General features: G+C 33.6%; 4 protein-coding genes and 1 non-coding gene across 5 annotated transcripts; 1 reads left to right on the top strand and 4 right to left on the bottom strand.

Moving 5' to 3' along the window:
• Positions 1 to 47,475: 47,475 nt before the first annotated feature.
• LOC107913715 (uncharacterized) lies at positions 47,476 to 48,961 on the bottom strand. The gene is made up of 3 exons (XM_016842388.2): positions 48,186 to 48,961; positions 47,861 to 47,936; positions 47,476 to 47,749 (listed from the first exon to the last, which is right to left on the bottom strand). Exons 1-3 carry the CDS (start codon positions 48,330 to 48,332, stop codon positions 47,658 to 47,660), a joined length of 315 nt encoding a protein of 104 aa, XP_016697877.1. The 5' UTR covers positions 48,333 to 48,961; the 3' UTR covers positions 47,476 to 47,657.
• Positions 48,962 to 68,096: 19,135 nt separating this feature from the next.
• On the bottom strand, positions 68,097 to 69,430 carry LOC107911210 (uncharacterized). The gene is made up of 3 exons (XM_016839088.1): positions 69,296 to 69,430; positions 69,110 to 69,181; positions 68,097 to 69,005 (listed from the first exon to the last, which is right to left on the bottom strand). Exons 1-3 carry the CDS (start codon positions 69,428 to 69,430, stop codon positions 68,097 to 68,099), a joined length of 1,116 nt encoding a protein of 371 aa, XP_016694577.1.
• A 4,980-nt stretch (positions 69,431 to 74,410) lies between these two features.
• Positions 74,411 to 77,044, top strand: LOC107913713 (actin-7). The gene is given in 6 exon segments (NM_001327089.1): positions 74,411 to 74,530; positions 75,142 to 75,212; positions 75,320 to 75,713; positions 75,789 to 76,402; positions 76,498 to 76,582; positions 76,755 to 77,044. Coding segments are annotated over 4 exon segments (1,134 nt in total). The 5' UTR covers positions 74,411 to 74,530; positions 75,142 to 75,152; the 3' UTR covers positions 76,564 to 76,582; positions 76,755 to 77,044.
• A 4,347-nt stretch (positions 77,045 to 81,391) lies between these two features.
• On the bottom strand, positions 81,392 to 84,421 carry LOC107913712 (carbamoyl-phosphate synthase small chain, chloroplastic). Its single transcript, XM_016842384.2, has 10 exons — positions 84,094 to 84,421; positions 83,848 to 83,980; positions 83,345 to 83,433; positions 83,199 to 83,259; positions 83,031 to 83,098; positions 82,761 to 82,889; positions 82,556 to 82,665; positions 82,117 to 82,464; positions 81,770 to 81,935; positions 81,392 to 81,651 (listed from the first exon to the last, which is right to left on the bottom strand). The coding sequence occupies exons 1-10, from the start codon at positions 84,233 to 84,235 to the stop codon at positions 81,602 to 81,604; spliced, it is 1,296 nt and encodes a 431-aa protein (XP_016697873.1). The 5' UTR covers positions 84,236 to 84,421; the 3' UTR covers positions 81,392 to 81,601.
• A 10,194-nt stretch (positions 84,422 to 94,615) lies between these two features.
• Positions 94,616 to 94,722, bottom strand: LOC121223872 (small nucleolar RNA R71). The gene has a single exon (XR_005921338.1). It is a non-coding gene; the product is annotated as a small nucleolar RNA R71 (small nucleolar RNA).
• Between the last annotated feature and the right edge of the window lie 49,457 nt (positions 94,723 to 144,179).

Genomic DNA, 144,179 nt, shown 5'->3' with positions numbered 1-144,179 from the left:
TTCAATGAGTAAGTTCGTAAATATTACATTTAATATTTATGAGTTAGTTGTGACTTTAAAAAGATTTTTGATATGGTGAATTTTGTTTTATAAGCGATTTATTAAGTTCAGGTGGTAAGACCTTAAGGTCAAGTGGTTTTAGAAAATGAGGCATCGAGACCTTGTTTCTATAAACTGAATTGTAAATATTTTTATAAATATTTATAGAGTGTCATTAAGGTGGTATTAAAGTTTCATTGAAAAATTCTGACGTTTCGATAGTTAATTAAGCGAAAAGGACTAAATTGTAAAAGTTTAAAAAGTCAATCGCTATTAGTATAAAGGTGTTAATTGATTAAAGAATTATAATTGGATGGTCTTATTGAGTAAATTATCCATCCTAAAGATAATGGGATGGTTGGATGCTTAAATTTATATTTATTATAATGTTTTATATGTTATTATTACATGATAAAGATAAAATAATGAATAAAAATGTTAATAAAATTAAAACATAAGTTTTCATCCTCTTTAACACTGAATGGCCATGCAAAGAAAGAAATGGAGAAGCTTCAAGCTTCGGTCTAGCTTTGGACGATGCATGTAAGCCCATTTTAGCCCCGTTTTCAATAATTTTTATATTTTTAATATCGTTGCAACTAGGTCCAGCTAGCTCGTACCTTCGATTTTGAAACTGTTAAAGATTTTGAATGTTTCTATTTATGAATATTGATATTTTTTATGTTAAATGATGAATTTGGAATGTTTACTGATAATTAAAAGTATTTTTTAAGTGATTTTTGATGAATTTACTAATTAGGGACTAAATTATTAAATTAATAAAACTACAAGGATTTAATGTCAAATTATTGCACAAATGGGATGTTTTGGATACAATGAACATTAGACTAAGCTCAATATTGGGAAAATGGTTAATTTGCATGTTTTGGGCTCAGGGACTAAATTGAATAAAAGTAAAACTTTAGGAGCAATTTTAGAAAAATGTCAAAAATTACCAAATTGCATGAGGTACATTGTTTTACTACTTAAATTGATAAATTGAATGAAATTATTAATTTAGATCAAGATCGGGTGGAAAATTGAAGAAAATAGAAAATTATCAAAATGCCCCTAAACTTTGGTATTTCTACAATTTAGCTAGGTAAGTTCATATGAACTGTATTCAAAATAATTTTGATTAAATTTAATGTTAATATGTGATTATATTGTGATTAAATCAATATATATATGTTAGTATGCAATTTATCGTGTTATGAAATGACGTAAATCCAACGACATACGACAATTACCAAGCCCCATTTGAACCTTAAGAGTACGTAGGATACAAATAACATGTCATTAGGGTTTACATGATTCAGGTGCTGGTCCTGAACGTCCTACCGATGGTTGAGGTCTGGCATGTGTTGTGGATACTCCACAGCTCGTGTGAGCAGCATCGTGTAGCTACATTCTGACCCACAGCTCGTGTGAGCATACTGATTTACAGCTCGTGTGAGCATACATGTACAGGAATTGACAGATTACAGTTATATGAGTTAGCACACTATGTGTGAGCTATATCGGGTGTCCAACGGTATTATAAATGGTTCAACGGGCACTATACAGGTTTGAAATGGTAAGAGAATGATATGAAATATAACATGTACATATATAAACATCCTTGATATGATGATACATGGAAATTATGTAAGTTGAGATGAGTAATAAACTCAAGTGTTACATGTTGAGAATAAATGGTTATCAATGTTGACTTTATATGGAATATGTTCAAGTATGCAAACATGTGTTGTTTTTTATGCTTAGGCATGTGCAAAGATATTGGTTGAATGGTATTATGTTTACTTATAAGTTGCATTGAAATGGTAAGTGCTCAAATGGAAATATGCTTGTGTTCATGAAAGAGTGGTAAGGTTTATATTATGTAATTTCTTATGAAATGGTTTATTATATGACTAATTCCAAAATGAGCTATGTTTAAACGCACTAGCTTGTGGCTATGATTGAACGATATGCTAATGTCTTGTGTGTTATGCATACGAAACAAGTGTGAAAAGGTAATGAAATAGTAAATTCATACTTGAAGTGTAGAATGATGAAAAAGGGAATGATGAATTGAATTGATGTTGTTATTTGAGCTAATGGGAGTAAATGCAATGGAAAGTAATGAAATGCAAATGAAAATAAGAAAATCTGAAAGGATTTAAAGTTATTTAAAATCCTACTATGCTAGGATGATATGTATAAATGATGTTGTGGATTTATTCATTTTGTGAGTTGTTGAATATGGCTTCATGAATCTTGCAGTATCAGTATAGGATTATTCTTGATACGTATAAATTTCATATTTGAAATGGATTGATATGACTAAACTTTATACGAGCTTACTAAGCATTCATTGCTTACGTAGTTATTTTTCCTTACTTTTTAGATTATCAGAAGCTCGATCGGGTTGGAAGCTAGTCAGAGATCCATCACACTATCCATCTACTCTATTGGTACTTTTGGATGTTTTGATTTTGGTTATAATGGCATGTATAGGCATTTTTTGCTAATGTTTTGCCTATGTGCTTTGGTTGTTGAAATAGCCATATGGTTTGGCTTGAGTTATGACATCTTGGTTGTGATTATGGTATTTTGAATGTTGACAAAGGTTTGATTTTTGGCATGTATATAAATGGCGTTAAATTGGTTGATATCATAGCTTATTATGCTAAACATGTTTAAGTTAGAATGATTGATTAAGTATGCATATTATAAATGTCTTGTGGTTGGTATGAATGTGATAATTTGGTGTATTTGCTATAAATGACATATGTGATCTTTGGTGCAAATTGTTGAATGGCATATTTGGTATGTTTTGTTAGGTAAAGTAAACGGTTTGGTGTTGATGCAAGCTTAATAAAAAGTTAGTTAAACATTTTGGCTAATTTGAATATATAATGATACATGTTTAGATGATGAGTTTGAAGTGTCATTGGGCATATTGGTTGTATGTTGTTATACCTTATTTGAATGGTTTGATTATGCATGGCTTTGGTGCATTTTTGAAGTCTTGTAATGTGCAAAAGTGCTACTAGGTACATGCTAGGTTGGGTGAGAAAATAGCTTGAAATTGGCCTATTTTTTGTCCATACAGGAAGAGACACAGGCGTGTTTCTCAGTCGTGTGTGACACACGGCCAGGTGACACGACTGTGTGTCCCTTGTAGCTTTCAAAAGGGCAAGTCAGGTTGTTACACAACCTAGCTCATGACTTGACACACGGGCGCGTGAGGCCATTTCGAGGGATACCTGGCACACGAGCGTGTGGTTTGGCCGTGTGACCCAAGTTAGTGAGTTACATAGGCACAGACACAGGTTGGGACACGACCGTGTGTCCCTACTTCGAATGTCCACATGGGCGTGTCTCTCGGTCGTGTTAGTCACACGGCCCATGTCTCTCTGAGTTGGGTCACACAGTTATGCCACACGCCCGTGTAACTCTCTGAGTTGGGTCACACAGCCATGTCACATGCCCATGTGGCAAGCCGTGAAACTCTCTGAGTTACCCCAAACGCCCATGTGCCAAGCCATGTGCTAGACAATGTAACTCACTGACTTGTATCCTTTGAAATTCTCAGATGACACACGGCCGTGTTGTCAGGCTGTGTGCCTCACACGGCTGAGTCACACGCTCGTATGTCAAGCCATGTAAACCCAAAATTTACCTAAATTCAAACCATTTCAAAACCATTTCATGCATAACCTTTCAACCTATTTAACCTCACTTTAGAAGGACCTAAACATCACCCAAACACACATCAAAATACCATTTCAAGAATCCTAATTCAACTAACCAATATGCCATTCATAGGCATTACAATTAACATCCAAACATAACATATTAAGACAAGCCAACAACACTTTAGTTCATGCATATAATCTAATTCAAAACACTTACTAAAACCTATCTCAAATAACAATTTTCATAACATAATAAAATACCAACATGGAACCTTATATACAGGCATTTGGAAGTGCCCAAAATGACAATACTTGGTGAAGCATTAAAGTAGACCAACCCAACATAACTTTCAAAGCATAAACATACCAAAACACCAATACAAAACATCCTATGCCCTTCAACCCCATATTCATCTATATATACATGCCACTACCCTAAGAGTCATAAAAACTACCAACTTAGATGGATAGTGTGAGCTGGTTGAATGATCCTTCCAAAGTGTCAGTGATGGTTATCTACAAAAAAAATCCACAAAAATTGATAAGTTTACAAAGCTTAGTAAGGACATAGTATAACACTTAATCTAAATACAATTAAATACAGTTCATATAATATTTGATTCAGAGTTACTCGAGTATAAACAGGGGCACAAAAGTACAATCAGGGGTACCGGAGTACAAACAGGGGCATGTAAGTGCAATCAGGGGTACAAAGTACAAACAGGGCCATGTAACTGTAATCAAGGGTACCGAAGTACAAACAGGGGCACGTAAATGCAATCAGGAGTACCAAAGTACAAACAAGGGCACGCAAGTGCAATCATTTAAAAATTAACTATGAACATTTAATTAAAGAACTATATTATAAGAATGCAAATAGAAATTCATTTGCGTATTTAAACACTATGAACTTACCTACAATTTAGTTCTGGTCAACACGTTGGGACTATTTTATTACTTTCCCTTTTCCGCGATTATTGTCTCTTTGATTCAAATCTTAATCTATATAATAATTAAACACAAAATATTAATCTCGTACACATCTCACATTCTATTCAATGCATATGACTCTTATCCTTTCATTAATTACACTTTTCCCCTAAATTTTTACAACTTTTACAATTTAATTCTCTAACCTGAAAATCATCAAATTGACCATTTTCTTAGGATCAAATTATAGCCAATTATTCCAAGCCCTTTAACAGTCCCTATTACACATCAAATTCATCATCAAACATTGAATTTTTAACATTTTAACAATTTAATCCTTAAATCAAAATCTAACAAAAAAACACTTCACAAAACAATCGAATATCACAATCAAAGCTTCAAATATATAATTATCATCTCAACATTCAAGGTTCATCAACGACAACTTCTAAAATTTTTAATAGATTCAAAAACAGAGGTACGGGCCAGATATACCTAGTTGCAACGATCTCAAAAATATAAAATTTACTAAAAACTGTTAACAAATACATACCATGCATTCAACATCAAGCTTGACTAAAGCAAAGGTTTTAAAAATGGTGTTTCTTCTAATTTTCAGTGGAGAGCAAGACAATTTTAGAAGATGATGTTTATTTTACTTAGTTTACTTAAGATTAATTATCAATTTACCTTTTTATCCTTTAAATAAACATTCATTTAAGCTTATTTAATATCCAATACCGTCCATTAGCTTATTACATGGCATAATTTCCATATGAATCCCTCCTCAATTTGTAATTAAACCATCTAATCACTAAAACTCAATTGTGGCTAATTTTACATCTTTTACAATTTGCTCATTTTTCTTAAATTAACTAGGTAAACATTAAAATTTCATTATAAAAAATTAATACAAATCTAATGACCTCATAAATATTTTATAAATAACATTTACAAGTTGACATAACAGAAATTTGTGGTCCCGAAACCACTATTCTATCACCACTGAAAAATGGGTTGTTATAATATCTTAACCATACTAAGGACTCGAAGGACTTAGCTAGATCAACTGCCATCCACATCAGGGTACTCCTTCCAATTCCTTAGGTCCAGAGGATCGACTAAACCTAGGTTTTGATACCACTAAAAATGTAACACCCCACGCCTAACCCATCCACTGGATATGGGTATGAAGCATCACAAATGGATCGGTTGCACCTATACTTAATTTTTATCGGCTAAATTATTTTGAAATAAACTGAAATAAAATCAATAATAATTCTTACAACCAAGGGCCTTAAGGCTCTAAATGTTTACATCCTCACAGTTTCAGTTTCTAACCAAACTATTTGTTTACAAAGTAATTCTTAAAATTTAGCTAAGGGCTATTTGTCCTAAAAATCCAAATTCTAGGTATGCTATCTGGCTTCGTTATTATGGATCCTAAGACGAAGCCTCCAATAATATCCCCTTCTTATGTGCATGACTTGACCCAACAGCGGTCCCCGATCTCCACTCCATCTGGCTTGGTCTTTTCACTAAGTCCTCGATCGACCTCATAAATCCTGCAAACACAAGACAACAACCTGTAAGTTCGAATGAACTTATTGAGTTCATCCGTTGTACCATAAATTAAACCTATCATACAAGGGTAATACAAAATGAACTAAACATAAGCTAACTTCCCACTCACTCAAGGCGAGTGTTCTTTATTAGGGTGCTGGACTCCACCCGATCCTTTGAGCTACTCGACTCACTAAAGACCTTCCTTCGGTCAAGCTCTCCACTAAACTGTAATCTAAATATCTCATCATATCAGTGAGTCCATTCTCGTTGTCCTTCTTTTTGCTCACCCCGCATACAGGGTGTTCGGAAACTTCTATGATAACATTCCTAACTCCCTGCCTAAGGATCCTTAGCGAAGTCCTAGTCGGACTAATCCTTGGAAAACTTCCCCATTTTTCATACCATAGTCCCTACGAACATCATTTATGTTTTCGTGTTGTGTTGCATAACAGCGGACCTCGTCACTCTAGCAAACTCATTCTTGTTCAATCTGTAACAGCCTAATTTTTAGTAGTGTCACAAACAGTGGTTTTGAGGCCATAAATCTGACGAGTGAGTTTGTAAATATTGTTGTTTAATATTTACGAGTCAAATATAGTATTATAATAATATTTTATTTCATAATTTTGTTATTTGAATGAATAGTTAAGTTCAAGTGCTTTGTCTCTAAAGTCAAGTGGTTTTGGAAAAAGAGATTTTGGGACCTCATTTCTATAAACGAAGCCCGTAAATAGTTACGTAGAGATTATTTAGGTACATTGAAGTTTGGTTCATAAATTTTGATGTTAAGATAGTTAATTAAATAAAAAAGGACTAAATGGTAAAAATCATAAAATTTAATCACTACTGGCTAATATTGGTTAATCAAGTTAAAAAGTGTTTTTGCAATGCTTGGAATGGAAATTAGACCATTATAACTTATAATGGGCAGTGGATGAGTGGTTTTAATTGTTTAAGTTAAAAGCTTTTAATTAAAATAATATTAAAAATAAATTAAACATAAAATAAGAAAAAAAAGAATACCATCTTTTTCATTTCTTCTCTCCCACCAAATAATCCACCATGGAAGAAGAATTTGAAAGCTTCAAACACATTTCAGCATTCAGCCTTTTGCATGGTATGGAATCTAAACTCGTTTTTAGTATTTTTTTTATGTTTTTAAGATTGTTGTAACTTAATCAAGCTAACCTAGTGACTAATTTGTGAAACTATCAAATGTTTTAAGTTATGTCATGGATGGATTTGTGATTTTTTTTAATTTTAATGATTGATTTATAAGCTTGAAAGTTAAATAGGACAATTTTGTAAAGTAAATTTTGTTAATTTTGTATATAGGGACTAAGTTGTTAAAATAGTAAAATTACATGAAATTCTTGTGAGAATTGTAATAAATATGGGTTGTATAGGGACTATGAGAATTTGATCAGCATGATTTGAGTTTAATTATGTTAAAATTGATGTTTCGGGTTTAGGGACTAAATTAAATAAAAGGTGAAAGTTTAGGGTAAATTACATGAATTTAAGTATTTGAATTGGATAATTGAATTAAATTATTATATATAGATCAAGAAACGAATCAATTAATGGACAAATGCGAAAAAGGAAAAATTATTGATTAGTCCTTGAAGTCATGTTTGCTGCAGAATCAGTTTAGTTAAGGTCATAGTATAGATAAATATATTTACATATGTTATTAATTTATGTTGATTGAAATGGTATAAATTTGAAAATGGGTGAATATTTGGTGTTTGAACTTTGATTATAAATTGGTATAAATAGTATAAAATGAATGTTGGAAAAGGGTTTTGAAGTATGAATTATATGATATTGGAATGGATGTAATAGAATTATAGTATGTTTTCGAATATTATGGAAGTCCCTCTATTTTGTTATCGTCATGAAGTCAGTTAAAATGCCCATTTGAGCATAGTAAACGATTAGGATATGATTGGCATGCCAATAGGATTAGTACGCGTGCTTGAACGGGTTTGCACTTCAATGCCTCTGTTAGCATTTTGATTCTCTGTTGTGTGTTTTGGGGAACCCAAATATCCGAGTCATGTTGCTATAGTTCATCGGGATATGAAAATATGTGTCTAATATTGAAATATTGATGTATACCATTTTAATATTGTATCAAGAATGATCTCGTAATATGTTTCATATTATTGATGCTTATGTGATTAAAGGTAGATATTTATATACATATATATGAGTTAGTTTGGATTGAATTATTATAGAACAGGAAGCATATGATGAACCATTTTTAGTACTAATCTTATACGTGTCTCGTAAATGAACGTGCAGTTAGTAAATTTTCATCTTTTTTTGAAAAATTCTTTAAGTTCTCGATTTAGTCCAGACTTGTTTCTAATGCGATTTTAGGGCCTCGAGGGCTCATATAAGGGACAATATGAATGATTTTGATTGGTTTTTGATATGAATATTGTTAAGAAATGTAATGTTTGAAATTATGTTTGTTTGTACTTAAACTCCTATAATACTCTATAACCTTGTTCCGACGACAAGATGAACTTAATTAACTATGATGAGTAATTTATTCCAGCAACTTAATTAACTAAGATGAACTCAATTAACTAAGATAAGTAATTTATTCCAGCAACTAAATATTTATTCCAGCAAATTAAAAATGTGTTGAAGTTAAGCTAAATGAGCTTGGGTTGAACTAGACGAGCTTGAAGAAGCTAGAATTGAGCTCATTGAGCTAAAATTAAGCTTTATTTTGCACTTGGGCCCCTCAAGCTTAGGCCAATTTTGAGGACATCGAGTTGTATCGAAACATGATGTGATCGGGATCGCATCATACCCTCCCTCTTGAAGACGATTTTTCCTCCAATCGGGTTATTTGCTCGCGAAGAAACTCTTAAAATCACAAACCCTTTTGTTCATAAGTCTAACAAAATCATTTCCAAAAGCCCAAGAACCACAAATGGTTCGAGAATGAAGTAGGTTATTTAAATACCCTCCCTCTTTACGAGGCAACCGTTTCAATGTATCATCTACACAAAAGAGAAATAGATTAGTGATACTAGAAATTATAAGCTCAGAAGAGCTTTTCAAAATCTTACTCAAAATTGGGGTGCATAACCCAATACCGGGATCAAAAACTTGAGTTGGCATTACCTTGTCATGATGGATCAAAAAATTCATTGATGGCATCAAATCAGAACCACAAAACATTTGAAAGTTATAGTCTTGGGAAACCAAGTTCCATAACTCAAATCCTTTGAACGATATCACAGAATAATAATTTCCAAGATCAAAAGAAAAGTTCTCTCTTACCATTTCAATCTGACTCGAAAATTTCATGACCAGCATCATGGAAGGAACATGAAGCAAGTGAAACTTGTAATCGTGCAAAGAATATGTGAATCCTTTTAACTATGTCATAGAACAATACCCAGGATCAAAGGTTAGAATTTGCATTTGCATCTTATCACAATTCAACAACTTTATTTTCAAATTTAAAAACAAAACATCACACAAGCAAAAATTATTTACACATTCATTCAAACAAAATTTACGATGCTTGCGTTCTCTCATGGACGATTCATAATAACAAACTCCAGGATTAAATACATGATTTTGATCATTCTTTACAAAATGCAGCAAGAATTCCTTTTTCATCAAGAAGTCACACATGCTAGGCAAAGAGAAATTAAGCACAAATATACTCAAACAATTGAGCCTCTTAGATCTCATGTGAACAAACTTGCACAAACATGTGAACTTCGCACAACTTAGAGGATATTCAATAACATCACAAATAAACATATTAAGCATTTTATGTATCAACTTTTTATTACACGAGATCAGATGTTGTTTGTGTTGAATTAATCCTTCAACAACAAGCTTGCCAACGCCATTCTCAACAACAGAAAAGTTCTTCAAACCATGATTCAAAATAAAATCTTCAATAATCAAATTATGATTTTCAGCCAAATCAAGATGAAGAGCTCTTTCACAAGCTAAGTTTTTGACAAACTCACCATTAATATACACGAAAAATTATTGAGACCTAATTAACATAGAACCTTTACCGTGCTTACCTTTATTCGCTGGTGGACTAGGCTCATTTTCATTCTTACCTTTCTCGATCAATCGAAATCGCCTCTCATCAAGAAGGTAATGAAGCCAGAACTTGTTAATCGAATCTTTGGAAACTTGAAAAGAAACAATACGAGAAAGATTTACATGTTGGTTAGTAGAAACATTGCTCACATTTTCTTGCTCACTTTCATCTTTTTCTTTCGTTTCTTTCACATTCTCGCTCTCTTTTTCAATCGTCTCTTTTGTAGACTCTTTCTTACTTTCTATTTCATTTTCAATCTCTTTTTGCATTCTCTAACTCTCACTCTCTTTTTCTTTTTCACTTTCTTTTTCTTTTTCAATTGCTTTTTCTTTATTTTCTTTTCTTTTTTTCTCAATTTCTTTTTCTCGCTTCTTTTCATTACAAAAGGAGGACAACAAAAAGGAATCATCAAAATGAGAAACCTTTCATTGAGAATAAGAAAAGGGTTCTTCATACAAAAGACGATTATCTCATAGTGATAGATCCTCCGTGGCCAAGTACTTTGACGCATTTGAAACATGTTCGCCTCTTCGTAAGCGATCCCCCATGGATGAATAAATTGATGCACATGTAGAGACATATCTACCTTTTTGTTTGTCATCTCGGAAGGACTCAAAATCAAAGTTTGCTTTACTTTGTCTTGAACTCATCGGCATATAAGACTCGCGATATAGATCTCTTCTTGAATATTCATGGGATGCTTGTCTTCGTGTGGATCTTGTCTCCATTTCTCGACTTGGTGAAATTCGCTCCCATTGCGCTCTTACTTGCTAGCCTCGCTCTTCTACACGATCCAATCGTTTCTTGATAGTTTCGAGTTCTCAATCAATTAGATGCTCTATTTCGCACGTAAAGGCCTGGAGTGTAAAATCTGGCACACTTCCTCCAACAATTCTTACAGGACGGCATCCCACTCCCTCGTTTGGATTTCTTTCTGAATTTTGCGTTATATTGAATACTCTCAACCAAAACCTCACAAGTTCTCTCTCAAAGAAAATCACTCACTCTTGGCTTTTTCTACACTCGATTGTGCTCACAACCCTCGTGCCTTTTTCCTCTCAATTCACCTCTCTAAGTTCTTTAAGGGGACTAGTTAGACCTAAAAGCAATCTAAGGTGGGTCGGCTTGCAAAAGAATTGATAGGTTAGGGTAGGATTGATGTTAGGACCAGTAAGTGGGCTAGAAATAAAATATATTAGTTTAGGTGTGGCCGAATAGTAGAAGGAAACAATAAGACTGATTCGGATAGCAAACAGAGTTTTTAAAACTCAACATCAAGAACTTGAACACTTTTTTTAAAAATTTTGAATTTTTTTTGGATCGAATTATAATACAGTAGTGCCGAAAGCGTTGATTCTTACTCCAAATTTGCTAGCTCTGATAACAAATGATACGAACTTGTTTCGGAATGATTCGAGTTGTTCAGATTGCCTAATCGTGAATTGAGTAAGGATAAGTTCGTCTCGGGGATAAATGAAACAAAATAGGATAAATGGCTTCAAACAATGGAAGTAGGTAAAAAATGGTTAAGTAAATAATGGATAATTTGGCTAAGACCAAGAATGAACCAACAATATTGGATTGTTGACCCGAGTCTCAAAATGGCTCTTAGGTGAAAATAAACAGCAAGGAACCAAAGGTATAATGAATGCCACACCAAAAGCTGATAATTTCGGTTTAGCAAAGGAAGGAATGACACTACAAGATAACTTGATAAGTCAATTCAGTCCCGAAAAGAACAAGTAGAATTAGAAATCTCACAAGTTTCAATTTTAACATAAATTCAGCAAAAGTCCCTTACAATGAGCTGATTACAAGTATTTATAATGCTCAATAAGGCCTAGTTGAAAAGTCACAATTATTCAGCTTAAATGAGCTAATAATGAGCTAAAATTAACTTAATCATTAAGCACAAACTCTTGAAATTCCAGGCCTAAGTAACAGCAACTTTAATATTCCAATTCAGCTGATTAAATGATCTTGAATGCTTAGTTTTCATTCTTGAGCAGCCAAAGAGTTTAGGAAGAGCTTTAAAAATTCTCCCTTGGATAGCCAAATAGACACCATAGAGAAGAAGAATAGGCTGTTGAATTTAAAGGATGTATAATGCTTTCCTTTAAATAATGTAACAACTCCTTTGAATGATGTATAATGCTCTCCTTTAATTGATGTAACAACCCCTTGTATGTAACCGATTCCAAATGAATAGTCACAATTAACACTTTGTAACAACCCTTGTACTTAACTTACTCCAACTACATAGTCACCTGTAAATATTTATTAACAAACACATTAAAACACATTTAAACATACTAAACTTAATAAGCAACTAAATAGTCACCTGCAAGCATTTATTCACAAACACATTAAAACACATTAAACACATATTAGACTTAATAAGTTTAATTAATAAACTGTAATAAACACATTTAACACTTAACTTAATTTAATAAACTAAAAACACATGCAACAATAAATTATTCCAGCAACTAAATTAACTAAGATGAATTTAATTAACTAAGATGAGTAATTTATTCCAGCAACTTAATTAACTAAGATGAACTCAATTAACTAAGATGAGTAATTTATTCCAGCAACTAAATACTTATTCCAGCAAATTAAAAATGTGTTGAAGTTAAGCTAAATGAGCTTGGGTTGAACTAGACGAGCTTGAAGAAGCTAGGATTGAGCTCATTGAGCTAAAATTAAGCTTCATTTTGCACTTGGGCCCCTCGAGCTTAGGCCAATTCTAAGGTCGTTGAATTGTATCGAAACATGATGCGGCCGAGATCGCATCACCATGTTTCATCCAAGAAGATGAATGAAAGAACAAAAATGGCTTCCTTTCTTTTTAAATTTATGATATATTACATATTTTATTCCTTTAATTATAATTATATTATAATTTAACATTATTTACTATCAAAAGCCACACTTAACCGTCCACTATCTTCTAAATGGCCTAATTGTCATTTTAGACATTGGTTTAATTATTATTTTAGTCTTTTTAGCAAATGAAAATCTATAGAGGTTAAATTTTACCACTTTTACAATTTAGTCCTTGAACCTTAATAAATCTCTAATTCAACAAAATTACCTATCCAAAATTCAGTTCACTTATATAATAACTCGGTAAGTATTTAATAATAATATTTACAGGCCCTGTTTAAGGAAATAGGGTCTTAAAACTGTATTTTCTGACACTACTAACTTTCAGGTCGTTGCATCTTCACTTTTTCCACAACTTTCTCCACTTCCTCTGTAATGACATGAAAGTTAATGGTGTCAAAAAATGTGGTTTCAGAACCCCAATTTCGTAAATTAGACTCATAAATATTTTTATTAAATATTTACGAAGTTATGATATAAGTGAATTAAATTTCAATCGAGCAATTTTATGGAATTAGGGCTTAATTTGAGTATAGGGACTAAAACGCATAACTGATAAAAGTGAAATTTGCTAAGGATTTATAATTGGAACTTAAAATAGAGAGGATTAAGTAGTAATTATATATTAATTTACAAATGAATGGTCAGTTGATGTATTAATATGTATGTTTATTATATAAAATAATATAAAAATGAAATATTAACATATTAAAATGAAATGGTAAAAGAAATAATAAAAGAAATGGGTGGAATGAAAAAGAAAACAAATTTTGCTTTTCATTTTAAACTTTTGAAGCAAAGAACTAAAGAGGAAGACGAACGGCTTTAGGTCCTTAATCTTTCAATCTTCAATTGGTTAGTAAATTTAGTCCATTTTTCTTATAATTTTTATGTTTTCAGAATTCTAGAAGCTTAAGTTAGTCGATTCATGTCGTAATTTTAGGTACTATTAAAGTTTTAAGATGTTACAATTGTTGAATAATTAGAACTTAAGGTGTTATTTTGGTAGATTTTAAGGTTAGAAGTGGAAAATGACTAAATTGTAAAGTCAATTGATGAGTTTGTGTAATAGGGATTAAAATTCATAAATTATGAAATTTTTGGTATGAGGAAGTCCTATAAGGACTCTAGTGAGTTCATCATAAGAATTGGAAGTTTAATTTGAAAGTTATGTTAATCTCGATTTTAGGGACAAATTTGAATAAAATGTAAAAGTTGCATAAATTAGAAATTGAATGTAATTTTGGGTTGTGCATTGATAATATTGTTTCGTTATTTTAATCCATAGCTAATGTCGACCCGAATCCCTCAAAAAAGAAATGAAAAGATAAAGTTGTTGATGAATAGCTTGGAGTTCACAGCTTGTGTTTCTATAATCTTAACTATCTCAATTGTTGCATTTTTACATTACTTTGCATGGTAAGGTGTTAAGGTGATGATACGAGTCATAAAGGCCCAACTCAAGCTCAAGAACGTGATGGGCTCAAATTACCACAAGGCCATATAACGAGGTCAAAGGCCAAGCAAATGCGTATGAAACTAAATGGAACCGTTCAAGACTTCATTAGCAATGCCTTGGATGCATACACAAAGGAAAAAGAAAATCAAGATTCACTTTCTTGTTTTCAAGAAAAACAAGAACCCGAATCTTGGTCCAATTTTGCTATTTTGAGCGATTTCAAGAATCAAGAAAATCAAGATTTCAAATCTTGGAAATCTTGGCCCAAGAAACTGAATCTTGCAGCTAAAGCGCATTGGATCTCAGTTACGAGCATCAACGAACCAATTTCGGAGAGAACGGATTACAAGCCCAAGTTCTTGAAGATATGACCCAATAAGATGTTTCAAACCCAACCAAGAAGTTTAAATTAGACTTAGTTGAAAATCAGGCCAAATTGTCAAAGTGGCCCAATTTGTAAAATTTTAATTCTTTAAATACTTAGTTTTAATTTTTAGACTTTATGAATAAATTTCTATGTAAAAATTCAGTCCAAGAGGCCCATTTAAAGGCCTTGGACGAAATTCCCCTTGAAGTAAATAATTAGGTTTTTTTTAGTTTTCCTAGTAGAGCTAGGAAAATAGTTAGAAGGCCTATATATATGGCTTGGCCAGCCACCCTTAAGAACAATTAGATGGAAATCAGATTTTTGTTGAGTGAAAATTCTCTTTGAGTTTCTCCAAGAATTCTCTCTTGAGTTTTCTTCAAAAGTAGTTTTAACAATCTTTTTGATTGTGGGAGTCATCTTCAACCTTCTTCTTGCCGTGTTTCTACATTGGAGGGTAGATTAGAGCTGTTTGAAGGGACTTGTGAAATCTTTCTTGATTTCAAGGCTTCTTAGGACTTTTCTTTATTTTTTCTCGTTGTTTGTTCTTCTTTAACTATTTTTGTTTGTGCCGAATTGATGATTAACTGGATTTAATTGTTCTTGTTGCGTTTTCAGCCATTGCAAGCTTCAAGAACCTGTTTTGCTACATTCTTTGGCATCAAGAAACGACCTTTAGTCCTAATTTTTCCATCTTTCTTGCCTCCCAAGTATCCTATTTCTACTTCAATTTGGTTTTCTGGGTCTTTCGAGTTTAATTTTCTGTAATCAATTTTCGTTTCAGCCCAAGTGTCTACAGCTCTCGTTGGAATTTCCCGTGACTTGACAAACTCGATCTTGGTCCGCGCGCAAGACCCTATCATTTGGTATCAGATTTTGGGCGTTTTGGGTGTTCTTGGTTGATTTCTAAAGTGATTTCCTTTAAAAAAAACAGCATATATCAGTTTTTACCCAGAAAAATTTTTGGAAAAAAATTCATTTGAGTGGGTAAACGTTGCCCAATTGGTCTGAAATTTTATATGAATATTGTGGCACTATGATAGAATATTAAAAAATATTTCCCGCAAAAAAATCAGTAGAAAAAGTCAAAAAAATATAAAAAGATGAAATCAAATAAAAATTAAAAAAATATTCAGCGGGTTGAGTTTAGTGCCGAAACTTTCCAGATCAAATATACAATATTTAGGACATTGCAATTTAATTTTCTTGATTTTTAGAGATCGAGAACATCTCGAACGAAGTTGTCAAGTTACTCCACAGTTTTTTTTTCTGGTTTTCGGGTGTCAGCAATTTTTATTGATTCTTAGCTGTAGGTTTTCATTTGTTTTGCTTTTATTCTTCCTTTACACTATCTAACACCTTCTTGTTTCTTGTGTTAGTAGGATTTAAAAGTGTGCACAATTCTTCCTCAGTGAGACACAAATCAATTGGTGTCTTGTCACTTTTTGGACTTTATGAATAAATTTCTATGTAAAAATTCAGTCCAAGAGGCCCATTTAAAGGCCTTGGACGAAATTCCCCTTGAAGTCAATAATTAGGTTTTTTTTAGTTTTCCTAGTAGAGCTAGGAAAATAGTTAGAAGGCCTATATATATGGCTTGGCCAGCCACCCTTAAGAACAATTAGATGGAAATCAGATTTTTGTTGAGTGAAAATTCTCTTTGAGTTTCTCCAAGAATTCTCTCTTGAGTTTTCTTCAAAAGTAGTTTTAACAATCTTTTTGATTGTGGGAGTCATCTTCAACCTTCTTCTTGCTGTGTTTCTACATTGGAGGGTAGATTAGAGCTGTTTGAAGGGACTTGTGAAATCTTTCTTGATTTCAAGGCTTCTTAGGACTTTTCTTTATTTTCTCTCTTTGTTTGTTCTTCTTTAACTATTTTTGTTTGTGCCGAATTGATGATTAACTGGATTTAATTGTTCTTGTTGCGTTTTCAGCCATTGCAAGCTTCAAGAACCTGTTTTGCTACATTCTTTGGCATCAAGAAACGACCTTTAGTCATAATTTTTCCATCTTTCTTGCCGCCCAAGTATCCTATTTCTACTTCAATTTGGTTTTCTGGGTCTTTCGAGTTTAATTTTCTGTAATCAATTTTCGTTTTAGCCCAAGTGTCTACAGCTCTCGTTGGAATTTCCCGTGACTTGACAAACTCGATCTTGGTCCGCGCGCAAGCCCCTATCATTTGGTATCAGATTTTGGGCGTTTTGGGTGTTCTTGGTTGATTTCTAAAGTGATTTCCTTTAAAAAAAACAGCATATATCAGTTTTTACCTAGAAAAATTTTTGGAAAAAAATTCATTTGAGTGGGTAAACGTTGTCCAATTGGTCTGAAATTTTATATGAATATTGTGGCACTGTGATAGAATATTAAAAAATATTTCCCGCGAAAAAATCAGTAGAAAAAGTCAAAAAATAGAAAAAGATGAAATCAAATAAAAATTAAAAAAATATTCAGCGGGTTGAGTTTAGTGCCGAAACTTTCCAGATCAAATATAAAATATTTAGGACATTCCAATTTAATTTTCTTGATTTTTAGAGATCGAGTACATCTCGAACGAAGTTGTCAAGTTACTCCACAGTTTTTTTTTCGGGTTTTCGGGTGTCAGCAATTTTTATTGATTCTTAGCTGTAGGGTTTCATTTGTTTTGCTTTTATTCTTCCTTTACACTATCTAACACCTTCTTGTTTCTTGTGTTAGTAGGATTTAAAAGTGTGCACAATTCTTCCTCAGTGCGACACAAATCAATTGGTGTCTTGTCACTTTTTGGACTTTATGAATAAATTTCTATGTAAAAATTCAGTCCAATAGGCCCATTTAAAGGCCTTGGACGAAATTCCCCTTGAAGTCAGTAATTAGGTTTTTTTTAGTTTTCGTTGTAGAGCTAGGAAAATAGTTAGAAGGCCTATATATATGGCTTGGCCAGCCACCCTTAAGAACAATTAGATGGAAATCAGATTTTTGTTGAGTGAAAATTCTCTTTGAGTTTCTCCAAGAATTCTCTCTTGAGTTTTCTTCAAAAGTAGTTTTAACAATCTTTTTGATTGTGGGAGTCATCTTCAACCTTCTTCTTGCCGTGTTTCTACTTTGGAGGGTAGATTAGAGCTGTTTGAAGGGATTGTGAAATCTTTCTTGATTTCAAGGCTTCTTAGGACTTTTCTTTATTTTTTCTCGTTGTTTGTTCTTCTTTAACTATTTTTGTTTGTGCCGAATTGATGATTAACTGGATTTAATTGTTCTTGTTGCGTTTTCAGCCATTGCAAGCTTCAAGAACCTGTTTTGCTACATTCTTTGGCATCAAGAAACGACCTTTAGTCATAATTTTTCCATCTTTCTTGCCGCCCAAGTATCCTATTTCTACTTCAATTTGGTTTTCTGGGTCTTTCGAGTTTAATTTTCTGTAATCAATTTTCGTTTTAGCCCAAGTGTCTACAGCTCTCGTTGGAATTTCCCGTGACTTGACAAACTCGATCTTGGTCCGCGCGCAAGCCCCTATCATTTGGTATCAGATTTTGGGCGTTTTGGGTGTTCTTGGTTGATTTCTAAAGTGATTTCCTTTAAAAAAAACAGCATATATCAGTTTTTACCAGAAAAATTTTTGGAAAAAAATTCATTTGAGTGGGTAAACGTTGTCCAATTGGTCTGAAATTTTATATGAATATTGTGGCACTGTGATAGAATATTAAAAAATATTTCCCGCAAAAAATCAGTAGAAAAAGTCAAAAAAATAGAAAAAGATGAAATCAAATAAAAATTAAAAAAATATTCAGCGGGTTGAGTTTAGTGCCGAAACTTTCCAGATCAAATATACAATATTTAGGACATTCCAATTTAATTTTCTTGATTTTTAGAGATCGAGTACATCTCGAACGAAGTTGTCAAGTTACTCCACAGTTTTTTTTTCGGGTTTTCGGGTGTCAGCAATTTTTATTGATTCTTAGCTGTAGGGTTTCATTTGTTTTGCTTTTATTCTTCCTTTACACTATCTAACACCTTCTTGTTTCTTGTGTTAGTAGGATTTAAAAGTGTGCACAATTCTTCCTCAGTGCGACACAAATCAATTGGTGTCTTGTCACTTTTTGGACTTTATGAATAAATTTCTATGTAAAAATTCAGTCCAAGAGGCCCATTTAAAGGCCTTGGACGAAATTCCCCTTGAAGTCAGTAATTAGGTTTTTTTTAGTTTTCGTTGTAGAGCTAGGAAAATAGTTAGAAGGCCTATATATATGGCTTGGCCAGCCACCCTTAAGAACAATTAGATGGAAATCAGATTTTTGTTGAGTGAAAATTCTCTTTGAGTTTCTCCAAGAATTCTCTCTTGAGTTTTCTTCAAAAGTAGTTTTAACAATCTTTTTGATTGTGGGAGTCATCTTCAACCTTCTTCTTGCCGTGTTTCTACATTGGAGGGTAGATTAGAGCTGTTTGAAGGGACTTGTGAAATCTTTCTTGATTTCAAGGCTTCTTAGACTTTTCTTTATTTTTTCTCGTTGTTTGTTCTTCTTTAACTATTTTTGTTTGTGCCGAATTGATGATGAACTGGATTTAATTGTTCTTGTTGCGTTTTCAGCCATTGCAAGCTTCAATAACCTGTTTTGCTACATTCTTTGGCATCAAGAAACGACCTTTAGTCATAATTTTTCCATCTTTCTTGCGCCCAAGTATCCTATTTCTACTTCAATTTGGTTTTCTGGGTCTTTCGAGTTTAATTTTCTGTAATCAATTTTCGTTTTAGCCCAAGTGTCTACAGCTCTCGTTGGAATTTCCCGTGACTTGACAAACTCGATCTTGGTCCGCGCGCAAGCCCCTATCATTTGGTATCAGATTTTGGGCGTTTTGGGTGTTCTTGGTTGATTTCTAAAGTGATTTCCTTTAAAAAAAACAGCATATATCAGTTTTTATCCAGAAAAATTTTTGGAAAAAAATTCATTTGAGTGGGTAAACGTTGTCCACTTGGTCTGAAATTTTATATGAATATTGTGGCACTGTGATAGAATATTAAAAAATATTTCCCGCAAAAAAATCAGTAGAAAAGTCAAAAAAATAGAAAAAGATGAAATCAAATAAAAATTAAAAAAATATTCAGCGGGTTGAGTTTAGTGCCGAAACTTTCCAGATCAAATATACAATATTAGGACATTCCAATTTAATTTTCTTGATTTTTAGAGATCGAGAACACCTCGAACGAAGTTGTCAAGTTACTCCACAGTTTTTTTTTCGGGTTTTTGGGTGTCAGCAATTTTTATTGATTCTTAGCTGTAGGTTTTCATTTGTTTTGCTTTTATTCTTCCTTTACACTATCTAACACCTTCTTGTTTCTTGTGTTAGTAGGATTTAAAGTGTGCACAATTCTTCCTCAGTGCGACACAAATCAATTGGTGTCTTGTCACTTTTTGGACTTTATGAATAAATTTCTATGTAAAAATTCAGTCCAAGAGGCCCATTTAAAGGCCTTGGACGAAATTCCCCTTGAAGTCATAATTAGGTTTTTTTTAGTTTTCTGTAGAGCTAGGAAAATAGTTAGAAGGCCTATATATATGGCTTGGCCAGCCACCCTTAAGAACAATTAGATGGAAATCAGATTTTTGTTGAGTGAAAATTCTCTTTGAGTTTCTCCAAGAATTCTCTCTTGAGTTTTCTTCAAAAGTAGTTTTAACAATCTTTTTGATTGTGGGAGTCATCTTCAACCTTCTTCTTGCCGTGTTTCTACATTGGAGGGTAGATTAGAGCTGTTTGAAGGGACTTGTGAAATCTTTCTTGATTTCAAGGCTTCTTAGGACTTTTCTTTATTTTTTCTCGTTGTTTGTTCTTCTTTAACTATTTTTGTTTGTGCCGAATTGATGATAACTGGATTTAATTGTTCTTGTTGCGTTTTCAGCCATTGCAAGCTTCAATAACCTTTTTGCTACATTCTTTGGCATCAAGAAACGACCTTTAGTCATAATTTTTCCATCTTTCTTGCCGCCCAAGTATCCTATTTCTACTTCAATTTGGTTTTCTGGGTCTTTCGAGTTTAATTTTCTGTAATCAATTTTCGTTTCAGCCCAAGTGTCTACAGCTCTCGTTGGAATTTCCCGTGACTTACAAACTCGATCTTGGTCCGCGCGCAAGCCCCTATCATTTGGTATCAGATTTTGGGCGTTTTGGGTGTTCTTGGTTGATTTCTAAAGTGATTTCCTTTAAAAAAACAGCATATATCAGTTTTTACCAGAAAAATTTTTGGAAAAAAATTCATTTGAGTGGGTAAACGTTGTCCACTTGGTCTGAAATTTTATATGAATATTGTGGCACTGTGATAGAATATTAAAAAATATTTCCCGCAAAAAAATCAGTAGAAAAAGTCAAAAAAATAGAAAAAGATGAAATCAAATAAAATTAAAAAAATATTCAGCGGGTTGAGTTTAGTGCCGAAACTTTCCAGATCAAATATACAATATTTAGGACATTCCAATTTAATTTTCTTGATTTTTAGAGATCGAGAACACCTCGAACGAAGTTGTCAAGTTACTCCACAGTTTTTTTTCGGGTTTTCGGGTGTCAGCAATTTTTATTGATTCTTAGCTGTAGGTTTTCATTTGTTTTGCTTTTATCTTCCTTTACACTATCTAACACCTTCTTGTTTCTTGTGTTAGTAGGATTTAAAAGTGTGCACAATTCTTCCTCAGTGCGACACAAATCAATTGGTGTCTTGTCACTTTTTGGACTTTATGAATAAATTTCTATGTAAAAATTCAGTCCAAGAGGCCCATTTAAAGGCCTTGGACGAAATTCCCCTTGAAGTCAATAATTAGGTTTTTTTTAGTTTTCCTAGTAGAGCTAGGAAAATAGTTAGAAGGCCTATATATATGGCTTGGCCAGCCACCCTTAAGAACAATTAGATGGAAATCAGATTTTTGTTGAGTGAAAATTCTCTTTGAGTTTCTCCAAGAATTCTCTCTTGAGTTTTCTTCAAAAGTAGTTTTAACAATCTTTTTGATTGTGGGAGTCATCTTCAACCTTCTTCTTGCCGTGTTTCTACATTGGAGGGTAGATTAGAGCTGTTTGAAGGGACTTGTGAAATCTTTCTTGATTTCAAGGCTTCTTAGGACTTTTCTTTATTTTTTCTCGTTGTTTGTTCTTCTTTAACTATTTTTGTTTGTGCCGAATTGATGATTAACTGGATTTAATTGTTCTTGTTGCGTTTTCAGCCATTGCAAGCTTCAAGAACCTGTTTTGCTACATTCTTTGGCATCAAGAAACGACCTTTAGTCATAATTTTTCCATCTTTCTTGCCGCCCAAGTATCCTATTTCTACTTCAATTTGGTTTTCTGGGTCTTTCGAGTTTAATTTTCTGTAATCAATTTTCGTTTCAGCCCAAGTGTTACAGCTCTCGTTGGAATTTCCCGTGACTTGACAAACTCGATCTTGGTCCGCGCGCAAGCCCCTATCATTTGATATCAGATTTTGGGCGTTTTGGGTGTTCTTGGTTGATTTCTAAAGTGATTTCCTTTAAAAAAACAGCATATATCAGTTTTTACCCAGAAAAATTTTTGGAAAAAAATTCATTTGAGTGGGTAAACGTTGTCCACTTGGTCTGAAATTTTATATGAATATTGTGGCACTGTGATAAATATTAAAAAATATTTCCCGCAAAAAAATCAGTAGAAAAAGTCAAAAAAATAGAAAAAGATGAAATCAAATAAAATTAAAAAAATATTCAGCGGGTTGAGTTTAGTGCGAAACTTTCCAGATCAAATATACAATATTTAGGACATTCCAATTTAATTTTCTTGATTTTTAGAGATCGAGAACACCTCGAACGAAGTTGTCAAGTTACTCCACAGTTTTTTTCGGGTTTTCGGGTGTCAGCAATTTTTATTGATTCTTAGCTGTAGGTTTTCATTTGTTTTGCTTTTATTCTTCCTTTACACTATCTAACACTTCTTGTTTCTTGTGTTAGTAGGATTTAAAAGTGTGCACAATTCTTCCTCAGTGCGACACAAATCAATTGGTGTCTTGTCACTTTTTGGACTTTATGAATAAATTTCTATGTAAAAATTCAGTCCAAGAGGCCCATTTAAAGGCCTTGGACGAAATTCCCCTTGAAGTCAATAATTAGGTTTTTTTTAGTTTTCCTAGTAGAGCTAGGAAAATAGTTAGAAGGCCTATATATATGGCTTGGCCAGCCACCCTTAAGAACAATTAGATGGAAATCAGATTTTTGTTGAGTGAAAATTCTCTTTGAGTTTCTCCAAGAATTCTCTCTTGAGTTTTCTTCAAAAGTAGTTTTAACAATCTTTTGATTGTGGGAGTCATCTTCAACCTTCTTCTTGCCGTGTTTCTACATTGGAGGGTAGATTAGAGCTGTTTGAAGGGACTTGTGAAATCTTTCTTGATTTCAAGGCTTCTTAGGACTTTTCTTTATTTTTTCTCGTTGTTTGTTCTTCTTTAACTATTTTTGTTTGTGCCGAATTGATGATTAACTGGATTTAATTGTTCTTGTTGCGTTTTCAGCCATTGCAAGCTTCAAGAACCTGTTTGCTACATTCTTTGGCATCAAGAAACGACCTTTAGTCATAATTTTTCCATCTTTCTTGCCGCCCAAGTATCCTATTTCTACTTCAATTTGGTTTTCTGGGTCTTTCGAGTTTAATTTTCTGTAATCAATTTTCGTTTCAGCCCAAGTGTTTACAGCTCTCGTTGGAATTTCCCGTGACTTGACAAACTCGATCTTGGTCCGCGCGCAAGCCCCTATCATTTGATATCAGATTTTGGGCGTTTTGGGTGTTCTTGGTTGATTTCTAAAGTGATTTCCTTTAAAAAAACAGCATATATCAGTTTTTACCCAGAAAATTTTTGGAAAAAAATTCATTTGAGTGGGTAAACGTTGTCCACTTGGTCTGAAATTTTATATGAATATTGTGGCACTGTGATAGAATATTAAAAAATATTTCCCGCAAAAAATCAGTAGAAAAAGTCAAAAAAATAGAAAAAGATGAAATCAAATAAAATTAAAAAAATATTCAGCGGGTTGAGTTTAGTGCCGAAACTTTCCAGATCAAATATACAATATTTAGGACATTCCAATTTAATTTTCTTGATTGTTAGAGATCGAGAACACCTCGAACGAAGTTGTCAAGTTACTCCACAGTTTTTTTTTCGGGTTTTCGGGTGTCAGCAATTTTTATTGATTCTTAGCTGTAGGTTTTCATTTGTTTTGCTTTTATTCTTCCTTTACACTATCTAACACATTCTTGTTTCTTGTGTTAGTAGGATTTAAAAGTGTGCACAATTCTTCCTCAGTGCAACACAAATCAATTGGTGTCTTGTCACTTTTTGGACTTTATGAATAAATTTCTATGTAAAAATTCAGTCCAAGAGGCCCATTTAAAGGCCTTGGACGAAATTCCCCTTGAAGTCAATAATTAGGTTTTTTTTAGTTTTCCTAGTAGAGGTAGGAAAATAGTTAGAAGGCCTATATATATGGCTTGGCCAGCCACCCTTAAGAACAATTAGATGGAAATCAGATTTTTGTTGAGTGAAAATTCTCTTTGAGTTTCTCCAAGAATTCTCTCTTGAGTTTTCTTCAAAAGTAGTTTTAACAATCTTTTTGATTGTGGGAGTCATCTTCAACCTTCTTCTTGCCGTGTTTCTACTTTGGAGGGTAGATTAGAGCTGTTTGAAGGGACTTGTGAAATCTTTCTTGATTTCAAGGCTTCTTAGGACTTTTCTTTATTTTTTCTCGTTGTTTGTTCTTCTTTAACTATTTTTGTTTGTGCCGAATTGATGATTAACTGGATTTAATTGTTCTTGTTGCGTTTTCAGCCATTGCAAGCTTCAAGAACCTGTTTTGCTACATTCTTTGGCATCAAGAAACGACCTTTAGTCATAATTTTCCATCTTTCTTGCCGCCCAAGTATCCTATTTCTACTTCAATTTGGTTTTCTGGGTCTTTCGAGTTTAATTTTCTGTAATCAATTTTCGTTTCAGCCCAAGTGTCTACAGCTCTCGTTGGAATTTCCCGTGACTTGACAAACTCGATCTTGGTCCGCGCGCAAGCCCCTATCATTTGGTATTAGATTTTGGGCGTTTTGGGTGTTCTTGGTTGATTTCTAAAGTGATTTCCTTTAAAAAAAACAACATATATCAATTTTTACCCAGAAAAATTTTTGGAAAAAAATTCATTTGAGTGGGTAAACGTTGTCCAATTGGTCTGAAATTTTATATGAATATTGTGGCACTGTGATAGAATATTAAAAAATATTTCCCGCAAAAAAATCAGTAGAAAAAGTCAAAAAAATAGAAAAAGATGAAATCAAATAAAAATTAAAAAAATATTCAGCGGGTTGAGTTTAGTGCCGAAACTTTCCAGATCAAATATACAATATTTAGGACATTCCAATTTAATTTTCTTGATTTTTAGAGATCGAGAACACCTCGAACGAAGTTGTCAAGTTACTCCACAGTTTTTTTTCGGGTTTTCGGGTGTCAGCAATTTTTATTGATTCTTAGCTGTAGGTTTTCATTTGTTTTGCTTTTATTCTTCCTTTACACTATCTAACACCTTCTTGTTTCTTGTGTTAGTAGGATTTAAAAATGTGCACAATTCTTCCTCAGTGCGACACAAATCAATTGGTGTCTTGTCACTTTTTGGACTCCTAGTGCAAATAAGGATTCTTTGGTAGTTACGGTTCATACACTTTCTAATTGATTGATATAGACTCTACTAAAGAACTCACAAGACTGAATTCTGCCTCTTTGAGAATTTAATTTTCCTTTTTGACTGTTGAGTGTTTGTTTTGCAGGAATTCCAAAAGAAAAAAAAAAGAAAAAAAATAAGATGCCTAGAATTGGTCAAGTCGATGATAAGAATAATGACCATAATGATGTCCATGATAAATTTAAAGAGTTCCAACAACAGTTAGACGAACAGGCTGCTACACTCAGACAAACAAATGCCATACTTCGAACATTGAGTGCTACTATCAATGAGATGAGATTGGATCAAGAGCCTCAGTATCGGGGTTCAATTAAAGATGACGTGGATAACCAGCCTCGTGCTCACAGGCACGCTCTTAGACGTGTCCCTAGAGCTGAGTATCAATGTCATGATCGCGGACAACCCCCTTTGGCAAAACCAAAATTCACAATTCCTCAATTTCGTGGTAAGAATGATCCAGAAGCTTATTGTGAATGGGAATCTAAAATTGAACTTATGTTTCACTATTATAAATGTCCAGATGATGAAAAAGTATCGTTAGCAACACTAGAATTTTCAAATTATGCATTAAGTTGGTGGACTCAACTTAGGGTAAATAGTCATAGGAATTATGAACGTGGGATTACGACATGGGATAAGTTGAAACAAGTCATGCGTAAAAGATTTATTCCGCCTCATTACTATAGAGAGGTTAAAACAAAACTTAGACGACTTGTTCAAGGTAGTAGGATGGTAGATGAATACTTTAAGGAGATGGAAATGCTCATTCAGAGAGCTAATGTAGAGGAGGATGATAAAACAACTATGGTTCGATTTATTGATGGTTTAAATAGGTCAATAGCTAATACATTAAGGCTACAAACATACATTGATTTGGAAGAAGCAGTTCATAAAGCCATTGAAATCGAGCAACAATTAAAGGAACAAAGGGTTAGTTCCTTTTCTACTTCACAATATTATAGAGGTAACATTTCCAATTCTGATTTTAAAAGTTGGAAACCACCTTTTGTTACTATTAACTCTTCTTCGAGTAATGGTAGTAAGCAATCAGACTAGAAGAAAGGGGCTCATATTAAAACGCAAACACCTTCTAAGCAGCCCAATATAAGTGATTCGAATGTAAAGAAGACTCGTGAGATTGAATTTTTTAAGTGCAACATGGTCATTATAGTATAGAATGCCCTAACACGAGATTTCTTCTTATGAAAGATAATGGTGAGTACACTTCCGACTCCGATAAAACAAATCCAGAAATGCCCGAACTTGTGGATGATAGTGCTAATGAAGAAGAGTTGGTTGAACCACCAAAAGAAAGGGACTTTGCCGATTTTCAATGCCTTATAGTCCGCCACACCCTTAACATCCAAATGAGAGACGATTTTGATAACCAAAGGACCAATATTTTCCATTCTAGGTGTTTTATAAAAGGTAACTTATGTCCACTTATTATTGATAGTGGGAGTTGTTCGAATGTAGTTAGCAGTTATTTGGTGGATTCCTTAAAGTTACCTTGTACCAAGCACCCTAAGCCGTATCACCTTCAGTGGCTTAATGAATGCTCAGAAGTTAAAGTTACAAAATAGTCCTTGATCATTTTTAAGCTCAGGAATTACGAGGATGAGGTATGGTGTGATGTGGTCCCAATGCATGCGGCACACTTGCTCCTTGGACAGCCTTGACAATTTGATCGTGATGTTACACACCAAGGTAAGCTCAATAGATACTCAATAGATACTCTCTTGTGTTTAAAGGCCAAAAATTCACTTTTGCTCCTTTAAATCCCATTAATGTAAATAAAGATCAATTAAAAATGATGATATTTTGTGAAGGGGTGAGGGAGAAAGGACAAATAAAAAAGATAGAGAGAAAATAGGCTAATAGTGAAAAAAGTCAAAATTTAAATGGCCCAAAGGTGAGTGAATCCGCAAGTGGTAAAACTAGAGTGAAAATTTTAATTGTAACAAAACAAGATGTGCAGAGAGCCCTACTCAATAAACAGCCTTGTATTCTTGTGAGGTTTAGGCAAAACTATTTATCTCTATCTAATGAAAATTTGCCTAGTGTGTTTCAATGTCTTTTGCAGGATTATGAGGATATTTTTAGTGAGGCCCCTAAAGGTTTACCACCTTTACGTGGGATAGAACACCAAATTGACTTAGTGCCCGGAGCTTCAATACCAAATCAACCAGCCTATAGAAGCAATCCCGAGGAGACAAATGAATTGCAAAGGCAAGTTGAGGATTTATTAGACAAAGGGTACATTCGTGAAAGCTTAAGCCCTTGTGTCGTTCCTGTCTTATTGGTACCTAAGAAAGATGGTACGTATAGAATGTGTGTTGATTGTCGTCCAATCAACAAAATAACGGTAAAGTATAGACATCAAATTCCTCGACTTGATGACATGCTTGATGAGTTACATGGTTCAATTATATTTACTAAAATTGATTTAAAAAGCGATTATCATCAAATTCGTATGAGGGAAGGGGATGAATGGAAAACAGCCTTTAAAACAAAATTTGGATTATATGAATGGTTAGTTATGCCTTTCGGCCTTATTAATGCACTGAGTACATTTATGAGATTAATGAATCACGTTTTAAGGCCTCACTTGGGTAAATTTGTAGTAGTTTACTTTGATGACATTTTAATTTACTCAACACCATTAAATTATCATGTTTTCCATGTTAGAACGGTTTTAGACATTCTAAGAGCTGAAAAATTGTTTGCCAACCTTGAAAAATGCACATTTTGTTGTGATAAGCTAATATTTTTAGGTTTCATAGTTAGTGCTCAAGGTATTCATGTCGATGAGGACAAATTTAAGGCAATCAAGGAGTGGCCAACTCCTAAATTGATAACTGAGCTGAGATCTTTCGATGATTTAGCTTGTTTTTATAAATGATTTGTGAAAGATTTCTCCACTATTGCTACCCCATTAACAGAAGTTATTAAAAAATCCATGGTTTCAAATGGGGTGAAACTCAAGAAAAGGCTTTTCAAACCCTAAAAGCTAAGTTATGTTCTGCTCCTCTTCTTAGATTACCTGATTTTACTAACACTTTTGAACTTGAGTGTGATTAGACCTGTCCATGGACCGGGCGGGGCCGGGCCGGAAAAAACTTTTCGGCCCGACCCGAAATATGGGCCTGAAATTTTGCCCAGGCCTGGCTTGGGAAAAATATCATAAGCCCGAGCCTGGCCCGGCCCATTTTTAAAATAAACATTAAAAATTATTTTAAAAATAAAAAATAATAAAAAATAATTTTTAAAAGTATTTTAAAATTAAAAAATAAAAATAAAATATATATTTATTATATTCGGGTCGGGCCTGGGCCAAAAAAGTGGTGCCCGAGGCCTGGCCCGTTTTTTTACCCAAGCCCATATTTCAGGCCTATATTTTTACCCGAACCCTCCCATATTTCGGGCAGGCCGTCGGGCTGGGTCGGGCCACCCGGCCCATGGACAGGTCTAAGTGTGATGCTTCAAGAATTGGCATTGGTGCCGTTTTAATGCAAGATAAGTAACCAATTGCTTATTTTAGTGAAAAATTGAATGGTGCACAATTAATTACTCAACTTATAATAAAGAACTTTTGGCATTGGTTCGTACACTTCAAGTACGGCAACATTACTTGCTGCCTAATGAATTTGTAATACATACAGACTATGAATCCCTTAAATGGTTAAAGGGACAAGGTAAGTTAAGTAAACGGCATACTCGATGGGTGGAATTCATTGAAACATTCCCTTATGTGATAAAATATAAAACGGTTAAAGATAATGTAGTTGCGGATGCTTTGTCTAGACAATATACTTTAATAACTACATTAAATGCTAAAGTATTAGGGTTTGAACATATTAAAGAGTTACATAATGATGATGCTAATTTCAACCATATCTATAGTAATTGTGGAAATACTACTTTTGAGAAGTTTTACCTTGTAGATGGATTTCTTTTTCGTGTAAACAGGTTGTGCATACTAAATTGTTCCATGCGAGAATTATTGATTCATGAGGCCCATAGTGGGGGTTTAATGGGACGTTTTGGAGTGACCAAAACACTAGAAATCTTGCAAGAACACTTCCATTGGCCACATATGAAGAAGGATGTCGAAAAGGTATATTCTAAGTGCATCACATGCAAACAAGCAAAATCTAAGGTAATGCCTCACGGCCTTTACACTCCTTTGCCGATTCCTACTTCACCATGGGTAGACTTATCCATGGATTTTATTCTAGGTTTGCCACGAACTAAGAAAAGAAGAGATAGTATATTTGTTGTTGTTGACAGGTTTTCCAAGATGGCACATTTTATTCCTTGTCACAAAACAGATGATGCTACACATGTGGCAAACATTTTTTAAAAATGTGGTAAGACTTCATGGCATCCCTAAAACAATTATTTTCGATGGAGATGTCAAATTCCTTAGCCACTTTTGGAAGGTATTGTGGGGTAAGCTTGGTACGAAATTCCTGTATTCAACTACATGTCACTCCCAAACGGATGGCCAAACTGTGGTAGTCAATTGAATTTTAGGAGCCTTATTACGATCTGTTGTGGGAAAGAACATTAAAAATTGGGAAGAATATTTGCCATTTGTTGAATTTGCATATAATAGATCTATTCATTCTACAACTGGCTATTCACCATTTGAACTTGTTTATGGTTTTAACCCACTAACAGTACTTGACCTTGCGCCATTACCACTAGAACATATTGTTAATTTAGATGGCGAATAGAAAGCTGAGCTGGTCAAATCCTTACACGAGAAGGCTAGGCAACGAATAGCCAAAACAAATGACATCAACACCAACAAAGCAAATAAGGGGCGCAAATAGGTTGTCCTTGAACCCAGAGATTGGGTTTGGGTCCATATGAGGAAAGAACGATTTCTTACAAAAATAATACCAAGTTGGACCCAAGAGGCGATGGGTCTTTCCAAGTACTCGAGTGGATCAATGATAATGCATACAAAATTGACCTACCCGGTGAGTACAATGTAAGTTCTACTTTCAATGTGACTGACTTATCTCCATTTGAATTTTCAAATTCGAGGACAAATATTTTTGAGGAATGGGGGAATGATACGAGTCACAAAGGCCCAACTCAAGCTCAAGAACGTGATGGGCTCAAATTACCACAAGGCCCAATAATGAGATCAAACGCCAGGCAAATGCGTATGAAACTAAATGGAACCGTTCAAGACTTCATTAGCAAGGCCTTAGATGCGTACACAAAGGAAAAAGAAAATCAAGATTCACTTTCTTGTTTTCAAGAAAATCAAGAAATCGAATCTTGGTCCAATTTTGCTGTTTTGAGTGATTTCAAGAATCAAGAAAATCAAGATTTCAAATCTTGGAAATCTTGGCCCAAGAAACTGAATTTTGAAGCTAAAGCGCATTGGATCTCAATTACGAGCATCAACGAACCAATTTCGGGAGAGAACGGATTACAAGCCCAAGTTCTTGAAGATACGACCCAATAAGATGTTCCAAGCCCAACCAAGAAGTTTAAATTAGACTTAGTTGAAAATCAGACCAAATTGTCAAAGTGGCCCAATTTGTAAAATTTTAATTCTTTAAATACTTAGTTTTAATTTTTAGACTTTATGAATAAATTTCTATGTAAAAATTCAGTCCAAGAGGCCCATTTAAAGGCCTTGGACGAAATTCCCCTTGAAAGTCAATAATTAGATTTTTTTTTTAGTTTTCCTGTAGGGCTAGGAAAATAGTTAGAAGGCCTATATATATGGCTTGGTCAGCCACCCTTAAGAACAATTAGATGAAAATCAGATTTTTGTTGAGTGAAAATTCTCTGAGTTTCTTCAAGAATTCTCTCTTGAGTTTTCTTTAGAAGTAGTTTTAACAATCTTTTTGATTGTGGGAGCCATCTTCAACCTTCTTCTTGCCGTGTTTCTACATTGGAGGGTAGATTAGAGCTGTTTGAAGGGACTTGTGAAATCTTTCTTGATTTCAAGGCTTCTTAGGACTTTTCTTTATTTTTCTCGTTGTTTGTTCTTCTTTAACTATTTCTGTTTGTGCCGAATTGATGATTAACTGGATTTAATTGTTCTTGTTGCGTTTTCAGCCATTGCAAGCTTCAAGAACTTGTTTTGCAACATTCTTTGGCATCAAAAACGACCTTTATTCATAATTTTCCATCTTTCTTGCCGCCCAAGTATCCTATTTCTACTTCAATTTGGTTTTCTGGGTCTTTCGAGTTTAATTTTCTGTAATCTGTTTTCGTTTCAGCCCAAGTGTCTATAGCTCTCGTTGGAATTTCCCGTGACTTGACAAACTCGATCTTGGTCCGCGCGCAAGCCCCTATCATTTGGTATCAGATTTTAGGCGTTTTGAGTGTTCTTGGTTAATTATCATGGTTAATTCATAATAGATTAAATAAAATTGTTATCATGGTTAATTATGTGGACTTATTTCTCACACTGATAAAACTAAGAGATTCAATAAAAAATTTGATGATAATACAAAATTAAAATAATATAATTTTATAAATAAAATAAAATAAAATCCTGACCAAACAAAACAGACAGCGAACAATATAGCTCAACAATTAACGACGACGACAATAATAATAATAATAACCACCACCTGAGGTTTAATCCAACAGTTGAGATTAGATCAAAATCCCAAGGCGAAGAACATGGGTCATGGAGTAAGGCCTAAGGGACATTAAAAGGAAAAATAAGAAAGAAAAGGTAAGGCTGTCAGCCAGCTCACCCCATCTTTTTCAATTGCTATGGTAGTTGCAATGATTCCTTTGCCCATTTCGCTTTGTTTAGATACCCAACAGCTGCTTTCTAATTTTTCTATTCGTGCAATATACAGATTTATTTTTTGTATAAATTTATTATAATCCTAAACTCATTAAAATTTGTCAAAATTTAAATTTAATAATAAGTAAATTAATATTTAGATCTAAATAATTTAATGTATAGATACAGTAATATTGATTATAATCATAAATAATTCATCTCCCTATAATTAATAATATTGTAAAATAGTACATATATATAGATACAGCATGTATATTTTGAATACCATAATATTTGTTGTTAATTAAGGATGTTTATAAAATCTAGTTGTAGGAATAGAACATTTTTTTATAAAGGAATAAGATTTAAATAAGAAATAATTTTAAAATATTTATAAAGACTTTAAATTAATATAATATTAGAGTAGCAATGGTGCAACAACAATAATAATAATAATAATAATAAAACAGCCCATTAAGGATGCAATTTGATACTGGTGTAAAATGCAAGCCCTAATTGTGTAAAATGAAGATGCGACAACCCTTAATAATTAGAGGTGACAGTGTATCTTTCAATAAGGATTTTTTATGCTTTTTAACTATTCATGTTGATACTCATATTTGTCAAATCTTAGTTTTATTTATTTCTTCTTTTTGTGTAATAAAGGGATATCGGAGTATCATATACTTTGGTTATATCAAATTGTTTTCGACTGATTTAATGTTTTATCAGTTTTAGTAGTGGATATGATACGCATAAAATATTACAGATCTGTTTCATTTTTTAAATCCCCATTAATTTTCATTAAAGCTTGCATGAAGTGTGTTTTCCCCGGTTTCAATATTTGACAAATTAAAGCTTTTTAATCCAATATTTTCCTTTAATTCGAATTGTCATCATCAACAAGGGATTGCTTTTCAAAAACAAACAAAAAATTTGTGCCGCATAAACTATATGTTATTTAAAAAGGAATAATTATTTTATACTCGGGTCCATAATTAAAACGATAAAACAAGATTTTAAATATAAAAATAGTTTCGACATAACATAATTATATTAAATGAAAGTTTGTTTTTTACATGTAGTTTTGTTTAAAAGTACGTGTAACTTCATATTAATTTATGTATTATTATCAACTTTCACTTTAAATAAAATTAACATAGTATTAAGTTACAAACCTTTTGATAATGATAAATTTTAAACATTTAGCACATTATTTTGCAGGGTTGTTGTTCCATATGGTATGAATGTTATTGTAAGTATATTTTTCTTACTATTTATTTACTTTTTTTGTTATACTCTAATTTCATGTTAGTAAATATATTTATCATGATAATATGTATAAATATTAATTGAATATGTTTGTGGTAGTATTGAAAAATAGATTAGAATATTTAGTTAATGTAAATAATTTTGTTTCTAATAAGGTTTTTAAGACAATTAAATAGAATAGTGATGATAATTTGAGTCATACAGTCAGTTAAGTAACAGATTAAAAGGAAAAAAAGAAAAAATATTAAAAGTAAGTGAAGTGGGATACCTTAAAGGATACGTAGAGGAAAATGTAAATATTGAATTTGATCTGAATATTTAATTATGCCCTAGGATATTGATCTTTCTGCTTCAATGTAAAGATAAAATGGATTAATTGTAAAATACGGATATAAATTATGACTTATATACATGTAAAACAATATAGAGTTTAAAATAGAAAACATGAATGAATATAGAAAAATCGAATTACAAAATTTACTTAACCTTAAAAAAGTGCAACGCATAAGTCATTTGTCTAAGTTGTAGACAATTATCGTATACGGATATATAACAAAAAAGAAACAAGCAAAAAATTAAATCAAAATGAAAAAAAAAGTCTAATAATATCGATAAAGTGGCAATGATAATTTAGAAACCTAATTTTTTTTTCTGTAGCAATGAATATTCATTGTGAGAGTAGTAGTGAAATTAAATGGAAGGGTATTAGAGAATAAAAAATTTTATAAATCAATTAAATGGGAGGGTATTAGAGATAAAAAAAATTTTTGTATAGTTCAGAGGAAAGTGAAAAGTAATGGGATGTAAAATTCAATTTATTAAGATAACTCTATTTTTTTTAGGAATAAAATAAAGGATACATTTGATAAATAAGCAATTCAAAATAAAAATATAACGATAAGAAAATTTAATTTGATTTATCAAATATTTGGTATATTATATTTAATTGATTATGTAAATAATATAAATGAATACATGAGGTATGTCCTGAAAATTAGGAATGATAAATACTAAATGTAAATATATAGACCTTGTTTTGATGTATCTTTAATTATTTATGGAATTTTTTACTTTCAAGTTTTATTTTAAATTTTATTTATTATAAGTTATAAAGGAATTTAAATTATTAAAATTTTCAAGAAATCAATTTTTTTAAGAAAGCTATTGGGATTTTAAGGATTTTGTACTTACTACAAGATTCTTAAACTATTAATTAACTTAAATTTTGAATAATCCACGTCATAATAATCTATTCACATCAACATTTTCTCTTAAACATTGTAAATATATATATATAATTTGTTTTTTATATTGTGCAATGCACAGATTACTCGTTTGTTTTATAAAATTGTTATTATTTAAATATTAATCTATTAATTATAATTGTTCATGAAACAATTTTTGGAAGATATAAACAATTTTTAAAAATGCATAATTTTAAAATATAATATAATGTTTAAATAAAAAATATTAAAGTGTATGCAAATAATTTTAATAATGTATAATGTTTATTCCCTTCAACATCCCTCAATGTCCGGCATAAAAAATAATATTTAAAAATAATATTAAAATTATAATATAAAATAAATTTTTAAAAAGTTTTAACTTAAATCATTTTAAAAATTTTTATATTATTTATACATTTTCATATATTTTTAATTTAACATCATTTAATCATATTTACAACCCTATATATAATTTTATTTTGCATGCAAAATCTCATTTTGTAGTTTAATTATCTTATTTAATAGTTTTATAACTATAATTTTTTAATGTTTCTATCATTTTAATTAGCTTTTTTAACATTAATCTTATTATAGGTTCTTATCATATATGCTTTTTTTGATACAATACCTAAACCTACCCATAGCCTCTCCCCAACCCTTAAATAAGAGAATAATGCACTTCAGGACACTTCGAACTTATGTCCTCCTACACTGACAACATTTTATAGTAACTAAAAATAAAAGTTGCTTTGCACAATGAAATTAATTAAATATGGTATCTTCGACCATGTACTTTTAAAAAATTGAAATTAAATTTTTTTATTTTAAAAATTAAAAATAAAAAACTTTTAAAATTTTTAATTCACTTATTAACAAAAAGATATATAATTAATTATTGATGAAAATGGATATATACATTGATAAAAATGGATATGGGTTTCATTTAATTATTTTCTTATAGATTAATTATCATAGTTAATGCATTTATAATAAAATTATTATATTATAATAACTATGATAAACAAAAAAAAAGGTTTAAAAACATTAATTTGACCTAGCCTGTTTCAAACAGATTAACAAACAATTGTTAAATAAATTTAAGTAAAATTAAATTTAAATTATTTTTTTTATATATAATAATAATAATTTAAATTTTATATAAATGGATAGGAAAAATATCAAAATTATACATAAACTTTAATTTAATGTGCAATTATATACATAATTTGAATTTGGTGCAATTATACACATGAAACTCTAATTGTGATTCAAATGTATACTTGAAACTTTAAATTAAATAAATAAATACATTGGTTTATTTTTATATTAGATAAATATAATTATTTATGTATGCAATATATAAACATAAGATGATGTTATATCAATAATTGTGTTAATAATTTACAAGAATTGGATTAAATCAAAATTTCATGTATAAAATTGTACAAAATTAAAGTTCATGTATACAATTGCACGTTAAGCCATAATTCATGTATAATTTTGATATTTATCCCAAATGAATATGACATATTTTAATTCAATTTCATAAAACGAATTATAACTTTAAATTATTATTTTCTATTAATTTAAAAACAAATATATATATGGCATGTGTCGGAAAGATAGGTATGCCACTTGTCAAAAAGTTAGGACTTCATGTTACAGTTCGTTTTTCCGTGGTGTTGGAAACGATGGTTTTGAGACCATAATTCTGACTAGCGAGTCAGTAATTGTTATTTATTTAATATTTATGAGTCTATTATAGTGTCGTAGTAAATTTTGGTTAGAAAATTTTAACGTTTAGATAGTTAATTAAGTAAAAAGGACTAAATCATAAAAGATGAAAAAGTTAACCACTATTAATTTAAAGGTGTTAAATGACTATAGAAGCATGATTGGATGGCCTTATATGGAAATTAGCCATAGTTTAAATAGGTGGATGGTTCATGCATGATTTTAGTGAAAGTTTAATTAAATTATAAGGGTAAAATAGTAATTAAGCAAATAAAACTATAATAAAAAATAGGCAAACAAGCTATCATCTTCTCCATTTGATTTTCCCAACTGAAAACACCATTAGAAGAACTTAAAAGTTTCGACCAAGTATCTATCTTGCATGTAAGTGATTTTTGCTTCCATTTTTAGTAATTTTTATATTTTTGATATCGTTGTAGCTTAATTTAGCTAGCCTAGGGACTAATTTGTGAAACTATTAAAAGTTTAAGGACTTACCATATTGAATTTTATGTGTTTGTAAAGTTAGTTGATGGAATTATGAGCTTGATGCTAAATAAGGACATTTTGTAAAGTAGTTTTAACTAGTATTGAATCTAAGGACTTAATTGTTATGTTTTCAAAATTGGCATGGTTTAATTGTAAATATTCAGTTTTTAAGGGCTGTAGAAGGGCTATAGTGAATTCGGCTTAGGGGTTATTAGGTTAATTGTGAAAATTTTACAAGTTTTGATATAAGACTAAATTGCATAAAAGGTGAAATTTCAAGGTAAAATTGTAAAATGTTAACAAAAGGATTTATATGCATAAATTTAAGTGTTTAAGTTATTTTAAAAGTCTAATTGAATTAAAATTATTATTTAGATCAAGAAATGAATCAACCGAACAATAATTGTGGAAAAGAAAAGTTAGCGGAGTAATCATTGGTGTCAAATTCGGTTTAGGTAAGTTCGCATTTTGATTAAACTAATTAGTTGTTGTTTTTTTATTTAATTACTATCTATGTATAATTGGATTGGGTTTATTTACTTGATAAATTGTAAGTGATTAAATGAACTATGTTGTAGTGATAATAAGGTAAATGTTAAGATTGAAAATGGAAATCTATATAGGTGAATTCATGAGATGAAGTAATGTTTATATGATTAAATGACATCGATATGAAGCATGGCCCATATGAAACTTGTGAGTGCTTAGGATACAAATGACATGTCATTAGGGTTATTATCATTTCGGGCGTTAGTCTTGGATGTCCTACCAATGGTTAAGATCCTGCATTTATTGCGAATTCTTCACAACTCATGTGAGAAACATCGTGTAGCCTAACATCCCAACCTACAGCTCGTGTGAGCATTTACAGTCATAGCTCATGTGAGCATATACCATCACAACTTGTATGAACATTATTCCTGTGTATCCAATGTTATTTCACTATTGTTCATTGGGTATAAATGGATACTTGAAAAGAAAATATGAAAGGTTAAATGAATATGTGATGGTTGAATTATGTATCATATGTGTTTACTTGTATATATGATAATTTTACATGTTTTATATATGAACTCTGATGCGATCCCGGCCGTATCATGTTTTGAAACAATTCAACGATATCGGAATTGGCTCAAACTCGAAGGGCCCAAGTGCAAAATGAAGCTTTTAATTCCAGTTTGTTAATTTGGTTGTTGGAATAAGGACTTTGATTTATTTATTTTAGTAACTTTAGTTATTAAAATATGAGTCTTAAATTATGTCTTGTTTATTAAATGCATCTTTAATTAATGTCTTGCATTATTGATCTACATCTTTTAATTATGACATGCATTTTGTGTTCTGCATTTAATAAAGTCATGCATTATGTAACTCTCATGTTAATTATAGTTTGCATCTTTTAATGAAGTCATGCATTAAGTAATTCATTGTTCATTTAGTTTCCATCTTAATTAAAACCAAGCATTTAAGCATCTTAGTTGTTACATATGTTTGAGTTTGTTTATATTAGTATGTTATTTAATTTGGCTGTTATTTTTTTTAATGCTTAAGTTATAGTGTGTTTAATTTTTCTTAAATAAATTGATTGTGTGATTGTTGTAGGAAAGTCCAAAAGGCTGGTCATATAACTACAATAGGGCTGTTCATTTGCCAAGAAGAATCAAATGCTGTCACATTCAATTGGTTGTCCAGTTTTGGCATAAAAGAGTGTACATTTAGTCACTTAATTGCTGGTGAATATTTGGAATGTTTTTGGGGGATATTGAAGCACTCAAAGCTAATTATGGTGACTTTTCAAATGGACCGAGAGTGATTCTTCAAGTCTGATCGGTTTCATGCACTCAAAGCTAGTTATGGTGCCAATTAAAAGATGAATACACAAGCATTAAGGCAATTGGTTGAGGGGAAAATGAAGGGACATTAAGCAGCACATTTAATGAACCATTAAGCCTTCATTAAGTGAAGAGGCGTGACTTTTCAGCTATGCATGAATCAAGTGAAAAGACATGACTCTTTGGCTGCCCATTAAGAGTTATAACTGATTTTTAATATTTTGTTAATAGCTTATATGAATGTTGAATTTGAATAGTCATAATAATTCCTATAAATAGTTTGTAAGAAAACATTGTTTAGAACGACTTTTTGTTAAATTTTTATGAAATATTTTAAAACTTGTGAGTATTCCAAATCTCCTTGTTCTCTTTGGGATTGATCTGACTTATCAAGCTAGGCTTGTGGCATCTTTTCTTTCCTTTGATATCCGAACTTATCACTTCAAGTGTGGCGTTCGCTATACCTTTGGTTCCTATCTCGTTAGATAGTGGGTCAAGGTTTATTTATTGATTTCGCTATACCTTTGGTTCCTATCTCGTTAGATAGTGGGTCAAGGTTTATTTACTAATTTCACTTTTCATTATCCATCTAAGTGCTTGTAAGTCTTAGGTCAACAATTTCTATATTGTTGATTCAACCTTTACCTTTGCCAAATTTCCTCTATCCATCTTCCAAACTCTTTGAACTCTTGTTTGAGCCTATTTTCTATCTGCTTTCAGACTTTCTTGAAACGAAGAATAACTTACTCAATTTCTCAATCGGGCAAACTATTACGACTCGGAATAACATCAACCGAGTTCGTATCAGAACTCACTAACCTTAAGAAATTTGTGAGATGTATAAGCAATAAATGAACTCAAGACCTTGATGATGAAATTATTTATGGAATGTTTGAGTTACATCATATATGGTAAGTTAAAGTTAAAGTTTAATACGAGCTTACTAAGTAATGATTTGCTTACGTTCGTTATGATTAATTTCTTTGTAGATTATCGGAAGTTTTGGTTGAATGGAAGTTAAGTCAGAGCTCACACTATCCGTTCAACGACTCGGTAGAACTTTTGATCGTTTTGATTTTGGTTATAAACGCATGTAGTAGGTGGTTTAAATTGTATATGTATTTGTTGGAGTTATGTTGTGTTTTTGGCTATGTAAATATGGTTGCGACTTTTGGCTTGGTTGGTACCTTTTGGTATATAATCATGTATATACTTGTATGAATGGCTTTGATCATGTTTTGGTTGGTTAGTTTTGGTAGTGATTAAAGTATGGAAATAGTGACTTGAATAGTATTAAATGGTGTGTTTAGATGATGTTATGTTTGAAACATTGTGCTGGGTAATTGTTTTGGTTAAAATGGTTCATTTTGTATAAGCTTACTTGATAATGTTAGTTGATTGTATACCATATGCATATGGATATTGAATGGTGTTAAATGGTAATGTTTGGTAGTTTGAAATTATTTGAATTGAGGTGCTTTTTATGGCATATTGGTTAGACACTTAGGATGAATGAGTTTTATATATGTTAATGATTTATTTATATGTATCTATGAATTTGGTTTTAGGTTAGGGTATGAAATAACTCTTTTAAACTTGTGATTTTTGACAATTTCTATAGAAGCATCGATAAAGATAGACCAAGGTATCAATACCAAACTAAATGAACAGTTTAAAAATTTACAGAATGTCAATTAGGTATCAGTATTTTTACTAAGTATCGATAAATTTACCAAAATATCGGTAACTCCAAAAAGATATCGATAAAAATGTTTTGAGCTGAAATCTCCAATTTGGCAGAACGTCAAATTGGCATTGATTTTTAAATTGGTATTGATACTGATTATAAAAATATCGATACCTATAATGCAAATATTGATACCTTGTGCAAACTAGAGGAAATTTTTTACTTTCGTCCTTTTTCTTGCCTAATTCTAAACTCGTGTATTATTTTAAAATTTGATATAGTCTCTTTTTCATTGTATTATTTTAATGGGTGTACAAAATTGTTCTCTTAATATTATATGTTCTGTTTTCCGTTGTAGCATCCCATAGCTCAGGTCCGTTGATCGGACTAGGTTAGGGGTGTTACACTTCATGCTAGTTAGGAATTTGAGACTTTGTAATATAATCTCTATGTATTATATATATTATTAGTTTTTTTATCCCATGCGATGCACAAATTTAGTTGTATATAATTAATATATTATTTTTATTTCCTAAAACTTTATTGTAAAATTTGTAAGATTTAACCAGTTTCATAGAAATCCAAGTGGTTGAACAACCACCACGTTTAGTGCAGGATTTAATTCGAGTGGATTATATTGGTTCTATGAGGAATTAATGTGTTTTCATAGTATTTTCCCTTAAAGTTGTTTTACTCTATCAAAAAAAATTTGTAAGATTTTGCAAAGAGGTTAAAATATGCTCAAAGTCCATATGTTCTTCGTGCATTTGAAATTTAATTCTTATTTTTATTTTTGAAAATGCAACTTCAATTGTTAATCTCATTAAAATTCTTCTCTTAAATAGAAATTTATTACAATGTTATTTTTTGTTACATAACTACCAAATGATCTTCTTTTTTTTAATTTTCAAATACCAAACCAATGAGTTTAGCAAAAAAATGGTGTTAACAAGTACACCCAAATTTTGAAATTTAAAAATAAAGAAACTAATTTTCAAATTTAAAAAGAGTATATGGACTTAGACCATATTTTAACAAACAAATAATATGATTACCATTTATAAATTATGTTTTTTATTTGAATAATATATTTAATAATATCATTAGTTTTTGATAAATTATGGTTTTATACGAAATTACTTAATATATTTTCTTATAATTAATGTTTCTATATTTATGCTTCAAAATTTTTTTTAAAAATTCATTTACTGTTAGAAAAAAAATCGTTTATTAAATCTTTAAAATTTTCAACTAAATATTACTTATATTTTTAAAAAACTACTTAAATTTGATCGAAACCTATTTGCAATATATTTCTTTAAATTTTTAATATTATACTTTCTTAACTTAGTTGGAACAAATCTCAACATTATACATATACTTTGATTCAGTTTACAATTTGATACATGAACATTGATTTGGTGCAATTATATGTATGAAACTTTGATTGCGGTTAAAATGTATACATGAAACTTTTATTGTGATTCAATTATACACATTTAAAGAAATGAATAAATCGATTTATTGCTTTATTAAATAAATATAATTCTTTGTGTATGGAATATATAAACATAAAATAATTTTATATCAATAATTATGTTAATAATTTATGAGAATTGGATCAAAGCAAAATATCATGTATAAAATTGAACAAAATAAAAGTTTATGTATAAAATTGCATTTTAAACCAAAGTTCATATATAGTTTTAAAATTTATCTTTTTTAGTTTCATGTTTATGCAAACATAATTAAAATTTAATGTGACAAATTTTGGTAATAATTAAAGAAGATCAAATTTACTTTGTTAGTAATTAATATTTCGAAATAGAAAAATAATTTATGCTAATATTTTGTATAGATCGAAATATAAGTACTGATAATATTATTGGAATAAATAATATTAAAAAATATGCATTATCCTTCAGTTATGTTTGAATATGGTAAGAAACACAGAAAATTTAATTGATTTTGACAAAATTGATTTTTTAAAATAAGGAAGTTGTTTTTAAATAAAAATAAAAAAATAAATTAATTGTTTTAGAGAAATTATAAAAAATATTATGTTACATTAAACATATTTTATTAGAACAAATAACTAATAGTTAAAATTTTTTTAATGTCCTTAAAAATTATTTAATGTAGTAGCGAAATCAGTATAAAGTTGTCAAACAATTTAAATACTTCTGAACATAACAACCATATTAAATTAATTTTATGTGTAGAAAGAACGAATGCTTAAAAGGTAATTAATCGTATTAAATTGAAGTGTTGATTTAAATTGACAGTTTGAAGGCTATTAAAGCAATTCGACTTCCGGAATCAATACCCTTAACGTCATTGATAATCAGTCACATTCACCATCTCTTAAAAAATATTAATAGATGGGAACTTGAATACATCCCTAAAGAAGTAAATGTTGAAGTAGATCAAATTGCTAAAATAGCCTTTAATAAGAAAGAAAGGTTGCTTGTGTTTGCAGATAATACCTTTAATAACTCGTTGTATCTTTTCTTTTCTGTCAAAAAAAAAAAGATAATCAATCATATGAATAAAAATTGAAAAAATATAATAATTAAAAATAAATGAAATCCACATTGACCATAATTTATTAATCTAACATTGACCATAATTTATTAATCTAACCCTAAAAAATACAATAACAGTTATGTTATTATGTTAGACATTTAAATTTGACAACAAAATAATTTTTTAAAAAAATAAATATGCCTAAAAATTAACTCTAAAAATATAAATTCAATAAAATATTTTAAAAAATTTATTAAATTAATACATAAAATCAAAGAAAATTTGCAATCATATCATGTTGAGAAAATATAATTAAAAAAATTCAGTAACTGACCTGGAATGCTTAAAGTTAAAATTTCAAAATATAGACCTTTATTTATGTTTAAACATAACCAAAGTATAATTGCTTTTACTAAAATATTTTGCTGTCATGGTATGGTAAAAATATTTAAAAAATTGTAAAATTATTAATATAATATTAAAAACAAATATATGTAACTAAAAAACAAATTTGTAAAAAAAAAACAAACAGAATTATGTAACATTCCTTCAAAGTATTAGTGATATTTGTTTGAATTCTAGTGACTTGTTTTGTTCTATGTTCAAGAATCCTTGGGGAAGTGAATTAAAGGATGTTCAAAAAGTGGCAATTAATATTGTAAAAAAAAAATTTACGTAAATTAACACAAAAAGAATATTATGATTTTTTTTTCTGCCATATTTCTTAGCTAAAATAGCTTTAATTGTCGCTCCCTAAATCAAATTTCTTACCAGTTTTGTAATATGTATATTATATTAAAATATGTATAAATAATAAAATTTATAGTGACAAATAAGCTAATCAAATATCAAGTTCCACATGAGGATTTTCGAGCTTGGAGTGGAGAAGCAACAAGGGAATACACAGTGCGCAGTGCTTACAGACGGTTATTACATAATCATCATGGGAATTCTACTGATGGAATTATCTATCCCTACACAAATCTGTACAAAAGACTTTGGAATCAAGACCTGCCCTCCAAAATTAAAATTACAGCCTGAAGGATTACAAACAATTTTCTACCTACTTATGTCACGGACTTGGAGTTTTCCCACACATCCGTGCGGCCTTAGGCAGTTTCTTGGCTTAACAACGCCTAAGTCAGCCTAACTTCCACCAATAATGGATTCAACCGTAAAAACGCCTAAGTCAGCTCAACTCGCAACAATAAAGGATTCAACAGAATTCCCTTAAAGTTTCCACGAAGAACAGCGGAAGAACGAATTAAGAACGATCTTTGAAAGATGAACAAAAGCAAGAACGCTTGAGAGAAAAGTTTGAGTAAATGCTCTCAATTCTTATTCACAAAGAATAATGAAACAATTCAGGAGTGAGTACAAATGAAGGGGAGGCTCTCTATTTATAGTTGAGCTCCCCCAAAACCGATGGCTACAATTAAAAGTTGTATTCAATTAGGACTCTAAGTTTACAGAATTAGAAGCTGTGTACAATTAGAACTTCTAAGACTACATAGTCCTATCTTCATTATCGGGCCCATCAGGCTTCAATGTGACAGGCCTGTCCAACAGCTCTTTGAATCGGGCCAGTTCTTGTAGGCCAAATGATCCCCATCTGAGCAACAGACCTCCATTGGATGCATTTGGTGCACTGGTCACGAGCTTTGAATTGCGGCCCGTGACATTCTCCCTCACCCATTCTCGCAACGTCCTCGTTGCGACTTCTGAATGGCACTGACTTGATTCGCCTCGGTCTCGTCTCGTCGCCTTAGCCTTTCCCTTTCTTCGGGATTTTTGCCTCGGCTTCTGTCGCTTCTTAACTTGAGCCGTCCTACTCGTCGCATTTACTCTGGTCAACTGTCCCACATGCATCGCTTCTTTTCCTTTGAAGTCTGATGCACCACCTACCTCTCCCATAGGTGGAAGCCTTGTCGATGACTCGGCCAACTCCGACGCTTCACTCAACTTGAGCCTCATTGGTTTCAGCTTCACTATTTTCATCGCAACTCTTTCCTCTAAGTTCGATGACAAACTCACCTCTTCCTTAGGTGGAAGCCCCTTCGATGACTCACCAAGCTCAGACGTTGCCTTTCTTTTGACTCCGGCTTGCTTTGGACAGTTCCGCAACTCATGCGGACCACGGCACAAGAAGCACTTAACTTGCTTCTTTTTGCTCCTCTTTGCCCTCTTGGCTTCGGCTTTTCCCTTGCTCGAACCAAGCTTCTTGGGCTCATTGTCTGCTTCATCGTTCCCCTCGATGACAGACTTCCTCGGACACTTCCGCAACTTATGCGGACCATAACACAAGAAGCACTCCACTGGCTTCTTCTCGCTTTCGGCCTCCTTGGCTTCGACACCCCTTGCGCTCGAACCAAGTACCAAGGCCTTCCCCACCGGCTTCTCCTTAAGCGCGGATTTCCTCGGACATTTCTTCAACATGTGTGGACCGTCGCAGAGAAAGCATTTTAGCTTGTCCCTTTTCCTCTTGGGTTTCTTCTTCCCAACTCGTGGTTTCCCATTACCACCTTTTCCTCTACTGCCGATATTGTCTCCCTCAAAGACTTCCTCGCCCACCTTTGTTCGAACTCTTCTTTCGACATTCCAACGGTGCCTTTGAACCAACAACTCGAATATTACTTGGTGAGATTGGGACGTGGTAAGAGTTCCAATGTAAATTGAAGGGACAATTTTACCCAGAGTTTGCCGAGGAAGAAGCTCGGGCAAAGTTACAAGGGATAATGCAACGGGGCACAGTGGGGGAGTATGTTCGAGAGTTCAAGGAACTCATGCTCCAAGTTTCAGATGTGACCGATGAAGAAGCATTGCTTGCTTTTCAAAAGGGATTGAAGTCGTGGGTCAGACAGGAGGTGGAACAAAGAGGTGTCCAAAAGCTATCGGAAGCCATGACGGTAGTTGAATCTGTGGGCAAGCTTGGGAAGAACAAAGGTGGTAATGGGAAACCACGAGTTGGGAAGAAGAAACCCAAGAGGAAAAGGGACAAGCTAAAATGCTTTCTCTGCGACGGTCCACACATGTTGAAGAAATGTCCGAGGAAATCCGCGCTTAAGGAGAAGCCGGTGGGGAAGGCCTTGGTACTTGGTTCGAGCGCAAGGGGTGTCGAAGCCAAGGAGGCCGAAAGCGAGAAGAAGCCAGTGGAGTGCTTCTTGTGTTATGGTCCGCATAAGTTGCGGAAGTGTCCGAGGAAGTCTGTCATCGAGGGGAACGATGAAGCAGACAATGAGCCCAAGAAGCTTGGTTCGAGCAAGGGAAAAGCCGAAGCCAAGAGGGCAAAGAGGAGCAAAAAGAAGCAAGTTAAGTGCTTCTTGTGCCGTGGTCCGCATGAGTTGCGGAACTGTCCAAAGCAAGCCGGAGTCAAAAGAAAGGCAACGTCTGAGCTTGGTGAGTCATCGAAGGGGCTTCCACCTAAGGAAGAGGTGAGTTTGTCATCGAACTTAGAGGAAAGAGTTGCGATGAAAATAGTGAAGCTGAAACCAATGAGGCTCAAGTTGAGTGAAGCGTCGGAGTTGGCCGAGTCATCGACAAGGCTTCCACCTATGGGAGAGGTAGGTGGTGCATCAGACTTCAAAGGAAAAGAAGCGATGCATGTGGGACAGTTGACCAGAGTAAATGCGACGAGTAGGACGGCTCAAGTTAAGAAGCGACAGAAGCCGAGGCAAAAATCTCGAAGAAAGGGAAAGGCTAAGGCGACGAGACGAGACCGAGGCGAATCAAGTCAGTGCCATTCAGAAGTCGCAACGAGGGCGTTGCGAGAATGGGTGGGGGAGAATGTCACGGGCCGCAGTTCAAAGCCCGTGACCAGCGCACCAAATGCATCCAATGGAGGTCTGTTGCTCAGATGGGGATCATTTAGCCTACGAGAACTGGCCCGATTCAAAGAGCTGTTGGACAGGCCTGTCACAATGAAGCCTGATGGGCCTGATAATGAAGATAGGACTATGTAGTCTTAGAAGTTATAATTGTACACAGGTTCTAATTCTGTAAACTTAGAGTCCTAATTGAATACAGCTTTTAATTATAGCCATCGGTTTTGGGGGAGCTCAACTATAAATAGAGAGCCTCCCCTTCATTTGTACTGACTCCTGAATTGTTTCATTATTCAGTTATTAATAAGAATTTTGAGAAGTATTCACTCAAAATTTTCTCTCAAGTGTTCTTGCTTTTGTTCATCTTTCAAGGCTCGTTCTTACTTTGTTCTTCTGCCGTTCTTCGTGAAAATCTTAAGGGAATTCTATTGAATCCTTTATTGTTGCGAGTTAAACTAACTTGGGCGTTTTTGCTGTTGAATCCTTTTTTTTTTCAAGTTAGGCTGACTTAGGCGTTTTAAGCAGAAAAACTACCTAAGGCCGCACGGATCGCGTGGGAAAACTCTAAGTCCGTGACACTTATGCTAACTTGAATTACAGGAGACTGATTGGTTCAGCAAATTGCCCTTGATGTCACAATGGTGTTGAAACGGTGGATCATGTGTTTCAGGATTGCCTGCAGACAAAGGAAATATGGCATCAGTTAGGGATTGTGCGACAAACAGAGACATCAAAGTCATCAATAAAAGATTGGATTCATCAGTTTTTTTAAAACAACTCATTGTACCTTTGTCGTGTGTTCTGTTGTGCGATGTGGGATATATGGACTGCCCGTAATAAGCTATTGCATGAAGGACAACATTCTACTGCATTAGAGACGATGAATTTGTTTAAGCGCTATTTGGGGGAAGTTGATGGTGCGAAAGAAAAATTAGTAGTATGTAAAGTACCTCTAGTGTGTTGGAAGATGCCAAAAGAACATTTCGTAAAGATAAACTTCGATGCAAGATTTTGTAAACAAAATAACAAATCTTGTTCGAGGATTATTATTAGGGATGATTCTGGTCTTGTTCTTTGGTCAAAAACTATCATGCATGTCAACATACATTCACCTTTTGTAGCAGAGGCGATGGCCTGCTTCCAAGCGGCTGAGATGGGCTTACAACTGGGATTCTTGAGGGTGGAAATCGAAGGCGACTCCCTGGCTGTGATCCGGAAACTAAAAGAAGAGAGAGTTGAAAGGTCAGTGATAGGGGCATATATCTGTAACATAAGAACAATATGTGAACAGTATCAAGATTGTCTTTCAATGTGTCAAAACATGCAAACGGGGCTGCACATTTCTTGGCAACAGAGGGACTAAGACAAAATGAAGAAACTTATCTTGCTGGAGCGGTTCCTCTTATGCGCAAAAGGCAGTAGAAGAAGATCGACAACAATCATGTTCCTAGTGACCAGCCTATCGACGATTCAACAGTTTGGGAAATGGCAAGCATATCAGAATGAACTTGTCAGTAAACAGATCGGAGAGTAGATTTTTTGGGTCTTTTCAGATTTGGTATGTTTAGGCAAAACATTGAAGCGTATTCGCCGAATCTAAAGGGTCCCTTCTAGAAGCTCCGAGGAGATTAAGACGAATTTTTGGATGATTTGAACGCCTAAATGAAAGCACCTGAAGGGCTTCTCTGTATCAGATGCTTAGGGAAATGGAAAGTCTGCCTAGGTGGTTGGGTTTCGCAGTTCTCTTTCGGTTAATTTATTGCTTTATCCGGTGTTCTTATCTATTTTAGATTTGGACTGATTTTATTTTGTTGTTTTGTTTGGATTTTTCTGTGTGCTTTGGGCCTGCTCAATTTTTGGGCTCTGTTTTAATAATGAAATCCAACCATTCTTCCTTCAAAAAAAAATATTCTTTTAATTCAAACCAAAATGATGGAAATATTCATAGGGAACGTTCAAAGTTGCATCCTTTCTTACGAAACATCTAATTTTTCTATTCAAAACAATAATAATGAAACATATATTGAAATCTTTCTATTTCTAAATTGCAATGTTTTTCTTTTTCTGAAACACATAGTAATGTGTTGAGGCCAAAATACTGGTTAGGGGTAACTTTTTATAAAATTTATTGTAACCTTTTGACTATCTTTAATTGAAAATTTCTATTTTAATATGTAAATATGTATTTATGGTAACTTATTAGTTTTTTTATGAAACCCGCAATAATAATGAAACATTTATGCATTTGCAAGAAAAATGACTATATGAAATTGAAATATCATGTTATTTGTATATTTTTTTAATAATTTAATATTATGTCAATACTTTCATTCTAAATTTTAACACATCATGTTAAATTTAATTTTTTTTAAGATAAAAATATTAAAATTTAAAATGAATAAGATAAAATAACATTAAATTATTAAAGATAAATACAAATAATATGGTATCTTAATTTCATGCCATCTTTTCTTGCAAGTAGAATTATTTTTTGGGAATGATGACTTTTTGCAGTTTAATATGATAAAATTGAATTTGTGATGTAACTATAATTGCCATCATATTAATGCGTCAGATGGCAAAGTATAAACTATCCCACATAGGGTTTGTTTCCTTTTAATAACATTATATTACTATAGCATATACTAGCTTTTCAGTGCGGTGCACATGTCAAAAGCATGTTTGAACAATAAGATTTTTTATATTTCTATTTAAGTTATTGTAGAATGTATTAAAAATAGTAATATATTAAATTTTTTAAAATAAAAATAAATTTCATTTTTTACATTAGAATTAGAAATTGTTGTTTGGATTAATTGCTTGTTGCTTTGAGTAAAGTATAATTTATAGGGAAAAAAAGCATATATGTAGTTTTTTTTATTTAATTCGCCTTTTAGGTCGTTTCTTTTTTTTAAAAAAAATAGGGAAATAGATATTTTTAGGGAAAGAGTGTGAAAGTATGTCCAGCTGGACGCACTTTCCACCAGCGGTCATTTTATAGTGTTGGCAACGGTAAAATTTTTTAAGGGCCCCAACGGTAATTTTTTTCCTATAAATACCAAGCCATTTTTTATTCTTTTCACTCAAATCCAACTTTCTCAATTCTTCTTAAACTCTCAACTCTCTCAATTTTCTCAAGTTTTTTTTTCTAAATTTCCCAATACGCTTGTTATTATATATGTAACTATTTTCTATATTATTCATTTCAATTAAATTTTCACTAATGGCATCCTTTCTAATTCGTTTCGACGACAAGTACATTCCTACCACTCAAGCGATTATGTAAGACGGAATTTTAAATTTCGTTATTTTCAGTTAAGTTAAATTTAAAATATTTTATTTTTTAAAATATTTTAAATTAATTTCTTTTGTCGATATAAATATGAGGATGGTTGTGTTTTGAAAGGGTTCATGCATAACTTGTTAAAGAACCCAGATACCGAAATTCGTGGTTACTTGCAAGATGCGAGATTCTTGCATGCGTCTCGTATATTCGGAGGCTGCAAACTCGATCCTACTCTCATCAGCGCGCTGGTGGAAAGATGGAGGCTCAAGACACACACTTTCCATCTTATATGCGCCGAGTGTACAATCACACTCGAGGACATTGCTTTACAATTTAGTTTACCGATTGATGGGTCAGTCATCACGAGGTCAGCAGTCATTCTCGATAAAGAGGACATTTGCGAGACATTTTGGGAAAGGTGTCTAATAAGTTTTACGGTGGTTGGATAGATAGATATGAAGTGGTTGGAAACCAATTTCAAATATCTTCCTAAGTCTTCACTGATCTGTTCTTTGGGGAACATGACCTGTATGATCCATTTTATGAACCTAATTATGCCTAATGATTGGGATGCCATGATCAAAATGAATCAAATGCTCCTACCTAGCCATGTATGAGTGATGTTTGCATGAATGCAGAATGTCATCTTTTTTTTTAGAATGATCATTCTTTATCGCTTATGTTGCCATTACTCAAAGTTTATTAAGGTTTTATCATTGACATGCTATAACGCCTTCTTGCTCAGCCAGCATCTAAAAACTTACAGATTGCCCCATTATAAACTTTAGAGTTCAATCCACTAGGACACAAAATTTGTACTATATTTTTCTCGCTGTAACCCAAGGGTAGAAAAAAAATTTTGGTTTTTCAATCTCCTCCCATCGCAATCCAAAGATATGGAATGTAAAACTCTTTGACCCCTTTACACCATTCCCAGGGTGTCAAACCAGATGCCTATACACAAATGAATGATTCTCTTCTCCAAAGAAACCCCTTTTTATTGCTTGGTGACTGAAGCTTTATGACATCTTGTCATTTTGTTCAATCAATACCTTTGACAACAAAATCTGAAGAGATATCTGAAGGGATAGTCTCAATTTAGACTTTTCCTTCTTAGATATTTCAACATTTAAGCTTGGTGTATTCTAAATAATAGTCCTGTTTCAGATTACTGTATTATTTAGAAACTTCCAGAGTAATATGCAAAACCTCCCTTGTGAAAGTTTGATTAGTCCATTAATCATTATTCTAATGCAACATGCTTTCAAAAATTATAACACTGGATAAGAATAGGATAGCTCGAAGTGAATAAATTATCAAGAAGTATGTATATATATATAAAAACTGATTGAGAACAAATTTCTTGAAAAGAATAAAGCATTCCAAGAATAGCAAAGAATAAAGTATTCCTGGGATAACAAATTCAATATAAATAGTATTAAGACTAGGTGCCCCAGATATCGCAGCTTGAGCTTCTCTGTACAAAATTTTTGAAGACATGTGTTTAAAAGATCTACAGTACTCTGTCGATGCCCTAAACGCCGCATACCCCTTTCCTGTTAATTCAGGTATAGCAAGATCACCACATGCCCCAATCAAAATTTTGGGTTGCTTTAATCACCTCATGTTCCCTTCTGATCAAAATTTGAGCCACCCTTTTCAGGTTTTCAACTCAAATCCCCATTGGCCTCAAAGCACCATTTGCGGGTTTTTACTTTGGCCTCTCCTTTAGTCTTTTTTATTATTTTTAAAGGACTCAAAGTGCCCTTTGGGGGTTTTCACCTTGATCCCTTCTCCTTTCAAGTAAAGTACCTCTTGACTGCATCTGAGTTTACAGGGTTTGACAAGTTTTTACCATCCATCTCACCCAAGATTAAAGCTCCTCCGGAAAAGGCCTTTTTTACAACATATGGGCCTTTTCAATTTGACATCCATTTCCCTCTAAAATCTTTTTGTATAGGAAGGATCTTTTTCAATACTAGGTCCCCATCATGGAATTCTCTTAAACGAACCTTTTTGTTGTAGGCCCGCATCATTCGCCTTTGATACATCTGACTATGTTGGATAGCTTTTAGCCTTTTTCCCTCTATTAAGTTCAACTGATCATATCGAGACTGGACCCATTCTGTCTCATTCAACTTTAGCTCATCCAACACCCGGAGAGAAGGAATTTCAACTTCAATGGGTAAAACTGCCTCCATACCATAAACCAAGGAGAAAGGCGTTGCCCCGGTGGAATTCCTGATTGATGTTCGATAAGCAAGGAGGGCAAATGGTAGTTTCTCATGCCAGTCCTTGTAAGTCTCAACCATTTTCCCCATAATTTTCTTGATATTCTTATTGGCAGCTTCCACTGCACCATTCATTTTTGGGCGATACGGTGATGAATTATTATGCTTAATCTTAAATTGACTGCAGACCTCCGCTATTGAACTGTTGTTCAAGTTCAATGCATTGTCAGATATGATTCTCTCGGGCATTCCATATCGACATATGATCTCCTTTTTCAAGAACTTGCTGACTGCTGACTTTGTGACATTAGCATACAAAGCAGCTTTTACCCATTTGGTAAAGTAATCGATAACCACAAAGATGAAACGATGCCCATTAGAAGCCTTTGGTGATATTGGCCCAATGACATCCATACCTCACATGGAGAAAGGCCATGGAGAAGTCATAACATGAAGAGGCGAAGGAGGTGCATGCACTTTATCACCGTAAATTTGGCATTTATGGCATTTCTTAGTATAATTGATGCAATCTCCTTCTATGGTGGACTAGTAGTACCCGAATCTCATAATCTGTCTAGCCATGGTGAACCCACTGGTATGCGTTCTGCAAATACCCTTATGGACCTCCTCTAAGATTTTATTAGCCTTCACAGCATCCACACATCTTAATAGTACCTGATCCTTTCCTTTTTTATATAAGATTTCCCCATCTAGGGCATAATCAATGGCTAGTCTTCTCAGAGTCCTCTTATCATTCTTAACTACCTGATCAAGATACTCACGATTCTTCACATATCGCAATATGTCTTGATACCAAGGGCTATCATCCTTTTCTCGTTCTTCGATATTGTAACACTAAGCTGGGGTTTCATAGATGCTCATTTGGATAGGCTTCATGTCCTTTTGTCTGGTCACTTTAATTATGGAGGCTAGAGTAGCCAAAGCGTTAGCCATCTGGTTTTCCTCTCGTGGAAGATAGTAGAAAGTAATATCATCAAACTCTTCGATCAATCCGAGAACCAACTTTCGATAACTGATTAATTTGGGATCTCTCGTTTCCCATTCACCTTTGAGTTGTATATCATTAATGCAGAATCTTCATATACCTCTAGTATGTTAATTTCATGCTCTATAGCCGCACGAATGCCCATGATGCACGCCTTATATTCTGTCATATTGTTTGTGCAATCAAAATCCAATTTGCAAGTAAAAGGATAATAATCCCCGTTCGGGGATACCAAGACTGCCCTAATTCCATTGCCCACAGCATTCGAGGCTCCATCAAAGTTTAGCTTCCAAATGTGACCCACTTGGGAATTTTCTTCAGTGGCTACCACATACATCAAACTCTCATTCGGGAAATCAAAATTCAATGGCTCGTAATCCTCCAGGGCTCTACTAGCTAGAAAGTCAGCTATTGCACTCCCTTTCATGGCCTTCTGACTCACATAGACTATATCGAATTCGGAAAGTAAAATCTGTCATTTGGCCATCCTCCCATTCAAAGTAGTTGCCTCCATCATATACTTTAAAGGATCTAATTTTGAAATTAGCCAAGTCGTATGGTACAACATGTACTGCCTCAGTCTCCGAGTCGTCCAGATCAAAGTGCAACACATCTCAACAGGCGAGTATCTCATTTCATAATCAGTGATTTTTTTACTGAGATAGTATATCGCCCTTTCTTTCTTTCATGTCTCATCATGTTGGCCTAGCACACATCCCATGGAATTGTCAAACACTGTTAAATACAGTATCAGTGGCCTATCGGGGCTAGGTGGTGATAGTACTGGAGTATTGGTCAAGTACTGTTTTACCCTTTCAAAAGCTTCCTGGCATTCCTCATCCCATTCACCTTGATTATGTTTCTTCAAAAGATGAAATATGGGGTCACATTTCTCAGTTAGTTGTGAAATGAACCGAGCAATGTAATTCAATCTCTCTAAGAAACCTCGAACTTCCTTCTGAGTACGTGGTGGAGGTAAATCTCGTATCGCTTTGACCTTATCTGGATCGATCTCGATTCCTTTTCACTGACTATAAAACCCAACAATTTTCCTGACCTAGCTCCGAAAGTACATTTTGTTGGGTTAAGCTTGAGCTGGAACTTTCTCAGTCTTAAGAACAACTTTTTTCAGGACCTGCACATGTTCTTCTTCCGTCCTGGATTTTGTAATCATATCATCAACGTAAACCTCAATTTCTTTGTGCATCATGTCATGGAACAAGGCTACCATGGCTTTTTGATATGTTGCCCCAGCATTCTTTAAACCAAATGGCATCCCCTTATAGCAAAACGTTCCCCACTAGGTGATGAATGTGGTCTTTCCCATATCTACGGGATGCATCTTTATCTGATTGTATCCAGAGAAGCCGTCCATAAAGGAAAACAGATAGTAGCCCGCTATATTATCTACTAGAGTGTCAACATGAGGCAATGAGAAATTATCTTTTGGGCTGGCCTTGTTCAGATCCCTGTAATCTACGCACATTCTTACTTTCCCATCTTTCTTAGGGACTGAGATAATATTGGCTACCCATTCAGAGTACTTGATCGCCTGTAAGAACCCAGCATCAAACTGCTTTTTGACCTTCTCTTTTATTTTTAGCACAATATCAGGCCTCATCCTTCGAAGTTTCTGCTGTGCTGGCTTGCAATCCTCTCTTATAGGAAGGCGATGCACTACGATGTTAGTGCTTAATCCCGGCATATCTCGGTATGACCATGCAAAGACGTCTTTAAATTCTTGGAGTAACTCAATGAGATCTCGCCTCGTCTCTATGGTAATATCAGTTCCAATATTCACCTCTTTTCTCTCTTCTAAGCTCACCATTTCTATTGACTCCTTGTAAGGTCGTACTTGTCTCTCTTCCTGTTCTACCATCCTCAACAAGTCCGGAGATAAGCCACAGTCTACGTCATCTTCGAAGTCATGCGATTCCTCTAAACACATGTCTCATTCAAAAGGAAATTCTGAGTTTGTAGCAGTGTCACTCATGTCATTATATCTGGGGACCTACGGTGGGTACCAAAGAATATACAAAGAATATATGAATTTATGAATAATCATTTGTATAATATAATTACAGATGTAATGAAAGAATGATTTGGAAGATAATCTCAAACAAATGAAAGAATAAAAGAATATTTTGCTTAAAGTGAATGCAAAAAATATATTTTATTAGAATAATAACGTTCAGACATGAGTCTATTTCACAAAGGAATTCCTATCATTTTTAGGCTAAAAACAACAAGAATGTTCTGAACATTACTCTGAATAAGCTCTAAAGACTACAAGGATTTCTTCCGCAGTCCAATTATTTAGCTCGCTCCCAGGTTCGTAAGGGCGTATTTCTAACAAGGTCCCCCTTTCAGCTGTCTCTATGGCATTGATATGAAGGCCTTCCAACACTTCTTCAAAATTTTCACTCATTGGCATCTTTCGTATAGGATGGATAATCCCACCTGATGCAACCTTAGCCCGAGAAATTACTACCGAATCCATTGAGCTGCCCCGAGGACTAATAACTCGATCACGAGCTAAGAGATTTTGAAATGCAATAGCAAGCTATGTGGAACGAGCTTGGGAAGAGGGAGTGGCCGGATTTGATAGTCGTGCTTCAAACCGTTCAAAAGGCGTTACTTGCAATTTATTGCAAGCTGAATTTGTTTATTTTAATTAACTTGTTTTAGTTTAATAAATAAGTTGCTGATCAATTAATTTAACTTATCTTAAAGTTTTAATACATGAGTTAGTTATTGAACTTTATTAAATAAGATGCTTCTTAATTGATCTAGTTCCTAGGATTATTTATTGATGCATAAATTAAGTTCTTTAAATTATGCTTCTTTAATTAAACTAGTTGCTGGAATAATTATTGCATATATGTTTTAGTTCATTTATTTAAGTAAGTTTAATATGTGTTATGATTAATAAGTGTTTTAATGTGTTTAATAAACTCATTTTAATGTGTTTATTGCAGGTGACTTTTTAGCTTATAGTGGTTACAATTCAAGGCTGTTACACATTTAATAAGTGGCTGTTCAAGTTCTTTTGAGTTACAATTAAAGGGGCTGTTAAAAAAAGGAGCTTAAAGATCATTAAAAGGAGTTTTTAAAGAGCATTTTATGCCCTTTAAAATTCAGCAGCAACTCTTCCACTTCCAGCCGTTTTTGGAGCTTTTAAGAGAAATTAATCAAGCCTTTGAATGTCATTAAGGAGCTGGTAAGAGATGGTGTCTATTCAACTAGCCAAGGACAACTCAAGAGTCATTTTCTAAGCCATTAAAGACATTCAAATCAGCTGAATTAAAGTGATTTTATGGAAGGAGTTATTTGGTTCAAAGAATAAGAAAAGACATCAGTTTTTTATGGCATATTAAGTGGATGTTTTTGACCATTCGGTTACCTTGTTCTAGCATTATAAATAGATGTAATCAGCCATAGAGGGAACAAATTTTTGCTGAATATAGATGAAATATTTGAATTGTGAGCTATCCAATTCTCTTTGTTCTTTCGGAATTGATTTGACTTATCAAGCATAGCTTGTGGCGTCCATCTTTTCTTTGTTGCTGAACTTATCACCTTTGGTGTGGCGTTCAATATACCTTTGGTTCCTATCATACTTGATAGTGGGTCAAGGTTCCTTTCCTGTTTCCTTTAACCGAAAACACCTAAAGACCATTTTGAGATTCGGGTCAACAATTTGTTATTGTTGGTTCATTTTCGGTCTTAGCCAATTAATTTGTTATTGTCTCCTCTTTATTTTGTTTATTACCTTTGTTTGAAGTCATTATCTCTATTTTGTTTCATTTTAAAACCGAAACGAATCCATCCTTACTCAATTCATGATTGGGCAACACATACGACTCAAAACATCACGAGACGAGTTCGTATCAAATTGGTATCAGAGCTAGCGAATTTAGAGTAAGAATCGATATTGTCGGCAATACGGTATAGTAGTTTCTTCAAAAAAAATTCAAAAAAAATTCAAAAAAAAATTCAAAAAAAAATTCAAAAAAAAAATTTGGTTTCCATTCAAACTCAAGAGATTGGATATCAAGTTGAAAAAAAAAATTCGTGAAAAAAAAAATTCGTGAAAAAAAAAATTTTCGTGAAAAAAAGAAGAAGCTAGTTTTGAAATTTTGTTGTTGTTTGCTGCCCAAATTATAGTTATTACTACCTTCTACTATTTCGCCACATCCAACCTTTCATTTCTTGATTCAAGCCTACTTTCCTTTGTCCTACAATATTCTTACCAAGCCCAAACATCAAGGTTGTAAGCCGACCCACAACAACTGCTTTTTAAGTTTAAATAATTCCTAAGAACTTAGAGAGGAGGAGTGAGTGGAAAGAGGCAAGAGAGTGGTGAGTTTATTCGAGAGTATAAAAGCCAAGGAAGTGAGATTTCTTTGTGAGTGGATAGTGAGATTCTTTGTTGTGAGTTCATTTTAAAAAAATATGTCACGAAGTCCGGAAAGAAATCAAAATGTGGAAGGAGGGTTCTGTCCCGTAAGAAATGTTGGAGGAGGAGTGCCAGATCTTACCCTTCAAGCAATTATGCGAGAGATGGAGCGATTATTTGATAGAAAACTTGAACCAACTGAAGATCGATTATATCGAGTCGAGAGATGAGAACAACATGAGATGACTCTGGAAGATGCAAGACAAGAGCGAGAACGTCCAATTCAAGATCCTTATGAAGCAAGTGGACAAGAAAGTGATCACTCATCTGCCCAAAAAGTGTACGACGTCGAGGCCGTCAACGACAACGAGGTCCTAGAGATCGTGAACGACCAGATTACAATCTTAAGAATATCAAGATGACAATTCCACCATTCCAAGGTAAGAATGACCCTGAAGCTTATTTGGAGTAGGAAAAGAAGATTGAGCTTGTTTTTGATTGCCACAACTATTCGGAGAGTAAAAAGGTGAAACTCGCGGCAATTGAGTTTTCTGATTATGCCATAGTGTGGTGGGACCAGCTTGTAACTAGTCAACGACGAAATGGTGAAAGACCTATCTCTACTTGGGGAGAAATGAAATCAGTCATGCGGAAAAGATTTATTCCATCATACTACCAACGAGATCTTTATCAACGACTTCAAAACCTTACTCAAGGAAATAGAAGTGTTGAAGATTATTATAAGGAGATGGAGATAGCGATGATTTGAGCTGATATCGAGGAGGATCGAGAGGCAACCATGGCTAGGTTCCTTGCGGGTTTAAACCGTGACATTGCCAACATAGTTGAACTACAACACTATGTTAAAGTGATGGACATGGTTCACATGGCGATTAAGGTTGAAAAGAAACTTAAGCGAAAAGGAGTTAGTAGACCCTATGCCAATTCTTCAACCAACAAATGGAATCAAGGAGTCAACAAACCCCCTGTTAGAACAAAAGAGCCGACTGTAGCAGTTAAATCAAATCAACCCATTGGAGAGACAAGTCGAAATAAAAATGAGCAAGCGCCAAATCGCACGAGAGACATAAGATGTTTCAAGTGTCAAGGCCGAGGGCACATAGCTAGTCAATGTCCCAATCGACGAATTATGGTGATAAGAGCTGATGGAGAAGTTGAGTCGGAGGAAGAGGATGAAAATGAACCTGAAATGCCATCTGATGATGAAGATTTAGAGTTACCCGTTGAAGGAGAAATTCTTGTGGTGAAGCGTAGCCTCAGTATTCAAAGTGTTGAAACTGATCAACAAAGGGAGAATATTGTTCACACTCGATGCCACATTCAAGGCAAGGTATGTAGTATGATCATTGATGGTGGTAGCTGTACTAATGTAGCTAGTATTATGTTGGTGGAAAAGCTAGGTTTGGCTACAACTAAACATCCAACTCCATACAAGTTGCAATGGCTAAATGATGGAGGTGAGCTGAAAGTAACAAAACAAGTTGTGGTGGCATTTTCTATTGGAAAGTACCAAGATGAAGTGGTGTGCGATGTAGTTCCTATGCATGCGGGACATCTACTTTTGGGACGTCCATGGCAGTTTGATAGGCGCGTGATCTATGATGGTTATACAAATCGCTATACATTCAAGCATCGAGGCAAGAATGTAACTTTAGCGCCATTGACTCTAAAGCAAGTGTACCAAGATCAATTGAAGTTGAAGAAAAAGATTGAAAAAGAGAGAGACAAGAAAAATGAAAAAAAGAAAGAAAAAATTGAGGGAGTGGAGGTAAAAGTACGAGAGGAACAAGAAAGTCAAAAAGAAATTGAGAGTGGTAAAATGAGCGTATTTGCGAGAGAAAAAGAGATAAGAAAATCATTGTTGTTGCATCAACCTGTACTTGTACTTATGTACAAGGAATGCTTATTTGATGCTAACGAACTTGATAATTCTTTACCTTTGTCTATTGTTTCTTTGCTTCAGGAATTCAAAGACATTTTCCCGGAAGATGTGCCAAGTGGATTGCCTCCTTTTCGAGGTATTGAACACCAAATAAACTTTATTCCCGGAGCTACAATTCCAAATCGACCAGCTTATCGAAGCAACCCAGAGGAAACTAAAGAGTTGCAACGACAAGTGGCGGAATTAATGGAAAAAGGCTATATACGGGAGAGTTTAAGTCCATGTGCGGTTCCCGTTCTGTTGGTGCCTAAAAAAGATGGTTCATGGAGAATGTGCGTAGATTGCCGAGCTATCAACAACATTACCGTCAAATACCGACATCCCATTCCTAGACTTGATGATATGTTAGACGAGCTTAGTGGAGCAAAACTGTTCTCTAAAATTGATCTGAAAAGCGGGTATCATCAAATTCGTATGCGGGAGGGGGACGAGTGGAAGACTGCGTTTAAGACTAAATACGGTTTGTATGAGTGGTTAGTGATGCCTTTTGGCCTCACCAATGCACCGAGTACTTTCATGAGGTTGATGAACCACGTTTTGAGGTCATTCATTGGTCGTTTTTGCGTAGTTTATTTTGATGATATTTTAATTTACAGCAAATCATTAACTGAACATCTTGAACATTTGCATGCTATTTTGAAGGTTTTACGAAAGGAAGTATTGTATGCAAACCTTAAGAAATGTAACTTTTGTACTGACAAAGTTGTTTTTCTAGGTTTTGTTGTAAGTGCGAATGGATTAGAGGTGGACCAAGAGAAGATTAAAGCAATACAAGAATGGCCAGGACCGAATAACATCAGCTAAGTTAGAAGCTTTCATGGCCTTGCAAGCTTCTATAGGAGGTTTGTACCGAATTTTAGCACTCTTGCTGCCCCATTAACCAGTATTATCAAAAAAAATTCACCTTTTATTTAGTCTGATGAACAAGAATCTGCTTTTGTTAAAATCAAAGATTGCTTGATTAATGCTCCACTTTTATGTTTGCCGAATTTTAACAAAATTTTCGAGGTAGAATGTGATGCTTCTGGAATAGGAATAGGTGCGGTTTTAACGCAAGATGGGCGACCGGTGGCTTATTTTAGCGAGAAACTTAATGGAGCTACGCTCAATTATCCCACATATGACAAAGAAATGTACGCATTGATACGTGCATTAGAAACATGGCAGCATTACCTTTGGCTTAAGGAGTTCGTTATACACACAGACCAAGAGGCTTTGAAGCATTTGAGAGGGCAAACTAAGCTTAACAAACGACATGCAAAATGGGTAGAATTCTTAGAATCCTTTCCATATGTGATTAAGTATAAGCAAGGTAAGGAAAATATCGTTGCAGATGCTTTATCGCGAAGGTATGCTCTTTTAAATTATTTGGATGTTAAGTTACTTGGTTTTGCTTATTTAAAGGAATTATATGCTGATGATTCTGATTTTAGAGAAGTTTACAAGTTATGTGTGCAAGGTGCGTATGACAGGTACTATCAGCAAGATGGATTCCTATTTCGAGAAAATAAGTTGTGCATACCCCAAGGATCAACTAGAAATTTGCTGGTTCATGAAGCACATAGTGGGGGTTTAATGGGACATTTTGGTATTGCCAAAACTTTGGCCGTTCTTCAAGAACACTTTTATTGGCCAAAGATGAAATGAGATGTGGCTAAAGTGTGCAATCGCTGTATTGTTTGCAAGAAGGCGAAATCAAGGGTCCAGCCACATGGACTCTATACTCCATTACCGATTCCAGAAATGCCATGGATGGATATTTCTATGGACTTTGTTTTGGGTCTTCCCAGAACAAAGAATGGCAAAGATTCTGTGTTTGTTGTAGTTGATCGGTTTTCAAAAATGGCTCATTTCATTGCATGTAACAAAACTGACGATGCTTTAAATGTTGCCAATCTATTTTTTAGGGAGATTGTACGATTGCATGGAATTCCAAGAACCATTGTTTCGGATCGAGACACTAAATTTCTCAGCCACTTTTGGAGGACTTTATGGGGAAAGATTGGAACTAAGCTATTATTTTCCACAACAAGTCATCCCCAAACTGATGGCCAAACAGAGGTTGTTAATAGAGTTCTGTCAACACTACTGCGGGCCATTATACGTAAGAATTTAAAAACTTGGGAGGAGTGTCTACCTCACATTGAATTTGCATACAATTGATGGGTACATTCAGCTACCAAGTTTTCACCATTTGAGGTAGTGTATGGATTTAATCCCTTAACTCCATTGGATTTATTGCCTTTACCTTTTGATAAATTGGTGCATGTAGATGGAAAGAAAAAGGCAGATTTTGTGAAACAATGACATCAGCGAGTTAGGGATAATATTGAACGAAGAACGGAGCAATATGCACATCAAGTTAACAAGGGCCGTAAACGAGTAATATTTGAACCTGGTGATTGGGTTTGGATTCACATGCGCAAGGAGAGATTTCCCGTTCAAAGACGATCCAAACTATTACCACGAGGAGATGGACCTTTTCAAGTCTTGGAGAGAATTAATGATAACGCTTATAAGTTAGATTTACCTGGTGAGTATGGGGTTAGTGCTACTTTTAATGTCGCTGATTTATCTCTTTTCGATGTAGGTGACGATTTGGGAGCAAATCGCCTCGAAGAGGGGGGAATGATGCAACCTTAGCCCGGGAAATTACTACCGAATCCATTGAGCTGCCACGAGGACCAATAACTCGATCACGAGCTAAGAGATTTCGAAATGCAATAGCAAGCTATGTGGAACGAGCTTGGGAAGAGGGAGTGGCCGGATTTGATAGTCGTGCTTCAAACCGTTCAAAAGGCGTTACTTGCAATTTATTGCAAGCTGAATTTGTTTATTTTAATTAACTTGTTTTAGTTTAATAAATAAGTTGCTGATCAATTAATTTAACTTATCTTAAAGTTTTAATACATGAGTTAGTTATTGAACTTTATTAAATAAGATGCTTCTTAATTGATCTAGTTCCTAGGATTATTTATTGATGCATAAATTAAGTTCTTTAAATTTTGCTTCTTTAATTAAACTAGTTGCTGGAATAATTATTGCATATATGTTTTAGTTCATTTATTTAAGTAAGTTTAATATGTGTTATGATTAATAAGTGTTTTAATGTGTTTAATAAACTCATTTTAATGTGTTTATTGCAGGTGACTTTTTAGCTTATAGTGGTTACAATTCAAGGCTGTTACACATTTAATAAGTGGCTGTTCAAGTTCTTTTGAGTTACAATTAAAGGGGCTGTTAAAAAAAGGAGCTTAAAGATCATTAAAAGGAGTTTTTAAAGAGCATTTTATGCCCTTTAAAATTCAGCAGCAACTCTTCCACTTCTAGCCGTTTTTGGAGCTTTTAAGAGAAATTAATCAAGCCTTTGAATGTCATTAAGGAGCTGGTAAGAGATGGTGTCTATTCAACTAGCCAAGGACAACTCAAGAGTCATTTTCTAAGCCATTAAAGACATTCAAATCAGCTGAATTAAAGTGATTTTATGGAATGAGTTATTTGGTTCAAAGAATAAGAAAAGACATCAGTTTTTTATGGCACATTAAGTGGATGTTTTTGACCATCCGGTTACCTTGTTCTAGCATTATAAATAGATGTAATCAGCCATAGAGGGAACAACTTTTTGCTGAATATAGATGAAATATTTGAATTGTGAGCTATCCAATTCTCTTTGTTCTTTCGGAATTGATTTGACTTATCAAGCATAGCTTGTGGCGTCCATCTTTTCTTTGTTGCTGAACTTATCACCTTTGGTGTGGCGTTCAATATACCTTTGGTTCCTATCATAGTTGATAGTGGGTCAAGGTTCCTTTCCTATTTCCTTTAACCGAAAACACCTAAAGACCATTTTGAGATTCGGGTCAACAATTCGTTATTGTTGGTTCATTTTCGGTCTTAGCCAATTAATTTGTTATTGTTTCCTCTTTATTTTGTTTATTACCTTTGTTTGAAGCCATTATCTCTATTTTGTTTCATTTTAAAACTGAAACGAATCCATCCTTACTCAATTCACGATTGGGCAACACATACGACTCAAAACATCACGAGACGAGTTCGTATCACCACCCGACACAAAACTTTCGGATATGTGAGGGAATATGATCGGTTCCCACTTGGTTTCCTCTCCACTTGTGCGTGCCCTTCTTTTTTCTCGCCTCCTCTCTATCTCATTCCTTATTTGTTTTGTATTTGGCTTGTACCCTAAGCTAAAACGGTCATACTTGTCCTTCAACATTGGAGCCTCAACTCTTCTCTGAAGATATCTCCCCAGTCCTTTTCCTAACAGGGCTCCTCTTCCTACCATCAACTGTAAACCCATTCTTGTAGCTTTGGACATTTTTTGCATCGGCATCCTGCTCCCTTCGGTAATAAATGTGGAATTCACAAACTCTAAAGACCGAAAAGAACATTCGACTGCCTCTTCATTTGTCTTAAAGTACGGCGCATTACTGGTTACAGCCGCAATAATATCCTCTTCGGCATTTATCGTCACCAATCGACCCTCTGATATCAATTTTAGCTTCTGATGCAATGACGAAGGTACAGCCCCTGCCGAATGTATCCATGGCCTTCCTAACAAACAATTGTAGGAAGATTTGATGTCCATCACAAGAAAATTTACCTCATAGACAGTTGGACCAATTAATAAAGGTATTTCAATTCTCCCCATAACCTTCCTCTCAGTGCTATCAAATGCTCTCACTATATTCTGGTACGACTTCATATGCGAGCTATCCACTGGCAACTTGTTGAGTGTGGACAATGGTAGTACATTTAATGCTGATCCATTATTAGTCAGAACCCCAGGTAAGGTGTACCCTTTGCATCGGGTAGTAATGTGCAAAGCTTTAGTAGACCCCATACTTCTAGGTGGTATTTCATCGTCATTGAAAAAGATGAAGTTATCGGCACTTATATTGCTAACCAACCGATCTAATTTGTCGACAGAGATATCATTGGCCACGTAGGTTTTATTTAACACTTTCATTAACGCGCTTCGATGTACTTCCGAACTCAATAGCATAGCTAACACAGATATGTGAGGTGGTTGTTTATGTAATTGTTCTACCACACTGTATTCACTGTGCTTTAAGAATTTAAGGAATTCTTTAGCTTCTTCCCCCTCTACTGGCTCATTGATGGGCTCGACTGCCTTCTCTTTCTTTTGTTCTATCATCTTCTGTCCTTTTATGGGCTCTACTTGGAAACTTACTACGTCATAACATCTCCCACTATGTGTACCTTGATCTTCTTTTAAAGTACTGACTGAAGTGTCCCTTCCTGGGATGGTTACATTGCACTCATAGTTCCACAGGACCTTCTTGCTGTCCTTGTAAAAAAAGGTTGTGGGTTTTCGAATTGTGATTTTCGGTGCTACTAGTACCCCAGCGTCATTGTTTTTTGGTTTTGAAATGATAACCACAAGATGATGCACTTTTGAAGCCTTCATTGTAGACTCGGACGCACATATACTTCCCTATTCTTGGATTTCTTCATAGAATTCCATTTTCTTGTCATCCATCATGCCTTGAACTAGGGCTTTAAACTTTTTGCACTCCTGAATTTCGTGCCCCTCTTTGTGGTGGAACTCACAGTAATTCATCATCTCTTCATATCTTTCCCCTAAATCTGAAACAATTAACCCCCTTTTGACCATCTCCTTCTAGACCCTTCTTAGAGGAGTTTTTATTTTTGTAACGTTCGCCTTGATTTTTCTCCCCATAGCCTCACTCATCATGTTTATCCCATTAACATCATGGCTGGGTAGCGGATTCTCTGTACTAGATGAATCGTCAAATTTGACAATACCCATGCTGATAAACCTTTCAACCAGCTTCTTAAAAGCGGTGCAATTTTCTATGGAATGCCCCGTAATTCTTGCATGATAATCGTAATGTGCATTTGCATCATACCATTTAGGGTACGGAGGCTGCAAGGGCTTTAAATAGTAAGGGGAAACGACGTGCGCATCGAACAACATTTGATATAACTCCTTATACGACATTGGAATCGGCGTAAACTGGGGCCTCTCATTGTATTGTCTTGTACCCAATTCTTGCCTTGATGAGCCCTACTGATTAGCAACCCCCTTTCCTGGTTGATTTACCGTAATCGACTTTGAGAAACCTTTATTGTATGTACTCGTGTTGTTCACCTCATTTTCTTTTTTCTTGAGGCTGACATTTTATTACTTTCTCCGGCATCTATCTTTCCACATCTTATGGCGTTCTCAATCATCTCGCCATTCATGACTATATCTACAAAACTCTTTGTGGCACTCTGCAACATGTGTGTGATGAATGGAGCTTTTAACGTGTTAATAAAGAGCATCGTGGTTTCCTTTTCTAGAAGCGGTGGCTGAACTTGGATGGCAACCTTCCTCCATCTCTATGCATATTGCCTTAAACTCTCACTAGGCTTCTTCTCCATGTTTTCTAACGTAATTCTATCAGGAGTCATATCTGTGACATGACTATACTGCTTCATGAACGCTTGTGCTAGGTCCTTCCACGAACTAATTGGGTCCGTTGTAATATGAGCTTCAGGACAACTGGTCCTGTTGTATTTTTCAAATTCTGACATTTTGAACTTATACAGAAGAACTAAATCTGGAACCAAGCTCAGACCCTTAGCGTCAATTCCCTGATGACTATCAACACTTTCCATCGCTTTGAATTTTTCCTCCAGCCATCTACACCGGTCATCTAGCTATTTCGGCAGTTTCGCCTTAGCTTTTTCCTTTTCTGCCACCTCATCAAAATCAGGGATCACTGGATTAGCCGGGTTATTTCCTGGATTTGAACCTGACCCAATTTAAAAGTTCACTAGCATTGAAGCACCAGCCTGAGGCCTAATTGTGACAGATGGTCTCTGCGAGTACATCTCAGCTTGGACCTGTACATTAGGCGGAGTAAAACCTGGAGGATATAGTGGCTCATCCTTATCCTCACTGGGGTTGGTCATAGGGCCTTTCCCTTTATCTTTTCCCCCAGTCAATAATTGGGTCAACTCGGTCATCATGCTTTTTTGATATTCTATTATTTTGTCCGTCATTTCTTGTTGGATCTTATCCAACCGCTCTTGCATTTGTGCTTGTAGCTGGTCTTGCATCTCCTTTTGCAGTTGTTCAAGTTTTTCTAATATTTAGTCCATGTCTTTTGTCTTAGCTCGGGTACCGTAACAATGTTTGGTTGGTAGGTTTTTTACCGGTTGCCAGATAAACTGAAACGATTTTAACTAATTAGGACCTTTTGGTGGACTTTTAATGCATATAATGTAATGTAATGCAAATGCATGAAGTGAATTCAAAAAGGCGTCAATTTAAATTCTGTTCTATTTAGAAAACTTTATCAGAAAACAAAAATTCTTTACATAAAACAAATTACATATATGGCTTAGCCCTAACACTTAAGGCCTTAATTTTCCTAAGCAGCGAAGCTAACTCTTGCCCCCGGTCTGATTCCAACTCGTACTTTATACTCAGCATATCAGCTTGTACTGCCAAAGTCTGTAAATAATCCGCAACCTCTCGAATTTGAGTTACAACCTCTCCCATAATGTGATCTTTGTTTCTGACTTGGTTTTGACAACAAAGGAGCTGTTCTTTTTGTCGCTCTTCACTGGCTTCAATGAATTCAATCCGCATTTCACAGCTTTGTAATGCCACTTCTAATTCTTCCACTCTTCTTTTCATTTGCTCAATCTTGTCTAAGCTCGCTCTTAGCTCCATCATAGAATTACGGTTTCGATACTGATAAAGAGTTTTCTCAAGTTCAGCCACTTTAGCTTTTAGCTCACCCTTTTCATTTCGACTTTCTGACAAGCTCTTCTCTAGGGTCTCATTTCGCATCTGGGCCTACTGAAACTTCCTTTCCCATCTATCGGCCTTGATCTTTTCCTCTTGAATTTCTTGACACCATTGCTCTGAAGTTTTTCCCAACCCGGCAGCTTTCATCGAACAACGCAACCTCTTATAGTTTGTTTTCAAATTATCCAAATCTCCCTCAGCCTTAATTCTTCCCTTTTCTTAATTTCTCGGTTTCTAGCTTTTGAACATCCATGCCTAGTCTCAAATTCATTTTCTCTTCTTCCATTTGTTCTATCTTCTTTTCTAACTCTACATTCTTTCTTTTAAAATCTTACTTTATAATTTCTAACTCGGATGGGACAACTTGCTGATGTTTTGTTACCGGCTGACTGTCTCCCTGACTTGGCCTAGAGATGTTATCATTAATCCTTCTACCCCACCACTCGATATATTCCGGGGTCGTTATCGGACCTACTGCCAATCTCTTCATCTGTCGAGTCTGATTCCAAGCATTGGACATCTCCCGAATCTTCTTCCTGTAACCATCACCTTTATATGAAAATTCACACTGAGCTAATCCTTGAGTTGCAGGTACGAACTGCCTTGACCTATACTGTCTTAACACTAGCAACGGTGCATAGCCAACAGCTCCCCAAATCCCAAGTAGGGGGACCCAATCAAAATTACCACATCTATATAAGATCTCATCTATCAGCATCCAAAGAGCTCTCCATTCGATATCCTCCTCTCGAAGATTCTGAAGAATTTTGATCCATTTTTCTTCCGAGATATCATCCCACCTCGGTATGGCCACTATCTCCTTCAGAGGTGAATAATTTTTGGAGAAAACCCGATAAAAAACCTTATCAACTTTCCAAAAGTGACTGTGGAACCATGCTAAAAGGAGTTGTTCACATCCGATGAATCTACCCTCACCGGTTCTCCTGTATTCGTTCAGCAATCTGAAGGTTTCTACCAAAATTGCCGGGACTGGTGTAACCTTCTTATCAAGTCGGTCAAAAAGATCGGTGACTGCTTCATCAACATGTCTCAAGGCTTTGGGAAATACAACTAAGCTGTAGACGCTCAAGGTGAAGACATCAATTTTCTTCTTCACATCTGGGCGTGCTAGAATAAGATTCCTCAAATTCTTCCAAGGAATACATTTGCTATCCCCCTTCTGCTTGATCCGCGTTGCAACCCATTGCTCGCTCATTCCGGTGATATTTACCAATTTCTTCTAAAAGTTTGGGACATTGACAGCTCTCGAGTAAACTCTATCTGCTTGAATCTTTGAGCAACGAAGTAAAGCCATGTACTCCTCTACTGTAGGTACCAGATCACCTCCCCAAAAGTGAAATAGCTATAAGCAAGATTCCAAAACTGGGCGAGGGCACGAAACAAGTGTTTATCCACCTTTATGTCAAGTAGATAAGGCAGATCTCCATAACTAGAGTAAAAAAGCTGTTTGACCTCATCATTCCACTTATCCTAGATTTTCTTTAATTCCTGCAGATTATTCTGGGTTACACTAATACGAGTGAAGTCCCACAACTCTGATACATATCCTTTAGCTAAACTATCACCTTTTCCCCGCTGTGTTGCCTCAGACCAGGTTTGGACAGCCGCATTGTTCTCCACTTTATCAAGAAATTCATTTTCCATGATAAGCTCTCTATCTAGTAACCGAATATGAACCGATGCCTTTTATGATGAAATGCTATGCAGTCAAAATGACATGCAATCAAAGCAAAACACACAAAAGTTAGTATCATGTATAAAAACAAAATTCAACACAAACAGGCAATAATAAAGTACCTATTCAGGAATCTACTAGGGTTTAGTATAGTTCTACCTAAGGCAAGCTCCTAAGGTTCACTATATGAGGTTTTAGCTTCTAGAGCAAAGGTACCCGAACCAGCAGATTCCTCGATCCTCACCCATTATAGGCTCATATGGACTGAGTTCAGTTCAGGGGAATACATTTCCCTATGGCTGCACGGAGATGAAAATCTCACGAAGACATAGGTACAGATGTATTCCAAAAGCGGTCCACTATTTTGCACGGAGGTGAAAACCTCACGAAGAACTAGCTTCCCACTCCCACTTAAAGGGGTAAATTTGACCAACTTATGTAATGCAAAATACAAATTCACAGACTTAAACCAAGCAAGCATATTATAATGGAAATGAGATTGAATGCAAATGAGAAAATACGAATTTTAAAATAAATTTTAATTTTTGACCATAAGAAAAAAATTAATTAATTTACGGCTCGACTCTCTAACTAGTCCCCACTGGAGTCGTCAAGCTGTCGAAACCATTTTTTTTGAAAACAAAAATTTTAGTTTCGACTTAAAAATAAAAATTAGGAGTCGCCACCAATCTTTTATTGAGGTGTGATTGGATCACCTAAAAACGGTTTTGGTCTACGAGTTTTAGAAAAATGGGTTCAGGAGTCAGTTACGTACGAGGAAGGATTAGCACCCTCGTATTGCCCAATATTGGTACCAAATTAATTATTTAGTATCTTAAGGTCGAATGAAAAAGATTAAAAAACGACTTTCCTTTTAAAATCTTTATTGAGATCTATTAATTTGAAAACTAAGAAAATTTTGGTTGTCTTGCTCCAACGAAGAAATAGAAACCCCGTAAGTTAGGGTACGATCCCTTAAAGTTCCAATGACAACACACGACTTTGCTTTTTAAAAAAAATCTCGTCTCGAGATAACAAAATGTCGTATCCTGTGAGTTAGGGCCCCACCCTTTGAATTCCCGGGAGTGAGTTTTAATCTTGAAATAATTACGATTTTATTGAAAAAAAATACTCGGCTATTTAAATCCAACGGAGAATTGAAGCCCAGTAAGTTAGGGTACAATCTCCTCGAGAATCTTGAACGCCGAATATTTTGAAAACTTACGGATAAAACGATTTTAATGCCTTAATAAAATATAATTCTTTTTTTACAAATAAAACGCGACAGGACAACGATATTTAATATGAAATGACAGTTTGTAAGCTAAAAAAATATATGCCAATGAGTGATTAAGAATCAATAAATATAAATGAGCAATACAATTTACATAAAGGCAATAATTTCATATACCACATTATGCAAATATTATGAAGGAAGAAATCAAAATACAACAAAGAATACATATATCAATCCAAATATGAAACACGTTTGAAATGAAATCAATCTAAATAATAATACATAATAATATATAAAAGTTGGAACAAATAAAATAAAACTAGGTACTTAAAGTAATAAGGGATATATATAATAAAAAAATAATTTAATGTAAACTGTATAAATATATGAAACGAATTTATGAAAATATTGTCGTATACCTTTAAAGTTGGAAGCATAAAAAAACTTTAAGACTATATTATAGAATAAATACATAAAAATGTATATAAGTTATACTAAATTAACATAAAAGTGTATATAAGTTATACTAAATTAACATAAAAATATATATAATAATACATTAGGAAATTAAATGATAATATACAGAAAACTTAAAGTAATAGTACGTAATAGGACAAATAATGTATGCAAAAAAAATAAATTTATGAATTATAAAAGCAAAGAAATAAAACAAATAAATTAATAGAAAAAGTATTAAAACTTAAATTTAAGAATAAATAACGGATATAAGAATAATAAAATAACAATAAAAATAAAAACAAAAATGAAAAAAATAGATTAACAGATAAATAAAGAAACAAATTAATCAGAGGACTATATTAAAATCAGAATGACATTAAAGGTAAAATTTGTAAATAAAATTAATACTAAAAGATTGAAAATGGATTAAAATGAAACACGCGAGAAGAAATGGGGGCTAAATGAGAAATAAGCCCAATTACTGGACACGCGTCACTTCCCAGAGGATTGGCGCGCCAAGGACTAAATTGCATGGCGAAAACACTTTGAAACCCAATTTAAAAATAAAAGAAAAGGTACGAAAAGGATAGAATTGAAATAGATTGAAAATGGGGAAGGATTTAAGGCGTAAATAGCCCATTAACAAGAAACACGTGAATCCCCTTTGGCTGGGTCGGGTCACATACGGGCAAGCTTAAAACGGCGTCGTTTTGGCTCCTAGGCACCCAAAGCTAAACGACGCCGTTTTGCTTATCTATAAAAATCAAAAAAAGAAAAATTTTCCTCATTTTCTCCTTTCTTTCTCAAAAAAACCCAAAAAGCTCTCACATTCTCCCCTCCTCCCGATTCTCAGTCAGGGATTCGGCCGTTGGCCACCGCGGCGGCCGCCGGTCGCCGGCGACAGCGCCGCCGTCTGCGGTGGCCAGAAAATTTAAAATTTATTTCTTTGAGCCTTTTCAACTCCCGGACCTGGAAAGCACCGATTTTCATCAGAATCGTCACCTCTCTCGCAAAAAAAAAGGTATGATTTTTACTCTTTGTTTTTGTTTTCTTTCGAAAGAAGTAAAAAAAATAAAAATAAATCAATAAAAATAAAATAAGTAGATAAATAAATGCCGAAAAAGCTACCTTTGAGAAAGATCTATACTTGAATTGATTTTTTGACTTTTTTGATTCATTCGTGTGTTTTCTTTAATATACATAGATTCGGGTCTTTATATAGCCTCAAAATTTCCTATTTTTTCTATTTTTTACACTGTTTGTGTTATTGTTGGACTCTACTAGTCCTTTTGCAGGCGAAGAAGGCGGCGCACGTGGAGGCTAGTTCCGAGACGTGCGGCGGCAGCTGTTGATTTTTTTAGGGTTTCTTTGTTTTATTTTGTTGTTGGGCTAGGGTTTGTTATTGGGTATTGGACTGTTTTGTTTTGGGTTAGGGGTTATTTATTAGTTTTTGTATTTTAATTGGGTTGAGGCAAAATAGGCCTATTACAATCTACTTTTCGAATTTATAAATTTAGGTTCATTTGTTAACATCCTTAAAGTTTTTATGTTAAATTTTCTAGTGTGACATTTAGAAAAAGAAAAAAACTCACTTGATATTCATGTAATAAAAAATAAAGATATTACAATGAACCTGAATTTAATAAAGAATTTTAACATTGTTAACAATTCTTAAAAATTCACATCAACATTTTAATCGAAATAAAAAAAAATCTAAATTAGCTAGTAACATCATAAAAATTGAACTACCAAATTATGTCAAAACTAAAGTATATAAATTAAATATCAAATTTGAACAAAATATAAATATTAAAATTTAAATTTAACAATTTTTATACCATTTCAAAAATGTAAAAGGATTAGAACTAAAATTTAGCCATGACTTTCTTTTATATATGATAGTATAGATTAATATGATTTAAATTCATAATTTAACTTTTAATTGAATTGTTACCATGGTTAATTATTTGGATTAATTTCTCACACAAAAGATTAAATAATTTTTTTATGATAATACAAAATTAAAATCATATAAATTTATAAATAAAATAAATCCCAACCCTAAAACAACGGAGAGCAAATATTATAGCACAACAATTACTGACAACAATAATAACATGAGGTTTACTCCAACAGTTGAGAGTAGATCAAAATCCCAAGGCGAAGAACATGGGTCATGGGGTAAGACCTACGGGACATTAAAAGCAAAAGTTAGAAAGAAAAGGTAAGGTGTCAGCCAGCTCACCCTATCTTTTCCAATTACTATGGTGGTTGCAATGATTCCTTCCCCCATTTCCCTTTATTTAGATACCCAACAGCATGTATTAATCAATTAAGAAAACAGCATATATTAATTTCCTCCCAATTTCATTTGCATTTCAAAAATTTCCAATTCTCCTTTTTAATTTAATTTTTAATGTTATATGATTTTTTACAAGTGTTTTTAAATTTTTTTTCGTTCAACATGTTTTTAAAATATTTTGAAGGTTAATTAATTCATTATAAAAACAATAATATAATTTTGCCCATTAATATTTTAAAAGACATTTTTAAAAAATCATTATATATAAACTAACAATATTTTCACCAATACATCCAAAAAAATTGTATTTTTAATATAGTGTCTGTTATGTCTTGACTTAAATAAAATAGTGATTAAAGTTTTTTCTCATATACTTATTTGATACGGGTTTGAATTGTATTACCCCATTCTAACCCATAATATAATTAATAGTTAAATGATTATGATGTTTATATTATATATAAAGTTAAATCATTTTTTCCGCTTAAATTTAACAATTTTTTTCACATTGAGATTTAATTTTTTTTATCTAAGTTAGTCCCTAATTGCATTAGGACCGTGAACAATCTTCAAATTTAGAGGTTAACTTAAAAAAAAATTAAGCCTTAACATAAAAAAATTATAAAATTGAAAAATTAACTTCAACAATAAAAAAATTCCTCAATATAAGAGTTATTGCTCTAGTTAGTAATTTAACCCTTGTATATACACAAATTAAGCAATCATAACGATACAATAATAATTGATATTTTTATCTATTTTTACTAACTTGATGAATTACTTAAAAATAAAAAATGTATATTTTATGAATTTAAGAGTCATTGTATACTTTTTCCTAGCCGTAGTAAAAAAGAAATTTAAACTATTTATTAATTTATTTTCTTCTCTCATTTATGATACTATGATAAATATCTCTTTCCTTTGGCTTCCATCACTCTCTATTTCGGTCTTCACCTCCACTGCTGCAGGGAGCAGAGGGAAAAAGGATAAAAGCATCGTTGTGTTCTTGCTTCTTCTTCAACTCTGTCTCTCCGTCTCTGAACCTCCTTCTTTCGTTCTTTTCTTATTCAGGTAAAGCTTTTTTCTTTCCTTTATATTTTACTTTGACCACACCGATCTGTGGATTTTGGTGTTTTGCGGATGGTGGAATTGAGATCTATAATTCTAGAGGTTTCTATAGAGTCTTAGAGAGTTAGATTTAGCTTATTTTGCTTCTCTTTGTATCTGGATCTTTGCTAGTTAGCTTGATATGCTTTATTTCATTTGAGATTTCTCTAAAGATCTTGTGAGATTTTCGTTTTGCCTTTATTTTGATATGGATCTTCTTCCAATTTGTTCTCAATGAAGATTAATGCTGTCTTTGTGTAAATTTAATATTATTTTTATATGGATCTTGATCTTTATTTCTAATTGATTCATTATGTTGTCCATCGAGCCATAGTGTAGCTCGATTAAATGTTCCTGAAATTAACGTGTCTATGATTTGAACTGACTGCTGCCATTGGTTGTTCAACTGCGTAGTTTTCTGTTTCTGATTAAAGTAATGCTGACTTGAGTTTTCTATTTTTCTTTTTTCATTCAGAGAAAATAGAACTTTATTTGTTGAAGACTTTAATTTGACTTGTTTAGATTATTTGATGGGGCATAGAATCCCGATTGACAAATGATTTTGCTATTTGTAGTATTGTAAAAGATGGCCGATGCTGAGGATATTCAACCCCTCGTCTGTGACAATGGAACTGGAATGGTGAAGGTTAGTTCATCAGTAGACCTGAGTTATATTCTCCATCATTGTGTATTTCATCATGAAGATTGTTATGCTATTTTATTGCAGTTTAAGTGATTTTGTTGATCATGCAGGCTGGTTTTGCTGGTGATGATGCTCCCAGGGCTGTTTTTCCCAGTATTGTTGGTCGACCCCGACACACTGGTGTCATGGTTGGGATGGGTCAGAAGGATGCCTATGTAGGAGATGAAGCACAATCCAAAAGAGGTATTCTTACTTTGAAATATCCCATTGAGCATGGGATCGTCAGCAACTGGGATGATATGGAAAAGATCTGGCATCATACATTCTACAATGAGCTCCGTGTTGCTCCTGAGGAGCACCCTGTTCTTCTCACGGAAGCACCTCTCAACCCCAAGGCCAACAGAGAAAAGATGACTCAGATCATGTTTGAGACCTTCAATGTACCTGCCATGTATGTTGCCATCCAGGCAGTTCTTTCTTTGTATGCCAGTGGTCGTACAACAGGTTTGTTAAAATAGAAATGTCCTTGAATTTCTCACTTTATAGATCATTCATATTGAAGCCGAGACATTGGGACAGGTATTGTGCTGGATTCTGGTGATGGTGTTTCTCACACTGTGCCAATCTATGAAGGGTATGCCCTTCCTCATGCCATCCTCCGTCTAGACCTTGCTGGTCGTGATCTCACTGATTCTCTGATGAAGATTCTTACTGAGAGAGGTTATATGTTCACCACCACTGCTGAACGGGAAATTGTCCGTGACATGAAGGAGAAGCTTGCCTATGTTGCCCTGGACTATGAGCAGGAACTGGAGACTGCCAAGAGCAGCTCTTCTGTTGAGAAGAACTATGAGTTGCCTGATGGACAAGTAATTACTATTGGAGCTGAGAGATTCCGTTGTCCAGAAGTCCTCTTCCAGCCATCTCTCATTGGAATGGAAGCTGCTGGAATCCATGAAACTACCTACAACTCTATCATGAAGTGTGATGTGGATATCAGGAAGGATCTCTATGGTAACATTGTGCTCAGTGGTGGTTCAACTATGTTCCCTGGTATTGCAGACCGTATGAGCAAGGAGATCACTGCTCTTGCTCCAAGCAGCATGAAGATCAAGGTTGTTGCACCCCCAGAGAGAAAGTACAGTGTCTGGATTGGAGGATCTATCTTGGCATCACTCAGCACCTTCCAGCAGGTGAAATATTTTTGCTCATATTTGGCTCATGCTTTCCTTTATTCTAAGTTTTTGCTTGTCCAAGGCTGACATTCTTGCTTTACCTTTCGCATCAGATGTGGATTTCCAAGGGTGAGTATGATGAGTCGGGTCCATCCATTGTCCACAGGAAGTGCTTCTAAATTTACAAGTCATTTAATGGTGAGTTACATTTTCTGTTTAGTTGGCTTTTTCGTGTCCTGTGTCAAGTGAACTAAAGGTCTGGTTGATGTGGGAAATGGATTATTGAAGGAGGGTTGTACTTTGATCTTGATGTAATATTAGCCTTTCATTCTGCTGTGATTTGTGATGCCCGCTGGTGTCACTGTGATAGAGATGATGGGTCTTTGGAGCTGGTGGTCGGCAGACAAATGGGTGCTTATTTCCATCCTTTCCATGCATCTTTCAACCATGTTGCTGAGTAGAATGTAGCTGGAGAGATTGTGTTGCTTCTTTATTCTATTTTTCTTCAAATTCAAGGCTCCCCCCCCCCACCGCAAACATTAATGTCAATAGCTATTGTACGAGAAATTTTAAAATTCGATGGGAATTATATTTTATACTTGGTTTTGAATTCTTATTGTGAATCATTATCTGAATTCATCGTCGGGTCCATTGGAATAATTGTATTTAATGGTGATGAACGTGGTTTCTGTCAATGCATGCCTTAGAATGATAATTATATCAGCTCGGGTGTCATGGGAGAGCATTCGAAGTGGATGCATAATGATTAGCTTCAAAGGAATCTTTGCTGAATTGTTGTACATACGCTTCTGTTGTAAGAAAATGGGTTGTATTAAGTGAATAGGAGATAAAATTGGGTTTGGTGGTGTCGGAAATCTGTAGGAAAGAGTATAAGGATTTGAAATTATGGATTTGTTGGGGAAGAAGGCATGGGTTTGTTTTGAATAGTTTGATGAAAATATCGGTTTCTTTTTCCACCACTAGAAGGCCTGGGTTCGTTCCACGTATACTGAAGACTTGGATTCCAAGTATTGTATGAAATGTCATTTAACTGTGTAGTTTGCTATCATGAGTTAGGTAATTCCCACTCAATTGATGAACGTATGAAAAGAAATATTAATAAAATTTAAAAATTAAAAAAGTTAAATTATATATCGTTATTATATATCAAGAGGCTAATTGAATGGGCATTACTCATCAACCATGTTTCAATTCAAGAAATTGAAAAAAATTACCAAAAATCTCTTTCATCTTCAAAGTAAGAGGGTATCTATATATATCTTTTTTTTTTTTGTATTTTGATAAATTTATAATAATAGATAAACATAATAGAAAAGATAAGATTTGATCTCAACTTTCTCATTTTAATGGTCACATTTTAATTTTTCTATTAGTTTTTTAATAAATTTATTACATAAATGTTTTCATTAATATACTATAATCTATTAATAATTAATTATTTTAAATTTTATAATAAATATATTTTAAATTAATCTATTTCTCTAGAGAATAAATATGTACTAATGTCTTTCTAAAACTTACAAACTACCCGCTCAAATAGACTGTTTATTTTTTTAATTAGGCCTTTAGGCCGTTTTTGAAGAGAGTGGAAAATGTGTCCCGCTAGGTGAGCTTTCCCTTTAAATTATATTTTTTGACTATTTTAATATAATTAATTACTTTAGTTAAATGATTAAATGCTAATAGTTTTATCCTATAAGTCTCCGGTCAGACCTATTTTCCTAATTAAATTTAAAAACGGCTTAAAGACCTAATTAAAAAAATAAACAGTCTGTAGAAGCTCAAATTTATCCGGCCTGCTAGAAAACCAAAACAAAAAAAGAGGGGCCAATATAAAACAAGACAAAAAAGAAAGAGCAACCCTATTACAGTCCAAATTACAGCGGCCCACATGGCCCAAAATAATAAAAAAAATCCTAAGCCCACAACCTAACTGTTTTCAGAGGAAATAGAAACCCTAGTGCTCTTGCGCCGCACGCCTGCACCCCGAGGTCTGCCACCGTCAACTGCTCTGCCACCACCTGCAAAGAAGAAGCAGCACGCAAAGAACAGTAATAAGAACAGTAGAAAAATAGAAAAAATCATGTTGTAAAATCGGCTATAAAAGCCTAAGAAAACCGATTGTAAAAGGGGGAGAGATTTTTGAAATAAAAAAATAGAGAAAGAAGTTCATAAAATACAAGCAAAGAAATACAAAAAGAGAAACCAAATCAGAAACTAAAAGGTAGTTTTATTTTTATTTTCCCTTTTTTCAAATCTATTTTTTTTATACATATACATATATAATATATAAAAAAACGGAAGAAGGCTCACCGCTTTTCGATCACCAAAAAAAAGAGAAAATTTTTAGTTTTTCAGCCGCCGTATACGGCGGCGCCGTCGTTGGCGACCGATGGCCTGTGCGGGGACGACTGGTCGGAGCTACGGCCGGAACTTTGGAGGCTGAGAAAGACTGAGAGTTTCTTAGATTTTTTTTAAAAGTGACGGCTGAATATTTTTTTTTTAAATTGAGCTTTTATAGACTCATTAAACGACGTCGTTTTAGGGCTGGCTTCCATAGCCCCAAAACGGCGTTGTTTTGGCTTTTAGCCCGAGATCCGACCCATAGACCCCAGGATTCGCGTGTTTTTTGACTAAGGATCTATTTACCCTTTTAGTCCTTCCGCATTTTCCATCTTTTTAATACAGTTTATTTTTATTTTCAATTTTGCTCTATGATTTTTCTTTTATTTCAATTCGGCCCCGTGTAAAGCGCTGTGTTTTGGGGGCGGGGATATTTTTCCTTTTGGTCCCTCTATGTTATTTTTGCTTTTCAATGTGGTCCCTTACCTTATTTTTATTTCAGATTTTCCCCAATTTTTTGTTTAAAAGTTCGATTTGGCCCCCTTTTTTTGTTTTTGCTCTTTTTTCTATTTTATTACTAAATTAATTAATTTAACATTATTGTTACTATCATTATATTTTCTTTTTTATTTATTTATTTACTTATTATTATCATATTACTAAATCAATCAATTTTGCGTTATTTCTATCACATTTCTTTTACATTTATTTATCTAAACTTTTTTCTTATATACATTTATTTTATCATTTATTCATTTATGTCCTTTTATATAGTTTAAAAAAAACTTTAGATTTTTATTATTATATTATTATTAATATTATCATCGTTATTGCTAATGTTATTCTTATTTTTTTTACACAATACTTATTTATTTTCTCTAATATTAAGTCTTTTAACTTTAATTTTTTAGTTTGTTATTCTTATTATTTGTTTTGTTATTTTTAGCTTGTTTATTTTATTTTATTCTTTATATTGTCATTCATATAAACACATTTATTATTATTCCGTTATGTATATTAACACCGTAATTTATTTTTACACTTTTACTATCAATTCGTGTTATATTAATCTTTACCCGGTACATAATTTTTTAAAAAAAATAAAGGTAATATTCTGTATTTGGAAATTCGAGAAGTCGTGCCCTAACTTACTGGGTTTCGATTTTTCTCGTGTTGAACCTAAATGACTGAATATCCTTTTAAAATTAAAATAAGTGTCTTAAAAAATAAAAAGAAAAGTTTATTCTCGAGGGTTCGAGGTGTTGTATCCTAACTTACTGAACGTGACATTTTGTTATCTAAAGATAGAATGGTCTTTAACATTCATTTTGATTTATTTAAGAAATTTTGCATTTATTCTCGTATCGGGGTTTAAGAAATTGTGTCCTAACTTACGGGACGTAATTTTCTTTCTTGATTATTGTGAAATATACTCATTTCTCGAAAATTTTTAATATTTTAACAAGGGATCATATTTTAAACTCTTTTTGAGTTTTTAATTTTTGACATTAAGACATTAAGAAATCAACTAGGTACCAATTTTGGGCATATCGAGAGTGCTAATCTTTCCTCGTGCGTAACCAACTCCCGAACCCGTTTTTTAGATTTTTGGAGACCGAAAAATAATATTCTAATAAATCAAACTATTTATCAAAAACAATCAAATTGTAAGGTGATCCGATCACACCTAATAAAAAAGATTGGTGGCGACTCCTATTTTCGTTTTCAAAATAGAAGTCAACCCCCTTCTCAAAAAATGGTTTTGACACAGCCTATTTGGCTTATTTTCCCGCTCAAATTTAACTCTAAATTAAATTATCACTATTATTTAAATAAATTCTCATTATCTTTTTTTTCCTTAAAAAAATAATTATAATTTTGCATATAAAAATTTTTAATATATAAATTTATATGTAAAATATATCTTGTTTACTTTCAATTATTTCAATTACTATTTTTAAAGAAGTAAATTTTATCTATGAAATCTTTTTTAGACCATATCCACGTAGATTGCGGGAAGCTATTGAAATTTAGACATGTAACACTCACGCACAAAAGGCTTACGAATATTTCACCAAAACAAAGAGGGCTTACGAGTAGGTGGTATACGCGGTAAGGTGGGGCTGCACAGGCTGGCATAATAAATACTTTGTTTTAAATGAGTTGTAATTACTAATAGAAAGATTCCCGATTTTAGTAATTGTGTTACGAGTAGGCAGACCAACGTTAGTAAAATCAGTCAGATTATTTATTTCTGGTTCATTTGATTCAAATAAAATACGATTCAACCATCGGTTCAATTGATTTTTTTAATCCAGGCAACCAATTTTTTTTTTCTTATTTCAGAACTGGTCGATTCCCAGTATATGCTATAACTTAAACTAGAAAAGGCAAGGGCTAAAAACATCATAAAGCTTACTGCCACATACATAAAACTTATATGAAACTGAAACTAAAACTAAAATTAAAATTTTATAGCAAGTCAAAAGTGAGTCAGGCATCTTTTAATAATTTGGCCACAAAATATTCAGGCAAGACTAGACCTAAGTAGACACAACAAACTCAATTCAGCCCAACTCATAGACAAGTCAACTGTTACTAAACTACTGAGATTATGAAAGAAAGTAGCGAATTTCTATCAGCTATTGAATGATTGTCATGCATTTATTGATTCATTTGGATCCACACTTATATCTAGTGTGTCACATATTTTTAAATAAATTTTTAATAAGTTTAAAAAGTGATAAATTTTGACATTTTTAAAACAAAGCAAATACCGACCAAACAGTATCTCAGAAGAAGCCCATTCTAAGATGTTGCCATCCTTCGAACAATGGGATACTACAGATTCCTTCAAGCAGCTTGTTTTGTTGATTTCATAAGCTCTATGAATTCTCTAAAAGCTGTAGCAAGAAACGACTAGTCTTAAGCAAGAGAAATCCTTTTTAAGAAACATACATATTTGTAATCTTTGTTAAGTAAAAAGACAAAAATCAAGAGATGTAGGGAAGAAATTCTTACCACAATCTGAATCATGAGGCCCTGGGGATGCTTCGGGATGGTACTGAAGAGACATAACATTTAAAGCAGGATAAGCTAAACCAGCACAGCTTCCATCATTAAGATTAACATGAGTCACTTCTACTCCCTCCGGGAGTGATGCCGGATCAACTGCATAGTTGTGGTTCTGCCATATCATAAAATCTAAGGTGATGACAACCCGAAAGACACTACAATCTAAAACCTTGACAATAAATATACGAAAAGGATAGTAATAATCAGCAAATATATCAAAACTTCAATTTTAATACTTGTGTGCATCTTCGGACTAATTATTCAATGGAAACATTTGGCTAGATTGAACACACCTGAGCACTAATCTCAACACGACCATTGCGAAGGTTGCAAACGGGATGATTTCCTCCATGGTGACCAAACTTCATCTTAAAGGTTTTACCACCCAAAGCCTGCCCAAGTAACTGATGGCCCATGCAAATTCCAAAAACAGGAACTTTTCCCAGTATTTCCTTTACTGTTTCTACAGCATAAGGAACTGCAGATGGATCTCCAGGACCGTTGCTGAAAAGAACTCCATCTGGCTTCACTTTAAGGGTTTCAGCAGCTGGCCAAGTGGACGGGACAACAGTGATTTTACAGCCATAAGATGCTAAGCGCCGAAGTATATTATGCTTGATCCCAAAATCATAGGCAACGACCTTCAATTTGAAAGAACATAAAGAAGTGTATGAGCAGCCACAAGGCAAGGATCTAAATGCACTGACATAAACTTTCAAAAATATTTCTCACTCTGTAAGTCTCCTGATCTCTTCCATTGGAGTTGAAGTCCCAATCTGATTTTGTTTTATCAACCCACTCATAAGGGGCATTACAAGTAACGCCACTTATTAAATCAATTCCTGCAAAATAAAAAGAAGAATAGGGATATATAGGGACACGGCTGACCTCATTTGAAAATGCTTATATCTTTCAGATAGGATACAGCTATTCGTACCCACAATGTCCCAGGAACGTGACATTTCCAAAAGTTCCTCATCACTTCTAGATTGTTCAGTGCTCAAAACCCCAATAAGACTTCCATCTTGCCTCAATCTGCGGGTTATTGCGCGCGTGTCAACATCGTCTGGCACATTACAGGAAAGCATCAAGGTAAGGAGGTTAGAAACTATAACCAAAGAACAAACTAATTTGTCATTAGCATGTCTTCTAAGGTTAAGCAATCCACAAACTAGTTATTCAGTTCAGTGCCGTATATACAACTTACAAATTCCCATTATATTTCTTTCTGCTAAATAATCACCAAGGGTTTCCGCACATCTCCAATTCGAAGTACTGCAAAGCATTTAAAGAATAGTCGATAACTAAATAAGAGAACATTTTGCTCCAAATCCGTAAATTGCATACCAAAAATATTAAAAGGAGAAAAATTTACGTTATACTTAGACTTCTGATCACCAGACCGGCAAGAAAGCACTGCCTCGATTCTTCATCATCTGATGGGTTAGGCATCAACATCAGATCAGATATGGTTTTCAACAAGTCAGAATTGCAATGACTAGAAATTTAAAGTTCACAAACCAAAATTTACTCCGGTATTGCCAATATGTGGATTGGTCATCAGGACAAACTGACCAGCATAACTAGGATCTGTTAGAATTTCCTGATACCTGCAAAACAATTTATTTTGGCCATGAATTAGAATTCACATACAGATAATAAACTTCTATCCCCAAAGGCCATATATTTTTCTCTACAATGAGGCAATGAAACAAAGACATAACAGATAAGAAAGCCTACAATATGCACTAATAATATCTTTTGACAACAAGTACAATTAAAACTAACAATGAATTAGAATGTGTGGCTTCAATTATTCCATTATTGTGCAAACTCTACATAATCTTATCGAATAAGATTTCAATTTCAAAATGTTACCAGAACTTTAGATTAACCCAAACTCACCTTATTTCGGCATTTCACCATTCAATACCCCCACATTACACATCAACATACAGTGAAAACTTCGTTAATTTAGTTTAAATACTAAGAGAAACTAAAATTCAAATTACTAATAATCTTACCCTGTTAAAGAAGTGTTGAAAACCACTTCACCAACTTGGGTTCCAGAGACACCAAAAGATTTAGCCTTCCAAATAGAACCATCTTCAAGAACCAGCCTAGCATCCGCAACCTTCCATGGCCTCTCCGCCAACCCTAAAAGCCACCCGGAACAAAATATTTTCCGCATTATTTTAAAGACTAAAAAGATGAAAAGTAAATGAATAAATACAAGGAAAAGTTTTTCTTAAAGAAAAAAAAGTGTTCACCAGTGGCGGCATCGTCCGAGGTGAGAGGGAGAGAGCATCTAACAGTGAGAAACCTAAGCTTGGAGGAAGGTTTTGGTGGGTTTTGAGTAAAGCAAATGGATGGGTTGATTCTGAGAGAAAAATCCATGGCTTTAATGCTCATTTTTACAGTGAAAATGGAGTTCTTTTAGGGTTTTATTCGGTGTCTGGCTTTTGGGTTTTTGGCTACGACACACTTAAACAAACAGGGGCTGCTACGAAGACTGCAGGGTGCTCAGTGCTCAGTGCTCAGTGCTCAGTGCTCAGTGCTCACGGCTTGGCTTACTAAATATTTTATTTTTGTCGGTTTTTGGTGATAGCTAAAGCTTAAGTTTGGCAATAAAAAATGCTAAAGCTTGGCTTTTTGGGAGATTAATGGTTCCCTTCAAGCCTTTAGCTAAATCTTATTTGTTTTGCTTGGTTTTTAATTGGTTGAAATATAAAATTTAATCACAAATAGTAACATTCAGTGTTTGTATTTTTTTATTTAAAAATTTTGATACTTTCATTTGGTTTTGAGATACGATTAAGGTATCGGTTCAAAGAGTGATTTTAAATCGATTAAATCAGGAATTAGTACGGATTGATTAAAAATCAGTTGAATCGAGGTTTTTTTTTTAATTTTAATAATTGTTTTAATCGGATCGATCATATCAGTGGAAACGACGAACCAATGGTTTGACCCATTCGGCCACCAATCCAATTAAAAAATATTTCTTTCATCTAATTTTGTAATTATAAAAACACCTTTTTAATTTTCAATTTTTATAATTTTTACCTATTTGATTTTTACTCAAATCCTTAGAAATATAAGAATTATAATTTTTAAAATATAAAATTTCAAAAATAATGTTCTTTAGTTCTTAAATGATAATAAAATCTCTCCAAAATTTGAATTTTTCAATATGTTAAAAGGTTTTTAAAATTCTTTGTTTTCTTCTTTGATATTCATTTTTCAAGTATAGCACAAAACATAAATTTTGAACACGGATATCCTTTCATATTGACAATATTATTGTGAAATCGAGAGTTTTGTGAAATTCAAGTCATGCTTTAAGCATGTGATCCTTCTTAAATCATTCTTGTCATTAATAGTAAAGTGATGTTCACACCAATGAAAACTAAAATATAAGCATGTTGTTTAACTAATAAGATGAAACTCCAAATAAATGTAATTATTCTTGCCATTAAATTTCATGTCATTTGCCACATGTCGATCATACATCAGTTATTTTTATGCCCTAAAAAAATTAACAATGTTAGTGTTTGGGTCTTTTTTAGAAAATTTGAAAAGTTCAGTTACCAAATTAAGAAAAAGTGTTAAGTTCAAATACTGAATGTTATATTAATCTTTTAAAAAGTTATACAAATTACATGGAGATACCAATAAATATTTGATATAGTGGTGAGTAAACCAAAATAATCTCATCTCCTTAAAAACAAAAGTATCTACATTAATGTTTTAAAACTATATCATTAGATTCACTTGCGAAATGTTTGGTTCGATTAAATGGAATCTAATAGTAATATAATAGTTATGTGGTGGGAATGGAATAAATAAGTAACAACATTATGTTTGGTTGGATGTAATACCCAATTCATTACTTATAACTCTATTCAATAGGCCACCACCGACGTAACACCCCTTATCCATCCCAATGGATAGTATGAATAGGAGATGCTACAAGAAAATGTACAAAACAAAATCTCGAAACTCTTTGATAAATTTGATTCTTAAAGAGTTTCTATAAATCATAAAATATCATTTAAAATCATTGTAAAGCTTTAGAAACATTTTAAAACTACTTTAATCATAGTAGGGGTGATTAGGAGTGATATGGGGTTAAGAATGAATATTCGAAAGCTAGAATTAATGCGCGAGGTCGAAAGTCAGGTCATGTGACGTCACGACATCACTTACTAGTTGGGTAAAGTTGCGACCTGATAAAAGTAAAGTGTCAATGTCACTTTTTGTGCAACCTAAAAAAAAACTCCAAATTGTCCCAAAATCACCTCCAAATGTGGCATGCATAAAAGACTTACTTTAAGTTTACACAAATACAAGTAAAAACCATCTAAAAACATGTTCAACCATACTTCAAAGACTCATACAAAGGAATTTTAATATCATTCAAAATATTGTCCAAGTAAAGAAATGGCACTATGAATGCATACTTAACTAGAATTTCAACAAAATATGGTTACACATAACCATTAGAGCCTCCAACATAACAACTCAAAAATAAGTAGCTTAAAATGCTAAGTATGAAATGAAACTAGCACATTGATACATCTTGACCCCCTAGATACATGGCACAAGTCACAAATGTACTAAGTTCATCTCTTGATGGTCTTGTTGTTAGTGTGATGATTCTGAGTCTAGTCTAGCTTTAAGGATGTGAAAGAAAGAATCTACATGCAAAAACAACAGTGCGTAAGCATAAAATGCTTAGTAAATTCAATTGGAAGTCACTATACTTCCCTTACCTAAAAGGGTATTCCTTTCACATGGCTTAACAAGTTTTGCTTACATATTAAGAAAACAACAAGGAAATGTACTAACAAAGGAGTTTAAAATGAATATAACACATAAAATAAGCATCATATGTGTTGGATCTAGTGCCCTAAGTGTAGTATATTCATTTTATATAGTAATAACTCTTGAAAAGAGTTATATTTCACCCCTTTAGACTTAGTTAATTGCTTGTACTTAAGTGTTGTTACTTGAATTTTAGGATATTGCATTGGCACTTTTAAAGCATCACATTGAAGAGTTTGGATTATGCTTAATTGTGATTACATGTTGCTTTTAACTGCTTGTGGGAGAGATTTGTTTGGATATTGTTTGGCAAGTGTAGAGTGTAGAGTAAAGTTTGACGGTTTGTCGTGGCAAAGTATGGACAGTTTGCCAACACAAATGTCATGGCAATGTTGGGAAGACGCCTAGTCAAAACTCAATGTATACCACTCTTGGCCCTACATGTACATGTACCAAATATATCTACCTAGCAAATAGAGGAAGGATTGTGGATTGATGGACCTACCCTAGAAGGTGAAACTTATAAAAGACAAGTAGGGAACCCTAATTAGGGGTAGCCTTTAGACGAAACAGAGCAACCTTGAGTAGCCAAAAACAAACTGGGATAGCAGCCTTGGATGAAACAAAAAATATTAAGTATGGGCCAAGAACAAGGGCAACAGAAGAAGGAGAAAACAACTGCAATAATCTTTGGTAACTGCAAGACATTGCGCTGCCTGTCCTGAGAGTTGGATAGGCAAAAGTTGTCATATCAGATTTCCTCATTTGTTTCTTATCATGCTTTTTTTTAAAAGCTTATTTGTTATTGATGATTTTGGTTATTGTATTAAACTCAAACTCGATTTGCCCAACTATGAGCTAAATCTTTTAGGCTCGGGACTACTTTGATGAAACCTTTATTTCTAGTAATGTTTAAAGTTTGAGTTTGGTTTGTTTTACTATTTTATTCAATGGTATTTCATGTTATATGCAGGCTGTACATTGGCGAATGTGCGACAGGTTAACAAGGATAACTTAATTCTGATAGGGTTAGGTTAACTAGATAGGAGTTGGACGATATGAGTGAATGATTAATCACTTATTCGTAGCAACCTCTAGACATAGAGCTTTGCCTCGTATGAAAGAAGGTAGGAAATATTAGTGGTAGCCGGACTCAAATCCTATAGACATATAGTGCCATATGGGAGATAACCCAAGGTCTTGCTCTTAAGAGAAGCATACTATTGTAGAAACCTATCGAGCAGTAGAATATTCACGACTTTGCTGTGGCATTAACAGGTAGTGAAGGTAGATTCATTAGTAATCTTAGTCGTTCTAATCAACACTGTAGTTCCTTAACCATTTTTCGAAGTGATTTTGCCATGGCATTCTTGTTCCGATTACTTGTTTTATTTTGCACATTTTATACATAATCATTTTCTCATTTTTCCACTGCATTCTTATTGATAAAGGGTTGCGCGCGTATCAAGATCGAGTTGTCAAGTCACGGGAAACTCTTACAAAAACTCTAAACGCTTGGATCCGAAACGAAATAGCAAAACTAATTTAGAATCAATTAGATCTGAAACGAAAATAACCAAAACAATAAAAGATCAGCCAAGAATTAAAAACACTTATAGATAGCTAATCTTGGAAGCCAAGAACATGGAATTGAATTCAATAGAGGCCCCAAACAGCCGAATCTGAAAAGAAGAATCCTAAAATCAGCAAATTAAATTTAAACTCAGTAGATCACGAAATCAATTAGATCTAGGGTTTGGACGGCAAGAAAGAGGGGTTTTGTGAAATCAAAATGTTTCTTGTTGTCCAAGGGTGGGGCCGAACAGATTCTTGAAGGTTGAAGCGGCTGGAAACGCAACAAGAGAGTTTAAACAAGTTAGATATTAAAATCGACACAAGCAGAAAATTAAAAGATTGAACAACAAGAAAAATAAAGATAAAGTCCTAAGAAGCCTTGAAATCAAGAAAGATTTCATAACTCCCTTCAAACGGCTCTAATCTCTCCTCCAATGAAGAACAATGGCAAGAAGAAGGCTGAAGATGGCTCCCACAATCAAAAAGATTGTTAAAACTCCTTCTAAAGAAAACTCAAGAGAAAATTCTTGGAGAACTCAAAGAGAATTTTCACTCATCAAACAAATCTGATTTCAATGTATTATTCAAGTGTAATGTAATGTGTATAAAGGTGGCTGGCCAAGCCATACATATAGGCCTTCTAACTATTTTCCTAGTCCTAATAGGAAAACTAAAAAAAACCAATTTTTGTTTACTTTCAAGGGGAAATTCGGCCAAGGACTTTAAATGAGCCTCTTGGACTGAATTTTTACATAGAAATTTATTCATAAAGTCTAAAAATTAAAACTAAGTATTTAAAGAATTAAAACTTAACAAATTGGGCCACTTTGACAATTTGGCCTGATTTTCAACTAAGTCTAATTTAAATTTCTTGATTGGGCTTGGAACATCTTATTGGGCCGTTTCTTCAAGTATTTGGGCTTGTAATCCGTTCTCTCACGAAATTGGTTCATTGATGCTCGTAACTGAGATCCAATGCACCTTAGCTACAAGATTCGGTTTCTTGGACCAAGATTTCCAAGATTTGAAATCTTGATTTTCTTGATTCTTGAAATCACTCAAAACAGCAAAATTGGACCAAGATTCGGTTTCTTGATTTTCTTGAAAACAAGAAAGTGAATCTTGATTTTCTTTTTCCTTTGTATACGCATCTAAGGCCTTGCTAATGAAGTCTTGAACGGTTCCATTTAGTTTCATACGCATTGGCCTTTGACCTCGTTATTGGGCCTTGTGGTAGTTTGAGCCCATCACGTTCTTGAGCTTGAGTTGGGCCTTTGTGACTCGTATCACTTATTCTTATTTTGTTTTAGCATTAATCGAACTTAACTATAATAACTCAACCAAATTATACCTATCTAATCCTTGTGTAGACGATATCACTCATCACTTTATTACTTGTTTGATGTATACACTTGCACGACTTGTATATCAGCTGTGCAAATAACAAGTTTTTGGCACTGTTGCCAGGGATTGGCAATTGGTGAAATTTGGTTTTTTTATTTTTATTTTGTTTCATTAGTTTTGTCTAACTTAGTTGTTACTTAATTTCTACAGGTTTGCCATCAGTGCATGAGTGGATGTATTCTTGTTAACGAAGAGTATCCTTTTGACTCAGAGATTTAGAGAACTTTGTGAAGAATGAAAAGAGAATTACATAATATGGCTAGGGAAGGGAACAATCCTATTCTGAATGATCAATTAAATCCTGATAATCAGAATGTTAATCGTCCTATTCATCATGTGATAGATGACTGAGACAGGCCAATTTAAGAGCATGTAGTTCCCATTTTGGATGACATGAATCCAGAGATAGTCAGACCACACATACAAGCTCAGCATTTTGAGTTGAAACCAATAATGTTGTAGCTACAGTTGGGCAGTTCAGTGGGTTGCCAACTGAAGATTCAGTACTACATTTGAGACTTTTTTTAGAAGTTTGTAATTCGTTTCGACAACAGGGTGTTCCTAAAAATGCACTGTAGCTCAAACTATTCCCATATTCCTTGAGAAATTGTGCAAGAGCGTGGCTTAATGCTTTGCAGCTGGGCACAGTGACATCATGAAATAACCTTTGCCAGAGGTTTTTGCTACGATATATCCAAACTTATCTATGACATTGTCGTTTGGGCCACATAAATGAGAAACGTATATCCAAACTCCATAAAGATGGTCTCTTGGATTCATTTATTGTTGAACAATTTGAAGTATGTGAATTTTGCTTATTAGGAAAAATGACTAAATCTCCTTTTACTGGTAAAAGTGAACGAGCTAGTGATTTATTGGGCCTAATACATTCTGATGTATGTGGACCAATAAATACACAGGCTAGAGGTGGATTTCACTACTTCATTACTTTCACTGATGATTTCAGTAGATACCTATCTCATGCGTCATAAGTCTAAGTCCCTTGAAAAGTTTAAGGAATTCAAAAATGAAGTACAAAATCAACTAGACAAAACTCTCAAGACACTTCGATCTGATCGAGGTGGAGAGTATTTGAGCCTAGAGTTTGATGATCTTTTGAAGGAATGTGGGATTGTCTACAACTTACTCCTCTTGGTACTCCTTAATAGAATGGAGTTTTTGAGAGAAAAAATCGAACTCTGTTAGACATAGTTCGATCCATGATGAGTCATGCTGATCTATCGACTTCTTTTTGGGGACATGCACTTGAGACAACTGCTTTCACACTAAATCATGTTCCATCTAAATCGGTTTAAAAGACACCATATGAGATGTGGACTGGGAAACATCCCAGTAAGTCTTTTATGAAAATTTAGGGTTGTGAATCTTATGTTAAACGTCAGACGTCTGCTAAGCTTGAACCCAAATCTGAAAGGTGTATTTTTGTGGGGTATCCAAAAGAAACCAAATGATATTATTTCTTTAATCCCATTGAGAACAAAATGTTTGTTGCTCGGACTGGTGTCTTCCTAGAGAGAGAATTTGTTTCAAGAAAAGGAAGTGGGAGAAAGATTAAACTTGAAGAAGTTCGAGAATCATAAAATACCACTGAACCAGAGATAGAACAACAACAAATTCTACAAGAAATTGAGGAACAAGTAATTGCTGTAGAAACACAACCACCGCCCAGATCTTTAAGAGAACGCCAAGCACCTGAGAGATATGGATTTCTCATTACAACGCATGGTGTCGTTCTTCTTATAGATCAAGATGAGCCTAAGACTTATCAAGAAGCGGTGACGAGCCCATACTTTGAGAAATGGCTTGAGGCCATGAGATCTTAGATGGATTCCATGTATGAAAACCAAGTATGGACTTTGGTTAACCCACCCGAAGGGGTTGAACCTATAGGGTGCAATTAGGTTTTCAAAAAGAAAACTGACATAGATGGTAATGTACAAACATCCAAAGGGCGATTAGTCGCTAAAGGTTTTCACCAAGTTTATGGTGTTGACTATGATGAAACCTTTTCTCCAGTAGCTATGTTTAAACCCATCAGGAACTTACTCGCCATAGCTGCATTTCATGATTATGAAATCTGGCAGTTGGAAGTCAAAACAGCTTTCCTTAATGGCAAACTTGAAGAGGATGTGTACATGACACAACCTAAAGGTTTTGTCAATCCAAAGGATGCTAGAAAGATATGTAAGCTACAAAGATCTATTTATGGATTAAAGCAAGCTTCTCAAAGTTGGAATCTTCGTTTTAATGATGCAATCAAAAAGTTTGGTTTTATAAAAAATGAAGATGAGCCATGTGTTTACAAGAAAGTTAGTGGGAGCACTATCACATTCTTGGTACTGTATGTGGAAGAGATAATTATCATGGGAAATGACATACCTACCTTGCAGTCTATTAAGACTTGGTTAGGAAGTTGTTTTTCTATGAAGGACTTGGGCGAGGCCACTTACATATTAGGATTCAAGATCTATAGAGGTAGATCAAGACGACTACTAGGTCTAAGCCAAAGTACATACATAGATAAAGTACTGAAAAGGTTTAGTATGGAAGGATCTAAAAGATGATTCCTACCTATGAGACATGGTATTTCACTCTCGAAGGAAATGTATCCTTCAACTCCATAAGAGAGAGAACGCATGAGTAAAATTCCATATGCTTGCGCTATTGGATCTATCATGTATTCCATGTTATGTACCCGTCCAGATGCCTCATATGCCTTAAGTATGATGAGCAGGTACCAAGTAGATCTCGGTGAAGGTCACTGGACCACAGTAAAAAATTTCCTTAAGTACTTAAGAAGAACTAAGATACGTTCCTAATATATGGAGGTGAGGAAGAGTTAAGTGTAAAAGGTTACACTGATGCCAGCTTCCAAACCGATAAGGACGATTCTCGATCACAATTAGATTTTGTGTTTTGCCTTAATGGTGGTGCTGTGAGCTGGAAGAGTTCAAAAAAAAGTACAGTAGTGGATTTTACAACAGATGTTAAGTATATTACAACCAGTGAGGAGGCAAAGAAAACGATTTGGATCAAGAGTTCATTACTGAACTAGGGGTTGTGCCTAGCATATCAGATGCTATAGAACTCCGATGTGATAACAATGGAGCCGTTGCACAAGTTAAAGAACCTAGATCTCACCAGCGATTCAAACATATACTTAAGTGCTACCATCTTATTCGAGAGATTATCGATATAGGGGATGTAGAGATATGCAGAGTACCTACAGATAATAACATTGCTGATCCCCTGACCAAGCCTCTAACACAACAGAAGCATGATCATCATACTATGTCGATTGGTATTAGATATATGAGTGATTGGTCTTAGTGCTAGTGGGAGATTGTAAGAGTATGCCCAAAGATCAATCATGAGATGGTTGTAATAACATACTTGATTTATCATGTTTATTAATATAAGGCGTTTATTTCAGTTTCTTTTCTGTGTGTATAAATAAACTGTTCTATAATAATGTCCTGAGAATAATATGATTATTCTTAAAAGGTCCTTAGTCAAGTATTATTGTTGGCTAGGACAACAATAATGCATTAAGACTAACATGTAGTTGATTGATGATAAAGAGTTTTCATTGATATGGAGTGTCAAAATCAATGTATGAATATGTGTTAGAGAACAACATATTGGACTGACCCGTTATGAGTATGTTTCTTGGATTATTATGTAATTGTCACAACATTACTTATAGTGATTAATATGTATATGATTCTCAGACTTGAGATCATTAGTATCCCAACATCGTGAGTTGTATATTTTGATACAGTCACACGTACACCGTAACTAGTTGTTTTATAAAGGCTGATGTTAGATATTGCACGATCTATGTAGAGGGATATGGTTGATCGATATAGGATAAGTCCCTCCTACATAATGGGAGTAATATCTTAGGCCACTTCATTAAGTGAGACTAGAAATGCATGGCCATGCTCAAATAAGCTGATATGAGATGTCATACTTATTTGTATATCATAGTCTACTCAAGATATCAAGGAACATGGGATGGACTATGCAAGTGTGACTATTCCATGACTTGTGTCCAAACAAGAGGTAAAGGACTTAAGGATTAATGCATGAAAGGTTAATCGCAAAAAGGTTATGTCGAATCATGATTTCTTATAACTTAGGTAGCAATGATGCATTGCTAGATGTCACTCATTGTTTGTAACATTAGAATCGTTCTGGTATTACTGCTAACATTACAAGAACCTACAGGGTCACACCCTATGGTTGAAATGAATGGAATAAAACATAGTTGGTATTGTGTTTGGTTGTCACATGAATTAAATTAATTGTAGAATTAATTTAATTGGGTAATCAAATATCGAACATATTATATGTACAAGGTTGTTGTACACGTAATGAGAACATAGTTTTATTAATGTATGAATTTTGGTTCGTATATAAATTCAAATAAATATAGTTTACCGAAATCATTATTATAATTAATGTAATTATAATTTTCAGTTTAAACATTTTTATATTTATTTAATTTCAGTTATGATTATTATGTTCGAATAAATATTTAATGAATTATGATTCATTATATATATACACCAATTATAAGAGGGAAAAATGTGTGTTTTAAAAAAAAACCCTAACGATATTATAAATCCTGTTTTTCTTTGCTTAAAAAGTCTAGCAGCCATCAAGTAAAGTGGTTCTCCAAAACAGTTTTGGGGATTTCTTCTGCTCATTGTCAACTGGGTAGATTACGTAGAGGCCAGAGTCACGAAAGGTTGCGACTTGGTTCAATAGTATATCAGAATACTCGTTGCCGAAGCGTCGCTATCTATCCAGTTTAAAGATTTGGTAATTTCAAAACCTTTATTTCACCCCGATTCATTCCTCACACATGGATCCATGGTTTGGATTACTGGATGTATTAATTTTTGCTGCGCCGTGGGGGTACCGTCGTTCCAACAGTATAATCCGCCAAATATGAATGCTAAGCTCAGAAATGACATAATAGTTTTTTGTCAATCAAAGGATGAAACACTGTATGAAGCCTAGGAAATATTTAAGGAATTGCTTAGGAAATGTCCTATGCATGGTTTCCGGCACTAGACTCAGATGGAGATGTTTTATAATGGGCTGAAGGCATATAAAAGGATGGTAGTCGATGCATCTGCCAATGGTACTTTGTTGGATAAATCTTACAATGAAGCATATAAGATTTTGGAAAAGATTTCCAACAATGATTATCAGTATCCTACCACACGAGTTGGGACTAGTAGGTGAGCTACTGGCACCATTGAGCTTGATACAATCACTTCATTAACAACCCAAGTATCTTCTCTAGCTAATATGATCAAGACAATGCGGAGGCCAACTGCGGTCTAGGAGCTAAAATCAGCCAAGTCATCTTGTGTTTATTGTGGTGAAGATCATGTGTTTGATAAATGCCCATCAAACCCAACATATATTTACTACATGTGTAACTTTAACCGAAATAATAATCCCTATTCCAACACTTATAATCCCGGGTGGAAACAACACCCAAAATTTGGTTGGCATAATCAAGGTACTTTGATTTCAAACACTACTGTTAGGCAGAATACTGACAGTGCATTGACTGGTTATAATCAACCTATGCCACAACAAAATGTCTAACAAGGCTAGGCATCAACTTTATCATTTATTAAATCTTCATTGAAAGAATATATGGCTGAGAATGATGCCTTGATTCAGATTCAAGCCGCATCCTTACCAGCCATTGAGAATCAAGTGGGGCAGATAACAAATGCTTTGAGTTCGAGACCACAAGGAACTCTGCCAAGTGATACCTAGAATACAAGATCATAAGTGTCACATCCCAAAAACTGGTCACATCCCAAATTGGGTTAATGAATCGAGAGAGTGGTCACCATAATTTTATTTATTTATTTTAGATGATCTTTTGATATTAATAAATATTAAGTATAGTGGTTGAGTAATGGTGGAGATGTCCATGATGACTTGTGTTCGAATCTCTTCCCTCACACTATTTTCTATGTGGTGCAACTTTGCCTTAAACCTTAGCAAATGCCACACCATGTTTTTAAATAAATGTGGTAGGAATTAAAACAAGAAAGTGAAATAGTCAAGTGGTTAAGTGCACCTTACCTTACCTACCTTTTTCAAACTGGATTGAATTAGAATTGCCATCATCTGAACTTGCCATAGATTGAAATTTGTCTCACCATCGAACTTCTCAATTTCAAAACTTGTTGTTGCCATATCTGAATGGGCTAATTTATGAAAATTGAACTTGTTAGAGATTGACCCGATTAAGCAAGGAACAAGTAAGAATAGCAAAAGAAATTGAGAAATTGAACACACAAATTTAACATGAAAAAACTCCTCCAAAGAGGATAAAAAACCACGGGCAAAGATAATTTTGCTATAATGGCAAAAGAAATGAAGAGTACAAAAAAATGGAGATAAAAACTAAACCCCGAAAACTTGAAAACAAAGAACCCTCAAAATGTAAACACAAAATTCTCTAAATGTGTTATGAGTTCTAATATCTAATGGGTATATTTTCTAGGGTTGTAAAAAAGCCTATTGATAGGCTAAATTCATATGTCAAATAATAATAAAATAATCTAAACAAATTAGTGTTTGATTGAAACAAATAAACGAGTTTAACTAGAAGATTATTTCTCAAATTTGACTGAAATAGGAGTCATAATTAACATGTAAAAATTAGTATTTGATAAGATTTCGCTTGAAACTCGGTTTCTAAAATAGAATATGTCAATAACACATTTTTCCTCCGCATTTCTGAAAAATGAGTTTTTAATAAAATTAGACTCAGTTTTTAAAATTATTAATGTTTAGAAATGAGTTTTCTAAAGACATTTGATTTATTAAGTTAATATGTTTTTGTTTCTGAAATATTGACGAATAACCAAGTTCTCCAATTTTGAATAAAAGACAATTGATTTAGAAGTATGATTGAAAATCTGAAATAGTTTTGAATAAATGATTGAATGTTTGCAATTGAGATATTACTTATTTTGATTCTTGAAATTTGCACAATTTTTATGAAATTAAAATAAACGCTTTATTTCATTATTTTAAATTGATAAGCCAATAGTTTTAAAATATTTTTTTGCAAAATTCCAAAAGTGTATTTTGACCATTTTCGTGGACAAATGGTTTTTGAAATGAGATTGAAAATAAAGTTGAACATTCAGTTTTACTAGTTTTGAATGAACTGCGTAAATGGTTTTAAAAAAAAGTATGTTTGAAAAAAAGAAAGTTTTTCTGGGTCATTCCAGTGGCCAATGTAGCTTTCTGAATTCGGCCATAATAATTGGGCTGGGATTGGGGTGTTACAACAAGGGAAAGAGCATTGCAAGGTAATCACTCTCAGAAGTGGGACTCAGCTGGATGAAGTTGTTAAAGATGCAACTGCAGAAACGAACAACTTATATCTCAACCATGGAAAAATCTCAGAACAACCCGAAAAGCACATCGCAAATGAAAAGGCTAAATAGAGCACTGCTGAAGCTAAATAAGTCAAATTGAATCTCGAAAAACAATTAGAGTGAATAACTCACAAATATATATTTCATAAAGATACAAAAGTGTCCTTCAATGTTTTGTACAAGCTGTTTATATAGGCATAAGAATGACCACTCAAATTCGACATCTAGGTGTTTACATAACAATTAAAATATTCACACTTAAAGCATTAAAATCGGTTCTTGAATTTGGCAGATTCATGCACTAGCCGAATGGCCACTTTTGTCCCCCCTTGGTGCGGTTCATGTACTAGTCGAATGGCTACTTTCTTCCCCCTTTGTACGTACATGCATGCTTAGCCAAAGGTGTTTAATAGTTGAAGTAAATACTGCCTAATGTGCCGAATGCATGAACATCAGATGAATGAAGATGGGGGGCACTCGAATGGTCATAGGTGTGAACACTCGAATTTGGAAAGCCTTTGAGTGTGAACGTCTAGCACCGAATGGTCTCATGGGTGTGGCTGATCAACTCACAATTGTTGGCTATTTGTTTCATGGAAAGTCAGCTGAATAATGCACCAAGCAGCTACCAAGATACATGCACAATCGGGTGCATAGTCCTTCATTAATTAGCTTCAATGTATCAGCAAGATACATGAATGTATGTTCAGCCGCATAAATGAATGTCCAGCCGACCATTCCAGCAAACTGTTAAGACACATTTAAACACATGGTTGAAGCTTCAATAAGACAAATTGAACACAAATAAATATGTTTTAGACTAGGACATCATTAAGAAGGCTAACTTGCTAATCATGCATTAAGTGTGTCTGAAAACGAACATGTTTAATAGGTCTGAATTAAACATGCATTAATGCCGTCCTAACTAGTGCATACTTAATAAAAAACAAACAAACATGTAATTAAAGCTGTAAGAAACTTAAACAAAATTAATATAATTATCATAAATAAAAAAATGTATAAGTCTTAGCAGGTGAGTCTAGCTAAGTTGAATTTAACTTCAAATAAATTGTAGATGTCCCTCACTGAATCATCTAATTCGTGATTGATGAGGCCCTCCTTTGTAGCTCCCTCCCATACTCGTTCAACCATAGCCGAGATTATTTCTTTGAATCGTTTGGCTTGGGCTCGAGTGATTGGTCCGATAGGTAGCTCAATTGGGTCTCGAATGGAGTCAGCTGAGTCTTTGGGCGAGTTCGTATCACTTTTTCATTAATCAATGGTCATCACCATCCCTTTTCATAGTTGATGGTCATCACCGTCCCTTTTCATAGTCAATAATTGAAACTATCCCTTTAAATATTCGATGGTCATCACATCATTTTTCATAGTTGATGGCCATCACCATCCCTTTTCATAGTCGATAGTTGAAACTATCCCTTTTCTTTAATTGATGCTTGTCGATACTTCATTGGATTTTTCTATTGAGGCATGATATGATAACATAACATGATAGCATTTAAAACAACAATTTAAAACACTACTTAAACGTATGAAACTTACTTGGCTAAATTACAGAAATGACAAAGTATAGGGGCATTTTGGTAATTTTTCATTCTCCACGATTTTCCACTCGATCTTGATCAAATTAATAATTTTATTCAATCTATTAATTTAGACAGTAAAATAATGTATTTTATGAAATTTAGTCATTTTCACATTTTTTACAAAATTACCCCTAAAATTTTACTTTTATTCAATTTAGTCTCTGAGCCTAAAACATTCAAATTAACCATTTTTATTGAAATTTCAAAACATTCGAATATTTTTAGCTTCCAATACAACCTATATTTGAAACAATTTCACATCAAATCCTTGTACTTTTACTATTTCAATAGTTTAGCCCTTAATCGAAAAATTCATCAAATTTACTTAACAAAATACTTTTTAAATCTCAACCAACATTTCATATTCATCCTTTAATAAATAAGATCACATAGATTAATCAATGGCAACATTTAAAATATTTAACCATTTCAAAATCGAAGGTACGAGCTAGCTGAACCTAGTTGTAATGATCTCAAAAATATCAAAAATAATAAAAATGGGGCCAAAATCACATACCATGCAAGAATTTCACCATGGCCGAAAGCTTGATCTCAAAAATGGCTTCTTCCTCCATTAAAATTTGGTGAAGAAAGGTTGTAGAAGATGATAATGGATTTTGGTTTTGTTTTATTTAAATTATTATCAAATTACCATTTTAACCTTGGTTAATAAAGAAATAAAACAGCAAATCCATTCCCATAATTGTCCAAAAATTCTTAAATGGTTTAATTACCATTTAAGTCCCTTTTCCTTTATTCAATAAACCATTTAATTAGTCAAATCAAATAGTGATCAAATTTTACATCTTTTATGATTTAGTCATTTTCAATTAATTAACTATCGAAGCGTTAAAAATTTTCAACAAAACTTTAATACCACCTTAATGACACTCTGTAAATATTTATAAAAAATATTTATGGCTCGATTTATAGAAACGAGGTTTCGATACCTCATTTTCTAAAACCACTTGACCTTAAAAAAGTTTCGAATTATCGTTGACGCATGTGTATGAGTTTTGAAATTTAATGTTAGAAAATGGATGGTTATTGTTAGATAAACAAGTTTTGTAAAAGAATTTTTGGTGAAATTGTTAAATAGGGATTAAATTAAAAAGTAGAAAATGTTACATGGTGAAAGTGTGAAATAAATGGAATATAGGGCATGCTAGGGACCTAGTTGATACTCAACCATAGTGGGTTGTGGTGGAATTGCATAAATTTCCATTTTTATGAGATAGGGACTAAATTGCAAAGAAATTAAAAGTATAGGGGTAAAATAATAATTTTATAAAAATATGTTTTTGGGCTAACTTAAATAAATGATATATTAAACTGAGTTAAATTTATCTGTGTAGATCAAGACAAACCACATCGTACGACTTTAGATCGGGGAAAAGAAAGAGTTTCGGATTAATCACCTCCGTATCTATGAATACTAGTCGAGGTAAGTTCGTGTGATTAAATTGTATTTATATGTTTTATATTGACTTATTCTGATCTGTGATTATTATAAATTGACATGAATGCATATCCAACAAAATTCGACAAATACCGAGTCCCATTTGAACCTTAGGAATCCGTATGATACAAATAACATGTCATTAGGGTTACATGATTTGGCTGAGGTCCTGCATGTGTTGCGGATACTCTATAGCTCGTCAAAGCATACTAATTTGTAGCTCATGAGTGCATACCGTTTTATAGCTCATGAGAGCATTTTGATTTATAGCTCGTTAGAGCATATCGATCTACAGCTCGAGTGAGCATACCAAATTACAGCTCGTATGAGAATATATGTACAGATTACAATTATATGAGCTAGCATACTATGTGTAAGCTATCCTGATATCCAATGACATTCTAAATGGTTCAACGGGCAATGTTCTGATACAAGATAATAAGAGTCCAATACGAACTATTACAAGTATACACATGAAGTACATGGAAATGATGTTACATGATTTATAAATATATGAAATGAATGATACATGTATATGGAACTTGATTAATTGTTAAGCTCATCAATGATTATTGGTTCATATATGTATTTACATGGCTAATATGGTTGGTGTATATGTGCTTAGGCATTTGGCCAAAATGTGTTGGGATATGCTTTGTTACTTACCTATTACTTGATCAAATGGTAAGTTAAATTCTAAGTTATATAGACTTACTAAGCTTAAATGCTTACTCTATGTTATTTTCCGTATATTATAGTGAGTCGAAAGCTCATTCGGGTTGAAAGCTTGTTGGAGCTATATCACACTATCCATCGACTTTTTTGGTACTTTTGGATGTTTAACTTCAGTTATAATGGCATGTATATGTATTTTGGTTAATGTTGGCCTATATGTTTAGTTGTGTATATGGTTATTTGGTTTGGCTTGTGTTTTAACACTTGATGATGTTATGAGCTTAGTTTTGGCATATAAATACTAGCCTTAATATGGTTGATAATTTGCTTAATATGTTTGAATGATGAAAAGGGAAATAATAGTTGATTGTGCATATTATATATGTCTTAAAACCTGTTGTGAATTGGTATTTTGATATAGAAGACATATATGTATGTTAAGGAGAGTAATTGAGTGGTTATTTGGTACCATTTGGTATGCTTTGGTAAGGTAACTATATGGCATGTACTGATGCAAATGTGCTTATAAGTTAGTTGAGTATTTTAGTCAAATAGAGTACATGATTATACATGTTTATATATTGTCATTTGAGGTGCCTAAAGGCATATTGGTTGTATGTGATCATACAATTTATTTAAGGCTAGAATATGCATGGTTTTGGTGCCGTATTATGGCTTATGTATATATGCATTTGTGGTTGTAGGTACATGCCAAATTGGGTGAGAAAAATGGCTTGTAAAGTGACCTATTTTCATCCACATGGGCAGAGACACGAGTGTGCTTCTCAGCCGTGTATGACACACGTCCAAGCGACACGGTTGTGTGTCCCCTGTAGCTTTCATAAGGTTGCAAGTCAGCTTGTCACATGGCCTAGCACACGGCCTGACACACTGGTGTGTGAGGTTATTTCAAAGGGTACATGGCTTAGCATATGGGCATGTGGCTTGGCCATGTGACCAAGTGATGCAAATCGGCTCAGTGATGTGAGTCAAGTCGTTGATGTGCCCGATCGTTAAAATGGAGAAGTATCGCTCGATCTTAAAATATGATGGAAATTAGGCTAAGTTTAGATGATGGTAACAAGGATAGGCTCGAAATAGTGAATATTGAGGAATTATAGGTTCGGCTAATCAAGAAGATACATAAAGGAAATGGTTGGTGAAAAGATAAAAGTGAATGGGCTTAAAGATCAAGAGTGAACCAACACTATAGTTGAGTGTCGACCTGAAACTTATAAGACCTTAAGGTGGTTTATGGAGTGGATGGGATAGAACCTTGAGCCGTTACTTAGTAAAGTAAGAACAAAAGGTATAATTGGGGTGAACGCCACACTCGGGTTTGAGTGATAAGTTCCAAGAAACAAGGTAGACGCCACTAGCTTTGCTAGATAAGTCAGCTTGAGTCTGAAACGAAATAAGAGAATTGAAATCTCACAAAATGTTATAAAAATTAATCAAAGAATCAAAAGTGTCTTAACAAGAAGTTAGCTAAGTATTTATAGGTTGTTACAAGCTTCAACCAAATAGACAAAATATGTACAACTTAATAGAGCTTTGAATGAGCTGAGATGGCTATTGAGATAATCAACATGACTTTTGGAGCTCCCTAGACCTAAGTGACACCAATAGCCTTGGACTTTGGTGTTCCCAATCAGCTTAACATAATGGAATTTAAATGTTGAACTGAATGAACTTGAAAGTGATCAGCCAATAAGTGTGAACATGCTCAAGATGCTACCTTGGAAAAACCAAATGGATATGAGCTCATAATGGCAGCTTGTGGCGTTGGAAAGTCACCAACATGAACAACCAATATTGAACAGCCCTTTAGGTGTGCAAGCTAAAAGCTGAATGGTCTCTAGGTGTGGAAAGAACCTTTAGCCGAATTAAACAAATGTGGAAGATTTGGTGACCTTTGCAATGCGTGATGGGCTGCTTAGGAGATAGCAGCCAACAGTCTTTATCTTAAATGCAAGTTCTCCTTAAATGCTGCTCATACACTCTCTCAATTGGGCGGCACATTGATGGCTATTGAGTTGATCGAAAATAGCACATGGAAAAGAGAAAACAACAGCTGGTTTAATGACATTCGTTGTCCATTGAGTTCCACGAAAGAGGATCATGGGAAGGAAGAATCAACACTCCTTTAATGTCATCCCATACTTGAAAAAGGAGAAGTCAGCGGCACCATTAATGCCATCCATGCTTACCTTCTTAATTGCTTGCTTTTGCAATGACCGAAAGCTTGCTTAGGAAAAACAACCACCAGCTTATTCTCTTTAATTGCCGTTCAAGCATGCACCTGTACTTGGAGAACTTCAATCAACAGCAGCCTTGCATTAATCACTTTTCCCACATTCTTGTCGTCCATTGCATGTACTTGGAACCATTAAATTCATCAATTTAATCAAACAAAACACATTAAAAATCAGCAGCAACACAAGTAAAATTTGGCAGCAGCAATTAAATGGTTCCTTAAATTCGGCTGGACTAGGACATATTAACTCAACAACAAGACACATTAATTTGCTGTAATAAAGTAAACACGTTTATGTTATATAATATCTAAGACATAATTATAACATGCATGGAACACATTAATCATAAAAAATTAAATTTGTCCAGATTTAAAGAAATTAAATACTAACAATTATTTTGAGCTGAACAAACTAATTATACTAACTCCTTTAAGTTATTCCAGCAACTTAAAAAATGCATAAATTAAACCAAGCTGAGTTTGAGCTTATTCGAGCTCATGGAGCTGGAAACGGGCTAAACAGAGCTCAACGAGATGGAATTGAACTAATTCAACTTACATGGGTTTGTAAGCAACGCTTAGGGAGCTGGTCCAAAAATGTGCTCGGAGCGTGGTCGTATCATCCCCTCCCTCTTTAAAGCGATTTGTCCTCAAATCGAGCCATTTGCTCGCGAAAAATTGTTCAAGATCATGAAGCCTTTTATTCATGAACCTGGAAAAGACATTTCCCAAAACGTTAGAATCACAAAGGGTTTGTAAAGAAAGAAAAATATTTACACTCCCTCCCTCTTTAGATGAGAGCCATTTCGATTTGTCACCTACACAAAACTAAAACAAATTAGTGACATTGTAAGTTGTGGGCATAAAATAACTCGTTGGCATCTCAAAAATGAATCGCATGAGCCAATGTCAAAATAAAGATGAGGAGTTGGTTTTACCCATTTATAATGAAACACAAGCTTTACCGATGGTAACAAACCAGACTCACAAAGCATTCGACAATTAAGCTATTGGGAAAGGAAATTTCTTCATTCAAATCCCTTGAACAGAAACATAAAACAATAATCTCCAGGGACAAAAACAAAGCTTTCTCTTACCGTTTCAATGTGACATAAGGATTGCATAGCTGGTAACAAAGATGGCATTTGAAGTGATCGAAAATTATAAATATGCAAAAGAAGCCTCAATGCTGTTGGCCACAATGTAGAGCAAATGATTTTCGTAAACAAAAAATTAATTTTGTCTTTGTACACCAGTAAAATTCACATACTTGGGTTTCGAAGCTGATGGTAAAACATGAAGCAAATAAAAATGACCAACATATCTATACAAATTAAAATGATGGTGCTCACTTTCTCTCATCAACAACTTAGAAAATTATGCTTCAGGGTTAAACACATGATTTGGGTTATTTGAGTTCGAAAACAATGCAAAGTCATAGTCCATTAACAATGCAGTCATGCTTAACAAATGAAATTGAGACATTGATATGTGTGAGTAGTCGAGACTTTCAAAACTCCATTTTACAAAAAGCAGTGTCTGCAAAGTTTTCTGACATAAAATTAAAGAACTCTCACGGCATGTTAAACCGAATAAATTGAACTCTTCTTGTGTCAATTGAAAATCACATACGTCAATAATATTTGAAATGAATTCAACAACAAGGCTCAAGTTAACTTGCACTTTAACACATATCGAAAGATGAAGGATATTCTCCAAATCATTGTTCAAATCAAATTCAACAACTTCAATCAATGTATAACAACTAAAAAGTCTTCGCACAGAATTTTTTTAAGATCAACAATACGAACATGTTTGTCAACGAAATTCAAAGGATTCCATCGTGATTGAATCACAAAAGATGCCTTACCTCGCTTACCTTGAAAGATCGGAAAAATGACATCTTGGAAGTTAATTTGATGTGAAACAACAGGAAACAAATAATGATTACAACATTGCAAGACACTTTTCAAAGGAGAATCAACATTTCGGTTCAAGACAACAAAACAAACATTTGAATGGACTTTCTCTGAGACAAACAAAATGAACGAATTTGTCAAAAGAAACCAAACCACAATCAGATTGAATATCACAAGGTTTCTTACCTGACTTACCTTCGAAATTTTGAAAGGTAGTCACATCATCCAACTTACCTTTTTCAATTAATCAAAAACGTTGTGTCGGAAAGGTAATGAAGTTAGAGCTTGTATTTAACGGGAATTTTACAAACCTGAAATGAAGAAGAATCAAAACTCAAACTCATACGGGGGTTAGCAGAAATATTCCTCGCTTTTTCTTGATTTCTTTCTTCACTCGTTTCTTTTGCAGACTCTTTTTCTTTCTCACTCAATTTCTTTTCAAAATCTCTTTCATTTTCATTTTCATTTTCTGTTCTTTCAATTTCTTTTTCATTTTCATTTTCTCGCTCACACTTTTTGTCTTTTTCTTTTACCTCACTTGTTTTTAGAAAAGAATTTTTCAATTTGATTTGGTCCTTATGGACTTGTTCCGGAGTGAGCGGCACTAGGGTAACTTCCTTCCTTGATGCTTGAAAGAAAACCTATTGGTACGACAATCGTGAGTGACCTTTCGATCCGATTGCCATGGTTCTTCTAGCAACAAATGGCAGGCTTGAATATGCACCACATCGCAAACAACTTCATCTTGGTATCTACTGATGGAAAAGGCAACAGGCGCTTGTTGAATAACTTCAAATTCTCCTTTGTCACTAAACCACCGTAGCTTATAAGGTTGGGGATGCTTGGTAACGGGTAAGCCAAGTTTCTCCACCATTCTAGTACTAGCCACGTTTGAGCTACTCTCACCATCGATAATGGTGCAACACACTTTATTGCGAACACAACAATAAGTATGAAATAGATTTTCACGTTGCGGTTCGTTCTCCAAATTTTAAAGAATTAAACTCCTTTTGATGTCGAAAGCTTCGTCAACGGTAGCATGTAGAAAGTCTACTTTGTCTTCGAAGTCTTGTGGCAATTCAAACTTAGAAAATTCTTGAAACATGGTTCAACAAAATGTTAGAAAACAAAAGAAAAATTAGAAAGAAAAATAATCCTCACCACAAAATCTCACAAGTTCTCTCGTAAAGAAAGTAATAGATGGCACGCCACTCGGGTTTCACTCTTATTTTGGCCTTTATCTTGATGTATTTTCACTCCTTTCTTTTACCTCTCGAATCCACCTCTCGAACTTCGTAGAAAACTCGTTTTGACTTATAAGCAAGCCTAGAGGGTCGGCTTCAAATGGGTTTGCAAGGGTAATGATGATTAATGGGTATAAGGTGGGCTGAAAAGAAAATATGTGGTGCTAAGTGTGGCGATGGGTTTGTTTTTGGTCGAAAGTACTTTGAAGATCGGGAAAAACTGTGAACACTTTCAAACAACTTCCTTTTTTTAAAAATTCGTAACTTCTTTTTTTAATACATTCAACCATTTTACAATCACGTACAAAAATTTTATTTTTTCAAATTTTTTTCAAATTTTTTTTGAATTTTTTGAATTTTTTTGAATTTTTTTCAATCACTTACTCCAGTACTTCATGAACGTCTGTACTCCTCGATTTTAGCTAGCTCTGATACCAAATGATGCAAATCAGCTCGGTGATGTGGGTCGAGTTGTTGATGTGCCCGATCGTTAAAATGGCGAAGTATTGCTCGATCTTGAAATATGATGGAAATTAGGCTAAGTTTAGATGATGATAACAAGGATAGGCTCGAAATAGTGAATATTGAGGAATTATAGGTTCGGCTAATCAAGAAGATAAGTAAAGGAAATGGTTGGTGAAAAGATAGAAGTGAATGTGCTTAAAGATCAAGAGTGAACTAGCACTATAGTCGAGTGTCGACCCGAAACTTATAAGACCTTAAGGTGGTTTATGGAGTGGATGGGATGGAACCTTGACCCGTTACTTAGTAAAGTAAGAACCAAAGGTATAATTGGGGTGAACGCCATACTCGGATTTGAGTGATAAGTTCCAAGAAACAAGGTAGACGCCACTAGCTTTACTAGATAAGTCAGCTTGAGTCTAAAACGAAATAAGAGAGTTGAAAACTTACAAAATGTTATAAACATTAATCAAAGGATCAAAAGTGTCTACAACAAGAAGTTAGTTAAGTATTTATAGGTTGTTACAAGCTTCAACCGAATAGACAAAAAGTGTACAGCTTAATGGAGCTTTGAATGAGCTGAGATGGCTATTGAGATAATCAACATGACTTTTGGAGCTCCCTAGACCTAACTAACGCCAATAGCCTTAGACTTTGGTGTTCCTAATCAGCTTAACATAATGGAGTTTAAACATTGAACTGAATGAACTTGAAAGTCATCAGCCAATAAGTGTGAACATGCTCAAGATGCTGCCTTGGAAAAACCAAATGGATATGAGCTCATAATGGCAGCTTGTGGTGTTGGAAAGTCACCAACATGAACAACCAATATTGAACAGCCCTTTAAGTGTGAAAGCTTAAAGCCGAATGGTCTCTAGGTGTGGAAGGAACCTTCAGCTGAATTAACAAATGTGGAAGATTTGGTGACCTTTGCAATGCACGATGGGCTGCTTAGGAGATAGCAGCCAACAGTCTTTATCTTAAATGCACGATGGGCTGATCATACACTCTCTCAATTGGGCGGCACATTGATGGCTATTGAGTTGACCACAAATAGCACATGGAAAAGAGAAAACAGTAGCCGGTTTAATAACATTCATTGTCCATTGAGTTCCACGAAAGAGGATCATGGGAAGGAGGAATCAGCACTCCTTTAATGTCGTTCCATACTTTAAAAGGGAGAAGTCAGCAGCACCATTAATGCCGTCCATGCATGCCTTCTTAATTGCTTGCTTTTGTAATGACCGAGAGCTTGCTTAGGAAAAGCAACCACTAGCTCATTCTCTTTAATTGCCATTCAAGCATGCACCTGTACTTGGAGAACTTCAATCAACAGCAGCCTTGCATTAATCAGTTTTCGAACATTCATGCTGTCCATTGCATGTACCTGGAACCATTAAATTCATCAATTTAATCAAACAAAACACATTAAAAATTAGCAGCAATACAATTAAAATTCTGCAGCAGCAATTAAATGGTTCTTTAAATTCGACTGGACTAGGACATATTAACTCAACAACAAGACACATTAATTTGCTGTAATAAAGTAAACACATTTATGTTATATAATATCTAAGACATAATTATAACATGCATGGAACACATTAATCATAAATAATTAAATTTGTCCAGATTTAAATAAATTAAATACTAACAATTATTTTGAGCTGAACTAACTAATTATGCTAACTCCTTTAATTTATTCCAGCAACTTAAAAAATGCATAAATTAAACCAAGCTGAGTTTGAGCTTATTCGAGCTCATGAAGCTGGAAACGGGCTAAACGAAGCTCAAAGAGATGGAATTGAACTAATTCAGCTTGCATGGGTTTGCAAGCAACGCTTAGGGAGCTGGTCCAAAAATGTGCCCGGGGCTTGGTCGTACCACCAAGTCAGTAGGTTACACGGGCACGGACACGGGCGTGGACACGGCCGTGTATCCCTAATTCGAATTCCCACATGGTCTGAGACATAGGCGTGTCTCTTGGCCGTGTGACCCCTACAGTGTTGAAAATTTTCCTTGTTTCCTATAAAATTCTTTGGGTTTTCAATTTTGTCACGACTTGTTTCTAATGCATTTTTAGGGCCTCGAGGGCTCGTACTAGGGACAATATGTTTATTTTGACTTGGTTTCAATATGTTTATTGATTTGATATGAAATGTTTTAAATTTTTGTCCATTTTATTTTTAAACTCTCATAATGCTCCTTAACCCTATTCTGGCGACGGATACGGGTTAGGGGTGTTACATTTATTGGTATCAGTGCCAGGTTTAGTCAATTCTTGGACTGAAAGTAGCGTGTACGAGTCTAGCTCTACATGCCATTATTGATTTTACATTTCTTGGACTGAACGTAGCGTGAACCTAAATCGATTGGGAAGTCATATATTGATTTTACACTGAGCCTTTTAAAGCTCACCCACATTTCTTGCGCATTTCAGATAATCCTCATGGTTAGGACTCAGATTCGATCACCGGAGAGGCTCTCGGAAAAATGGTTTTATAGTTATGGATTTTTAAGATGATTTGGGACTTTTATGGACTTTATGATTTTTATGGATTTTATTATGAACTTTAATTTGGGTTTGATTTAATAACTTTTTGGGACTTTATTTTAAATTGTGGACTGTGGCATGGGAAATTTCTATTTTGATATTTTGGGAAAATATTATATGGATTGTTTATATTGAATTTTAAATGATCGTTAAACGTTTTAAGAAAATTATTAGTTGTTGCAATTGTGTTTTAAAAAACTAGGTTATAATACAAGTATTTTTAAATAAAAAGAAACAAATGAATATGTTATTTGAAAAGAACATAATGTTTTCAAAATAACATGTTTCAAGGACAAATGATTTTTTCTTGTGGAAACGTTTTGGTCATCTTCATGGCCCATATAAATACTCAGATTTGGGCATAACATTTAGGCGCAGTTTGAGGGGTTACATGTCATCTATGAAGACAACCACAAGTTGATCAAAGTTCAAATGGAACACACAGTTCATCAAGTCCATAAATGTAGCAGGGGTATTAGTTAAACCAAATGGCATGACTAGAAACTCATAATGCCCATATTGAGTCCTGAAAGCAGCTTTCAAGATGTCAGACTCCTTCACTCTCAACTGATAATACCTTAATCTCAAGTCCTTCTTCAAAAACACTGTTGCTCCTCTAAACTAATCAAACAAGTTACCAATTCAAGGAATATGATACTTATTCTTGCTGGTCAACTTATTCAACTATTTATAGTCTATACATAGCCACAGCATACCATCCTTCTTCTTTACAAACAAAATTGGTGCACCCTACAGAGATACACTCGGCCAAATAAAACCTTAATCAAACAACTCTTACAATTGAATCTTTAACTCTTTAAGCTCTTTGGGTGCCATGCAATAGGGCGCAATAGACACCAGTGTAGTGCCAGGAAAGAGCTCAAGACCAAACTCTACTTCATGGTCCGGTGGCAAACTGGGTAACTCTTCCAGAAACATATCAGGAAAATCCTTAATGGTACGAATATCCTGAACTCTCAATTCCTTACTAACTTAGTCCATCACATAAGCCAAATAGGCTTTACAACCTTTCCCCGTCATCTTTTTAGCCTTAATAGCTGAAACCACATTACTAAAAAATTCAGGTGTCTCCGACAACTACAATTTCCACCTATCAATTCCTTAATAGCCGAAACCACATTAGTAAAAAAATCACAGTCTCTCAACAACTGTTCCTTGGAGAAAACCTTGAAACATCCACCTGTCTATTTCCGGCACTCATGAGGATGCCTACGTTCACAATGCACATAAAGTAGTCATCCAGAACCACCTGATAATCCACTAGTACTAACCACAACACTACTCTACTGCTTAGAGTGACTTGGTTGAAACTCGCATCTAGCACCCCTACTAGAAATTTAAGTATCACGTCCTCTCTTAGGTGGTCTCCTAGTTGCAACAGTAGTACCTGAAGTTCTTTTTCCCAATTCAGTCACCACTCAGTGAGGCGACTCAGCCAAAGTATCCTCAACAGCTTTGGCTTTCTCAACCAACTCCTCAAACAACTCCTCTCGCGAGGCCCGAAACAGAACCATTTACAACGGTCCCCCTTAATCAGAACCATTTCTGGAGCATACTGACTGAGTCACACAAACTCTGACTCATAGTCATCTATAGACAAACTACCCTGAACTAGATCTAGAAACTCACGTTTACGGGCTTCCATGTACTGCTCGCCCATTAACTTCCATTTGAACACATCCAAGAAATAATTCCAAGTTAATCAATCTATAATAGTGCCTCGTTTCATCGTATTCCACCAACAATAAGCTTCAACGTTGAGTAGGGACACGGTACAACCCAATTTCTCCTCGTCAGTATAGGGCATCTACTCGAGGATCCTCTCAACACTTTCAAGACAATATTTTACTACGATCGGATAGGCTCTTTTCACTCTGGTAAACTCTTTACCTCCCAACGCCCCCAGACCTTCAAATGGTAGTCCTCGATTAATAGGTGTAGGAACAGGATTAGCACCAACAATCCTTTGGAATGCTCTAATCATGACTTTCACCAGAAGGCCAACACCCTCATCAGGTACATTCACTGTACACAATGGCATAGGAGGTGCAGAGAATGTACTATCCTCTTGAGCATTCGTATTCACATTCACACGTCTACGAGACATATCAAATCTAATTTAAAACACATAAACAAACTAAATGTTTGAGTTGTGGGAAAATGATCCAAGGCATGTTCCTGTAAGAAAACATTTAAAGAAAGGAAATGTGTTCCTAGTCCTACCCCAACATCAAGTAAATTCATGCAACTTCAAGCGGAGATATCTAAATCCAACAGTTCAAATATTAAGAAAATTTAGACACTTAGGTTTTTGTATACATGGGTTTCATCACCCCAGCCCATACATTCATAGCTTAGGTTTGAGTGTTAGAGAACCTAAGCTCTGGTACCACTAATTGTAACACCCCACGCACGACCCGGTCGTCATACCTGAGTATCAACATGCCACATAAACTTACACATACACATACAACATTCAAGCAAGGTCAACTTTTAATAACTTAATCAACTACGGAGGTGTTCACGGCTTAACGATCATTAATCGACATTAGAAGCAATCTAAAAACATGCTTAAGAACATTTAATAAATTCCCAAAAAAACCCATATAGGTGTAGATATGCAATTGCAGGTATCGATACTTATCAAATCAGGTATCAATACCATTAAGAAAATTGATATACCATTCCAAAATTTTGTTTTTCCTTAAAGTTTCAAAGTTAACATTTTATCGATACTTGAACAAAGGTATTTGTATTTTTACCTTGAGTATCAATACTCGAGAAAGGATATTGATACCAAATTAACCTATTGTTTTCCTACACATTCGTTCCAACATTGAGGTATCCATACTTATATCCCGATTACCAATACCTCTATACAAATCGATCAAAACCACAGCAAAACAGGGCATAAAACACACTCAAACATTTTCCTCAACAACATGTATCAACAACGTCATCATCCAACATCAGAATGACCATATATACAGTTCAAAGCAACATCCATATTTCAATTATTCAAACCAAAGTAGAACCAATAAAATAGTAATAAACATCCAAAATCTCTAACCATATTGCCTTTATTCCCACAGTTCAAATGAATAACAACATCACATACTCAATTTACTAAGCTTAACTTGGATCACTTCCTTAGAACCGCACCACTCACACCAAAAATGCTAATTATTTGCAATGGTTTAAAAAGGAGTGTGAGAGCTTAGCAAACTTAATGAATGATCAGAATTACTACAAAAAAACCATATCATACATTAAACAAAATCATCTAAAGTACGGTTACAATAGTATTCAACTATAATGCCAAACTAACTTAGTTATGCATCGCTCACATATACATATAACTTTATACTTATACACTTATAAACATATCATATGCCATAACAATTCGTTAATTGATAATTTGGCAACTTGAGACTGTCAAACATAAAAGTGGGCTTTATCACCACACATTGGATACACGGATCTCCAACACACCAATGACTCAAAGAATCAAACATATCCTATAAGTGTAGCCCCAAGCTAACACTCTCCAACACACCAACACATCCCGATGAATAAAGCTTAGCTCACATTCCCTTATCTCTCCAAACTATCCCGAGCCTCAATGCCCCAAATCTCAACACAATGGTGAATACTCACAAAATCCTATGCCATGCCAACTATATCCAACACTCTCAAAATATCATAATGCCAAAGTATCCACAATTATACACATATTTCATATCATTCTGCACATTTCCACTGCACATTTACATTATACATAGAACAATATCACTTTCACATAGCATGCTTAACATGCTCACAACTGATACATTTCAAAAATGCTAAACACAATTGTATGTCACATGTCACATTAACACATCATATTGCTCAACCCAAATCACATAGTCATAATTTTGCAAGATAAAAACAAAAGGAGTAAGAAAGCTTACACTCGAAACTTAGGATAGGGGTTTAGGCTACTCCTAAGCTCCCATTTAACACTATGAATTGTTTCTACAAGTAGTGATTCTAAAACACTCATCATTCACGCTTTTGCCTAATTTCTGAAAGTTAACTAGTTTTTCTTTGCCTTTTGCTTTACTCGAAGAAGGTCCCAACAATTCTGAAGCTTCACACATATTAACCACACAAAATACACAAATAATTAGCATCTATAACACACCTTAAACAGACAAAAATGCAGTTCTAAGGCTAGTTCCTCTTAGAACTTAATTTTTTTACTAGCATAGCCGAAACTCAAATTCCCTAATCCACATTTGATCCTATCACTTAAAATTGATTCTAATCATCTAATTACTTATTTAAGAAAAATTCTCAAACTTCAAGACACCCAAAACTCCTCAGCTTATTGGTTCAAAAAATTTTGACATTCATGGCCATTTTATGAAAACTCAACAAAACCTTCAAGTCTTTTAACGAAACTTTAAAGTGAGTTTAAATACCTTCCAGTCACATCAAAAAAAGTTTAAAAAACTCTTAAAAATAGTATTTTCATCTACAATCTCAAATTTCTCCATTAAGGACTTCAATTTCGACTACCACACAAAATTCTTGATTCAATAGATTAAAACTTTTTTTAAATGAATGGATGATTGATTGATTGATTGAGGGAAAAACAAATGATTGATTAAAATTTTGAGAAAACTCACTTGAAGAAAAACCAATGAAATTAATGGTGTACTTGGTGCTTTTCTTTGAATTCAAAGGGGTTTTAATGTTTGAAGGATGATAGAAAACAAGAGATTGGAGTAATGAAAAACAAAAATTAAATGATGATGCTTAGGTATTTTTCTCTCTAATGGACGGCGTAAATAAGGGGTAAAAGGTGTTTCTCTTCTTTTTTTTCACGTTAAAAGTAGGGTGAAATTGGGGGGGCAATGGGCTTTTCACACTATTTTCATAAATTGATTTAAATTAAACTCTTTTACAAAATAGTCCTCTTTTTAAAATTGAAAGTCTTTTCACACTATTTTCATAAATTGATTTAAATTTCAAAGCCTATAGATGAAGATATTTTCAAGTTGCATATTTCAAATTCTCGAACCCCATTTCAAGCCATAATTCCAAAACTACCTTCAACGAAAGCCCCCTCTTAAAACACCAAAAGGATTATGATTCTCAAATCACACTTTCAATCTAAACAAAAAAATTTTATTAAAAGATCATTCAACCTTTCTCCATCAATGAAAACTTCATAAAATTGAAATAAACTTACATCACCTTCTCTTATTTCCAATAGTCAGAAATGAATTGCTATAAGTGTTGATAATCTAAATTAGAGTGAGGATCTAAAAACATCAAAGAAAAGAAAAAATAAATCAAAAGAAGTAGATATTAAAATAAAATAATAAGGTGAAAGGAAAAGATAAAAGATGAGTAATAGCTAAAATACAGTGGTTGTCTGTGGTGGTCCAAGGTGGTGAACGGTGGTGCACGATGGTTTCTATGAAGGAGATTCAAATTGGTCTTGAATAGAGGAAGAAAAATAGACAATTAATTAGATCAAGAGGACAGTAAATAAGTAAAAAGAATAAAGGAAAAAGTGAGAAAAAGGAAAGAATAAATGAATGAATAAGGGTGATGGTGGAAGATGAGAGATGAAGAAAAGTGGTGGCACAAGGTGGTTTTTGTTGTGTTATGGCAGCCAAAGGTGGTGGAATGAGGGAGGAGAAGAGTTTAATGATAAACATTAATAGAAAATGAAATAAAAATCAGTGGAGAACATCCAAAGAAGGGTGGATCACAATGGTTGAAAAGAAAGATAAAAATAGAGAAAAGATGAATAAAATTCCAATTGAAAAGTTGAAAGAGAGGAGGTGGGATGACACAAACTACTACCCAATTCAAAATACAAATTCAAACTCCCAACATCTCGTTCATGAGAAGACAATGGAGTTAGAATGGATTAATGATGAAATAAACATGGGAGTTTCAAAACATAGTATGAATAACTTTAAAAATGAATGTTACAAAGTTAAAAAAAGGAGTTACACATGCATGGACAATTTTGTATAAAAATGTTGACCAAATTTTGTTAAAAAAATTATAAAAAAAAAGATGAGAGTATAGAGACGTGAACCTAGTTTATTAAGGCGTTACATAAGGTAACTTTTCAAGCTTATCAATAAACTAACAACAACCATTAAAACTTTGGGATGTGATAGAGATTCCTTTAGTTAAAGTGTTGTGGCAAAACCATAAGGTAAAAGAAGCTACATGGGAGAGAGAAAGCATCATGAGGGAATAATACCCGTATTTTTTCTTAGGTATGAAATTTATTTTTAGCTTGAGGGACTTGTCACACCCTGATTAGGTGAGTTGGATCAGGTTCAAAGACTACGCCAGCGAAGGCTACCTAAGTTGCTAAACTTAAAAGGGTAAGGATGATAACTTCATGGCGAAAAGTTACGAAGAACATTGCTACTATGCGAAGTACCAGTCCTAGTGTTAGGAAGGTTATAATAGGACGAGGAGCTTATTGGGTAGACTTTTCCCACTAATAAGATTGCTACCCGTGTTTTAATATTGTTACTTATGTATGATAACTTGTAGGATACATTTATGTCACCTGGCATCTCTATGGAGGCAACATGTCTATAATAAGGACACTTGTAAAACCTCGCAGGATGTTATTAATTAGTACAAGTGTGTGAGAATCAGTAATGATTAAAGATAAACCTTATTAGGATTCAGATGTGGGTTAGCTATAAATAGGATAGCGTGGTAGTGGAGAGAAGATTTATGATTTTTCTTCTCCACCAGACTTTGTTATAAACCAGGAGAGTTCTTTACTACAAGCAAAGGGTAGTAATTGTAAAAGTTAAAATAACTTCAGTGCTAGTTGTTTACTAGTAAATTCTTAAAACCTTCCTTTCAATTTGACCAGATAGATAAAGGCTAACTTAAGAAAGGATTGGTAAGATTTCCTTAACTATTAGGTACGAAGGAAACTCCTAACTAGAAACTGTTTGTATGTTTATAGATTCTTGTTGTATCTTAAACATTTGTTTTTTTATTATTAAAAGAATTATTTTGTTGTTTTAGCTAAAGAAATAAGAGAGGGTCCTAAAACCAAAGGAAAAGAACCAGTAGTATAGTAGATAAAGTTCTAAGTATTCTAGTGAGCTCCTTTGTACCCTGTGTCTGGTATATGTGTTAGTTCATTTATTCTTAAACCCTGTATAGCCAGGTAAGTGGCTAGTCATTTGCTTCTGATGTCTATGTTTGAAAAGTCTCATGCAAAAAAAGTCAGTGCATGAATGGTTCATTATGTCTAAACAGGCCCGAAAAACCTAAATATATGCACATTATAACTACTTCTTCCTTGGTGCACAAGCTCCGTATCTAGACAGGCGAATGGAGGTATCAGAGGGATATTGTGTATAATGATAATGAAGATACATAAAAATGATTTTTTTCCTCTGATATGGCAATTGTTACAAACCGTGACTGTTGAAAACCTAGCCTTACAGGAGAACACTGGTGTGTTTACACAAGGAGGGAAGTTAGAAGGATACGGAGGAAATGTTATTGACTAGCTTAAATGAGCGGATTTTAAAGATACAAGAAAAAAATTGTGTTCTTCGAGAAGTGGGGATCAGAAGCTAGCACAAAAAAGGGAATATGTAGAGAAAAAAAAGGGTGCATGTGGTGTTATATGCTACATGAGTGCATGATCAATAAGCTTGTGTGTTATAGAGAGAAAACCATGCAAGTGGGGTATTCACAGAGTAGATGTGCCCGTAAGTATCACACGTGAGTAAAAAAAGTGGTGTTGATCACCAAGAGGCTGATTAAAACTACAGATTTATTTACCTTTTGAATTGAAAACCATAGTAATGTATCTACCAAATGGGAAAAAATAAACATGTTCTCCACTTCTTTATTTCTACTTCTATTAGTAATCGTGGTGATGTTGTCCTTCCCAGGAGCTCACTGAGTTCTTATAAACCTGCCCAGTTTCTTCATCTTTTCAGGTTTTTAGGTTAAGTGCAATAATTGAAGGGATACAGTAAGATCGACGACTATTTGTAAGCCTTCTAAATTTTTGGGGTCAACATGTAATTGTTGGGGGTGTTAGGTGATCTGTCGTAATTTGGGTTAGCAGATTAAACCAATTTTTGCATTCAAAGAGATTGAATACAAGCATTTTCATTATGTTTTAGTTAAGTTTTCATAGTTTTATTTACATTCAATACAGTTTGAAAATTGAGTCTTTTATTGACCTTAGGGGTTGAATGAAACCTAAGGGTGAGCTAATGCACTTTGTGAGTGTGCAGAAGACCATTAGAAGGTGTATTAAATGAATACTAGTTGTTATGTTGCAACACAGATGACTCGATGTCGTAACATAGGGAACATAAAGAAAAAAGCTCAAGTCTACCTTTGATTTCGAAAAACAGACTTAGGGTGTCTCAACATACCCCTGAAGACATCTCAAGGAGGAGTATACTATCACCTCTGTTGCAACACAGGTCATGGTGTGTCGCAATATCGATTCTGTGACAGGAATAAAACACGAAGTAGGGGCATTTAGGTCTGCATAATCAAACTTTAAACTTGAGGACGTTAGCTAACCTAGGGTTATGGACGGCGACCACCTAAAAGTTATAAATAGGCTCCTTTGGCACATGTTATGGACAACATTCCTTTAGCCTAAATTATCTGTGTAAAATTACTTTAGTTTTCTTTCATTCTTAGGTTTTAGATTTTTTCCATTGTTTTTGTTGATTTCAAGAGATCTAAATAGTGAAAGCATTCAAACATTGTGGATTCGCAATTAATCTCAATACAATAAGGCTCTTTCATTTACTTTATCTTTTCGATTTAATAATCATGCTTTCTCTTTATATTGATTTCATATTGTTTATGAAATTCATGAGGAACTAATCCCTCTATGGGGGATTAGTGAATGGAGGTATGATCTATTAACAATTTTGTAGGGTTACTCAATGGATCAACTATTTTGGAAAGGAATAAAGTGAAACAAACCCTGGGCCTAACAAACCCGAGAAGTCATCAAGGTGGGAATTAACCCAAAATTGGTATTACCCATTTGTGAACACCTTCACCCCAAGCCAATCCGGATTGTGAGGTCAAAAGATAAGTAGTTCTTGGTGACTCATTATGCTAGTGGAAGATCGAAAGATCTAACTAGCGTAGTGACTAGTTGATTGACGAGGAACCCAAAGCAACAGTTGATTGGGATTACCTAAGTGAGCTAATCACCCATAATTGGGATTTGATTTACTCTACTCTTTTATCTCCTGATTTTTATTTCTTTTATATTATATTATTTTTATTATTATAAAAACCTTAAGAAATCCTTTTCTTTGTGCTTGTACAATAATTTATTTAAAGTACTAATTAGATCTTTTAGTGTTTTAGGTTAGAATTGATCTAGCAATCGCCTCCCTTGGGTACAATCCTCGGAGACTCACCTACTTTGTTGTAAACGCTATATTACAGCTCGACCCATATATACTTACGAATACCGCCTCGTAGTTTTTTATTTTATTGTTTTGTTCACACTCCGGGCGTTAGTACGTCTGGAGGTAGTCATTAGGTCTTTTGTTAGATACCACCACTTTAAAAAATTATCTTGTAATATCTCATTTTCAGTGTTTTCAAAACCACAATTCCGATATGTGAGATCGTGGTTATTATTTAATTATTATTTATAGAGTTACATTAAGGCCGTATTAAATTTTGACGATGAAATTTTAAGGTTTACCTTGTTAATTTAAGGAAAAGGATTAAATTGTAAATAGGGTAGAAAATCATGTCATAATTAAATTTTATGGAATAAGTGGTTTAGCTATTAAAAGAAGGAGGACTTATGTGGTAATTAGACCCTAGTAAAGTTAAGTGGATGTTTTTGCATGATGAATTGGCTAAATATATGTTAAATAAAAAGGGGTAAAATTATAATTAGATAATAATAATAAGATAAATATTAATTAAAATAGAATTTGGTATCATCTCTTTCTTGTTTCTTCCACCAAAAATTGAATGGAAAGACACCATTTTTAGAGCTCTACGTTCGGCCATCATAGTTCCCCTGCATGTAAGCTTGTTTTGATTTCATTTTTCTTATAATTTTTATATTTTTGAGATTGTTGCAACTAGCTCTAACTAACCCATACCTTTGTTTTTGAACCCTTGTTGTTTATGATGTTAAAGCTTTATTTAAAGTGTTGGTTGTTGTTTATGATGAAATTGTAAAATATTTTTTTGTTAGTTTTGGTTAATGGACTATATTGATTAAATGTTAGTATTAGTAAATAATTTATGTGAATTTTAATATATGTGGGCTGAATATGTTAGGGTGAAAATTTGGCTAACTTATGGTAGTTTAATATTTTGATAATTTTGGAATTTTGAGGATAGGGACTTAATTGTAAAGAATATAAAAATTTGGGGAAAATGTGTAATTAAAGAAAAATTAAGGGTCTTATACATTGAATTGAATTTAAAGTGAATGTGAAATTTATAAATTGAATTATTATATAAATCAAGAAACAAATGGTAAAGACAATAACCGAGGAAAAGGGGAAATCACGGAGTAGTCTTTGCATTTTAACCGAAAGTTCATAGTTATTTGCTACTTAATGTGTTTCACTCATAATTTATATTGTTATTTCTTGTTAATTGATCTTTTTGTATGTACATGTGAATATAATTTAGTTAATTATATAATTATTAGGAATGCAAGTATGATGTATATATATGAGATTGAGAAGTGGTTATTTGTAGTGTTTCTTGGATTTGAAATGAATTGTATGAGACTATAATGAGTTCTAATATGCATATAGGTTTTGTTATAAGAATGTTAATATTATAAGTTTTGGAAGATATGAAAAGTTATTCAGTACTTGTGAATATGTTATGTAATGTTGAACGGTAATCTTTAATAGTATGTTTAGAAGATGATAAGGTGGTTGGTTATGAAAGTTGAATTGTTTTGGTGTAATATTTGAATGTTTGGTTATAATTGAGGTACCTATGAATGGTACATTTGTAAGGCCCCGAAAATAGGTCCAGTAGTTTTGGGTAAGTTTACTGGTTCCGAGTGAAAATTGGGAATTAATCGGGTTAATTAGCGAATTATATTCTTAATTAGTTAGCTTAATTTTATCTAAAAATTGGTAAATAATATTTTGAAAAATAAAAATATTTTTAGAAAAATTAATTTTATGGTTTTAAATAATTTTTGGATAAAAATAAATATTTTGGGTTAAATTGAAATTTAAAAATAATTTAAAATGGAGTTTAATTGGGGGATTTAAAATATTAATTAAATGAGACTAATTTGAAAAATAAGGGAAATGTTTAAGAGATTTGATAATAAATAAACCATATTTTCAGAATTTTGGAGGGAAATGAGCAAATTGTAAAAACAAAGGAAAATGGGGAGTGGCCTAATGGCAAATTCCCAAAATTTTTAAAATCTGGTGGGGATTTTCAGTTTTAAAAACACTACAATTACCTCACTTTTAACTCATTTTTCACCTGAATTGAGAGCTTTTTCTCTTCTTTTTTTGCTTGTTTTCATAAACTAAATATCAGAGAATATATCTAAACATTTTCTCTTCCAAAACTCTCTAAAATCTCTCGAAATAATTTTCAAAGTTGGGCAAAAAGTCATATGAATTTCTTCAAGCATTTTGATTCAAACTTCCAAATCAATTATTTGAGTTCAGTTGAAGGTAATCCTCATCCCGAAACTTGTTTTTAAGTTGATTTCAATCATTATTTATTAATTAAAATGATTATAATGGATTTTTAACTTTAATTTCTTTTTGGAACTTGAGGATCAACAATGGTGGATCTTTAATTTTGAGTTGGAATCCAAATATTATTGGATATCTAAACTCAAAATAGGTCTAATAAGAGGTTTTTCATCTTAAAACAAAAGATCAAACACGTTTTATGGATCAATTTTGAGAAATTCGAATTTGATCAAGAACATGGATGATTTTCCCAGAAAATTATGAAACAGATTAAATGATGAAATTAACACTTAGAATACATGTTACTGGATTAGGAATAAAGAGAAGTGGTTTGAGGTTCTGAAAAGGGAATTTAGTTTAGGAATTCCATATTCTGGTTTAGTTGTGCAACATCAGTAAGGTAGTTTAGTCAAATGATTCAGATTCGTATACTTTATCAAATTTCATGTTTATTGTTGCTATTATTATTTTGTAGTGCATACTTTGTCCCTATTAAAGCTCCACATCAAGAGGAGAAACGTACAAATCAGAATTGAAGCTCAAACTTACTTGTTTGAACACATTTTTGCTTAAAGAGCTAAGTGTGGAGGTGAGTGATATTAAGGGCAATTTGATAAATTGGCTTGATTATGTGTTAAATTAAAGGTTTAATTGGTGTTATTAATGACTTAATTGCATATTGAATGGTTGGATTTGCAAAAATAGGTTTTATTTTATAAAAGAGCAAAATGGCAATTGGTTTGGTAAGTTGTGTATTGCGCTTTTTGCATGATTAAATTGTATGGGATAAATTGATATTTGGAGCATGAATTGCTGATTTATTTGAATATTTGATAAAGGTGTTCTAATTGGTATATGAATATTGGGAAAATGATATTTTTTATGCTTAATGTAATTGAGGTTAAAATTGTTTAGCAACATGCTTTTGCTTGCATTTTAACATCCTAAATTAAGTGATTAAACAAAAAAAATTATGCTTTGTATGTATGATTATATTGACAACATTGCATGGTGGATCCATTGGATATAGTTGGCAAACCATAGGGTTTGTGAGTACTCACCATTATTTGTGATATTGTGAGCATATAGCTCTTGGTGGACTGATTTGTTTGGAGTAGATAAGGAAGTCTTGAGCGTGTGGCTTCGGCCCACTTAATTCGGAGGACTGTATTTGATTTGTGGGGGTTTGGAGATTCATTTATCTAATGTATGATTACACGTTTACTTATTGCCATGGATGTATTACGCCAATATAATTTATTGATTATACCAATATAATTGATTGATTGTGTCAATATAATTGAATGTTTATGTATTAAAAGATGATTTTACATGCCATTAAAAATTGATTCTTAATTATTGAAATAGCATGTGATGTTATGGTGAAATGTTAACATGTTGTGACTGAAAATTTAATGCTTAATTGCTTTGATTTATGCATGATTGGGTGCAAATTATTTGATGTTTTTACTATCATTCACTTATCTTTTTAAGCTCATACCCTCACATTTCGTGAAGAGAATTTTTGAGCGTGAGGAGTCGAGAAGCGAGTGCAGGGGCGATCCAAGAATAAGTTTAACACCCTTAATCTGTATTCATCGCCGGAATAGAGTTATGGAGCATTATCAGAAGTTTACATTTCAAAATAATAAAATAGTCAAGATATTGAAATCATAACATAATTCATTACACAATCAAGCAATCTCATGCATATTGTCCCTTATACGAGCCCTCGAGGCCCTAAAAATGCTTTAGAAACGAATTTGGACTAAATCGAAAATGTTTAGAATTTCATGGAAAAAGATAGAAAAATTCATACTACAAGGGTCACACGGCCGTGTGGCCAAGCTGTGTGGGCATTCGAAGTAGGGACACACTGCCGTGTCCCAGCTCATGTCCGTGCTTGTGTAACTCTCTAACTTGGTTCACACGGCCAAGCCACACGCCCGTGTGCCAGGCCGTGTAACTCTTAAAATACAACCCTTTAAAAATCTACAGGGGACATATGGCCATGTCGCGTGGCCGTGTGTCACACACGGCTGAGACGCGCCTATGTCTTAGGCCATGTGGACTAGAAATAGGTCAATTTCAAACCATTCCTTTCACCCATTTCAAGCTCACACCTACAAGACATTTGCACATATAATCAAGCTTTCAATCATACCTAAAATATGCAGAATAAGACCAATTCAATAGGTCATTTATCCATACAACCAATATGCCAAAAGGCACCTCAAACATAATCATCAAATCAACCCAAATATGTGCACATTTACCATTTATCATCTGTTTTGTCTCCATGCCAAAACATAGCATAATTAACCATATTCCAAAACACAACCAAACATACTAAATTGGTCATTTAAAGTATACTTTCATTTGACCATTCCAACACCAACCATTTAAGCATCAAAACCATCTAAATGACACCAATCTAGCCAATTCCAAATGGATCTAACAACCAACATATATACATACGAAATTTGACTCATGCACATCTATTCAAACCTTTACAAGAATGCCATAGCTTGAACATGTTGTAGTCAATCTATCACCTACCATTTTAGCCATTCCAACAAGTTTCCAACAAGCATTAATTCATTGTCAAGTGGCACACATCAATAAGGCCTCACAAGTACTAAGGTTACACCAACCACAATGATATATACATGACAAACTCATCAAACTAACATATATCACAATTCCGCTTATACATGCCATTATAACCTTGATCAAGACATCAAGATCTACTGATAAAATTGATGGATAGTGTGATGAATCTCCGACTAGCTTCCAACCCAATCCAGCTTCCGATAATCTGTAAAGTAAGAGAAAGACAACCACATAAGCGATGAATGCTTAGTAAGCTCGTATAAACTTTAAACATAACATTCCATTTTAAATATGAACTTTATAAGTCATAAATAAACCTATACCAATGCTTCAAGATTTATCAAACTATATAACTATCAACTCACAAATGAATAGGTTCATTAACATTCCGAATACTTTCAATTTATACCATAATAAGGTCTTATATGCTGAATTGCATAATCATCAACCTTTTCTTAAAACAATGAACCATTTCATTTACTAACTTACCATTCCATTTACTTAGCATAAGCTTAATTACGTTATCGATTCACGAATCAGTGTATCTATTCATGACATAAGTAAATTCATATATATTAGAAGTAAATTCCTTCCTTACAAGTAAGTCCTTTAACTCAACAATTCCTTTTATTTAATCATATTTCGTCACATCTATGAACTTATCATTTCCATATCTATTCTCACCCATTTCATTTGCATAAACATCGACCATAACCACAAGCTAGTCTATTTAAACATAACTCTTTCACATTTAACTAATAATCATTCATCTCAAACTTTCCTATAAACATGTCATTCTTGAATCACTTACCTTCAATAAATAAGATTAAAGCTAAATGAAAAAATTAATCATACCTGTTATACATTTACGAAGCACTTATAGGCTTAGTATTGAAAATGACTCATCGTATGCTTCCTGTATTATAATGATTCAACCTAAACTCATTTATATATGTATATAAACATATATATTTAACCGAATAATCATCAATATAATGATACTCACATATGATCAAGTAATTCATTTAACATTTAACATTTACTAATATATTGACTATACATTAGCCTTTAACATTAAAATAATTTTGAAAATTCCATTCATAGTTATCCCGACGAACTAGTAACTTGACTTAGATACTCGAGTAACTACACCACACCAAATGCATCCTGGATGCATGACAAGGGCACCAAAGTGTAGACAGGGGCACAAATGTGCAAACAGGGGCATCGTAGTGCAAATAGAGACACTGAAGTGTATATAGGGGCACCGAAGTGCAAACAAGAGCACCGAAGTGCAAATCCCGTACAAGTGCGCATTCTAACCCTATTGGCATGCCAATCACATCCTAGTGATTACTATGTTCAATCGGGCATTTCATGAAATCGATTTCCTTTAAACATATTTATCATTCAAGGGCACTTCATCGTTTCCGTACACATGATATAACATCAATACATATATTCATATTGCCAATGTGCCATCACAAAGATTACCATCATATATTAATCACTTTTATATTTCTCGATACACATGCTGTAACAATTCATAATCATGATGAAATCGCACATATATCATATCTCATAAATATTCAATTATAATATTTTGAGTTTCAACTCACATTTTAAACATCATATATAAGTATATACATTTATGAATTAGCATTAACATTATTTATATTTATAGGTATGTACAATTTTATATCCACGAGCTTACATGGCTAAATTGTAGAAATGTTAAAGTACAAGGGCTTTTTGATAATTTTCTATTCTCCTCGATTTTTCACTCGATCTTAACTAAATTAATAATTTAATTCAATCTATTAATTTAGACAGTAAAATAATGTATTTTATGCAATTTAGTCATTTTTGAATTTTTTACAAAATTACCCCTAAAGTTTTACTTTTATTCAATTTAGTCCTTGAGCCCAAAACATGCAAGTTAACCATTTTCAATGCCAATGTATAACAGCCGAATATTTATGGCACCCATATCAGCCCATATTTGCAAAAATTTCACATTAAATTCTTACATTTGAACTATTTTAACAATTTAGCCCCTAATCGATAAATTCATCAAAAATCACTTAACAAAATTCTTTCACATAACAAATAATAACTCAAATCATCATTTAACATCTAAAATCACAAGTTTCATCAATGGAAACATTAAAAATCTTTAACAATTTCAAAATCGAAGGTATAGGTTAGCTAGACCTAGTTGCAACGATCTCAAAAACATAAAAATTATTAGAAACATGTGAAAAATGGCTTACCATGCATGAATTGAAGCATGGTTGAACCTTGGTTATTCTTGCCATGGTGTTTCGGTGATGAAAATATGAAATGAAGAAGAAAACCCTTTTGTTTTCTTATTTTATTAACTTTTATTTCTTTATTTTATCTTTTAATAATATTATTATAACATATAAAACATATAAAATTAAAATAAAATAAGCTTTAACCGTCCACCAACTTAAGAATGGGTAATCTACCCATTAAGGTCATCCAGTTATAATTCTTTAATCAATTTAACACCTTTCAACTAATAGCGAATGACATTTTTAACTTTTACAATTTAGTCCTTTTTGCTTAATTAACTACCGAAACATTAAAATTTTTCAACGAAAATTTAATATCACCTTAATGAAACTTTGTAAATATTTATAAAAATATTTATGACTCGATTTATAGAAATGAGATCCGATACCTCATTTTCTAAACTCACTTAACCTTAGGGTCTTACCACTTAACTTATTAAATTCATTTATATAACAAAAATTACTATATCAAAAACCTTTTTAAATAATAATATTTACAAAATTACTCGTCAAATTTGGTGGCCCTGAAACCACTATTTTCGACACCATTAAAAAACGAGCTGTTACAATAAGGCTCTATAGGGCTTAAGAATTTTACTTTAGAGACTATATAGGGGCATTGGGACTAGTGTTAGTTTACTTGTAATGGACATTGGACATTAAATTTTGAACTTTAATTTTGGTGATTTTATAATTTCCTTAATACATGATTTTATGTCTAATGGATGTTTGATTTATGGTATATTGATGAGTGTTCGTACGATGGTTGATAACACGGTTTATGAAGCATGTATTTTATACTAACAATGTTTAATTGAAGATTACCATGGAGTGGATTGCTTGCGACTAAGGTATGTAGCTTGTGTGAATTAACTGGTGTTTGCTAAACGTGTAATTGGGTGTTAAATTTTGATTAATTATTGCATATTTGTTGTAAATAAAATAAATTGGAGATGTGTGGATGTTTATGGTAATTAATTGTAGCTATTTTAAGTTTAATGGGTAAGTAAAATATGTAAAATCAAGTAATTAAAATGAATTTTTGACAAAATAGGTGCAATGGTTTGCACACAAGTGTCTGTCTTTTCACACAAGCGTGTGGGTTTTTGGGGGTTTGATTTTTGGTTTTTGTAATCTAGTATTCTAATTTGCTTAATTTATAATATAGTCCTAAAACTTGATTAGATTAATTGAAGCCTTTAATAATAGGGAAACTTGGTAATATTTTAGGATTAGACTTGTAACTATTAATATTTGATAGAAACACTCTTAATTTTTAATTTAAAAAATTTACTAAAAGTTTGTAAAAGTTACGATTTAGTCCCTAATAATAAAACTTGAATTAGACATAGTAAATAAACTCGATTTAAGCTGAAATTTTTAGGGATTGCATAATTTGAGTAAAAGAAGGTCGGTAACTATTTAGAAATAAAATCAGGATAGTTTAACCCAAGGTGGTAAAATGATCAAAATATTCTTAGGTTTAAATACTTAGAAAAAGTTTTAAAATGGTTCAAAAATTGCTTCCGCATTAATAAGTAATAGTTAATTAGTCATAAATGAGGTGTTATAAGATTTGGGTGTACGTCGGGTGGTCGTTAGCTGGAAAGTCACTTCGGTGGCTAATGTAACGCTTCGAGTTCAGGTCAGTCCGTCCCAGTTGGGTTCGGGGTGTCACAACATTGGTTAGAAGATTAGGTTTTTAATTTGATGTGTTTTAAGTGTATATTTTTTATTGTTTTGGTCATGAGATGGTTTGTGTTTTAGGTGTACCTTATTGGGTAAGTTTTGGCTTGATTTTAGCTTGTTTAAGGGGTTAATTTGGAAGCACACGGTCTGGGACATGGGTTATCACACGACCGTGTGCCACACACGATCACCCCATACGGTCGTGTGTACTCTGTTAGTTTTAGTGTAGGTTTCACACGAGCTGAGACACGGCTGTGTGTCTCAAGTTAGCAGGATAGACAAGCTAGCACACGACCTGTGACACGACTGTGTGAGCCAAGTTAATGAGTTACACAGTTTATGACACAAGCTGGGACACAGTCGTGTGTCCTTAATTCAAATGCTCACACGATCTGAGTTGTGTCACACAATTTGGTCACATGGCCATGTGACCCCTGTTTTCCAAAATTTAAAGTTTTTCCTAAAATTTATGTTTTGATTCATTTTGATCCCCGATTGCTTTCAAATTAATTTTAGGGCCCTGTAAATCCAAATTAAGACCCATGCAAATATTTATTCTATGAATTGATATATGTTTATAAATTAATTGAATATTTCTTCTGAATTAAGATAAATTGTTTTGTTTGGTTCTGTAACACTCCGATCATTAATCCAGTAACAAAGACAAGACATGAGTGTTAAATATCTTGTATTGAATGTTATTTTGAACACGTTGAATGATGAATGGAAGCCTCGATGGCATATAGGTATTTACGTTTCATGAATGCAAGTGTAGTTGATGAAAAAAAGAGAAAGGGGCAGGTAAACCGAGTGTAATTATGTCCTTAATTGTGAGAGATTGTTTCATTTTGTACTCCCAAATAAATATGACCTAGATTAAATGAATATTGTCCTGATAGAGAGGGTATCCACCAAAATGGTTAATGTCCCCTTCTAGTGAGAAAAAATAAATTGACATGCCTTAGAACGGGTCAACCTATGAGACTCCAGATCCGGGGATTGAGTCGGGCATGGGGTGTCACACCTTCTCTCTTCCATGGCTAATTAGAGGAAGGATGAAGAAAAAAATAGAAAAATGAAAGAACAATCTCGAAGAATAATACCTCTCCTATATATATAGTCCTCTCTTACAACTTTCACCAAACCCAAATCAACAGCCACCTGGAATAATATTAATCATCGTGTCCCCCACTAATAAATTATCTAGTTCATAAGCAACCGAAGTAAGGTTGAAATCCAACCTTACTCAACCAGTCCATCAAATACTCTTATTTATAAAAAGAACCCAATTGATTAGAAAACCTTTCAATTTAATACGCAAGTCTCCCATGCAACTTAGGACTTAAAATTTTCAGGTGTGACACATCATTAGTTTATTCTGACTTTATTTCTTATGACTATGAGTGTGTGCAATTAATGTTTAACTAGTATGATTATATGCTTTGATGATTTTGATGTTAGTTTCAAATTCTCAATTGTTATATATTATTGAACTAATCATATCTCTCTTTAAGTTTTATTTGGTCCATTTTGATATAACAAAAAAAGTAGAAAGAAAGGTAAATTTTGGTTAATGATTAACTATTTGTGCTTGTGCCAAATTGTAAATTTAGTGACCAATATTTCTAAATGTCTTTAACTGAAAATAAATGCCAATTTGAAATTGAATGAAAATTTTTTCTAAGCTTTAAATTGAAAATGATTTTTAGAAAGGGGAACAACTAATTCAAAAACATATTTACCAAATGTTTTGTTATATCAAAGAGGGGGAGATTGTTGAACCAAGCTTTATTTGACAAATTATTTTGATATAAAAAATATGATGTTTTTGAATAAAAATCATTTGAAACAAAAATTGGCAAAAATTCTATTTTAAATGATATCTAAAATGAAAAATTGTTGAATTTACACTTAGAAAATTTTTTAAGGCCAAGTTAGTTAAACAAACTTTCAAATATTTTTCAAACAAATTAAAATTGCTCTAATACTTTTTGTCAAGTATCGATAGATTTAATTGAGTATCAATAGATTCACAAGTTTATCAATACATTTTTCAGTATCAATACGAAAATAGAATTTTTTTTTCAAGGTATTTACAAAGTATCGATACGGTATCTATACTTTTTGCTTGGTATCAATAAATTTCTTCAAGTACCGATAGTGGTATCAGTATCCATACGAAATTGACATTCTAACTTCCAAACGATACCTTCTATTTGGTATCGATAAAATTCACTTGGTATTGATATTGATGGCTCCAATGCTCACTAAATTAGGCATTAAATGGGAATAGTATCGATACTTGTTGCAGGTGACATTAATGCTGGTATTTTCATCCCCACGACTCTATTCAATATTTCAACAACCACAACTGTTGGAAATCGATTTAGGAGTATAAATATCATCCTCAAAAGGTCCTACAATAACAAGAGAGATTATCTAAGCAAAAATTTCAATCGATCAACCTTTGGGCTTAAAGTTTTCATACTTTTCTTGTACACAATTGTGAGCCTTCATTGTTGTTTATTCAGCTCAAGTGTTTTATTATTTCATTTGTGCTAAATTGTCAAACAATCCAATCTAGTAAGGATTAATTCTTATTTTGCTTATTTATATCACTCTTTGAGAGGGTTTTATCTTAAGGTTTTCATAGAAACCTTAAGGGAGTTGTAAACTTAAATCTTATCCTCAAAGGTTAGTCAAATTAGTGAATTTGACGAAATCCTTAGTAGTGGAAAACTAATGTAGTAGAGTAGGCAATTGGGGTCAAACCACTCTAAATCCTTGTGCTCATTTGTTGTAATTTTCTTTGAAGCTTTCACATTTTTTAAAGTCAATTAACCCCCTCTTAGCAATTTCAGATTGATTAATCAAGCTAACACCATTATTGACATCATCAAAATCATATTCCCTATCATAAAAATATGCATATACATTGTTGTTTAGATTTTGAGCCATTCCAAATTCGGATATATATATTCATAATATACTTGAACTACTCGAATTATCTGACACATATAATCCAATTATCGTAGCATCCTCATCTTCCTCTATTCTAATTAATCCATCATTTATCCATTTTCCTGGTATTCTCCAACAATATATGATACATCCATTACAACCTAACATTTGCACAAACTTATTTAAATATCTCATTACAACCTAACATTTGCACAAACTTATTTAAATATCTCATTAACAAATTACTTAGCCTACACCAATCAATATAATCTATTTCTCGGCCATCCACTACACCAGAATAGGCCTTTAGCGGCACTTTTAGCGGCGTTTGGAACAAAAGCGCCACAAAAAATCGAGCATTAGCGGCGATTTAGTCAAAGCGCCGCTAAAGGTAGACCATCAGCGGCGATTTCCAAGAAGCGCCGCCAAAATAGGAATTAGCGGCGTTTTATATAAAGCGCCACAAAAAACCTAAGACCAACGACGTCGTTTTTGCGATTTTTAAACCTTTAGCGGCGTTTTTACTTTAGCGCCGCTAATTCTCCGATCTTTAGCGGCGTTTTTATCTGAGCGCCACTAATGTTCTGGCCTTTAGCGGCGTTTGTCTAAGCGCCGCTAATGCTCGTATCATTAGTGGCGTTATTGTCTGAGCGCCACTAATTCTCTGTTCTTTAGTGGCGTTTTTTTCTAAGCGCCGTTAAAGTTCGTGTTTTTAGTGGCGTTTTTATCTGAGCGCCACTAATACTCTGGCCTTTGGCGGCGTTTTATATGTAAGCGCCGCTAATGCTACCTTTAGCGGCGTTTTTTTTCGAAGCGCCGCTAATAGTAACAAAAATCTTATAAGTTGAAATAATTAATATTTTGTTCTATTTATTATATAGTCTTGGTACAATTTACATATAAATTATAATTAACAAATAATATTGATTAATACAAAAAGTTTTTATTAAATAGAAGTCGTATATATATATAACAGCTAACTATTTATTACTAATTTTCAATCATAGTTGATTTAAACTACTTTACGAGAGAAAATATATTAAATTATGAATAAAATAAAATATAATAAAACTTAAATTTTTGTATTGCAAAGAATAAATTAAAAATAGAATTAACTTTTATAAGAGTAATAAATTTTGGTAGTACTCATGTTCGACTAAATAAATGAAAGGAATTATAAAACACCAATTTATACAAAATATATTTTAACAATTAATTATTGTTTAATCGATTTTGACTATATTTTATGATTATATATATTAAACATTTATGGAATTTTTTTTATGGACGGTATTTTAAGGAGGACTGGGTATAGATTTAAGGTTTGGGATTTAAGGTTAATTTAGGGGTTAGAGGTTTAGGGGTTTGAGATTTAGGGTTTCAACTGTGATGTTAGGGTTTAATTTAGATTAATATTAGTTTTTGATTATTTTTATGGTAAATATATATGTTCTTATATATTTGTAAATATAGATCCAGAATAAATTTAATATATTGAATATTAATATAATAGGTAGATCATCATGATGGATTTATGCATGTCTATTGATTGGTTAATTTGAGACTTGTTAAATGATACAATATCTTGTATATTTAAAAACATTTATAACCCTAACCATTTGATTTTTTTGATATATATGACTATAGCAATAGCAGATGCAAAAATATCGATACTTAAGTTCAAAAATGGTAAAACTTATATTTAGATCGATCCAAACGAAAATTATTGTCATAAAGATAATTTGCTACGTACCATATTTCAATGGTCAGGGGGTTTAGACGGTCATGATAGGGTTTCTTAATAAGAGGTTAATATTAGATTGATTAATTTTTACGGTAAATATATATATGTTCTTATATATTTGTAAAATAAATCCAGTTAGATGAAATTTAATATATTGAAGTTTAGTATATAGTTTATATTATAATTAATATATATATAATAGCCATTAGCGGCGTTTTAGTCAAAAATGCCACAAATATTACAATATACGGCGTCGTTCCGTGAATTAGGGAATCAGATTCTATTGTGGCGTTTTATAGGGAAGCGCCGCTAATATTCTTGAAACTGTGTCAGAACGGTGTCGTTTCTGTTGAATGATGTACTCTATTAGTGGCGTTTTAAGGGAAAACGCCGCAAATATGTCTACAATTTTGTGAAAACGTCACCGTTTCTTTCTATAATTGAAAATTTAGTGGCATTTTTCCCGTAGCGCCGCAAAAGGCATGAAATAGCGGCGTTTTTACCCAAAACGCCGCAAATGTGACCTATAATTAATTTAAACGGTGCCGTTTCTTTAAAGGCCATTTAACCCGTGTCCTCATCCTTTACGAACTTATTATCGAAAAAATGCATTTTCTATACCAAATTTTATAATAAAAAATTGTTTTTTATTAACTTAGAGACAAAATTTGTTGTACCAAGTTTATTATAACAAATTTCATCCATTTGTTAAGAGGACATTCGAAGCTTCATACGAAAATTTGTCATAAAGATAATATTGCTTCCTTATTTCAACTTTATACAATATTTTTAACTATATATATATATAAGTTATTATATTTTAATAGATTTTCACTATATTTTTTTATTAAAGAATATTTAGGGAATATTTTGGTCGATGCATGGTATTCTAAGGAGTACGGGCCAATATATATGAATTTAAGGTTTGGTATTTATGGTTTAGGGTTTAGGGGCTAGGTTATGCTTTAAGGGTTACAGACGTAAATTTAGGGGTTAAGGATAGGGTTAATTAGGGTTTAGGGTTTAGTGAGGGTTACAGATGTTTTAGGGGTTTGGCCGGGGTTTAGGGTTTCTTAATAGGTTAATATTAGATTGATTAATTTTGGAGGTAAATATATATGTTCTTATATATTTGTAAAATATATATCCAGAATAAATTTAATATTAAGATAAGTTTTGAGTATAATAGGTAGGTGATCACTTTATGCATGTACGTAGCTACATAAATTGAATGGTTAATATGAAGATTACAAGGTTAATTTATAATTTGAGACTTGTTAAATGATACAATATAACTAATAATAGTTATAACTGGCAAAACATTTAACCCAAATTAACGTCCATTTGATATATTTTTACTTATATATGGATATATATGAATATATATGGATATATATATAGTTATTAATTATTTAATTTGTAAATATAGGACCAAAATAAAATTGGTATAAATAAATAAACAAATAAATAAGTTAGTAATTATTTATTTGTTAAATAAACAAAAAGAAAATGAGAGTTTTAGCGGCGTTTCTATATAAAAACGCCGCAAAAGGTATCCTTTACCGGCGTTTTAGTCAAAAACGCCACAATTATTGCAATATACGGTGCCGTTCCATGAATTAGGGAATCAGATTCTGTTGTGGCATTTTATAGGGAAGCGCCGCAAAACTTACATAACTTAACTTAAACGGCGTCGTTTCGTCAGCGGACAAATTCACTTACATCAACCCTTAACAAAATTCACTTACATCTCTGCCTCCGTCCTCCAGTTATAGCAACCCTTAACAAAATTGCAGAGATTAGGTTTCAAAATTTTCTAAGTGTCGAAATTACAGAAAGAAGTGTGTAAAAACTTATCACGAAAAATAGAAAGGGAAGAAAGGTGGTCGGAGTCGATCTTGAAAGACGGTGGGCACAGCTGCGAGATTTGTCGATTGAATAGGTAAGTCGTTTCTGTTCTTTTTCGATTAAATTTTTGGGGTTTTAGGTCAGTCTAAGTTATTTGGGGTTTTAGGGTTTCGATTAAACAACATAATTTGTGGGGAATCATTAGATGATGGGGAATAGGTAAGCCGTCTGTCGTCTTGGAACTGTGTTTGAATTTAAGGGGAATTTTACTCATGTCTTCGCCATCCATTCTTTTTCTTTTGCAGAAGAAAAAAGGGGAATTTGTTTGAACTGGAACAAGGCAAGAACAAGAATAAGAACAAGGCAAGGCAAAGGTAAGGCAATGGTGTCGATGGCTTGAATTGAATCTGTCCATGCTGTATTGAAAACATTGTCGAAGACATGAATGAGACATGCATTCTCAATAGCTAGAGAAATAAGTATAAGAGTGAAGGAGAATGATAGAGTGATTAACAAGTTTTAGACTTTGATTTACAAGGATCTTCACAATTCTTTCTGCCAAAACTCAATTTGTGTTTTTGGTTTATAAAAGGCTACAAACTACCAAATTAATTATTTCTCATCACCCAATTGCCTTCGTTTTCTTTTCCAGATTTAATTAGAATGGTTTTAACCCACTAATGATTTCAGGTGAAGAATATGATGGTTAGATTTTGGTGTGAATTTGACGTGTTTTATTTCTTTGGTGTGAATTATATTTTAGTGTTTTAACCCAGTAATGATTTCTCATCACTCAATTGCCAAATAATTAATTTGCTGTTTGCTGTGACTTATTTCTTTTTAAAGATGGGGTGATGTGATTATAATGTAGTATCAATGTAGGAATCATTACTGAAGTTTTGGGTAATTATTAGACAAGTAGGTAGACTATTGCTGTTAGTTTAATGGATTTAATGGATTGTTTTTCTGTCATGTTATTTTCGGAACATATATATATGTTCAATTTTGGGAACATGTTAGTTTGGGTACAGTTATATATGTTCAATTTTAAACCTCTAATATCATCTAATTCACTGTCATGTTTCAACATATATTCATATATATTTTCATATATATGTTCAATTTTAGTTTTTTTTAGTTTAGCTAACTTTGTGAGTATAAACTCCTGTTTTTTTAATTTTTTTGGCTTTAATTACTTATGTTTTTCGGTACGTACTAATGTATTTCTGTCTTTTTTTTTCAGGATTTGCTTCGGAATTGAGTGGATTTAAGGTATTTATTCCTATTTTTCTCTATTTAGGTTTCTTATAAAAAAAGTCAAATTGTTAAATTTTTATATGTTATTATATTTTAGTTGTATAGTTTAATTATTATTTTTCATTTTTAGATGGGAGTTTTAATTACCATTTTAGCTAAATTTGCATTTTACTTTGCAACTTATTACATATTATTTGATGTTTAAATTTTCTGCTCAAGATATTCGACAAAGGCAATTGTTTTAAACTATTAAAATTCGGAATACAACTCTTAAACAACTTTATATATTTGAGTGCGTGCCCAATGATGGGCGAATCGTTTTATCGGTTTAGCGTTTATAAATCATCAATTTCCAATATTATGTGTTGCCATTATAAATTTTACTGGAAAATTAATGATTAATTATCGATCTTAACTTACATAATGGGAATTCGTTAATGATTAATAATCTTTTACATACAAATAAATTTGTATATTTATTTATATTTTCTATTGAAATAAAAATATACTTTTCCGAAATATATTTATTCTGTAATGGCAATTCAAAGTATTATTTCTTTAGTAACAAAAATATCGCGATAAATATAAACAAATTAATTATATCTTGTAATTCGAAGTCAAATTTTTTTTTACTAACATAATTTGTTGTTTGAATTAATAAAAGCTACAAAATATACATCATATCGTAACGATCTTTGAATTTTCCAGAGATTAAATCTACAAAATTATATTTTAAATGAAATGGTTTCAAAGTTATATTTTAAAACATCTTTGATATCTATATTTATATACAGTTTTAATATATTAATTAAAATTATATTGATATATTTGAAAAATTTAAAGCGTTTATAAATCATAATTTACATACATAACACATAGCCTACATGACTTATATAATACACAACTTAAATAATTTAAATAACTTACATAATACCTAACTTACATTCATAACTTACATAAACTTATATGTTACCTTACATAATTTACTCTGACTTATTTCTTTTTAAAGATGGGGTGATGTGATATTATACATAAATTAAATAACTTAATTAATTAATATTATACATAACTTACATTAATATTATATATAAATTACATAACTTAATTAATTAATATTATACATAACTTACATTAATATTGATACGAGTCACAAAGGCCCAACCCAAGCTTAAGAAGGTGATGGGCTCAAATCAAGGAAATCAAGATTCACTTTCTTGTTTTCAAGAAAATCAAGAAATCGAATCTTGGCCCAATTTTGCTGTTCGGAGCAATTTCAAGAATCAAGAAAATCAAGATTTCAAATCTTGGAAATCTTGGTCCAAGAAACCGAATCTTGCAGCCAAAGCGCGTTGGATCTCCATTACAAGCGTCAACGACCCAATTTCGGTAGGAGATGGATCACAAGCCCAAATTCTTAAAGGCAAGGCCCAATAAGCAAATTCCCAGCCCAATCAAGAAATCCATACATATTTAGTTGAAAATCAGGCCAAAATGTCAAAGGGCCCAATTTGTAAACATTTTAGTTGTTTAAGTTAATTTTTAAGTTTTAGGAATATCACATGTTAAATTCGGCCCAAAACAGCCCAATAGGATGCATGGCCGAATTTTCCTTTGTTTTCTTTTAATTAAGTTTAAATTTTTTAGGTTTTCTAATTAGATTAGGATTTGTTGAAGGCCTATATAAGCATTGGCCAGCCACCCTTTGTAAACATCTTATTATTATTTTTTCTATCAAATTTTAGATTTGTTGAGTGCAGAATTTTCTTTGGGGTTTTCTCCAAGAATTCTCTCTTGAGTTTTCTTTAGAAGTTGTTTTAACAATCTTTTGATTGTGGGAGCCATCTTCAACCTTCTTCTTGCCATCGATATTCTTTGGAGGGGAGATTAGAGCCGTTTGAAGAGATTTGTGAAATCTTTCGGGATTTCAAGGATCTTTAGGACTTATCCTTTAATTCTTGCTGTTTTCGATTTCTTTCTTTACTTTTCTTTGCTTATACTTGTGCCGATTTCTCATCTAATATTTTACTGTTCTTGTTTGTTTTCCAGCATTGATTAAACTCAAGATCTCATCGTTTAAGTTGTTCTCCTATTGGCAGCACCCATTCGAACCCAAAATCCCCAATTCCTAGGGTTTGGCCGATTGGATCTCTTTCAATTTGGGGATCAATTGATTGCTGGAAATTAGGCATTCTTGGCCGAATCAATCCCTTGGCAGATTCGCATCCTTTCCATACTTTCAATTCCGTTTGATTCGCTTATTCTATTTCTTTGTTTCTTGCTGCTCATTTAATTGAATTTGGGGAATTTCAATTCAATTCAGATTTGCTTTTAATCTTGTTCTTTGTTTTAATTTTCAGATCTGTTCGTTTAGAGCTTTCGTAGGAGTTTCCCGTGACTTGACGACTCGATCTTGGTCCGTGCGCATTCCTCTATCATTTGGTATCAGATTTTGGGTGTTTTGGGTGTTCTTGGTTGATTTCTAAACTGATCTCTATTTTTTTAAAGCACAAACAGCAGTTTTACCCAGAAAAATTGTTCAAAAAAAATTCATTTGAGTGGGTAAACGTTGTCCGGTTGATCTGAAATTTTACATACATGTTTTTGGAACTGTGATTGAATATAAAAAAATTATTACCGCAAAAAATCAGTCAAAAAGTCAAAAAAATCAAAAAATACGAAATTCAATAAAAATTTAAAAAAGATTCAGCGGGTTGAATTTGGTGCCCAAAATTTCCAGATCAAAAATTCAATATTTAAGGACATTCCAGATCTAATTTCGTGATTTTTAGAGATTGGGAACACCTCGAACGAAGTTGTCAAGTTACTCTGCAGTTTTTCGGGTTTTCTATTTTCAGCAATTTTTATTGATTCTTAGCTGTAGGTTTTCATTTGTTTGCTTTTATTCTTCCGTTACGTTATCTAACACCTTCTTGTTTCTTGTGTTAGTAGGATTTACACGTGTGCACAACTCCTTCCTCGGTGCAACACGAATCATTTGGTGTCTCGTCAGTTTTTGGCATCCTAGTGCAAATTAGGATTATTTGGTAGTTTGGTTCACACTCTCTAATTGGTTGATATAAACTCTGATAAAGAACTCACAAGATTGAATTCGACCTCATTGAGAATTTGATTTTTCTTTTTGAGTGATTAATGGTGAGGTTTGCTAACTTTTATTTTTGAGTGTTGAGTGTTTATTTTTTACAGGTTTTGAAGATGTCTAAAGGTGATAATAATGATGCACTTATGAAAGTCCAACAACAATTAGACGGACATACTGCTGCAATCACACAAATAAATGCTACACTTCAAGCATTGAATACTACTTTGAATGAGGTACGAGTGAATAAAAAACATCAATATCGAGATCCAATTAAGGAAGATAGGGATAACCAGCCCTATAGGTGCAGCCCTCAACGTGTCCCTAGAATGGATGATGATTTTCATGATCGTGGACAATCATCTTTGGCAAAACCAAAGAGCGAGCAGCAACGAGAACATCTCTTTCATACTCGCTGCCATGTACAAGGTAAGCTTTGTAGAGTTATTATTGATGGTGAAAGTTGCTCGAACATAGCCAGCACGACGATGGTGGAAAAGCTTTGCTTAACCACTACCAAGCATCCACAACCTTATCAACTACAAGGGCTTAGCAACGAAGGCCAATTTAGGGTCACTCAACAAGTGCGCATCGCCTTTTCTATCGGTAAGTATCAAGACGAAGTTGTGTGCGACGTAATGCCTATTCAAGCCTGCCATTTGTTGCTAGGAGAACCATGGCAACTGGATCGAAAAGTCACTCACGATGGTCGTACCAATAGGTATTCTTTCAAGCATCAAGGAAAGAAACTCACCTTAGTACCGCTCACTCCGGAACAAGTCCATGAGGACCAAATCAAACTGAAAAATTCTGTTAAAACAAGTGAGGAAAAAGAAAAAGAGAATGAAAAAGAGCAAAAAGAGATTGAGAGTGAAAAGAAATTGAAGAAAGAAGAGAAAATGAATTAGAAAAGAAACAAAAGAAAAAGACGTGGAAAGGGTAGTGAGGAATGTTTCCACTAACCAAGATATGAATTTTTCTTGTGTTGCTACTTTCAGGTTCCCAAAAGATCGAAAGATAACTTTCAACTTCAATACCTCTCAAATGAAAGACGCTTTCATACGATCAACTTAGGCAAAGATGAAATCACACCACATGATCTCGAAGGTAAGCGAGGTAAGGAAATTTTAGAAACCGAGTCCAGTGCAGATTTGAAAATTATTGATAAAACTTTTGGTGACTTAGTTCTTAAAAGATCCCCTCATTTTGATCCGATTAATTGTTACTCTTCGATTGTGGTTGATAAAGTCATTACGAAAAGAAGCGTGATTTGTTATTCTCTTGATTTACCTTGTGTAAAATCCTCGAATTTGTCCAAATCTGTTTTGGAGAATAAGGTAACGACATTTTCCAAATTTGTTTTCAATTTATATTCGTGCCTTAAACAGTTTATGTGGTTGTACATGAAGTTTGAGTTCCATTTGACAAAGGTTAACTCAACAACGGAGATTCGACTACACTATGCCCCCGATGAGCGAAGGTTTGTTTTAAATGAAAAAGGTAAAATCGACCCTTATTCTTTTGCTTATCAAGGTAAGATGCTTGAAACTTTTGAAACACTTTTGTACTCCTCAGATAGTGATAAAGATCTTGTTGATGAACACTTAGATCGAAACGTGCTTAACTGTCCTATTTTATTTATTGATGATCTATCTATTTTGATGGTTGATAAAAAGATTCTTGTTTTTGATAATGCATGTGTGAGTGAATCTATAGACCGTCGATTAATGCATGGTATAATTATGCAACTCTGTGAACCATGTGAATCTTTTCAAATACCTACTTGTGACGATTATGTTTACCATTTGATTTATTACTCGCAATTTATTCATGGTTTGTAGGAACAATTTGAGACGACTGAATGCCTTAAAACATGTCCATCTTCGTTTCGAATATTTGACGAGGCAGTGGTGAGTAAATTAGATTGTTTGCATGGTAATCTGAATCTGTCCATTCACATGCGTTATACCTGTTCTGTTATACTTATGATTGGACTACAAGCTTGTTTCCGTTACTATTTACTATCTCATGGATATTACTTTCAGTGGACTCAATTGCCATTAGTCCCGTTCGATAGAGGAAAGTCGAGTTCATTTGATTTTTCAGATTCGAGGACGAATCTTTTTGAGGAAGGGGAATGATACGAGTCACAAAGGCCCAACCCAAGCTTAAGAAGGTGATGGGCTCAAATCAAGAAAATCAAGATTCACTTTCTTGTTTTCAAGAAAATCAAGAAATCGAATCTTGGCCCAATTTTGCTGTTCGGAGCAATTTCAAGAATCAAGAAAATCAAGATTTCAAATCTTGGAAATCTTGGTCCAAGAAACCGAATCTTGCAGCCAAAGCGCGTTGGATCTCCATTACGAGCGTCAACGACCCAATTTCGGTAGGAGATGGATCACAAGCCCAAATTCTTAAAGGCAAGGCCCAATAAGCAAATTCCCAGCCCAATCAAGAAATCCATACATATTTAGTTGAAAATCAGGCCAAAATGTCAAAGGGCCCAATTTGTAAACATTTTAGTTGTTTAAGTTAATTTTTAAGTTTTAGGAATATCACATGTTAAATTCGGCCCAAAACAGCCCAATAGGATGCATGGCCGAATTTTCCTTTGTTTTTTTTTAATTAAGTTTAAATTTTTAGGTTTTCTAATTAGATTAGGATTTGTTGGAGGCCTATATAAGCATTGGCCAGCCACCCTTTGTAAACATCTTATTATTATTTTTTCTATCAAATTTTAGATTTGTTGAGTGCAGAATTTTCTTTGGGGTTTTCTCCAAGAATTCTCTCTTGAGTTTTCTTTAGAAGTTGTTTTAACAATCTTTTGATTGTGGGAGCCATCTTCAACCTTCTTCTTGCCATCGATATTCTTTGGAGGGGAGATTAGAGCCGTTTGAAGAGATTTGTGAAATCTTTCGGGATTTCAAGGATCTTTAGGACTTATCCTTTAATTCTTGCTGTTTTCGATTTCTTTCTTTACTTTTCTTTGCTTATACTTGTGCCGATTTCTCATCTAATATTTTGCTGTTCTTGTTTGTTTTCCAGCATTGATTAAACTCAAGATCTCATCGTTTAAGTTGTTCTCCTATTGGCAGCAGCCATTCGAACCCAAAAATCCCCAATTCCTAGGGTTTGGCCGATTGGATCTTTTTCAGTTTGGGGATCAATTGATTGCTGGAAATTAGGCATTCTTGGCCGAATCAATCCCTTGGCAGATTCGCATCCTTTCCATACTTTCAATTCCATTTGATTCGCTTATTCTATTTCTTTGTTTCTTGCTGCTCATTTAATTGAATTTGGGGAATTTCAATTCAATTCAGATTTGCTTTTAATCTTGTTCTTTGTTTTAATTTTCAGATCTGTTCGTTTAGAGCTTTCGTAGGAGTTTCCCGTGACTTGACGACTCGATCTTGGTCCGCGCGCATTCCTCTATCAAATATTATACATAAATATTATACATAAATTACATAACTTGTATAATTAATATTATACATAACTTACATAACATTTTAACAATTTGCATAATAAATAACTTACATAACTTACATAATATATAACTTATATGACTTATATAACTTACATAGCATAATTTTCATAATACACAACTTACATAGTTTTCATAATAAATAACTTACATAATACATAACTTACATAGCTTAATTATACTTATTCCTAAATCCTAAACCCGTGCAATTTATTGTCAAGATTAGGCTTCAAGAAATAAGAAATAGACCGGTGTTGGATGAATTTGTCAAGGGTAAGCGACGGTTATTGAAATGAGTACAAACATTTCTAAATTTTGCATTTCAATATGCAAGCCAAGAGAACATGATTCTTTGCCCGTGTAAGAAGTGTGTCAACATAAACTGGCATTATCGTGAAGTTGTATACGAGCATCTAATTGTTGATGGGTTTGTTCGTGGTTATAAACAATGGTTTTTCATGGAGAATACCCGCCTAGTACTTCCTCTTCAAGGATGGATGTATCTTATGATAGTACTGCTTACCATCAGTCTGTTAGAGGGGATGACATGGAAGGGATGTTGCGGGAAGCATTTAATATTCACAGTCATGGTTTACAGTCGTTCCCACCCGACTTTGTGCCATCTGATGATTGTAATCTCGGTGGAAATGCTTTTACCGAACCCGGAGGAAGTGTACATCATGAAGAGCTGAATAGAGAAGCGGCAAAGTTCTACGCGCTACTTAATGAGATGAACTCAGAACTATATAAGGGACCGAAATTTTCAAAAATGTCTTTCTGCATTCGTCTTTTCCAGTTAAAATGTTTGGGAGGGTGGACCGGGAACTCATTGACAATGCTATTAGAGTTTTTGAGAGAAATGTTACCGTTTGCAAAAATCCCTCAGTCATGCAAAGATATGAAGAAAATGATAAAAGACTTAGGTCTTGGGTACAACAAAATCCATAGTTGCCCGAATGATTGCATGTTGTACTGGGGCGATCGGAGAAACCAACAGTGCTGTCATGTATGCGGCGAATCCCGTTGGATAAATAGAAACACAGAAGATGGGAACGGCGATGAAAATGATGCACAGCCAAGAAAGAAGCCGATCAAGATTTTGCGGTATTTTCCGCTGATACCAAGGCTTCAAAGGCTTTTCATGTCGTCGAAGACAGTGGAGTCAATGACGTGGCACCATGAAGGACGAACCGATGATGGACTATTAAGGCATCCGGCAGATTCTTTAGCTTGGAAATCATTTGACAATAAATTTCCAAGCTTTGCAAGCGATCCCAGGAGTGTGAGGCTTGGCCTAGCATCTGATGGATTTAATCCTTACAAGATCATGAGTACTGCATACAGTACTTGGCCAGTAGTGCTTGTTCCTTACAATCTGCCTCCGTGGATTTGCATGAAGCAATCTTCCCTTATCTTATCTATGATTATCCCTGGAGAGAATGGGCCCGGGAATGATATCAACATTTATTTACAGCAACTTATTGAAGAGTTAAAACAATTATGGGCTGGTTTCGAGACATACGATGTGCTGAGAAAGGAGAACTTTAATTTACGTACAGCTTTGATGTGGACCATTAATGACTTCCTCGCTTATGCCAATTTATCCGGTTGAAGTACCAAGGGTCATTATGCGTGCCCTTGTTGCGCTGCACAAACATGTTCGCAATGGTTATACAATGGGAAGAAGTTCTCTTACATGGGGCATCGTCGGTGGTTACCAGAAAATCATAGATTTAGATCTCAGAGTTTGACATTTGACGGTACTGAAGAGTTTAGAGGAGCTCCTTCGCAGACAAGTGGATCTGAAATCTTGTTAATGTTGGAAGATATGAATTTCAGTTATGGGAAGATGAATCAACCGGCAAACACGCAAAGAAATAAAAGATCAAATGATGAAGCTGATGATAACTCTGATGAAGAGGATGATCCTAATGAGGCGGACTTGTGGAAAAAAAGAAGTATTTTTTTTGAGTTGCCTTATTGGGAGCACCACCTTTTACGACACAATCTTGATGTTATGCACATTGAGAAAAATGTCTGCGAGAATATTGTCTGTACAATTTTGAATGTAGACGGAAAATCAAAAGACAATCTTCAAAGTCGACTTGATTTAGTTCAGATGGGAATTCGACCTGAT

The sequence above is a fragment of the Gossypium hirsutum genome, chromosome D11, assembly GCF_007990345.1.
Source record: "Gossypium hirsutum isolate 1008001.06 chromosome D11, Gossypium_hirsutum_v2.1, whole genome shotgun sequence".
Taxonomy (NCBI): Eukaryota; Viridiplantae; Streptophyta; class Magnoliopsida; order Malvales; family Malvaceae; genus Gossypium; species Gossypium hirsutum.
Note: the sequence above shows the minus strand (reverse complement) of the source record. Positions and strands in the feature narration are given on the sequence as shown.

Bases quoted from the DNA above. Each gene is read 5' to 3' on its own strand.
- LOC107913715 (XM_016842388.2), bottom strand. From the start codon at position 48,332: ATGCCCCTATCACTGACCTTTCAACTCTCTCTTCTTTTAGTTTCCGGA. The intron at 47,937-48,185 runs GTGAATGTATGT...CTAATGCAGTAG, and splicing joins CATCGCCTCTGCTACAAAAG to AATGTTGTCCTTCATGCAAT. The intron at 47,750-47,860 runs GTACAATGAGTT...CTTTGTCTGCAG, and splicing joins CAACAGAACACACGACAAAG to GCAATCCTGAAACACATGAT.
- LOC107911210 (XM_016839088.1), bottom strand. From the start codon at position 69,430: ATGGAAAATGAATTTCTTGATAAAGTGGAGAACAATGCGGCTGTCCAA. The intron at 69,182-69,295 runs GTAACCCAGAAT...CTTGACATAAAG, and splicing joins GGGACTTCACTCGTATTAGT to GTGGATAAACACTTGTTTCG. The intron at 69,006-69,109 runs GTGATCTGGTAC...CCAAACTTTTAG, and splicing joins GCTATTTCACTTTTGGGGAG to AAGAAATTGGTAAATATCAC.
- LOC107913712 (XM_016842384.2), bottom strand. From the start codon at position 84,235: ATGAGCATTAAAGCCATGGATTTTTCTCTCAGAATCAACCCATCCATT. The intron at 82,666-82,760 runs GTACGAATAGCT...TTTATTTTGCAG, and splicing joins ACGTTCCTGGGACATTGTGG to GAATTGATTTAATAAGTGGC. The intron at 82,465-82,555 runs GTGAGAAATATT...TTCAAATTGAAG, and splicing joins GAGATCAGGAGACTTACAGA to GTCGTTGCCTATGATTTTGG.